Here is a 136180-nt window from a genome sequence, read left to right as displayed (position 1 = left end):
CCTGCATCCTCCGTCTTGTATTTCTTGTCTAGGGACTCTCATAGTTCCTTAGTCATTCTCTTCATCCTATACACAAGGTACAGCGAGTTGGGAAGACAGTTGAGGATGTAGTTTCGACAAAAGAACTCAGAATAAGACCATGCCTACACTACACTAATGGTCTGCGCATCAGCATCCTCAGCTCGCTTGGGAGGGTCATCGGTCAAGAATCGGGCTAGATTGAGCGTAGTCAAGTAGAAGAGCATCTTCTGCTGCCACCTCTTGAAGTTCAGTAACTTTTCTGGCTTTTCCCGTAATTGATTGACACAGTTCCAATCGGGGCGGAGGGAGCCTTCATGTGTTGAGTTTGTTGCACTTCAACATTCTATTCTGTGGCCATCTCAACAGAAGCGATTCTGTTTCAAGTTTGTTGGAGAAGCAATCTGCTTCCGAAGATTTATGGGGTATTAGCTGAATTTAAATTACATCGAATTAAATTCACTTATATGTTGAAATAGCATGAACTTATAATCTCAGGCTACCAGCAGGGTCTGATTTCTGCTAATTGTTGAGTGCAGACTGAACTACGAGTCCTAGTAGCAAAGTCCGAGCGGACTGAAGGGTTGGACGGGCAAGCAGTAGACTGGCCGACCGGGAAGTAAGGCCGAGCAAGTTCGACCGAACAGAGCAGACAGGCCGAGCGAGAGGCTGGTTCGACGAGCAGACAGACCGAGCGAGAGGTCGGTCGGGTGAGCAGATAGGTCGAGCGAGAGGTCGGTCAAGTGAAGCAGACATGCCGAGTGAGAGGCCGATCGGGAGAACAGACAGGTCGATCGAGAGGCCGGTCTAGTGAAGCAGATAGGCCGAGTGAGAGGTTGGTCGGGCGAATAGACAGGTACGAGGCCGATTGAGCGAAGCAGACAGGCCGAGTGAGAGGCTGATCGAGCGAAGTAGACAGGTTATCGACAGAGCAAATGAAGAGGCTGAGCGAAATTTCGTCGAGCAAAGGATCCAGCAGGGCGGGCGATGAACCAAGGCCTGCGAGAGTCGCAGTTTCCTTGAAACAGATTCACTTCACCTCTGGCTGTGTTTCGAGGCTTCCTCGGGTCATCTGTTTCCTAGGATACAACGGCTAACTGTGATTCCCACCAAGCACTGGTGGTCACGGCGAGCTGAGTGGTACTCGACTGCTATCACGGGCACTCCGCCTAGCAAGAGTTGCACGACAGAGAAAAGGGAATGTAGGTGGAGAGCTTGTGCTGCTTTTTTGTGTGTGTCCTTTTACCATGATCATATGCTCTTTATATAGGAACTCAGATCAACGACAACGTTAATGATCGATTAATGATCATTACTCGCCGAGCTAGGAAACGCCAACATTTCACTCGGCCGTTTTGATTCTGCATTAATCTTACTTTAATACATCCGTTACACAAGCAACAAAAAGATTTATATGGTAAAATGTTGGTTGTTCCACTTGGACAAATTTTACCCCAATCGGTGCTCTATTAGGCGCATAGGTCGTGTCCGCACACGAGTCAACATAGTTCAGTGCAATCTAGGCCCTGGATTTGCACCCGCCCTACGCACCCACGTATGAGATAGAACCTCTCGCCATGCATTTGCTCACATCATCAATGCTTGTGAATCAATATAAACTAACCAACATGCCATGAAACTCTCAATGTGGGACTAAAGTCTCATTCACAATGGAACCTCTTTCCACTTCCACTTATTCTCCATTCACATCACTTATATCTAACATGTTGTTTATTATATTAAAATTTTATTCCTATTTAAGCTAGTCTTATTTACCCAGTAGGGTAAAGTATTATTTTTGGATGTGCTAACTAATTTAGAGCTTCCCCTTGAATTGTTGAATTTAGGTTTTGGTTTTAGGTTTGTGTCGATTTATTTTATAGTTATAATAAACTTGATTGTAACTTGAATTTAAATTAATTTTATAGTTCATTTATTTAAATTTAGTTTTTCGATTTGAGTTTGATTTGTTTTATTTTATTTTACACTTTAGGTTTAGGTTTAAATTAATAGGTTTAGTTGAATTTAGTTTTAGATAATGAATTTTATTTTTTGGTACATAAAATTGATTGAGTCATATTTGCATGGTTAGGTAGAACAGAAGAGGATAATAGTAGTAATTAGATTATGTCTCCCCAAGACCAAGATCTAGTCAAAGTCTCAGCTTAGATTTTCTAAATTGACCTAAGTTGGACCGACGCTTACAGTTCCCTTAACCAAGAACGTGCCCTCACTGAATCTCTCCTCCAGCTACTTACCTCCACTCACCAACTGTAGACTTCAGGTCCCTTGATCTACCAGGACTTTCTGTCAGATTTCAACCAATCTAGACTTCCTCCTGTCAGATCTCAACCGATTTGAACTTCGTGCCGACTATCAACCTAGTTGAACTTCCTGCCAAATCTCAACTAATCTAAACTTTGTGCTAGATATCAATCTAGTTGAACTTCCGCCTGGTGTTCTGATCTTTTATACTCATCATGTCCTGCACACTTAGTAAATAGTTTAAACAAACAACACATCTAACTTTAACCTATTTGTCATATATCAAAACTTGATTACCAGTGCAACCTGCACCAATATTTTCGGAGTTTTGAATATTTTTTTTTATTATTTTTAGTAAATTTTATTTTTTAAAAATATTTAAGATGTTTTTGATAATTTTTTTTATGAGTTGAAAGTTTATCTATTTAACTATAGTAAAAAAATGATTACACTAAAAAAAATGTTGCTTGTGGGATAAAGGGCAATAGGGAAAAATGATGCCCATATAAAGGGAAATACAGAGCAGTGTTCGGAGAAAAGAATAAAGGGATAAGCGATTAACTTTTTGTATATTTGTCTGTCAGGACAGTACAATATATAATATAATGTATATGAAGTATTTGGCCAATTGATTGATTCATAAAAAAAAATAATAGAATTATTCGAATAATTATTAAATCCTAATATTAATTTGATTTAATCTGATTATATTAAAATATAATGATTCTCTTTTACCCTCCCCTATAATAGGAGATATTTATGAGTATGAAAGATTGGATTAGCTATAAGATATGTTGCTCTAATAATATTGCATCAAATTTTTAGTGTATTATTTGATGTAAGATGAAGTTTAGAAAGAAGTAATTTAAGTCAAATAATTTCAATTGTTTAATTGACTATAGTTTTATATTCAACCTTAGTGCTTGAATGAGATATCGTATGTTACTTTTTTGAATTTCATGAGATATGATTTCGTTATAGAAATATTGTATATCCACTTCTAGATTATTTGCCTTCAAGAGAGTCTACTGAATTTGCATCGCAAGCTATAAGTATGTAAATCTCAAGGTGATTGACGATATAAAAAAAAGACTGTAAAATAATACCTATGAGATAGTGAAATATTCTTTTTATATTATCTCAATTTTACTTGGTTGGAACATGTATAAATTGACAAAGACAATTTAATGCAAATGTAATATAAGGTCGTGTGATAATTACATACTGTAAAACTCCAATAATATTTCAATAAATCAATGGATTAAACAGAATAGAAGAGGATGAAGTGTAGAGTTGTTTATAACAATTAGTATCATATCCCATTTTCCCATCCTCCTTCCCCTGCCCTCTACTCCGCAAGCAGCCTTTTTCTTTTTTAACCACTCCTCATAGTTTATTCTCAAGCTACGTGAAGAAGGTAAATTATGGAGTCTATTTATAACTGACTGTCAAATGATGAGGAGGTGAAATTTTTTATTTTCCGAAGATATATATCTATCAAATTTTGATCTTTATCTCATTATAATAAATTTATCATCATCTCATCAACAGTTTAAAATTTATCTATTTATTTAAGTTTCTATTTAGTTGCTTTAAGATTATCTTTTATTATTATTATTGGATGAAATTTCATTTTCGGGAAAAATTTAGACACTGATTTCCTATCGTTTGTCGATTGCTTTTCTCTAGAATCCCTTTTTAATTTCAGCCATAGAATAATGTTATTATGTCCGACGTCAGGTTGAAATCAATCGTGAGCAGAAGAATTTTAATCCTTTGGTTCTGGAGACGAGATGACTCGACAAATTAGAGTAGCTAATTTACCATTACATAGAAATCTTTTGTACAAATAATGTTTACAAAGAAGCTGTTTTCATAGCGGCTTCTTCTTCTCCTTGCTACACTAAAAATGGTCTCTTTTTTTTTTTTTTTTTGACGAACTCTGAACAACTGTTGATGTCTTCTTATGGCGTGAAGAGCTTGTTGCCGCATTCGCATCGCCATGCCTCAGGGTAGTACTCGAGCGGCATGGTCCGGCCGGGCTGGATGGCGACGTGCACCGTCACGCAGGGGCGGCAGCGGCCGCAGCGAGCCCTGCAGTTCGGCGGCCATGAGCCGGGCCCGATGAGTAATCTCCGACGAGCCTCCGAGATTAGCTCCCTGTTCCAAACCCGCACCGGCTCTCCCGCTTCCTCAAGGATTCCAGCTAAAGCGACACCTGCACATCAAGACCGGGAACATCAACAGCGAGTGCATGAGCAAGAACAGTCGACGGCGAGAAAAAGTCCTTCTTTTTCCCCTTTTGAGCGACATGGTAATGGTCGTAGTAATCATTTCTCCCTTCGGGCAGAGAACTGGATTCTTTAGTAGAAACCATGGACCACAAGTAGGAAAGATCAGAAAAACAAGTGGCAGAAGGCACTCAAAAGCAAGAAAAGGAGAGATTTTTAGTACGAACTAGAACGCAAGTTTGGATTTTTAAGCTGAATAACTCGTTAAAGTAGGCAGCAAGAGAGCCCAAAAAAGTATAGGTAAGGTAACTCAAAAAAGCCAGAGACAGAGCAAAAATGGGATCTCATTACTCTCACCGAGGGCGGCAGCCAGGACGAGGAAGGCTAAGACGGTGGAGAGGCGGCGGTGCCGGTGCTGTAGTGTGTCCATTGCCTCTCTTACAGACAGCGGAGAGGCGGCGGCGGCGAAGCAGACCGAGGAGCAGAGATGGTGGAGGGGGAGAAGTCCTGCAGTGAGAAGGCGAAGGGTTGTGTTGTGTGTAATAGGACACGCTTACTGCCTGAGAAAGATGCAGCGTGGGCGTGGATCATGGAAATTAAGGTTTTTTTGTTGAATTAAAAATATGTTTTTTTCCCCCTTTCTCAAACAATCTCATTGTGGGACCGAATTAGATGGCAGAGGGCTACGTGTCTACGAAGAATAGACCTCAAAAAGGAAGATTCAAATCATTCTGTCCTCTTTGAATCCAATGCCATTTCTCTTCTCAATTTGAATAGAAGTCCGTGCTTATACACATAAACACAGTTGTTGGTGTTCTTTGAACTTGAATGAGTTGAATAGGTCATGGAATGCCCCTAGTTTATGCTTTCTTTTGTGTGTAAAACTCCAATCGATCCACTAATGCTGTCTGTCCTCTTTGGAGCTCTTTCCTCAAGTCGTTTGATAGGACACGACGAGCGGTGTCGACGCAAATAATTGTCTTCCAACCATTGCTTACAATTTTTTTACCGAGGAAGAAAAAGAAAACTTACCTACCGGCTACCATTGCAGTCTAATTGGAAGCGAGGAGGCGATCACGGCATCGATGGCAGACCATGTTTATAGTACAGGATCCTAAAACTCCTTTTTTAAAATTTATTTATCGATCGACACTTGCTTAATGAATCACATTCTACTTCAGTTTCAGTTTAAAAAAGATGATCTTTTGGCAGAGGCCAGTCGATTCGCCAGCAAAACGTCATGTCCTCAAGAGGTGAAGAAGTCAGTGAACCAAACAATTAAGAAGTAGGCAGCAGCGTGGCTGAAGGAACCAGAACAGAGGAGAAATCATATAAAAATAGACGAGGCCGGCATGGAAGAAGAGAAGCTTGACCCCGTCCCCATGGACAGACAATAAATGAGTGGGTGGGTTTCGGGGACGTGCATGGCTGTATCGTCCTTCACCTGCCAATGGAAGTCAGAGAGCCAATGGCTTGCAGCAACACGCAACGAGCATAGCATAGAGCTGCTCTTCTTATTTTCTTCAGCTCTCTCTTCCAAACAGTGGCCGCCGCGTAGGTCGTTCTTCTTCTTCCTCCCTCTGTCCCTTCTGCCCAGCCATCGATCGCCTCAAACTTATTTAAATTAAATTATCTTTTATTTTTTCAAAAAAGGAATTGTTTCTGCGAAGGAAGGAATTGGGAAGGGAAAGACGGGTAGTTCGACTCGTGTTGGGTTTGCACGTGGAGAGGGTGTCAGTGGACGAAGAGGCATGCAGAGGAAAGAAAACGACGAATTCACGGACGAGGGAGCCGACGACTCGGCTAGTTGCACTAAATGAGCGAGGGTCCCGCGTGGGGCCGGCGCACCTGCTCCTATGGCCGGGGTTCTCAGGTGCGCCTGGCCCCATCAGGTTAGTGATATATTTATTTGGTTCGATGAGTCTCATGTTAATGTGGCCCAGTGACCAAGAACATAATGCTTGATTGAAAGAAGATTGAGCTATGGCTGCATATAATGTAGCTGGGGCGTAGGCATTCAAACTTACTGTACATCTATTAATTCCAGCACCTTGTCCTTGTCCTTTATAGGCCTAGTTTGATGCCGGGTGGAAAAGAAGAAGAGTACTTTTACCTTTTGCCCTTTTAAGTTTTTGCTCATTTCAGATTTTTTTTTAAATTACCTAGTTTAATCTCTTCTTGTATAGAATATCTTTTGTCTTTTTCATCCTTTGATATTTCAGATTTTATAATGACAACACCACCTCATGTACTAATAAGATTTGTCGTGTTTATCTACGATCAAACAGAAGAATATTAATGCATATGCATAGTATTGCTGCGAACATGCATGGAAGATGCGACTGCTGCTGGGCGATGGCATGGCATGCAGTTCCCAACTCCACGCTGATTGGGTTTCTGCGTTTAGTAAGGTGGAAAGGGGTAAATTGAAGTTGCAGAAAAAACCTACTACACAGCCATGCTAACTGTTAGTGTGGTCATTTCATGGTCGTCCTATCTCCTTCATGTTTTGTCTGCACCTGAAGCTATGAAGGGAAATAAGAATCCTCCTTTTTCTCATCTATGCTTTGATCCATGCTTCATATGATCTCAGCTGGAAACAAGAACCTCTTAGCTTTTATTTGTTTTGAAAAATAAGTTAATTAAAAGGTTTATCAGTTCATCTGGATTATTCTTCTGGGCTGCGAATGCTAGGCCGGTCACTTGGTGAGATCAAAATCAGTGAAAGAGAAAATATAATAGCCCATATATATCAAAGTCAGCTTTATGTACCAATAATAATCTAAACTTGAGATTTCTGTTGAATCATGCATGTGCAATTTAAACTGTTAATCAATCTGGTAAACATGGACAAATAATTATATTGGGGGTGTTTACGTTGGAAATTAAATTTAATTGTGGATAAAGATAGAATATCATATAGTCAGTGGATAGAAATAGAATATGAGTTAGTGGATAGAGATAGAATATTATATGGTGATAAATAATGGATAGATAAGGTGATAATTATTGAAAAGAATGAGAGTTCATGGTAAAAGAAAAATGATCTAGATTAATGTATAGGAGATAAATATGGAGACCTGTCCAGGAGCTGAGAAGGTGGAACTGTCGGTATAATGTGACTAGAATATTGACCGAGTTATCATGACCCGGAGGGGGAAGAGTATGATGAGCTGTCATCTTGGTTGACAAAATCATCAGAAAGTCTCCGATCAACGTTACCTGCAGACAGTAATTGGGTTGTCCCGGTCCTTGATATCCCGATGCTCGAGACAGATCTTAAAAATATATGAGGAGTTGAATAAATAGTAGAATCATTAAGTGCATGGAAAATAGGCATGAAAAACATACCCTAACCCGGGGGTGCCCTCTAGTAGACCGGTGAGCTGGTCGTGACGCTGATCGAGCCGTCGTGATACGGAAGAATAGATGAATGTAAGCAGGATGAGGAGATGGATCTGACGGCATGGAGCCGAACGCGACATGAATCCGGAAGTCGGCACGAATGCTGAAATATAACAACGACACACAAGCTGGGATATGACAATGGCACATAGGTTGGACAACGTGAAGGCCGGAACATAGCCTCGGCTCGAAGGCTGAAACACAATATCGGCTTGAAAACCGGAACACCATATCGACTTGAAGGTCGGAACCCATATTGGCTCGAACACTAGAACACAATAGCAAGGTGCACGACTGCAGTGACTCAGAAGATTGGTGGCATCGGTGTGGAGAGGGAGAAGGAGGCAGCCGCCAGTGGTGGCGAGTAGGAAGAAAGGGGCAGTGGAGACATACGTGAGGGAGAAGAAAAGGGGGCTCTGGTAGCATGCATGTAAGCCGACTCGGATCTATCAATAAGGGTGCCGACAACAGCTATGAAGGTTCGACGGTATTAGCTCTCGTGAATGCCAGTGGTCGCGAGGTGAGGATGGCGTTCGACGGTGTACGATGGTAGCTTATGTGAGAAACTCGTCCAGGAGAGGGAGAAGGGAGGTGGTGCTGGCAACGGGGGCCACGTGGCATGCGTGAGGCAGCGGGGTGCGTCTGGAGGTAGTGGCAGCGACACCACGAAGAAGCAGCCCCCCTCAAACGAAGCCTCTCTCCTCCTAAAGTCCTAATAGTATAGGTTGACCAAAATACTCTCTCCCTTCTCTCTAATTCCCTTGGACCCCCTAAATACATCTACATCTGTGGTTATCCAACAAACCTATAAATATGTTAACTTTTTAATGAATGAAAGCAAATTGAGTTTACATTTTTTCTTATTGTCCTCTTCCACGTATAGTGCATTTCTTCTACCATAATTTTTTTCTTCCAATAAAATGATATCAGATGTAACAAAAGGTGATTCGCTCGCCTCCGTCAACCCGTCCCTATGCCAACATGGATGAGGTAAATCACGGATGACTATTGGTCATCAGTGTAGTGACCAAGGTATTGGGGAAGGCATGCTCGCACGCATCAAGTTTCGATCCCATGACCTAATGTGGCAACACCCCATGCATTAATCATCGTATCACCCCGAGGGGACACATATCTTCCAAAAATAAAGTCCATACGACAATAGCCCCAAGTTCAGGTGCACAAGATGAGTAATTATGATAATTGGAGTATCAAGATGAAGATGTTTCTTGGAGCTCATAATGTTTGGGAGGTTATGAGGAAGGCTACAACGAGCCACGTGATTACTTGATATTATCTCCAATTGAAAAATATAGTATGAGAGATTTAAGAAAGAGAGACAAGAAGACTCTCTTCCTCATTTATCAAGCTTTAGATGAGGATGGTTTTGAGAAAATTTCAAGTGCTACTTCGGCCAAGCAAGCATGGGAAAAACTCCAAGTCTCATATCAAGGAGAAGAAAAGGTGAAAAAGGTATGCCTTCTGATATTAAGAAGTTAATTTGATGCTCTTCTTATAAAAGAAGATGAGTTTATATCTGATTATTTTTCTAGAGTCTTTATCATTTCCAATCAACTAAAGAGAAATTGTGAGAAACTAGAAAAAGAAACTACCATTGAGAAAATTCTTCGATCATTGAATTCAATGTTTGATAGTATTATAACCATTATTGAAGAGACCAAGGATCTACAAGCCATGACGATAGAGCACCTCTTGTGTTCATTACAAGCCCATAAATCAAAGAAGAAAATTAATACAAAGATTACTTAACATCTTCTTAAGACTTCTCTTCAGCTAACTAAGAAGGATGAAAACTTCTCTAACAAATAGAAAGGGGTTGGATATGGATGAGGTTGTGCTAGTGAACAAGGATGGGTCTCCAACAACAACAATGAAAAAGGAGAAAATTCAACAAGAAGACGTATAAGAGGGCACACAAACATAAGGTATGATAAATCTCGAGTTAAGTGTTACAATTGTGATAAATTTAGGCATTATTCTAAAGAATGTAAATTGTCTAAGAATAAAGTCTATGAAAGAGCAAACTATATGGAAGAAAAGAAAAAATAAGATGACATCCTACTGCTAGTATATAAAAATAATAAAAGAGACGAAGATACAATATGATATCTCGACACTAACGCAAGCAATCATATGTGTGGAAAAAGAAGCATATTCGTAATGCTTGATGAATCAGTTGGTAGTAATGTATCCTTCGAAGATGAATCAAAGATTGATGTAAATGACAAAGGTAACATTATCATTCATTCAAAGAATGGAAAACATGAATATATTTCAAATGTTTTCTTGGTGCCAAATATGAAGAGCAATATTTTGAACTTAAGACAACTCTTGGGAAAAAAATATAATATTCATCTAAAAGATAATATACTCGTCTTGAAAGATGATATTGGTTGTTTAATTATTAAGGTATCTATGTAAAGAAATAGAATGTTCTTACTTAATATTCAAAATGATGTTATCAATTGTCTCAAAGATTGTTATAAAGACACCACTTGGCTATGATATCTTCGATTTGGGCATCTCAATTTTAGAGGACTAAAATTATTTTCAAAGAAGGAAATGGTGAGAGGACTACCTCGCATCAAATATCCTAACCAATTATGTGAAGTATGTCTACTTGGGAAGCAATTTAGAAAAGATTTTCCAAAGGAGTCAAGTTTAAGAGCCCAAAAGCTGCTTAAACTTATACACAGATATTTAGGGTCCGATAAAACTAAATTCACTTGGTAAAAGTAATTATTTCATTCTTTTCATAGATAACTTTTCTCAAAAAACTTGAGTATTTCGTAAAGAAAAAATCAGAGATCTTCGGCATATTCAAGAAATTTAAAGCTATTGTAGAAAAGGAGAGCGATCTCGAGATCAAAGTTACACGATCTAATCAAGGAGGAGAATTCACCTCAAAGGAATTTCAAGAATTTTGTGAAGCCAACGAAATACGACGACCTTTTACAGTTTCAATATCCCCTCAATAAAATAGATCAGTAGTGGAAAGAAAGAATCGAACCATCCTTGACTTGACAATGAGCATTCTCAAAAGCAAGAGACTACTAAAGAAACTTTGGGCAAATATGATTTCATGTGCAGTATATGTATCTAACCGGTCACCAAGAAGGAGTGTGTGGGGCAAGACACTACAAGAAGCATGGAGCAGAAGGAAGTCTGAGATTTATCATCTAAGAGGTTTTGGGAGTATAGTCCATGTTCATGTGCAGTATATGTATCTAACCGGTCACCAAGAAGGAGTGTGTGGGGCAAGACACCACAAGAAGCATGGAGCAGAAGGAAGTCTGAGATTTCTCATCTAAGAGGTTTTGGGAGTATAGTCCATGATCATGTGCCTAACGAAGCAAGAAGCAAATTGAATGATAAAAGTAAGAAGTTTATTTTTATGAGCTATAATACTAACTGAAAAAAGTATAAGATATATAATCTTAATACTAGGAAGACAATCATCAGCAGAAATGCCGAATTTAATGAAGGAGAATGAAATTGAGAAACTCAAAATGAAGATTACAATTTTTTTTATACTTTGAAGAAGAAGATATAAAGCAACAAAGGGTGGAACTAATAAGAGAGGAGCCTACTACTCCATTAGTAACACCAATATCAAGTACTCAATGAAATTCATCTATATTAACTTCAAGTGAAAGAGTATTATGCTTTAGCAGCTTACGTGACCTTAATGAGGTAACTGAAAATTAAGATAATATTACTCTTTTTTGTCTGTTTGCCAATTGTGAGCCTATGGATTTCCAAGAAGATATAAAGAGCAAAAAATGGAAAGATGTGTTAGATAAAGAAATCAAGGCGATCAAGAAAAATGGTACATGGGAGTTAACTCTACTTCTTAAAGACATAAGGCGATTGGTGTAAAGTGGATATACAAAATAAAGAAAAATGCTAAAGGAGAAGTTAAAAGATACAAAATAAGATTGGTGACAAAAGGCTATAGTCAAAGATCTTGAATTGACTATGATGAGGTATTCGCTCCCGTTGCTCGATTAAAAGTTGTCAAAATAATCATTTCTTTAGCAGACCAAAATAAGTGGAGAATATATCAAATGGATATAAAATCTACTTTCTTAAATGGAATTCTCAAAGAAGAAGTTTATATTCAACAACCATTAGGTTACGAAGTCAAAAGACAAGTTCTAAAATTGAAAAAGGCTCTCTACAAGTTAAAGCAAGTACCAAGGGCATGAAATAGCCAGATAGACATGTACTTGCAAAAGAAAGGCTTCATCAAATGTCCTTATGAACATGCATTATACATTCAGAATAATGATTAAAATATTTTGATTGTTTACCTATATGTCGATGATTTGATCTTCACGAAAAGTAATCCAAGTATATTTAAGGAATTCAAAGAAGTGATAACTAAGGAGTTTGATATGATTGATATTGGGTTCATGACATAATATCTGGGCATTAAAGTGAACCATAGGAAAGATGGAATTTTCATCTCACAAGAAAGTTATACAAAAGAGATATTAAAGATGTTACGCCTCGAAGGAGTCTCTGCCTGACAAACGGGCAATATCTCTCCCCTTATGATAACATATGGAACTTGGGTACATAACCACTTAGGTATATATAACAATAACCTTACCCCACATGGCTAGGACCAATCATAACAGAAAACATAAGGGCACCCACATAAACTAACACAAAATAAAAAAAATAGGAACATGTCTGCATGCTCACATGTCTAACAAATAATATGCTTTCTTTGTAATTAAACCCACCAAGTAGAGTAACTATGAAAATAAAAAACAAAACAGGTTTTCAAAATAAATTTCAAAGCAAATTTTAAATACAAGAAAAGTCAAAGTGCTATGACAACGAAGATAAATAAAAGACATCTCAGACAACATGGGACTGGCAGCTAGGACCTCCGAGCGACATGACTTTACTTTTCCTACCTGCTAACCTAAAAAATAAAAGGAAGTAAAGTGGTAGTGAGTAAAAGATACTCCATGGGTATATAGCATAGATAATGCATGATACTAAAAGATAAAGGAGCGAAAGGAGCAGTCTCGGGTATACCACTTACAGGCGAAGGTAAGAGCAAAGCACCAACCTAGAAATCCACAAACATGAACAACTAAACATGGCATATACATATAATAAGTATACAACAACTATTGACTGCAGCCGAACTGTCAACCAGGGTATGTAAGACGTCAATGTCTACAAAGAATAATCTACTACAGATGATCCCGTAAGTAGACTCATGGCCACTACCTGCGGGAGAATACTCTACCACTGATGGTCCTGTGACAGACAGGGCATGAACGTAACTATCTAGCTACAGACTATGGACAAACACGCTACCATGGATAGTCCCGTGGGCAGTCAAAGTTTATAAGTACCCAATCAATAAGAACAAGAAACTGACATCACCATGTACTAGGGTACACCACTAGCTATATCTTTGTCTAAAGGTATTGTATGTGCATAAACAATCAAACATAGCGACAAGGAGACTACATGGATGTCCAATGGAATAAACATAAGGGCAAGCAAAACAATTAGCAATATTAAGAATTAAACAAACATAGAGTTAAGGTAAGCTATGTATACTGTCATAACAATGAAATAAAATCATGCACCAAGTACAAACATCTAAAAGAGAACAAGAGGGAACTATCCACCTCAAATGTAGATTGTGTCAAATAGCTCCAACAACAAGATGCTCCTCTCAAACCAGAGTCTTGCATCAAAATGCACAATTTGCTTATTATATATGTAACAATTAGCTAATCTCAATCCCAAACTAATTAGGGAAAGACCCAAATGGAATGATGATTAATTAAACCTAATTAATGATTAATTAATTTTAATTTAGCCCAATTCCTTGATTAGATTTGATCTTACCCATCATTAATCTTACATAAAATAATATGTAATTCATTTACGAATTAACCCAGGTTAATTCAGAACTAACTCGTTCATCCTTAATAGTTGTCTAGATTAATATTAAATGATTCATTACTCAAATTAGCATTTAATCCATCTACTAATAATGTCCTATAACTCCAATAATTTTGTAACTACCACAATTTAAACCATATATTTATTTATTGCTTAAATCTAATCAAGTAACAGGTTCAGTTTTGGTTAGCACGCGAAGTACCCAAATGTAATTTAAGTCCATGCATTACCTGTATAACTTATCTCTGCTAAATCTATGACCAAAGATTAACGTCGTTACCCTACTATTACTCTGATGGTGATCCATAATGTCCGGTAGCTAGTCACGGATAAAGAGAAAAATCGGCGAGGGTTCTTCCAACAGTGGCGACCTTGCTGTGGTAGCAAGAACGACTGCTTGGTTGAATCAAGGATGAAATTCACCGATGTCTTACTTGTGGCTGGTGCAAGAGGGAGACAGTGGTGGATGGTTGGCTTGGTATAGGCGAAGGAACAATAGCACACAGAGAGACCCGTGCCCTCTCGACGGGCGGCGACGTTAGCGTGGACGGCAGCATCGAAGTTCAGCAACGACACTCGGGAAGAGGGTGGCGGCAGTGAAAATCGAGAGAAGAGCAGTGAGGGAGAGAAAGTGCGAAATAAAGTTAGGGCTCTTCATTAGCCCCTTTCGTTAACTATTTATACTTAGGTCTTAATTAAGTGATTAATTAACCTAAACTTAACTAACCAATAATCTTCCCTTATTAATGTCATACCAGTTCGATTTTCTAAAAATTTTCAAAAAAATCTACAAAGTTATTCTTCATTTAACCATATTATTTAATTATTATTTGATTGTTGTATTTAACAAAAGAAATTCAAGATGGATAATAGTAAGCTCATAAATATCCCAATATAATGTGGAGTCAAACTATCAAAGCATGATGAAGGAAAAAAAGTTGATCCAACTTTTTTCAAGAGCTTGGTTGGAAGCTTACGATACTTGAGATGCACAAGGTCTGATATCCTTTATGATATTGGACTTGTTATTCGTTACATGGAGGCTCTAACTACTACCCACTTTAGGATCAATAAAAGAATTTTGCGCTAATCACAGATACAATAAATTTTGAATTATTTTATTCATCATCTAACAATGTCAAACTTGAAGGATATAGTGACAGTAATTAAGGTGGAGATATAGATGATAGAAAGAGTACTACGGGAGTTGTGTTCTTTATAGAAGATACAACTTTCTCTTGGATGTCAAAGAAATAGCCTATTTTGACACTTTCTACTTGTGAAACTGAGTATGTGGTTGCAACCTCAGATGTTTGTCATGCTATTTTCTCAGAAATTTATTGAGTGAGCTAAGTTTACTTAAAAAAGAGACAACTAAGATTCGAGTTGATAACAAGTATGCAATAACACTAGTAAAAAATCCAGTCTTTCATGATAGAAGTAAGCACATCGATATACCATATCACTATATCAAAGAGTGCATTATAAGAAAAGATATGCAAGTGGAATACGCAAAGTCTCAAGATCAAGTTGTTGATATCTTCATCAAACCACTCAAATTTGAAGTCTTCATCAAGATGCAAAATTTAGTTGGAGTCACAAAATCAAGTTAGGGGGGTGTTGGAAATTATACTTAATTATGAATAAAGATAAAATATAACAGAGTTAGTGGATAGAGATAGAATATCACAAATAATGGATAGATGAGGTAACAATTATTGATAAGAATGAGATTTCGTTGTAAAAAAAATTGTCTAGATTGAATGTGATACGACGATAAAGGTGGACTCCCCAAAAATGGGTCAAAATGGGGAAGACAAGCTAGCGTGGTGGTCAAACTCAAGAAAAAGTCAAAGGCACCAACAATATTAAGGCGTGCCCAAATTGGCCACATGGTCGATCGGACGTGAGTGTCCGACCGGGCATCCTGCTCAGGCGAACTTTATGTCTTAGCTCGGGATAGGCAGGCTATCCTCATTGCTGAGCATCAAGTAACCTGGCTGGCGTCCTTAGCCAATCGGCAAAGTGGGTCGATCGGACACGTTGTTCCTTTACGACTAAGGAAGAGGTCAAGTGAAAACTGGGTCATCGGAGGTGACCTATAAGGCCGAGTTAGCAGTCCCCCTGAGTGACGGCCGATCAGCCTAATGCGAGCCTATATATCTACCATGACGTACTCTTTTAGAAGTTTGTGCTATAACTTCTAACATGTTAAATTATACTTTAAAAGCTTCTAACATATTAAATCATAGAGATTTATGCGCTCGTTTAATGAAAGGTGTCAAAAGCATTTAATGGCATGCCCTTTCTTAGGAACACTTTGGGAAGCGTGTAAATTCTTTGAGATGCATGCATAAATACAACAGTAACATTTGATGTAGCGATCACTAAAAGAAATATGACTTTTTGCGACGCATGACAAGGTCAGCGTTGCCAAATGTTATCATATAGCGATGCACAATATGCTCAGCGTCGCTACAATTGCGAATTGCGCAACTACTTTTTCCCTCTTTTATTTTAGGTTATTTGGCGACACGAAGAATACTCACATCGCTAAAATGTGTCGTCATAACATTTGACAACTACAATTACATATAGCGTCGCTACAAATGCTCACATATGACAAAGTTAATGTGTCGTCATATGTGAGCATTTGGCGACACGAAGAATACTCACATCGCTAAAATGTAGCGGGAAATTTTCCCTCCCCCACTTTTTATCTTTTGGCAACGCGACTCAGTTATGCGTCGCAGAAAGATACGCTAGAAGTGTCGCAAAATAGGTATATCATTCTATGACGCATTCCAAACGTTACCGAATAGTATTTTTTTTACCAAACAGTAATTTCTCTTCCCTTATTCCATTAAGGCTTGAACATAGCAAAATTGGTATATTATTTATTATAACTATTATATATCTAAATAATTATTATATATATAATGTGTAAAATTTCATCTCCCACCAAAACCCTCCTCACTCCTCATCTTCCCGTTGTCGTCAAGATCCCTAAAAAATCATCAACACTCACTCCCCGCCTAAAATCCCTAAATCATCTCCTTCCAAATCTATTTTTTCTATTGGGAAGTGACTTCAAGTAAAAGATTCTTGGAGAGCTGCTGTTAATCGGAAGAGGCAAGGTCAAAATTTGATTGCAATCGATAAGGAGAATCGTGGAATGAACGTTGGGCCCATTGGCTTCGTCGTGCTCCTCCTGTTTCGACTTCAAAGTTGGGTTATTCGAGGTCCGATCTGAGGCTGCTTCTCGGCGTTTTGGGTGCGCCGCTCACTCCTATGCACGTCACTAATAACAACCCATTGCCTCACCTCTATATTAAAGACACCCCAGTGTTAGTCATCTCTCTCTATTCATTTTAGTTTCTTTTTATTTTTTATTATTTATTTAGTTGTATTTAATTTTTCTTTTTCGGCTATATCTCCTTTTTTAGGCATTTGCTTGCATTGCTATATTAAACTTGTATTGACTGTGAAATAGTTGGATTGGACAAGAATTATTTTTTTGTGTCTCATAAACTAAAAAGTTATTTTCTTGCAAGTTTTTTTTATGGTTATTTTTGGCCATACGATGTTTTATCTTGTTATACTTGTTTCTTTATGCATATGATTCAGATATATTCAAGAGCAAGAGAGATTTGTGGATGGAAACTATTTACAAGCCTGCTTGAAATCATTTTTCGTTAGTGTTTTGGTATTCTTTTTTGTTTTTTTCCTTGCAATTCTTTACACAAAATCTTCTCTTTTACCATAAAATTCAATCTTTTTGTTCTTGCTAAATTATTGAATTCATCATTTATTCAAATTTGATTTTTAAAATGTTATTTTTTTCCTTTGTCTATATGGTTTATTTGTAATTGTTGTTAGTGGTTTTTTATAAATGTTACGTTAATGGATCAGTTTTAGAAGTTGGCAATTTATTCTTGAGTTAGTAATATTCAGTTAGATAGTAATGTATGGAATTGATTGATTTCATGTCATGTAATGAAATTTAATGTATATATGTTTGCTTGCTCTATAGTTTTACAAAATGACGATTGACAAAAGTTGGATGAGTGTAAATAATCAAATCTCTCTCGAATATAAAAATGACGTTCGGATGTTTGTAACACAAGCTATGGAGTACGCCAACGAAGAGGGAAAGATAAGATGTCCATGTAATACTTGTTTGAATCATCTGTATCAGTCACTGTGCTTAGTAGAGATACACCTAATAAAATATGGGATATAATAATCATACAAAGTGTGGGATTACCATGATGAATAATATAAATCAGTTCAAATCTTCTGTCTCCATTTTTCTCTATCCCTGTGTCCCATTGTCGATCTGACGAATCAGATTAAATCTCAAGGTATCATGGCATCTTTAATATATGTGCAGTATCCTTGTGATGTACAAAACATTCTTGAGATTTAATTTGATCCATTCGATTGACAATGAGACACAGGGACAGAGAGAAATGAAGACAGAAGATCTGAACTCAATATAAACATTCACTAATAGAGCATCCACTAACAGAGCATGAAGTCTTATCTGAATATATCTCTCAACAATTTTGTTGGCATGGATTATATTTGATTGTGTTATTGAATGTTGATTACACCTTTTTGGCATGTGTCAAATATGTATTGATGTTTTCCTGTAATTGAGTTATTGATCTTATATTTGTCAAAACCATCTTTTACTGCACACATCTCATACTTTATGTTTGACATTATTCTTTACCATGTTTTGCTCTTTATTTGAATGTTTCTTTTTTAGTGATGGGTGTTAACTTTGGTAGGTTGTGCTATTCATTAATATTTCTTGGGTGACCCAGATTTCGAGGTGTCATTCTGATTATTTGTTGTATCAAATATCTTAACCTTGGTTTAAATGTCTTTATATAATTTTTAGGTATTCATTAGCTTTATTTGCCTCAAATGACATTCACATTATATCTAGTTAATTTTCATACTAAAATTTTATTTTCTTTTTAGGCTGAAATGGTGGAAATTTGATCGACTCAGTTTGAAGGTGAAGTTTCTATCTCTACTATCGATAATGTGCGTCATCTTAAAGATGTTAATATCATGACGCAAGTCTTAGGTTCACGGTCTCGTTACATCAAGGGTTTAGGTCTATTACCTAAACTATCTATAGCAGGTGGTCCTAGGGCCACAAACATCAGCTCAAAGCATAATGATGATGGTGAAAAAACTATTGCTATGCGATAAATGATCAATGAACAAAAACAGACTGTAGGTGAGTAGGAAAAGACGATAGGTGAGCAGCAACAAAGATTTGATGCATTATTACAACAACTTCAACATGTCATTCTCGGTTTCTCTTTCCAGCCTCCGCCGACAAGCTCTTCCACATGATCTCCTCCATTATATCATTAGCATTCAACAACGCCTATGTAGTCTTTCATTTTGAAACATTTTTTAATTAGTGTTTGACTAATTATGTTTTGGATATTATTTTACTAGTTATTTATGATGGTGCAATTTCCCTCTGATCAGGGTTTAACCAGATTGACGTAAAGAAGAGTCAAATAGGTCAAAGGGTTTACTGGATACTTGATTGGGAAAGTCCTAACTGGAGGTTAGGCAGATGAAAAATCTTTGTGAGTGAAGTTATTAGGATGTATACTAAAAGTCTAGCTTTTTGTATGAACATTTATTTTGAAATGAGAATCACATTGGTCAAATATCTGCATTTAGTAAAACGCAGTTGTCCATTTAATTTATATTGTAGATAATATGGTGTGTGGTGTCACACAGAAAATTATGTTATAAGGATCCTTATAAATTATAAATAGTAGCTCACAACAAAAATGGATTGGGATAAACCATTGGAATGGTTGTAGTGTAATTTGATACTAGTTTATCTTGACTATAAAATTACACTAGTACAGTATGTGTGTATTGAGCATGATCATTTGAGGTTGTTCTTTTTATACTGACTGCATAAAAGAACATAACCTCTATTATTATGAATGTGTGTACTCTTAATCCCGATATAATAACAAACACATATACTTAGTATTTATTTATTTAATTTATCAATGGGTGAGATTTATTCATTAAATCAATAGACCCGATAAGTTTGGAAATAATATTATTTATATGGTGTGTTGTTGATTATTAAAGGAAATTGTGTCCTAGTTATCTAGGTTGATGATGTCCCCTTGAGGAGCTCATAAGGATTGTCATGTAAACCCTGTAGGTGGACTTAGTCCGACATGTCAATGAAGTTGAGTGATACTACTCTCGGAGCTAGATATTAATTAAGTGAGTTGTCAGTAACTCATTTAATTAATGGACATTCGATATCTTAAACACATGGAGATTAATGCACTCATGATAAGAAGGAGCGCATAATGTAATATGAGATTGGTGCGGTAGTTCAATAATAACTCTTTAGTGGTATGAGTTATTATTGATGAATTTGAGTTGGGTGTTCGGGTCGAACACAGAAAGCTCAAGCTCATCGGGAGGCCAAAACTAATTCTTCCTCTCGATCCCTGCTATAGCCTCTATAAAGTCTCACGTTCACCCGTTTTGATTTTCCTTCTTACCCAAATGAGGGGTCGGCCACATCCTTGCTTGGTGCCCAAGCAAGGGGCTGGCCAAGCCCTCTTGGTGCCCAAGATGTGGGTCGGCCAAGCCATGCTTGGTGCCCAAGCATGGGATCGACCATACAAGAAGAGAAAAGGAAGTTTTGTTAAAAATAAAATTTTATTAAAATCTTTCCTTTTATAGCTTTCTACAATGGATTAAAAGAGATATTTTAATTTTATTAAAATCTTTCCTTTTTGTAGTTATCTACGGTTAAAAGAGAATTTTTAATTTTGTTAAAATCTTTCTTTTTTTGTAACCAACCATTATAGGAAGATTTTGTTAAAAGGAAGATTTTGTTTAAAATAAAATTTTGTTATAATCTTTCCTTTTATAGCTTTTTACAATGGATTAAAAGAGAGATTTTAATTTTGTTAAAAAAATTTCTTTTTTGTAACTAACCATTATAGGAATAAAAGGAAGATTTTGTTTAAAATAAAATTTTGTTATAATCTTTCCTTTTATAGCTATTTACAATGGTTTAAAAGAGATATTTTAATTTTGTTAAAATCTTTCCTTTTTTGTAACCATCTACAATAGCAAATAAAAGGAAATTTTATTAAAAACTTTCTTTATTAGTCGCTAGCAAAGATTATAAAAGAGGAGGAGGGAGGTGCCCAAAAACTAGCACAACCTAAGCTCTCTCTCTTTTATTCCCTTGATGGCCGACCCTCTTCTTCTCTCTTTCTCTCTTTAGGTCGGCTCCCCACTTCCTCCCTTTCTTCCTTCTAGGGCCGGTGCCCATCTCACCATGGTGGTCACAACTTGAAGGGGAAGAAGAAGAAGGAGAGAAGAAGCACTTGTTGGATCGAGAAGCGCTAGAGGGGGGGATGAATAGCGCTCGTGGCTATTTCGTACGATTTAGAAACAGAGTCGGAGTACGCAACGGAAAAATAAAAGTAAACACACACGCAAACACAGGTTGTTTACTTGGTTCGGAGCCTGTGGCAACTCCTACTCCAAGGCCCACACTCGTTGAGTGTTTACGGTAGACAACACTTATAATATCGAAAAGATGTTACAATTTAAGTACAATAAACAGAAGTTAAATATACCAACGACACTGGAAAATAGCAGATTCAGGGCTCCGGGTCGTCGGGATGTTGTTGCAGCACTTCGGGATGGAATCGTTAGCAGCTGGATGCAAAAGGATTATTTTCACGTAGTTCTATTAGACTGTTGCTCGAGACCTCCTTTTATTTACTGCTGAAGGCGCCTTAAAGCCCATTCGAGGCGCCTCCAGCTCGCCGAGTCAGCCGTGTGGCTCAGCACTGATCCGGTCGCACCTCATCCACTTGAAGGTGCCTTCAAGCTACTCCAAGGCGCCTTCAGTCCCCATAAAGGCGCCTCCAACTCCTCTACACAGTTGGCTTCGGCTTGCACCCGAGGCGCCTACAAGCTCCATGGAGGCGTCTCAGACACTGTTCATCCGAGGCTTAACTTGTTCCTTTTGTACCTGCAAGATATGTTAGTCCCAAAACAATACCGTACCCTGCAAGACAAAGTTAGAACAGATATAAACATGATAAATTAAGTGGTTGACAGTCATTGGACTATCCGTGTCTAACTTCGGATTTCCGACCAGAAACCCTTGGTCGACCTGACGCCTACTGTTCCCTCTACGGGGAACGTGTCCTCATCTACTCCCCTCAGGAGAGATTACCTGGTGTCAGTCCGGTCCTCCAGACCGACTGGACTTTCTGCTTAGAGTTACCACCCCCTAAGACCTAAGGTTACCGCCCCCTAGGGTTTTTCTCCACCTAGGGTGACCACCCCCTAGGACCTAAGGTTACCCCCCTTAGGATTTCCCTCCACCTAGGGTTACCACCCCCTAGGACCTAAGGTTACCGCTCCTTAAGATTTTCTTTCACCTAGGGTTACCACCCCCTAGAACCTAGGGTTACCACCCCCTAGGGTTTTCCTCCACCTAGGGCTACCACCCCCTAGGACCTAGGGTTACCACCCCCTAGGGTTTTCACCTTGCCTAATCGCAGCTAGGACTTTTGCCTAAGAACACTTAGGACTTTCCTGCAAGCTCAATCAAGCACATTAGATAACAAATAATCTTAACTTTGAATCCCTTTGTCATTATCAAAACTTGGGTTCGATCGTCGGATGCTTCCTGCACCAACAGCACTTGGTGGTCGGTTGCTTGGTGGAGAAGAAGAAGGAGGAGGAGGAGGAGGCCTCTTCACTTTGTATTCTTTGGTGGCCAAAAGTTTGGAAAAGAAGGAGAAGGTCGGGTGTCTTCATCTTGGTAGATCGTCGCCCACATGACGCCCAAGAGGAAGAGAGGAATACAGTAGAAGATCAAGAGATCTTTAAGATACAAAGAAAGGTATAACTAGTTAATTGTTTTCGCAGCGCAACTAGTTTAGTTTTTTTTTTTTGTATGGATCCTGAAATACCAACGCAAGAGGCTATCGATTTTATGTTTCAATTTTGTGTTTCGATTTTGTGTTTCTATTGTGGTGTCTATAGTTAAACCTAAGGTTACTGTAAGAAATTTAAATATTCAATTTCTTTAAAAGACTTTGTCTAGGAAGTGGTGGATGATCCTATACCCAAGAAGGCCGAGTGTCTCGCCATGTTTAACCTGGACGCCAATTTTTGAAATAGATATTTAATTAACTTCGGTAATATGGTTTAACTTTTGAAGAACACATGGGTTGAACTTGGAGTAAAAATGTTAAGTTTCGTTTCCAATCCAGGTTTAACTTCTGAAGAACAACTTGGATTAAAAATGTTAAGTTTCATTTGCAATCCAAGTTTAACTTCTGTAGAGCACATGGGCTGCTAGGAAAAATTATGTTATTGTACAAATTTTTGAACAAGGGAAATAGAACAGAATTTCAAGTAGCACCCAACAGAAGTCAGGTGAAAACTCTAGTAAGTGAAGCTAGGTAAAAGTCCTGGTAAGTGAAATCAGGTAGGTGAAAGTCCTGGTGAGTGAAGCCGGGTAGTAGGAAAATCCTGATGAGTGAAGCCAAGTTAAAACCTTTGTGAGTGAAGCTAGGTGAAAGTCCTGGTGAGTGAAGCTAGACGGATGGGAAGTCCTAGTGAGTGAAGCTAGGCAGATGGAAAGACCTGGTGAGTGAAGCCAGGCACGTGGAAATCCAGGTGGGTCAAGGTTGACTGGACACCTAGTATTGAGAAGTCAAATAGGTCAAAGGATTGACCGAATACTTTGTACAAGAAAATTCAGATGGGTCAAGGATGACCGAACATCTGGTGGAAGGAAGTACAAGTGGGTCAAAGTTGACTGGACATTTGGCACGAGAAGAAAAGTCCAAGTGGGTCAAAGGGATTGACCGAACACTTGGTGAAGAACTCCTAGCAGGTCAAGGTTGACCGGATACTAGGCATAATATTCAAACAGGTCACGGTTGACCGAATGTTGGAATTGGAAACCTTGGACTTGGTTTTAAGTAAATCAAAGGGAGACCAATCGATCAACTGATCGATTGAACAGGGATTCATTCGATCAACTGATCGATTGAACAGGGATTCAATCGATCAGTCGATCGATTGGGGTTGTGCTGCGACAAGCAGTGGCCCAATCGACCGGTTGATCAATTGGGAGCTTATATCGCGCGTACAGAAGTGTTCCCAATTGATTAAGAGATCGATTGGGCACCTCCAATCGATCAGCCAATCGATTGAGGAACTGGAAATCGCGCACAGAAGCTGAATCGATTGGGTGATCGATCCAGACGATTTTCAGAGAGCACAGAGGTGCTCTAAATTGATCGACCAATCGATTCAAAGTCTCCCCAATCGATTGAGAGTCATTCAATCGATTGAGATCCGACCGTTGCGCAGGTTATAGCCGTTGGCGAGCGATTTCTTCGACACGACTTCCAGTTCTTCGACTCCGACTCTCAGCGATTCTTCTTCACCGAGCTCAGTGACACACGCCAATTTTTGAAGGGTCTTGGAGTGAAGTGCAGTTGCATTCCCAAGCATCAAGAGGTGTATTCAAGCAAGAATAAAAGCAAGCTAGGATTTCTATCATGTAAATCTTGTAAGATTTGATATTCTATTAGCTTGTATTTTGTTCTTCTTGTATATCTTTGGGTGTGAGCTTGTACAAGGCTTCTCCGCATTCGGTAGTTACCGTAAAGGAGTGTTTTCATAGTGGATGAGTGAGTGAGGGTCGATTCATTGGATTAGTCACCTCTTCTTGAGATGGATACCAAGTAAATCCTTAGTGTTAGCGTTGTGAGTGTATTTCTAGTTGTTTATTTCGCTGTACATTATCGAAGAAGCACATCAACAAGCACAACGAGCTATTCACCCCTCCCCCCTCCCTCTAGCATATTTCAACCCTAACAATTTAACTTTTTGAAAAATATTTGACTTGGGAATAGTAAATTGCATGTCTATTAAATTTGATTGTCTGTAATTATTTTATTTGATATTCATATTTAATAGGAAAAAATGTTTATGACACAATTTGTCGACGCTTTCATAGTATCACAAAAATTAAAATAAATAAATAAATAAACAAATCGTGACGCTTGAAGTGCGTCACAAAATGTCAAATATCTTTGGTGACACATTTTTGCATCACCAAATGATTATAATAATTTTAAAAAATTGAATCGAGAAATATATTTCATGACATAAGGTAAATGTCGCCAAATGGTTAATACCCTTTGGCGATGCGTACGGAAAACATTGCCAAATGCCTACACCTTTAGCGACTTGTTCCTTAACACATCGCTAAATAGCAAATCGGCATTTGCATACGAACAATTTACGACGCGTCTTGGCGACGCATTTTGGCATAGCCAAATGTTCAGCGACACATTTTGTTTACATTTGGTGACGTGTTTCAGCGCCACCAAATGTAAAATTTCTTGTAGTGGATATAGGGAGACCCACCTGACACGGGGTCAACAGTCAAAGTGGAGGTAAAAGTCAAGATGGTCAACGCCAGGTGTCAAAGGGTCGAACGGAGGATGATTGCAATGACCGATCGGAACAGTCAGTGCTCGATCGGCGGGAGATATGTTTGAGCGGACCACCCGTCCAACTCAGGATAATATGATAAGATAACCAAACGCTTAAGGTGGAGCAATAGGACGTCAAAGAAATCGGAGAGCTTATGTCTGAACGGGGAGGTCACACTACTACACAGTCACCGCAGGGAAGAGCAACTGAGGTTGACAGAATGGAGGGGTTCCGGCCAAGCAACTACCTTGCTCAGCCAAGCGGCGGGACTATTGTCAACTCTCTAAGGCAGACAAAGCGGAGGATTCTCGGCCGAACAGCTACCCCGCTCGGCCAAACAGCAGGACTATGGTTGTATCTTTAAATATCCTTCTGGGAGATAGTGTCGCTGACACGAGGCATGGTCGACATGCGAATTGTACGGCGGAAGCTTCTACTATCTTGTCAGGGATATGCATGTCATGTTAAGGTATGATGTCAAAGATACTTTCCTGACAGATCCCTTCATAGGACATATTAGAGAACGTGCTCATGCCTCAAGGAGTGTGCACGTCGCCCACCACGGCTCTATATAAAGGGGGGTCCATCACCGGCGAAAGTACGCGTTATTCACTGTTTGCACTAGGGTTACTGTTGCTTCACTTTCTTCCACTATTACAGTGGTTGATTTGAGCGTCGAAGGGCCAACGCCGGGGACCCCTTCCCTGGCTCGACACTGGCATACTTGTTTTGTAGAGCGGAGCAAGATCTACAGTCGGTCAGTGAAGCTGTCACATCTCCAACTTTCCACCTTTCCGCTTTCGGATATGATCAACATTATAAAAAGGGATCTCCATTTACAGGCACTACAAGAAAACAAGGCTTCAGAGACGAAAAATTCTGTCTCTGAAAGTCATTTTTCTGTCTCTAAAGAATATTTGAGATGGAATATTCCGTCTCAAAGTTCCGTTAGTGAAAGCCCCGTAGCTAATTTTGAGACGAAAATTTTCCGTCTCTAATTTTGAATCCGTCGTTAATCCGTTTCAAATTACATAATAAATATAATATTATTCTATTTATAAATGCGTTTACAATTTTGTTTTTAAATTCCGTATCTAGTTTTATTTTAAATCTCAAATATAATTTTAATTTATTTATAAATTTGTTTACAATTCTATTTATAAATCCATATGTAAATTTGTATTAAAATTTATCACTAAAATTTTATTATATTTTATTTCTATATTTACTGTATAAGAAAAATTATAAATTTCAAATAAATTATAAATATTAAACAACAATTTCTAATCTAAAAGTATCATACAATTAAAGATAAATGAATATTCACATCATTCAACTAAATTTAGCAAGTATTTGATAAAATTTTAAATTCTACCACAAATACTTTAATCTTCATTTCGTCTATCATGAGCCCCCGGACCAATCCTCATACAAATGATTTGTATATCCCACCTTTTGAATCATCTTACGAACCATCTTCTTTAGATTTTCTTCTCTTTATCTACCTTCCTCGATAAACTTTTCTTCCCTTTGCCTATTTTCTGTGATAATGAGTTCCATTTCTTTTAGCTTTAAATAATTTCTGAAATTGATTTTCCCTCCTCATCCTACAACAAATAAATACATATAATGGATGTCATTTAATTAATACAATTTTGAGATAAATTCACACACTTGTATTTCATTTGGTATGTTGTCAAATTCATGCATTGTATCATGTTGCATACATGCATAATCAAAGTAAATATTATGTAACTCAATGATTTCTTCAATTTGTATACCATTAATATATATACTTATCTTGTATTATAAGAGAGTATCATCTCCGTATCCTCTCCCCCTTGATCTTGTTTTGCTGAAACCAATATCTTTCCCTCTACTTATATCCTGCATCACATAAATAAATAAAAAATGCTTACCCCTTGTCATAAATACAAAAAAAAAAATACAACTTACAGAAATTTTAATAACCAATAATGCATTCACCCCTTATCATACTTAATGCGACCTATATGGCAGGTTCATCATGTTGCAAAATTTTTTATTTAAAGTAAAAATATATATGCATGGCAGGTTCATCATGCATCCTGTATAATGCATACCTCTGCTTACCTGCAACTTCATCATAGTAACAAAATTAACATTGAAGATGTAGTCTCTTCTTCAGTCACAGTAAAACCTATAACTCCTGATACAGTTAAATCAGATGTGAGAATTGAGATGAGTTTAAAGGAAAAATGATGTTTGACTCTTCAACATTAGAAACTTATGAACTCATATAGTTTTAGCAAAACTAAAACTAACAACACAGATCAATAAGAACATAAAATTCATAATCAACATCAAAGACTTTAAAATTCCTAACCAACAGAACTCAAATTATTGATACTCATACAATCTGAAAAGTATTTGTCAGAAGTAATTGAAATTGAAATCACTATATAGGAATCTGAAATATACTGAAGCTAATAGGACTGATCAACATTAGAAACTTATAAACTCATATAGTTTCAGCAAACTGAAACTATATAACACAGATCTACAGAATCAACATTGAAGACTTTAGAATTCTTAGCCGGAAAAACTCAAATTGCTGATACTCATACAATATAAAATATATTTGTCAGAAGTAACTGGAACTAAAATCACTATATTGGAATCTGAAACAAACTGAAACAACATCTTAAACTTATAAAGTCATGTAATTTCAGATAACTAAAACTATATATCATAGATCTATAACAACTCAAAATTCAATATTAACATTGTAGAATTTAGAATTCCTAGCCAACATCACAGATTTGTTACTAATTGCGGAGACTAAGAAATGAAATGTGATGGGGTTTTTAGTTGAGTTGCTAAGACTATAAATGAAAGACAATACAAGTAATGAAAACTAATCTAATTAAGTACAATTGCGGAGAATTAGAGACAACATAAAGTAAGCGTCTAACGAAACTAACATACAACGAATCCTAATCTAATCTAACATAATTGCATTCAAATAAAGAACACAAATTTAAATATTCAAACGAAATAACCATTGCAAGAAATTGAACAACTTAAATGCATCAACTAGAGTCCAACTAATGGAAGAAACATTTCATCAAACACCATGTGAGCATTAATCAAGTTAAACCAAAGTGCATGCAATCTTAACATGGGAAGCTAATGTCATTACCATTCAACAATCAAACTAGACAACCCAACACACACAAAAAAAAAATCAACCAACACATCGAAAGAATGCTGCGGATAGACGACAGTTGTGGATGAAGTTTCAACCTCGAGCGGAATGGATGGTGTGTGACGAGCAGCGGAAATGAATCATGCTACCACCTACGGATTCGGAAGGGTGTATAGTGCAGAAGAGCTTGGAATCCTGAAGCTCACTGATGTAAACTTGTCGGCGGATGAAGGTGGGCTGTCAAAATGTCTCCCAATTGAATAGAGAGCTGTGGATGAGGATGGATGAATGGAAGAGCCTCGGATTCGAGAGTTCCCAAGGTGGCGCTTCCGCTCCCAATCGGGAGAGGAAGAAGGTGGAGATGGTCGGTGCCTCCTCTCCCGATTGGGTGAGGAAGAAGATAGAATGGTGGCCGCCGGTGAGGAAGGATGTGGTGGTGGCGCCGGGGATGAGTATTGGAGAGGACGAGATGACTCCTCCTTTTTCAATTGGGAGAGGTAGAGGAGATGAAGAAGGGCTGTCGGCGGTAGGAGCTTCTCCCGATCGAGAGAGGGTAAGTTGAGATGGGATGTTGTGAAGGGCGGCTGTGATGAGGGCGGCGACCGCCGACCTTGGTGGACTGTGGTTGGAGGAGGAAGAAGGGAGGTTCGGATGTGGGCTTGAGGTGTGCGATCGGGAGGTAGAGAATGAAATGTCGAGATGAAAAAGAAAGGGATAAAAAATTAGGGCTAATTTTTAACCCTCAGATCATTTGGATTTGAATCACAAAGATCCATCTGGATGAAGAGATCCAAGCACTCTAAATCTAGATGACCGGACCTGAGTGGATAGATCGAATTGCTTCATAACTGTATTAATGAATTTTTTAAATTTAAAAAATTTGAAATAGAATTTTTCCTTTTCATTTTTATAAATAGATTTTTTTTGGCAAATATAATTTGTTTAGATTGCATTTTTAATATGCATTTTTTTTTATAAAATTTTATTTGTAAATTTGTTTCTAATTTATTTTAAATTTAGTCTCAATTGGTTTTAATATTATATTTTATTAAAGTTAAATGGATTAGTAATTTCATAGCAAATGTTTGCTTAATTTATATAAATATGAAATAGATTTCTTTTCTATTTAAAATTTTTATTATTATTTATATAAATTTGAAAAGAATTATTTTCTTAATTTTATTAAATTTTAAACAAATTTTGTGACCAAAATTATACGATTTCAAATTCTATTTGTAATATGTATTTATGTTTGTTTATAGAAATTTAGTTACAACTTCATTTCAAATCATTTTTAATTTATCTAAACCTGAAACATATTTTAATTATGTTTAAAATTTTTTATCAATATTTATATAAAATTGAAACTGGTTAATTTTTTGTCTCAATTTTTAATTAAATTTGTCAAAAATTATATAATTCCAAATTCTTTTTATAATATGTATTTATTTTTGTTTATAAACATTTATTTATAATTTCGTTTCAAATTCGGTTTCAATTTTTTTTCCAAATATTATATTTTATTAAAGTGAAACAAATTAGTATTTTTATAGCAATTTCATCTCTAATTTATCTAAATCTAAAATACATTTTAATTTCATTTATTAAAAAATTATCAATATTTATATAAATTTGAAACAGATTATTTTCTGTTTCAATTTTTCATTAAATTTTAAACGAATTTTGTAACAGAAATTATACCATTTCAAATTTTGTTTGTAATATGTATTTATTTTTGTTTATAAAAATTTATTTGTAGTTTCATCTCAAATTTGTTTCAAATTCCGTCTCAATTTTTTTTTACAAATATGATATTATATTAAAGTGAAACATATTAATAATTCTGTAGCAAATCTGTCTCTAATTTAACAAAATCTGAAACAAATTTTAATTCTGTTTTAAAAATCTGTTTATGAAGCCTTGTTTTCTTGTAGTGAGGTAGAGGCATGCGATGTTATATAATCTTACACGTTTGTTGCCACATTGTTTGTCTACTATTCTCCCCTCTTAACTGGATCATTGATTTGAGCGTAGAGGATCATCCCCAGTGATCCCTTCCCTAGCTCAACATTAATGCTCTTTGTATTGTACAGGATAACGCGGAGCCTTCGTTTGGTCAACAACAAAGTCACGTCTTCAGTTAACCGTCTTCACCGCTTTCGATTAGGATCAGAATGCATGTGAGACAAATGTAGAATTAGTGGTTATCAAATAAGTTTATAAATATATTAACTTTTTTAAATGAATGAAAGTAATATGACTTTCAGGTTTTTTCTTATTCTCCTCTTTTACTTAAGAGCATTTCTTCTTCCATGAATTTTTTCTTCAAACAGTTTATTATCGAGCGTGTCATACTAATAATAACATCAATTAAATGAATGCTATTCTAGATCACAAGATCTTTGGAAAGATTATGACACCTAGCTACTTTAATTTGTCTCCCTCTGCCTTTTCCAACATCAGAACTATAATATAAAGTGTGCAACCGCATTTCATTTAGCTATTTTTCTTTTTTAAAAACAGCAACAACATAGCTCACAATCATTGATAGATATCAAAGTCGTGTGATTTCTTATATATCATATTCGCAACGATTAATGTGTATGATTCACAAATACTTGTATATGTACGACAGTAATTAAACGTTGCCCAAAAAAAAAAACAATCAGTGAATATTCTTGAGAATAATTTGTTCACGTTGCCCATTGCTTTCTGCAAGCTATTTTTTTGTTGTATTTATTTATTATTAATATAATTTATTTGTGAAGTAGCTTTCTGCAAGATACATCATAGGACCACGAATAAGAGAAATAATTGAACGAGAAAAGGGAAAAGAAGGAGGAGAAATGCTCAAGGAAAAGATAGAGCATGCAGCGACAAAGTGAAATCACTACAGTGTAAGGAAAAGAGTGAGCGAACAGATAATTCTTTGAAAAATATATTTTACAATATTTATAAATCAGCACGCAAGGAGAGAGTTGGCTTCACATGGTCAAGTCACTCGGTCTCCAGCCCCATGCATGAGTTAAAGCTACATAAACACTGCACACTTTGCTTTGAAGTTCGCGATTCTCATGCTCAGTATCCAAGTTTGGTGATGATGGAGACTTGTCATTTGATTCTTTGTGGTGAATTACAAACGGTGCTCTAGATATTTCATTTTGAGATTAAAACTATATACATACACTATACTGCAGATATATAGATAATTTTTTTGGGAAAACAAATATAAATATTAATGGACAGCTAGCTAATGCTTCAAAAGAATTCACGAGCAGTGCTGTCTAATTACACATCATGAAGCAACCAATGGATCAGAGCCACTCCACAAATAGTTTATTGTATAGAATTTTAGGTGATGGTGAGCTTTTTCAAGGGACCACTTCTGCATTATTCTGTCTTCTTTTTAACCAATTGCATCATCTTAATTATGACTATCATCATCCCCACATTGCCATATCTCTTCTTCTTCTTCTCCTCCTCCTTTTTCTTCTTATTCTCCTATTCTTCTTCTTCCTCTTCTCCTTTTTCTCTTGTTCTCTCCTTTCCTTCATGATCGATACCAGTTTTGTGCTTATGTGTGTACACATGTAGATCTAATTACTCCATGCATGTGCACCAAAAGTAGCTGAAGCTGCCAGCATGATCTCACGATGCCCTCCTTTCCTATTGATTTTCAATCTCTCTGTTTAAGTTTGTTTTCTCTCTATGTATATCTATAACTAGGTTTAGATTGAAGGGATCAACGAGATCATTATGGCAGTTTCATCTTCTAATGGGGAGCACAATCAAACCCTACCTAGCTGATCCTTAGCTAGCTTATATATATATTTTCTGTACACATCTCGAGGTTCAGTACTGTTTCTGATAAATATATCTAATTTGTTTCTGAAAGGCGCTTAAGAGGAGGAAAAGAAGCTAATGGGCATGATCAAGTTCTAGGTGAGTAATTGGTGTTCTTGATTGATCATCTCACCTTCTCGGTGGTGAGTTCTCAAATCTTATGTTTCATTTACAGCTTCAATTAATTTCCAGTACTCGAGAAATTTCTGCAATTCATCTGAATGGTTTGTTGAGATTACCTCAATTAGTGAGATTGATTAGAATATTGCATACATACCACAGTTAAATATGTCTCTAATCTATCTTCATATGTATATTTGATTTCAATTGCAACACTTAATTAATCTCAATATTAGTGTCTATATATGTGCATGCAAAAGTATCAAAACCTAATTTCGGTTGCTATTTGGATTAAGCTTCAGTGGGATATTATATTCTTATATTCAATGTAGATTGCAGTTGTGTTGATGCAGTTACGTACGTACTCTCAGCTGTTTTGGCACTTCTGTTATGAAACCTTATTCCATGATCATTGATATCTTTATGATTTGAAACACATGCTTGATTGTTGAGTTTACTATATATCTGAGTTGAGTTATGAGTCTGTACATTAGATTGGAGGAAAGCCAGAAGAAATGTCTGAGTGAAATTGGGAGAAGATGAATTGGCAAGCTTAGCTTCTGGAATTTTCAAACTTTGTCTCGGTCTCTAAAGAACGAAAGTATTTTGTTATATATTAAAGAGATCCTACCAAGAAGTTATGGAAGAAGTTGGAAGACAAGTATATATATATGTAACAGACAAGCATTGAGAAGAAGTTTATGCCTCGTGACTGCTACATTTGTTTGTTAGTACATTGATGACGTCACTCTCTCTCTTCTTATTCTCCAAAGTCGATGTGTTGGCTATGTAAATTTTCTTAGTAGTGTCCTCTATTCCAAGATTTCTAGGTGATCAGACAAAAAGTTATTATATTTTAGAAGATAATTATTCATGAGATAAAAGGTGATTCATTCGTATCTCTACTAATTTGTTCCTAGATCAATATAAACTATATAAACATTTATCAAGGCGAAATTAATTTTATTTCAAGTGTTTGGCCTACGAATACTTATGAAAATAATTATAACTAAAGGAATTATAGCGTTTTAATTTGTTCATCGAATGAATGAGAGTCGATCGATCTCAAGCTTTGACGTAGCGCCGGAGTTGAAGCCATGGATTGTCGGCCACGGGCATAAACTTCACGAGCCACCCAATTGGCCACGAGATGGTCGCGATGCCGACGCAGATCCCCCACTGTCCCCATCCCAACCTCACCGTGCCAGCGAACTTCCTCAGAAACTCGACCATCATCACCTGCAAGACCACCGTGACAGCCACGATCCCCAAGAACAGCTTGTTCTTGTGGATCCCCTGGAACACGTTCTTTTTCTCCAGCTTCCTCGCGTTGAACTCGTTGAAGACTTGGCAGAGGACGAAGGTGTTGAAGATCATCGTGTTGTTCTCCGCCTCGCTCCATCCCAACAGCGACTCCCCTCGGAACTGGAACACCAGCAGCACCGCCACCTGGAACAGAGCCTGCGCCAACAGGTTGCGCCACATTACGCTGGTGATCAGCGGCGCCGTCCGCCCCACCGGCGGCTTCTCCATCAACTCCCTGGTGGGCGTGTCGGTGGCCAGAGCCAGCGCGCCCATCGTGTCCATGATCAGGTTCACCCACAGGAGCTGCACGGTCGTCAGCGGCACGGCGCCGGTGGCCACTGCGGAAACGAAGTTGATCACCAGGGCGGCGACGTTGACCGTGAGTTGGAACTGGAGGAACTTCTGGATGTTGTTGTAGACGCACCGCCCCCATCGCATGACCGTCACCACCGTATCGAAGTTGTCGTCCATGATCACTATGTCGGAACTCTCCTTGGCGACTTCCGTGCCTTGGATGCCCATCGCCAGACCCACGTCGGCCTCCTTCAGTGCCGGCGCGTCGTTTGTTCCGTCGCCGGTGACGGCCACCACTTGCCCCTTCTGCTTCAGACACTGCACCATCAGGAGCTTGTCGAAAGGGGACGACCTCGCCATGACGCAAATCTGGTCGACCTTCTCCAGACGCTCCTCCGGCGAGTAGTTCCTGAACTCCTGCCCTTCCACGACCAAAGCCTCCGACTCCTCTGGTCTAATTATACCGCACTCGACGGCGATGGCCCTGGCCGTGAACACGTTGTCCCCCGTGATCATCTTGACTCCGACTCCGGCATTTCTGCAAGCATCGATCGCGCGCGCCACCTCCGGGCGACACGGGTCTTTTAGGCCGACGAACCCCAGAAGGGTGAGCTCGGTGTCGTCGAGCCTTGATGCTTCACCTCGGTTGGCCTCGAAGCCCTCTGTTCCGGTGGTGTTCTTGTAGGCGAAGGCGATGCAGCGGAGACTCGAGGCGGCCATGTCATGGATGATCGATTCGAGCTTGGATTTGGCCTCGAGATCGACACGTTTAACGCTCCCGTTCGTCTCTGTGTAATGAGAGCATCGGACCAGAAGCATCTCGGCGGCTCCTTTCCAGTGCGTGATCATCGCTCCGCTCGCTTTCTCTTCCACGAAGATTCCACTCCGCTTCTTCTCCGAATTGAAGGCCTCGACATGGATGACGACGCACTTCTTCTTCATTTCTTCCGCAACCATTCCGAGATCCGAAATTGACCACGAAAGCAGAGCCTTTTCCGTTGGGCTTCCGGTGATCTCTGGCTCCGACGCCGCGGTAGGCTGGAAGACGCTGCCGGTGGTGTTCAGCCCGACGGCCTGGTATAGCAATGTCAGAACGCCCGGCGCGATCGAAGTTGCCGGCGTGCATTGCTCATTTCCGATCCAGAATTGGGTGACCTTCATCCTGTTCAACGTCAAGGTCCCTGTTTTATCGGTGCAGATGGTGGTGACCGAACCCATGGTCTCGCAAGCAGAGAGCCTCCGGACCATGGCGTTGTCCTTCATCATTCTTGTCATGGAGAAGGCCAGCGTCAGCGTGACGGCGAGCGGCAAGCCTTCGGGGATGGCGACCACGATGATGGTGACCGCGTCCTGAAACATGTCGACGAGGCCGCTGATGACGTCAGAGGCTTTTGCATTGTGCTTGTCGAACTTGGGCCGTCCGTCGTCGCCCTTCGTGCTCCCGGTGAAGTAGCGGATAACGAGTACGGCGAAGACGACGGCGGCAACCGCGATGCCGATCTTCCCGATGCTCGACGTCAGCCCCTGAAGCCGCTCCTGCAGCGGCGTCGGCTCCGACGTCTCGCGGGTGATGGAGCCCATCATTTCGCCCCACGTCGTGTCGGTGCCGACGGCCGTGACGAGCATCGAGGCGTAACCGTCGATGACCTTGACGCCGGAAGTGAGGAAAGGGTTCTTGACGGCGTCGACGTCCACCGGGTGGCTCTCGCCCGTCATGCTCGATTCGTCGACCTGCAGAGAGTGCCCCTGAAGGAAGACTCCGTCGGCCGGGACCTGGTCGCCGATGTTTAACAAGACGACGTCGCCGACCACGACGTCGGAGATGGACACCGGCTGTCGGCGGCCGCCGCGGACGACGGTGGCGCGGATGTTGTCGCATTCCGCCGACAGCTTGTGGAAACGCTTCATCTGTCGGAAGTTGCTGACGGCGGAGACGACGGAGACGAGGAAGACAGCGAGGAAGATGCTGGCGCCGTCGTACCATCCGTCTTTGAGGCCGTGCTCCTTGATACCGAAGGCGAGGGAGATGGCGGCGCAGACCATGAGGATGATGATGAACAAGTCGTTGATCGCCTCGAACACGAAGTGGAAGAAACCCTTGGGCTTCGGTCGGGGGTAGGTGTTGGAGCCGAACGCCGCCTGGCGGGAGCTCAGGTCGTCGCCGCCCCCCTGTATGCCATCCTCTGCGTCGGAGGCCAGCGCGCTAACCAGACCTGCTGATCCGCCAAGGCGGTGGAGGTCCTCGAGGCGCCGCTCCTTGACGAGGGGCTTAAGACTGCCAGCGTCCGCGACTTTGGGGAAAGTCAACGATGTAGAGTCGCCGTCGACATCGATAGCGACGTAGGAGGGGGCCCAGCGGATGGCGGCGAACTGCTTCCTGACGAGGATGCTCATGGCGCGGCAGGAACAGATCATGTGGTAGGCAATGCGCCACCGCCGCAGCGGCGCCGATGCGGCGAAGCGCCGGTCGGGGAGGATCAAGAAATCTGCTACACTATCCATTCGATCGATTCGGGCGGCGCTACTACAAATCTAATCAAATTAGCAAATTGCTTCTCGGTAGGATGAGAATTTATACGTATGATCTCGAAGAACGCTAATTCATTGAACTTATAAGGATCATTAGTCGGTGTGATGAGAATTAATTAAGGAAAGGAATTACGTCAGGACGAGAATTAGCAAGGAAAGGAACCGCGTGACAAAAAGAGGAAAGAGAAATTAATTTGCGAAGTAGCGAGGAAGTTTCTGATATTCCTGCTATAGAAAAAACTTTAAAGCAATTGATTGTTTTTATTAAAGGTAGGATTCAGTCAGTTGACCTCGATAGCTTAGCCACAAAGAATCTCCTGAAAAGAATTGCAATGTAAGTTTCACAATTCACATTGTCGACTGCGTCGAAAGTGCCATCCGATCCACATTTTAAGAAAAAAAGATTAAGCCGGATCGAATTGGTGAATTGTTTTGAAACGAAATTGAAAATTAACCAAAATAATGGTCTAAATAGTCCAATTAGACCGTAAAATCTTATTGTGTTATTAGAAATATAGATTTTTTTATTAACTAACTCTTAAATAATCTGGTAAAAATTAAAATTAAATTACAAATTAATGTCCTTTTTTTCCTTTTCATATTGAAAAAAAATTCAAGATTTATTAGTAATTTTGATATATTATTATAAATTTTTCTCGTTAATTAATTAGGGATCTAAAATTAAAAATTAAAAAAATTCAATAATTTTCCCTGATTCAGTCCCGCAACTTAGGATTTAACAATATTACGATATTTATCTATACTTTTAAATTAAGATCAAATATGATATTAATGAATATTTTTTATAAACAGAGAGTTAGATTCTCGAGTGTCATCCAATTTATGCTTGTGCATAATTTCTAATTTCTTCTAAATATTTATAAATCTCTCATCATGAATTAAATATCGGTTTTTTATCCAAAAAAAAAAAAAAACAGTCACAGTCTCTTTATTTACCAAAAGAAATATTTTAATTTCAAAATAAAAAAAAAATCAAAAATAGTGTTATTCTTTTACTACCCCTTCCACCAACCTCCTAAATTCCACTTTTTCAATGCATGGATATGATATGAGAAAATATCAGACCTACTTGATATTTTTCATATCAAGCCTAATATATATGATATAGAAAGATATTAGGTCTAGTGTGGATTTGGTATTGAATCATATCAAGTCCAGAGTAGTCTGATATGAGAAAATATTAAACCCGTCGTGGACCTGATATGAGATCATAATAGGTTCAACGATAGATCTGATATAAGAATATATTAGGCCTTTTTAATCCTGGAGAGAGGGATGCATTGGAAGAGGGATGGATTGGAAAATGACGAGAGTGAGGACTTAAGAGGTTGGTGGGAAGAATAGAGAGGAATAATATTATTTTTAGTATACTTTTTTATAATTTTAAAATTAGGGTGTTCTTTTAACATTATTTTTAATACTCTTAGTCCTTATTCCAAATTACATAAACTCAATATTTACATACCCATCGATTTATTAAATATCTCACTCCTAAATATCTTAAATTTTAATAAAATATAATTTCTCTCTAAATATCCCACTCCTAAACGTCAGAAATTAACTACTCCATTTTAAAATACTTAAATAAAACGCGTTTCTATCGCCATCGTTCTCGAGAATATCCTTTATTATATATTTAATTACTTTAATCAATTGAAATGTTCAATAAAACAACTTAAATAATAGATTACTTCGTTAGTTAAAAGAAAAGGGAATTATAAAAATTGTCAAAAAATAATAATCCCGAGTAGTATCATTGATTATTCTGGAACGATTAATTCGGTCATTTAGAATTTTATCATCGACCATCAGGATAAATTATACCTACAATAAGTTGTCCAAAAATTCAATATCTTTTGATTACACGTCTCATTTGTAGAAAAAATTCATACCATAGCTAAAAATTGAATTATAGATACCTGAAAAATAATTTAAATGTCCTACCATAATATTATACTCTAGGACAAAAATATAATTATAATTTAGAAGGAAGCTCAGGTTGATGTAGATAATTGTCCAAATATTATAAGGTTTTTTTTAAAAAAAAAATCATTATACTCGTTAAAAAAATATTTTAATGATTGAAAATCTCTAACATTTAATAATTATGATTTTATCTCAATCATTAACATTTTGATGCCACATTGTTTCACCTCCTACTGAGAATATTTTCGATTTATTCTAATAGATGTAAAAAAATTCATAAAATCAAATAGATCATCTAAGGACAGGAATTAACTAGATTTATTAATTTTTTTTATCAATCACTAATATTTTTAATGATGAAAAGTTTGAATAATTGAAAAATTCTTATTGTTTTATCTCTATCACTGACATTTTGATATGGGGTTTCTTGGTCACATGCTACAAATGTACCCTGATTTACTGATTTACTGATAAAAAACTTTTATAAGGTCAAATTGATGATCTAAATATAGTAAATGAAATTAACTAAATTGATCCGATGATAAAAATAAGGGGGCCTACTCAGGTAGAGGTCAACGATATGTAGAGGTCAAAGTTAAGAGGGTCAATCTTAGTACCTTGCCAATCGGGGAGGTCGCATGGTCGACCGGCCGGGGTAGCGCCCCGATCGGCGCGGAAATAGCTCGTCCGCGGGTCGGGTTTCCGACGTTCTTGAGTTGGCATACGATGGTTGATATGCCGAGCGTCCGGCTCGCTCGGCTGGACCGTCGAGCAACGAAGGTCACATTCGTCCGAGTATATGGCCGAGCGACTCACCCGCCCAGCATGGTAACAGACAAAAGGTACAGAAGGAGACAAAGGGGACAACTGAAGATATCCTTCTCGAGACATGTGCCGCCGACAGACAGCATGGTCGGCGGCCGGACCAGACAGAGAATCGTACGGTGGAAGTTTCCACTGTCACGTCAGAGATATGCTCGGACGGTTGTAGCATGGCGTCAGACACGCTTTTCTGACACATCCATTTTGAGATACGCTTTGGGAATTGTGCACACCTCAAGAAGCGTGCACGCGCCTCCCAGGGGTCCTATATAAGGACCCCCAAACTTCAGCAGAGGTATGCATCACTCATCTACTGTAGTCACAGTTTCGTTACTCTGTTCCTGCTTCTCCTCGTTGCCTGACTTGAGCGTCGGAGGGTTGTCGTCGGTAACCCCTTCCCGGCTCGGCTTTGTTGCAGGTTCACCGGAGGTCCACGTCATCACGAAGACCACACGAAGGCAACAAAGAGCGCCACCTCCCCCGCATCCGTCGACTTAGCTCTCGGACAAGATCAAATTAGCGCCGTCTGTGGGAAAGCACCTGAATCCGAGAGGAGAAGATGGAAGGAGCCGGACGACCGCACACCGTGACGCTTTCTCAAGAGGAGCTCGACGCACTTATCAAGGCAAGAGCAGCAAAAATAGTAGAGCAGCAGCAGCAAAAGGCATTAGCCGAGCGGATGGCACAACAGGCAACCTCAGCATCAGGTGGCCGAGCGGCACAAGAAGATTGACCCGAGCAATACTCCACATGGGCACAGAATAAGGGGCAGACGACACCCCGGGGGACGCGCCGCGCCGCCCCTTTTCCGTTCCATCGGGCACTGTTCCAGACTCCGTCCGAACTGGCCCAAGCCAACCAGGGGTCATCCGATGAAGCGCCCGTGCGGGACGTCAGGAAGGAGAAGGCACCTCGATCTGAGTCGTCCCCCGAGCGGATCAATCGCCAGTTCTCCGAGGCGATCCTACAAGACCCGCTCCCGAAGCATTACGCACCACTAGCAATAGGAGAGTACAATGGTACGACCGACCCGGACGACCACCTCGGTAAATTTGACAATGCCACCACTCTACATCAATACACCGACGGAGTCAAATGCAGGGTCTTCCTCACCACCCTGTCCGGCTCCGCACAACATTGGTTCTGGAGATTGCCGGACGGATCGATTCGGAGCTTTAAGGACTTCCGGACGGCGTTCCTCCACCACTTTGCTAGCAGCTGGCGTTATCAGAAAACCAGCGTCAGCTTATTCTCAATGAAGCAGGGTTCGAGAGAAAGCCTCTGAGCCTACATCCAGTGTTTCAACCAGGCGGCTATGGATATCCCCACGGTCTCATCCGAGATGATGATGCATGCCTTCACTCAGGGCCTAGTCGACGGGGATTTCTTCCGCTCGCTCATCTAAAAGCCACCCCGCGATTACGACCACATGCTGAAGAAGACCAACGAGTACATCAATGTGGAGGAAGCTCAGGCAGCCAGGAGAAAAGAAACTCCGTCCGAACCTTTAGGGCAGGCCGAGCGGAGACTACCAACCAGCAATCCGCCACCGAGAGGGCCCCCGCGTGGAGGTAGCGCGCCCTCATCAGGAAGCAGAGTCGCACACCGTTCAACACGTGGCAGCCGATCGGCCCAAGCACAAAGGAAAGGTATGGACCCCCATGTTCTGCTCACTCCACCAGTCAGCCACTCACAACAACCGTGACTGTCGGAGCCTTCCCCCGATCGCTCACCCTGCAACTAGAAGCTATCGCCGCCGATCCCCTTCACCTGATCAGCGACCGCGACACCAAAATATCGGACGGCTGGTGGCTAGGGAGTCGCCCGAGCGGCATCATCATCATCAGCCGAAGGTTAATCCACGAGCCTCACAGGAGCGAGCAAGGCCCTCCGCTCGGGATAAGGAAAATTGTAAAATACCGGAAAATAGGCGAATATTAATAAGGGAATTTTCCGGAATTTTTAGAAATTTTTCGGGAATTTTTCGGAGCTCGTACGGACGAGTTAACGGAGATAAAAACAGGGCCCGGAAAAGCCTGTTTAGGCTACCCCGTTTATGTGAGGAAATGTTTATATTTACATTTCCTTTTCTTTATTTTCTTTATTTTCTTTTCCTTCCGCCGTTCTCTCTTCCTCGCCGAAACCACACGCGCCCGAAGCTTTCTTCCCTTGCCCTAACCGGTGCTGCCGTCGAGTTTGCTTCGCCGCCACTGACCCAGCGCTGCCGCCGGCCTTCCTCAGCCATAGAGCCATCTCCGATCTATGCCCTAGCCAGCACCGACGCCACTGCCGACACTGGTTTTTCAGTGTCAGCCGCCGTCGCCGTGCCCTAGCACCGCCGCCGGCCCCTAGCCTCTCCATCGTCGCCCCTCGCCCTCGCAGTGGAGAGCCTTAAGATCCCAGCCGCCAACTAGTCGCGTGCCCTAGTTTTGGGTTCACAGTCGTTCACGCCGAAGACTCTCTTCTCCTCTCTTCTGTCGCTGCTATCTTCACCGGCCGACGAGAGCCAACCGAGGGTAGTCGTTTCTCTACACTGGTTCTCCTCTGATAACCTCTGTTCCAGCCACAGTACCGTGCCCTAGACTCAGTATTGGGGGCAACCTTTTCCATTCACCAGTTGCCGGCAGGGGGAAAGAATGGCACAAGTTCAGGTAATTGCAGTAGGTTGGTTTATTGATCACAGTTCTAGGGCTGCAGATTTCAATGCCTCTGATCTGGGTGATGCCTTGTTGCAGTGACCTTTGCTGGAGCAAGATTCAACTGCGACAAGAACTATTGACCACCAGGTTCTACAGTGCCACCATCCTGTTTTTCTTTTGGTTCTGATCGGGTTGCAGTTTGGGATTTCCTCAATTCCAGCCATCCCATTACTGTTTGGGTCTGTTGCCATTACAGAACGACTGAAGAAGAATTGAGGTAAGGAGTAGGGATTTGATGCATGATGTAGAGGATTGTTAGTTTTGGTAAATACATTGAATTAGGTTGGAATTGGATTATTATGATGATGAATATGAAATAAGTTTATGTATTTTTGGAATTAGGGTTTTTGCCCTAATTTAGGGTTAAAGAATTTATTTAGCTATTTATAGGAATTTAGCTAAATAATTCGTATATGTTTGGTATTACAGGACTTTGACGCGAGACGAGTATCTCGGAGTCAGATTGGACCTTTCTATTTTTGGAGGCGGGTACTTTTGACTTTTTGTCTTTGATATGCTTAGTAATGGAATTAACATGTTGCATTAATTGTGTTTCTTATCTGTTCGGTTAATCACTACCCAAATCTTGGTACATGCTTGATTGATTGATTGGTTTGCATCTCATGTATAGTTTACCTGTTTATACATGCTTATAGGGGGTAGTGATATACCATGCTTCACCATGTTCAGGACCTAGGTTTTTATACCTTCTGTGTACCTTGATTTGATATGATTCTTTGACCTAGGGTGCACATTTCTATATATATGGATTAGGTCAGGATGTTTATATGGTTATTGCTATGCATCATTTGCATGATTGCATGCTGTGCGATAGTCCGCTCCATTATTGTTGAGCACATCGCCAGTTACATGGATCTGCACACACCACCACTCATGGGTTAGTGGTCGATTCAGGCAGAGTGTGTTGCAGCAGGGACTCTGTTAGGCACCGTTGGTCCGCTCATGGGTAGTGTGACACAACGTGTTATCCGGCAGGGATTCCTCCCCGTCACTGTGTACCGGGAGTTGAGAGCATTGCGCTCCCCCATTTATGATTTGGGGTAGGAGGATAGGTGTACTCCGATAGCATCCCGTCCACTCGGTCACTCATCAGGAGTAGTGACGACAGAGTGCACGGTTGTCACAGCCCTACCCACTCGGCCTCACTATGTGTGTGAGATGATCGAATGGCGTCAGGGGTGACCAGGACGCATCATTGGCATCATATGCATGATGCATTTATTGTTTGTGTTTGTGGTTGCTGCATTTATATGCTGCATATTGTTTGGATACCTATGTTTGACATGCATACAGGATTCCTATACCACTCGGACTGTTTGTCCTTATACTCAGGTCCTGGTTAGTACAGTTTCTCTCCTGTTTACTTCAGATGCATATTTATATCTTTCTTATATCAGGAGACTGTACGCATGATTAGTGTTAGGTGTTATTTCTTTACTTTGCATATCAATTGTACCTGCTGAGTGTTGGACTCACCCCGCCTCCATTGTTGTTATTTTCAGGTTGATGCTGTCAGGAGGGAGTTCCAGTCGCTAGTCCCCACAGCACGTAGTGCTACTCCTCTGCTGGTTTTTGAGTTGTTGTTTCATTCTAGCTTTTCGCTATCAGACTTTGTTTTAGTTTTGTTTTGGACTTACATATGGATATTGTATAGAATCTTTCCGTTGGATGGACTTTTAGTATGATTTGGATTTACTCTACTACATGCCTGCCTGGACGGCAGAAGAGGTAAGAAAAATCGGATTTGGGCTTTACGAGTGTAGTTGAGTAGGGTTGATTTCGAGTCAGAGTATTACTATGTTGTTTATTTTTATTAACTGCGTGGTTGTGACAGCCAGAGGCTGAATACATATATAAACTGCGTGGTGATTGATTTTATTTACTGTTGTTATTCCAGCCGCCTGTGGCTGAGGTATTTGTGAGATGTAGAAAAGTTTCAGATTGTCCACCGTACAGGGGAGATGCTGCCGAAATTTTCTCGGACAGGGACTCCTCTGGGGCGTGACAAAAATAGAAGCAACGCAGCTCAGGGCGAGATCAACATCATTGCTGGCGGACCAACGGGCGGAGACTCAAATTGGGCCAGAAAAGCACACGCTCGGCAGCTAAAGATCCATGCCATAGGCTGCAATCAAGAGCGGGCGCGGGGACCAGAGATTAGCTTCGAGCCCGGAGACCTCGAAGGAGTCGAAGTGCCACATGACGATGCTCTCGTCATCTGAGCGGTAATAGCAAATTATACTATTCACCGTATATTTATTGATACAGGCAGCTCGGTCAACATCATCTTTAAGAAGGCGTTCGACCAGCTTCAAATTGACCATGCCGAGCTGCTACCGATGACAACCCCCTGTACGGGTTAACCAGTAATGAGATTCTTCCGGTCGGGCAGACCCGGTTAGCTATCTCGTTGGGAGAGGAGCCACTACGGAGGACACGGACCACTAACTTTATTGTGGTCGAGGATCTCTCCACCTACAATGTCATATTGGGCCGACCGGCTCTCAATGAATTCCGGGCGGTCGTCTCAACTTTCTGCCAGAAGGTCAACTTCCCCGTGGAAGACCAGGTGAGAGAAGTCCGCGGAGATCAGATTGTAGCTCGGCGATGTTATGTGGAGATGGTCTGAGCCGAATCCAGGTCCGCTCGGAAAGCACCGCGCTTACAGGTAAACGCCATAACCGAGAAGCCTCCGACTTTAGTGTATGAGGAAAAGGAGGAGGTGCAGATCCACTCCGGCCGCCTGGAGGCCACTACGTTCATTGCATCCGACCTGGGAGCAGGCCAGAGGGGGAGCTGATCGGATGCCTGCAGCGAAGCCACGACGTCTTTGCATGGTCAACGCACGAGCTGCCGGGCATCTCGTTGAGCGTTGCACAACACAAGCTTCATGTTCGACCGGACGCTCGACTCGTGAAGCAGAGGAAGAGGGACTTCAGCGCGGAGCAGAATGTTATCATCCGAGCGGAAGTCGAGAAGCTTCTGGAGGCTGACCATATACGGGAAGTGCAATTCCCGAGCTAGCTCGCGAATGTGGTGCTGGTCTCCAAGGCAGGTAACAAGTGGAGAGTCTGCATCAACTTCCAGAATCTAAACAAGGCATGTCCGAAGGATTTTTACCCTTTGCCCCGGATTGATCAAATGGTGGATTCGACGGCTGGGTGCGAGCTGATATGCATGCTGGATGCATATCAGGGATACCATCAGGTGTCACTCGCCCATGATGATCAGGAGAAAGTAAGCTTCATAACTGCGGACGGCACCTATTGCTACAACGTGATGCCGTTCGGTCTAAAGAACGTCGGGGCAACATACTAGCGGCTCATGAATAAGGTGTTCCAGGAGCAGATCAGGCACAACCTGAAGGTATATGTGGACGATATACTTATTAAATCACTCCGAGCGGTAGATCTTTGTGCAGATATAGAGGAAACCTGCCGAACATTGAAGAAGTACGGAGTCAGGTTGAACCCCCAAAAGTGTCTGTTCGGAGTAAAAAGCGGACGTTTCTTGGGCTACATCGTCACCGAGTGGACATAGAGGCGAACCCTAGCAAGGTAAAAGCATTGCAGAACATGCCACCTCCCAAAAATTTGAAGGAAGTTCAGCGCCTTACCGGTCGGATAACAGCTCTCTCGAGGTTCATCTCCAAAACGGTCGACCGGAGCATGCCCTTTTTCAAGATTCTTCGCCGAGCCACCAAATTCCAGTGGGACGAAGAATGTGACCGGACGTTCGAAGCTCTGAAGGTTTATCTGAACTCCTTAGCTGTATTAGCCAAGTCGGCTATCGGCGAGCCGCTCCGCATATACTTATCCTCGACCGAGCATGTTGTTGGCTCGGCATTGGTAAGGTCGGACGGCGAAGAACAACCTGTGTATTTTTTGAGTCACATCCTAAAGGACGCTGAATCTCGCTACACTGGTCTCGAGAAGTTTGCCTTCGCGTTAGTCCTCGCCGCCCGGAGACTCCGACCCTACTTTCTCGCGCACAAAATCATCGTCATGACGAACAACCCTCTGGGAAGAGTACTTCTCAATCCCGAAGCATCTGGGCGACTGATCAAATGGGCAACCGAGTTCAGCGAGTTCGACGTACAGTACCAACCCCGGACGGCAAATAAGGTGCAATCTTTGGCGGATTTCGTCACCAAAGTGCAGAACGCCGAGGCCGATGCCACTTGGAGGGTGTATGTGGATGGGTTGGCTACACAGCAGGGAAGCGACATCGGTCTTCTGTTGATTTCACCACAAGAAGAGCGGATGCATCTGTCCGTTCGGCTGGATTATCATGCAACCAAGAACGAGGCAGAGTATGAGGCCCTCATAGCAGGATTGCAGGCCGCTCGCCATGTAGGAGCCAGTAAGGTGTTAATTTATTCAGACTCGTTGGCCGCTCAGCAGCTCTTGGGTACCTTCGAGATCAACAACACAAGGCTGAAGTTGTACGCGGAGGCCTTCGATAAGCTCAAAAGCAACTTCGGCGAGGTTGTCATACAGAAGATCCCCCGAGTGGAGAATCAGGCGGCAGATGAGTTGGCAAAGTTGGCGAGTTCAATAACACCGATTGTCACCCAGCAACCGATCGAGCAGGTATGCTTAGTGGCTCACATTGACAGGATGGAGGGTCTCACGTTCCCAAGCGACTGGAGGACGACCATAGTGGAATTTTTGCGATCCGGAGCTGCTCCTTCCGATCGGGCTGAGGCACAGTTGCTAAGAAGGAGAGCGGGCCGGTTCACACTAATCGGGGACCAGCTCTACAATAACGCTTTCTCCCGTCCGCTGCTAAAGTGTGTCAGCTCGGAAGACGTGGAATATATACTAAAAGAAGTGCATCAAGGATCCTGCGGAGGGCACCCGGGCGACCAGTCGTTAGCAAAGAAGATCCCGCTAGCCGGATATTTTTGGCCAACCCTCCAGGAAGACGCCGCTCGGACCGTCGCCACTTGCCTCTCCTGTCAGAGATATCACAGCTTCTCCCATCGGCCGACGGAGGAGATGAAAGCTTCCGCTGTATCCTGCCCGTTCGACCAGTGGGGTATGTGTTGGTTGTTACTCGGAAAACCTAAAGGTTCCACTGTACAAAAATTTTGTACAAAGGTCTGAACCTTTTCCTAGTTACCATGTGTTCTTTTAAATTAAATTTTGGATCGCCTGCGGAACTTAACACGTTTGATCCAAAACTTAATCTATTCGTTCTTTTAGGTTTTGACTTGGGTCTCCTGCGGAACTTAACACGTTCGACCCAAATCACCTTAAGTTATTAATTCCATTAAATATTAATTTCCATAATTGGTTCCCAGTACTGACGTGGCGAGGCACATGGCCTTCTTGGATATGGGAGCAACCACCACCGACTAGACAAAACCTTTTATGGAAAGCTAATATTTAATTTCCTAAAATAACTTTAGGTTAACCGAAAAGAACAATCAAATCACAAGGGAAAGAAAAACAAAAGAACACTATATCGAAAACAAATTCGAAACTATAGAATCGTATGCCTCTTGTATTTAGTATTATTTCCAAAAATAACTAGTACGATGCGGAAACAAAAATTACTAGTTATACCTTTTAGAAAGACCTCTTGATCTTCTACCGTATTCCTCTTCTAACCTCGGACGTTGTGTGGGCAACGATCTTCCGAGATGAGAACCACCAAGCACCTTCTTCTTCCTTACAAGTTTCGGCCATCAAAACTTCTCCTAGGATGAAGAGGTTCGGCCACCACCACCATGCTCCAAGGGATGCTAGAAAAGAGGCTTCTTTTCTCTCCTTCTTCTCCTTCTTAAATCGCCACCAAAGCTATCTCCACCATGAGAAGGTTTCGCCACACAAAGGAGAGGAGAGGAAAGAAAGGGCCGGCCACACCCAAGGAGAAAAGAGAGGAAAAATAGAATAGAGTCGTTAGCCTTGAAGCCTCCTCTACCCCCTCTTTTATAATCCTTGGTCTTGGCAAATAAGGAAAATTTAATAAAAACTTCCTTAATTCTTTTGCCATTGAAAAGGAAAATTTATTTAATTAAAATAATTTTCTCTTTTCAAATTATAATGGCCGGCCACTCTTCTCCCCAAAACAAGGAGAGTTTTAATTAAAACAAAAATTAAAACTTCCTAATTTATTTCTAGAAATTTATAAAAATTTATCCAATAATTTTAATCCCTTCATGATTGGTTAAAAAAATTTTATAAATTAAAATCTTTCTTTTAAACATATGGATAATTTCCAAAAAGGAAAGTTACCTCTAAAAATTAAAATCTCCTTTCAATCTACAAATAAGGAAAGATATTAAATCTTTTCTTAATCTTTTGTAGAAACTAATAAAAGAGAATTTTTAATTTTTAAACTTTCTTTTAAATCATGAATATAATTAAAAGGAAAGTTTTTACCAAAATTAAAATCAACCTTTTAATCTACAAATAAGGAAAGAGATTTTAACTCTTCTCTTAATCTTTTGTAGAATCTTATAAAAGGAAGGATTTTAATTTTTAAACTCTCTTTTAAATTATATTATCCACATAAGAAAAATTTTAAAATTAAAATTCCTTTTTATTTTAATAGGGACGGCCACATGAATTCACCCATGAACATACCCATGGCCGGCCCTAGCTTGGTCTCCAAGCTAGCTTGGCCGGCCCCTATAGGATGGGTAAGAAGGTGGGTATAGGTGGGTATAGTACTCTATAATTAAAAGGCTACGATAGAGACCGAGAGGAGGAATTGGTTTTGGTCTCCCGATAAAATTAAGCATCCCGTGCTCGCCCCGAACACACAACTTAATTTTATCAATAATAATTCATTCCACTAGAGAACTATTATTGAACTACCGCACCAACCCCAAATTACATTTTGGGCTCCTTCTTATTATGAGTGTATTAGTCTCCCTGTATTTAAGATAACAAATGTCCACTAATTAAGTAAGTTACTGACAACTCACTTAATTAATATCTAGCTCCAAGAGTAGTACCACTCAACTTCATCGTCATGTCGGACTAAGTCCACCTGCAGGGTTTAACATGACAATCCTTATGAGCTCCTCTTGGGGACATTCTCAACCTAGATTACTAGGACACAGTTTTCTTCTATAATCAACAACACACACTATAAGTGATATCATTTCCTAACTTATCGAGCTTATTGATTCATCGAACTAAATCTCACCCATTGATAAATTAAAGAAATAAATATCAAATATATGTGCTTGTTATTATATTAGGATTAAGAGCACACACTTCCATAATAACCGAGGTCTTTGTTTCTTTATAAAGTCAGTATAAAAGAAACGACCTCAAATGGTCCTACTCAATACACTCTAAGTGTACTAGTGTAATTATATAGTTAAGATAAACTAACACCTAATTACACTACGACCTTCCAATGGTTTGTTCCTTTCCATCATGGTCGTGAGCCACTGTTTATAATTTATAAGGAACCGATAACATGATCTTCTGTGTGTGACACCACACACCATGTTATCTACAATATAAATTAATTGAGCAACTACATTTATCATAAATGTAGACATTTGACCAATGTGATTCTTATTTCTAGATAAATGTTCATACCAAAAGCTAGGCTTTTAGTATACACTCTAACAATCTCCCACTTATACTAAAAGACTAAGCTGCCATATCTGCTGCCATACATCTGATTCCCAAGCCTTTCAAAAAGCTCTTGCCTTAAGGACCTTAGGTTATCATCTGATGCAATCTAGGCGGCAACAACTTCTCCTCGTTATACAATTTCTTGTATTGGGTAGTACTTGCGCTCTATTGTGTTTTCTTGCCTTATAGACTCATGGTTTCTTCGAGTTTGTTACTGCACCATTATTATTACAATAAATTGTAATAATCTTTGGACAAACTAGAAATCATATCTAAGTCTATCTTGAGGTAATTAAGTCATTCAGCTTTTATGGCTACCTCAGAGGCTTGCCATATACTCAGCTTCTATGGTGGAGTCCAGAGAAAACACCTGTGCTTATCACTCTTCCATAGTTATGACTTTTCCTCCTAAAGTAAACACAAAACCCCGAGGTCGACTTATTATTGTCCCTATCCGATTGGAAGTCAAAATCCGTGTAACCCACAGGGACCAAATTAACTGCCTTGTAAGCTAGCATATAATCTCTAGCGCCTCTAAGGTACTTTAATATATGCTTTACTGCAGTCCAATGTCCTTATCTAGGGTTACTATAATATCTGCTAATTATGCCCTTGGTAAAATAGATTTCTGATCTCATGCATAGCATACATTAGGCTTCCGATAGTCGAAGCATAAAGAACTGCCTTTATTTCCTTTATCTCCTTTGATGTCTACAGAGACATATCTTTAGATAAAGTTACTCCATCCTAAAAAGTAAGAAACCTTTCTTGGAGTTTTGCATGCTTAAAACGAGCAAGGATTTTTCCGATGTATGAAGCTTGGAATAAGTAAAATATTCTTTTCTTGCGATCCCTTATTACTTTGATCTCAAGAATATATACATTCTTCCAAGTCCTTTATATCGAATTGTTTGGACAACCATACCCTTACTTCTGACAATATTTTGATATTGTTTCCAACTACCAAAAATGTTATCTACGTATAGTACAAGAAATACCACCACGCTTCCATCACACCTTTTGTATACACAAGACTTATCCAGTTACTAAATGAATCCAAAGGTCTGGATTACTTTGATAAACTGGATGTTCCAAGACCTTGAAGCTTTGTATCAGTCCATAGACTGATTGAGCTTGCACACAAGATGCTCTTAGCCCTTTGCAATGAACCCTTCTGGTTGCTTTATATGGATGCTTTCTTCAAGACTTCCATTAAGGAATGCTGTCTTGACATCCACTTACCAAATAGATAAAAGAATCCGGATAGACTTAAGCATGGCTACCAGTGAAAAAGTTTCCTTTTTTCATCTAGCCTTGCTTTGAAAGTTTCTACCTTCCTGTCTATCCTTCTTTTCCTATTATAGACCTTTTTATACCCAAAGGCTTTTACACCATTTGGTGGTTCTACAAGCTTCCAGATTTTATTAGAATACATATATTCTAATTCTGTTATTCATTACTCTTTGCCAAGATATTGCATCTTTATCTTGGAGTGTTTCATCATATGTCCGGAGATCAGGTTCATGTCCTCCAGGGATCGAGTCCAAAAACTCTCCCAAAACATGAATCTTTTTAGGTTGCTTAACAACCCTCCCACAACGACAAGACACTTTCTGCAATTGTGTATCATTTGTGATACGTGTTGCAGTTTCCTTGTGATATCTCATCTTGTACAGTTGGTACTAGATTAGACATGCCGTTTAATATTTCCTTAAGAACAAATTTTCTTATGGGCACATGGTTTATTACATAGTCCTTTTCTAAAAATCGGTCATTGATGCTAACAATGACCTTCTGATTTTTAAGACTATAAACCTACTTTCATTTCACTAGGATAACCCACAAACAAGTGAATTCCTGTCCAACTTATCATTGTCTCTCTTCTGCATATGTGCTGGATTACCCGAATCCGAATATGCTTCGAAATAGGCTTACGCCTATTCAGCAATTCTATATGAGTAGAGAGTTCTGACTTTGGAAGGTACTATATTCACTTCCGTTTCCAAAGTATATCCTAAAAATGATTTTGGTAATATTCTAAACAACTCATCAATCTACTTATTTCCATAAGAGTCCTATACCTTCCTTTTTCTTCACCATTCTGTTGGGGTGTACCAGGTGCAGTTAGTTGGGATTGAATCCCTACTTCTGATAAGTGACTCCTAAATTCTCCCAAGAGGTACTTGCCACTATGTTCTTACCATAGTGACTTTTACTTTGTCGTTTCTCCACATCAGCCTCGTACTCTTTGAACTAATCAAAGCACTTAGACTTGCGGCACATCAAGTAAATATATCCGTATCTCAAATAGTTGTCTATAAAATAGATGAAATATTTGAAACAACCTCTTGCCTGGATGCTCATAGGATCACACAAATCAGAATGAACTAATTCCAATATATCTTTGACTCCATACCCCTTAGACTTAAAAGCTTCTTGGCTATTTTTCCTTCCAAGTAAGACTCGTAGGTTGGAAAGATTTCCACTACTAATGAACCCAAAAGTTCATCAGCTACCAATGAATCCTACTCAAGTTAATATAACCTAGCCTTAGAAGCTAAAGATATAATTGGTTCATTTTCGAAGGTTACTTTTTCTTAAAGTTAGAAGATGTGTTACTAATTTCCATTTGTTGCATAGTGAGAGTTATTGGATTTATAAATTGCCAACCAACGTACCAGAACAGATAACTTCCCTCTTTTTCTTAATAACAACTTTGTTATTAAAAGAGGCAGAATATCAAGTTCTTTGAATAGTTTAGAAACTAAAAACTAGTTCTTTCTAAACTTGGTGCGTAAAGACAATTACTCAAAAATCCATGTTTTGTTCTTATCAAAAGATAAACATCTCCCACTGCAACAGCTACCATTTTTACAATAGTGCCCATGTGGACGGTGTTTTAATTTTCATTTAGTTGTCGGGTTTCCTGGAACCCTGCAATGAATTACGAACATGATTAATGGCATCTGTATCTACACTCCAGGTTCTGGTAGATAACACCAGTAAACATGTTTCAACTAATGAATTAAATACACCTATATTGTTCTTAGTTCTAAGAAGACAGTCTACCTTAATGTCCAAGTCCTATTTCCAATCATTACAATTGGGATTACTAAGTCTTTCTTATAGTATGACTACTAGGGGATTGATAAACATTTTAAATCCTAAGAATCACAAAAATACTTGGTCAAGATCAACTCCTTAAAATCCCCATGAATTTTGTATGCCACGATAGTGTGGACGTATACAAAATCAAAGAGGAGATTTTATTCATTAATTTTATTATCTCGTCAACTTTACTTTATGACGAATAAAATTAATAGTTGATCTGTCTTTGATCAAATATTTGGTCAAAAACTTTTGAATTTTAAAAAAAAATATTGATTCCTCAAATAATATTATTTAAATTCACCAACACCTCAAACACCGTGAATTTTGCATGCCACGTTAGTGTGGACGTATACAAATTCAACATTTGTAAAAGGAGGGTTTTAACCCATTAATTTTATTATCTTGTCAACCTAACTTTTTGACAAATAAAATTAATAGTTGGTATCATTTGGTCACACAAACAATAGCAGTGACTCCGATGGGGAGGATACTATTAGATGTGTCTAAGTGTATACCATTACTTGACACTAAGTCCATTAATAAGATTATGCCCCTTCCGTTGGGGAAGATCGCACGCTCTTAATTAACTTCCTATAGTCATCCAAAAATGGAAGTCTGTTCTAGTGATCCACAAACAAGCTCATCCGTTATGGAGGAAGGCACTCAGAGCCAACGCGCAAGCTTGTTTGCATCACTTACAAACCAGTAATGGAGACCATGGGATTTACTTAAAAATCCCTCTCCCACTTAGTTATTTATAAATGAGGAATTTTAACTATGCTAGCCTACTAAATATGTAAACTAACATGCACACACAGCACAATATAAAAGCAATAAATAGAAAATCTAATTTTCAACTATTATGACTTTTATCTCTTGTTGTCCTCCGTGTGTTGTCATCCCAAGCTGCTGCCATATTTGGCCACTGCCACCGGGTCTAGCTGTCGCATCCATCTTGCTCCTAGTTCCGCTGCGCCTCTGGTCCTTAGAAAGTTCCATGCTTTGCAAGATTCGATCCGCGACATAAATAGAATTTTACATTTTGATCCTATATTCCTCGAAGGAATGTACATGTAACTAGATCAAAAATAAAATCCTAATAAAACTAAATACAACTCCTGCTGTATTTTATAATACAATCATGCACACACAATAAAATACCCTTGACATGTCCAAGGGTCCAATCACACACATAATAACTATAAGCCATAATAGTTGGATCTTGCATCCACAAAGTTAGCACATCCTACTATTAACCTGCCTAAATTATGTATGACATGTGCATAATTAAACTAATACCAAATACACAGAGGCAAAACCCTAGCTCTGATACCAATTGTTGGTTGTTACTCGGAAAACCTAAAGGTTCCACTGTACAAAAATTTTGTACAAAGGTCTGAACCTTTTCCTAGCTACCATGTGTTCTTTTAAATTAAATTTTGGATCGCCTGCGGAACTTAACAAGGGTATACAAATTTTGGAAAGGTGCGCCAATGTAATCATTTATGTATATTTTCGTTCTCCTGTACCCTTTGGCTGTAGGAAGGGAATCATAGAACACAAGGCCACAAGGGTATACAAATTTGCGTCGAACGACCGAGCTCCATCAAACCGTCGAGCAACGACTTTAAACTCTAGAGTCGGACCGGCGACTGTAAACCCCCCGGCCTGAAGATCGTCGAGCGGCGACGTTAAACTCTAGAGTCGGACCGGCGATTGTAAACCCCCCGACATGAAAGCCGTCGAGCGGCGACATTAGACTCTAGAGTCGGACTATAAGCCCCCAGCCTGGAGATCATCACTCGGCTATGCTAGGGCCCGGCTTCTAAGGATGGGCGTGCGGCGACACTAAATCCCAAGGATAGGCGAAAAACGGTGGTCTTCTGGCACGACACCTGCTCGGGCCACACGGTTATTTACGCCAACCAAGGAAAACCAGCTAACAAAGCAAAATGCAAAGTTCCATTCAAAAAAAGGTTTCCCGACCAAGCGGCGGAATTACAAAAGACACTTTACTCAAGGTAGTTAAAATCATGTTTCGGGATGGTGGTGAGAAGCGTAGCGTGTTCCCGGACAGGAATGATAAAAGACTCCGGAAGGTGACCCTTGGCCTTCAGATGATTCGCCGTGGCAATGATGGCCAGCTGGAAAGCGATGACGAGCCGATTGCAGACCTTCTGAACGAACTCATCCGAGCGGATGTAGCTTTGCCTCATTATTGTGAATCGGCTCGGCTCGGCCTCTTGGTACTCCTTGAGGGTAGCGCGTGAGGCCTCGAGGGCCTCTTGAAGGGCCTTCATTTCGTCCTTGAGAGCCACCACCTCCGCCGAGCGACCCTTTTTCTCGCCGTCCAGCAGCTCGGCCAATTCCTGCACCCATTGCGCCAAGGCCCGAGCTGTTGGTGCAATATTCCCTGGGTCAAGGTTGACCTGGTTGACTGAGCTTGAATTGGTTCAAGCTCGAGTCTTGATGTTTGAGTTTCAATGTTTGACAATACATGGAGATTGCAGGTGCAATTGTTCATGTGGTGAAATTGTAAAGGATAGCCAAGTAGGTAAAGGTTGACTGGATACTTGACTGAGAAATCCTGGTAAATGAAGCCAGGTGAAAGTTCTAGTGAGTGAAGCTAGGCAGAAGAGAAATCCTGGTGAGTGAAGCCAGGTGAAAGTCCTAATGAGTGAAGCTAGACAGAAGAGAAGTCCTGGTGAGTGAAGCCAGGCAGACGTGAAGTCCTGGAGAGTGAAGCCAGGCAGACGTGAAGTCATAGTGAGTGAAGCTAGGCAGAAGGGAAGTCCTAGTGAGTGAAGCTAGGCAGAAGAGAAATTCTGGTGAGTGAAGCCAGGTGAAAGTCCTAGTGAGTGAAGCTAGGCAGAAGAGAAGTCCTGATGAGTGAAGTCAGGCAGACGTGAAGTTTTGGTGAGTGAAGCCAGGCAGATGTGAAGTCCTAGTGAGTGAAGCTAGGCAGAAGAGAAGTCCTAATGAGTGAAGCTAGGCAGAAAGGAAGTCCTGGTGAGTGAAGCCAGGCAAGGAAAATCCAGATGGATCAAGGTTGATCGGACATCTGATGTTGGGAAGTCCAAGTAGGTCAAAGGGATTGACCGGATACTTGGCACGAGGAAATCCAGATGGGTCAAGGTTGACCAGACATCTGGTGGAAGTCCAAGTGGGTCAAAGGGATTGACCAAACACTTGATAAGGGAATCCTAGCAGGTTAAGGGTGACCAAATGCTAGGCATGATGTACCAACAGATCATGGTTGACCGGATATTGGTTTGAGGGACGTTTGGACTTGATTTAGCAAGTCTTACATGGGCTGGATCGATCAACCGATCGATTGGCTCATGCCCAATCGATCGGTCGATCGATTGGGAAAGTCCCCGCGACAAGCCTTCTCCCAATCGATCGGTGGATCGATTGGGGAGAATTGTCGCGTGAACAGAAAGCCTCCCAATCGATCAACCGATCGATTGGGAGCCTCCAATCGATCAACCGATCGATTGGGAGGTGTGATTCGCACGATAAGCCCTGGATCGATCAGCCGATCGATCCAGGCAATTCCCGAGAGTACAGAGGCGCTCTGGATCGATCGACCGATCGATCCAAAGTCTCCCCGATCGATTGGGAGCAATCCAATTGATCGGGATTTGACCGTTGGCGCAGGATATAGTTATTGGCAAGCGTTTCTCTCGGTAGAACTTATGACTTTCTTCTCCAGCGAGCACAGATCTTCACAGAGCTTCTCCACAGAGTTCTCACCGCCAGTTCTTGAAGGTTCTTCCAAGTCAAGAGGCGGATCTACAACAAGAAGAAGAAATCTAGGGTTAGGGTTTTCTTGTGCAAACTTGTAATCTTTTGCTTGTATTTTGTTCTCTTTTCCTTTCTTCTTGTAGTGTGAACTTGTAGGGCTTCTCCGCCTTTGATAGTTACCATAAAGGAGTGTTTTATTAGTGGAGGGTGCGTGAGTGTGTGGATCCTTGAATTAATCACCTCTTCTTGAGGTGGATACCAAGTAAATCCCTAGTGTTAGCGTTGAGTGTTGTTTCTTTGTATTTTCTGCTGCATATCTTTGAAGAAACAAGCAACGACAAGCACAAGATCGCGCCGAGCTATTCACCCCCCCTCTAGCTACATAATCGGTCCCAACACGAGCCTCAACATTCTTCGCGTCTAGATCGGCGATAGCGCGATTCTTCTGAGTGGTTGCCAGTTCTATCTTTTGGTCATAGGTCTTGACCTGCTTTTCGAGCTGGCCTAACATGTATGCCTGATCGGCAGATTTCTTCCGCTCGGCCTCAAGCAGCTCTTTAGTCTTCGACAGCTCCTTCTGTAGCTCGGTGTATGAGGGTGCCTGAGAGGAGGATGGCCCGTCGGAAATTTTGAGCTTCTTCAGCTCTTCCTCTAACATCGCCAGGCGATTGGCGACGACCATACTTTCCACCTAGTTCTGACAAACAAGGAGCGGTTAAGCGCCGAACGGAAAAGCCATGCGAATAAGTTTCAGGAAACTCACCCTGGTGGCGTGCTGCATATGGCTGTCGGCTAGCTAACCGGGAGGCTTCGCAGCGACACGAGCGTGCGTGTCTTCCCATACCTTGGCTAGTGGCCCGCGGATGGTGATGACGTGTTCAGGAGCCGTCAGTCGAGCGGATTCGGCCACATAGTCCTCAGTTGGAAGGTGCAAGACAACCTTTATGGTGAGACGTCCGCCTGGCGTCGTGTGAGCGGACACCGAGGGACCAGACGACTGGTCAGACAGTGCAGAAAGGATGCCCGAACGGCGAATCCTTCGAGGCACGGGGGGCAGAGAGCTCACCGGCAACGCCTCGATAGGAGTTGTCGGCAAGTCCAGCTGAGAAGGTGTCCGGTCAGATGAGAGGGCCTCAACTGATGGAGCCTTACCTCCGGAAGAAAGAGTCCCCGTCCGCTCGGGCGCTTGTACTGCGGAAGTGGCCGAACGCAGAGGCATCTCCGTCCTGCATCTCTTCCGATTAAGGGGGAGATCATCCTCTGGCTCGGAGTCCTCTTCCCAAGCGGCAGGCTCCTTGTTGGAGGTTACTCCGCCCGTTAACTCCACATTGGGGGGGGGGTCTGAGCGGCCGACTCCCCAACACCCGCCTCACTCTCACCCTCATGAGAGCCGACCGGAGCGATGTCCAGTCGCTCCATTTCTTGGGTCACTGCAGCCTCGATCGCTTCGGCCTTCTTCTTCAGGATGCCGAACAACACGGACTCCATCACAATGTTAGCTGCGAAAGAAGAGGAAGAAAATCAGTTAGACACAAAGCAAAGACACAAGTAAATTCCTTACCAAAGCTGCTTAGTAGTTTGGTTCGGCTCGGGCTCAGACCAAACATGTACATGACACCCTCCGATAGCAGCTTGTTGATATCGAGCTTCAAGTCGGCCAGCATATTCGCTGCTTGAAGATAATCCGGCCGGGTCTTGTACCTCTTCAGCTCGGGAGAAGTAGGGGACCTGACCTGCCACTTCGTTCGGAAAGGAAGCCGCCGAGGTAGATGCAAGAAAAAGAAGTACTCCTTCCAATGTTTATTGGAGAAGGACATCTTATCAAAAAAGACTAAGCCGATCCGAGACTGGAACAGATAAGTGTCTGATCCTGTCCGAACGCTGAATCGATGGACGCTGGGCACGTGGCGCTCTTCCAGATAATGGCGTGGACCTCTGACCGGCCGTATGGATCTCCGGCGAACCTGCAAAGAAGTCGGGCCGGGAAGGAGTTCCCGGCGACGACCCTCCGACGCTCAAGTCAGGCAAGAGGAAAATGATGCAGTGGCTTCGAAGATGAGAGATCGCGTACCTCCGGTGAAGTCTGAGAGCTCTTATATAGAGCTGTGGGGAGGCTCGTGCACATCTACCGAGGCGTACACGTGTCCTGTACCATACATTAGTATGGGCTTGTCAGAGGAACATGCCTACACCATACTGCTACAGTCTGAGCACATCTCTAATGGGACAGCAGAACCTTCCGTCGTACGATTCTGCGTATTGCCTGGTTGTCGAATATGCTTGCTGTCAGAAGATGATGTTCCCCAATGTCCCCTTGTCCTTGTCTCCTTTTTCCCCGAGCCGAGCGTCCATCCGCTCGGCAGGCATCGGTCCGACCTGGCGTAGAGGTCGGTCCGACCGGAAAGACTTCATCCCATCGCGTGCTCGACTGAGAACGTCCCTTTACAGTATTATCGATTTACTTGTAAACATTTATTTGTTAAAATAAAAGAATCACATTGGTCAATATCTGCATTTATTTATTAAATGTAATTGTTCAATTAATTTATATAGTAGACAATATGGAGTGTGGTGCCACACTCAGAAGATCATGTTGTCGGTTCTCTATAAATTATAAACAGTTGCTCGCGACTAAGATAGAAAGGAACAAACTATCAGTATAGTCGTAGTGTAATTAAGTATTAATTTATCTTAACTAATAAGTTACACTAATACACTTTAAGTGTATTGAGTAGGATCATTTAGGTATATTCTTTTTGTACTGACTTAGTAAAAGAACTAAACCTTAGTTATTATGGAAGTATGTGCTCTTAATCCTAATATAATAACAAGCACATATATTTAATATTTATTTCTTTGATTTATCAAAGGGTGAGGTTTAGCTCGATAAATCAATATGCCCGATAAGTTGGGAAATGATATTACTTATAGTGTGTGTTGTTGATTATAGAAGGAATCTGTGTCCTAGTTATCTAGGTTGAGAATGTCCCCAAGAGGAGCTCATAAGGATTGCCATGTTAAACCCTGCAGGTGGACCTAGTCCGACATGACAATAAAGTTGAGTGGTACTACTCTTGGAGCTAGATATTAATTAAGTGAGTTGTCAGTAACTTACTTAATTAGTGGGCATTCGTAATCTTAAACACAAGGAGACTAACACACTCATGATAAGAAGGAGCCCATAATGTAATTTGGGATTGGTGCGGTAGTGCGGTAATAACTCTCTAGTGGAATGAGTTATTATCGATGAACTTGAGTTGTGTGTTTGGGGCAAACACGAGATACTTAAGCTCATCGGAAGGCCAAAACAAATTTCTCTTCTAGGTCTCTGTCGTAGCCTCATTATAGCCTCAAGTCCATTCAAATGTAAGGCTCTTCTTGGTGTCCAAGAAGGGGGCCAGACTATTGCTTGGTGACCAAGCAATGGCCGGCCACATCCTCTTGAAGGGGTCGGCCCTATAGCTTGGTGACCAAGCTTGTAGGGGTCGGCCATAATAATTCAAAAAGGGAGGGTTGTTTTGAATTTTTAAAATCTTCTCTTTGTAGAAAACTATAAGTTTTAAAAGAGAAATTTTAATTTTTAAAACTTTCCTTATTTGAATTAGGCCACATGTTTAAATAGAGAGTTTAAAAGATTTTAAAACTTTCCTTTTTTAACCATCCTTATGGTTTAAGAAAAAAAAAGTAAAAGAAGTTTTAAAATTTAAATTTTCTATCACCATGTTAAAAAAGGAAATTTTATAAGAGAGTTTTTAAATTTTAAAACATGGTTTTAATTTTTAGAAACTTTCCTTTTTTAACTCATACTTTAGGAAAGAGAGTTTGCAAATTTTATAAGAGAATTTATTCTTGTAAAATTTTTAAACAAATTATTTTTCCTTTCCTTTTAATTGTGGCCGGCCACCTTGCTTGGTGCCCAAGCAAGGGCCGGCCAATAGGATTAAACCAAATTCAATCCTAAACCAAATAGGATTGATCTCAACCATTGATTAATGATTGATTCAATCAAGAGGAAAGAAAAGGAAAAATAAAAAGGAAAAAGGAAAAACTCTTGGATGATTTTATTTTTTGTAAAAGGTTTTTCTTTATTTGCCTTGGGCAAGTAATATAAAAGAAGGGGTGAGGGGGGCTTCATGAGATACAACTCTTATTCTTTTGCTTGGGTGATCTCTTGGTGTGGCCGACCCTCTCCCTTCTTCCTCTCCCTTTGCTCTCTTCTCCTTGGTGGTGGTGGTGGCCGGATTTTAGAAGAAGAAGGAGAAAGCTTTTGGGTGGTGTTCATCTTGGAGGATCGTCGCCCACACGACGTCCAAGGCGAGGCGAGGAATACGGCAGAAGATCTCGAGGTCATTAGCTTACAAAAAGAAGGTATAACTAGTATTTTTCTTCCGCATCATACTAGTTATTTTTCTTTGTATGAATTCTAAATACAAGAGGCAATTAGATCTAGTTTATCGAATTTATTTTTCAATTTTGTGTTTTCTTCTTTTTTGAATTTGTGATTCGATTGTTCCTTTTGGTTAACCTAGAGTTATTTAAGGAAATAAATATTAGCTTTCCTTAAAAGGCTTTGCCTAGGCGGTGGTGGTTGCTCCCATATCCAAGAAGGCCATGTGCCTCGCCATGCAGTCCTGGAAGCCAATTTTGGAAATTAATATTTATGGAATTAATAACCTAGGTAGATTTGAATCAATAGTGTTAAGTTCCCCTTGCAATTCAAATCTAAACCATTAAGAACAGATAAGTTAAATTTGGAATCAATGATGTTAAGTTCCGTCTGCGATTCCTTATTTAACTTCTAAATAACACAATAGGTTATTTAAGGAAAGGTTCGACACTTGAACAAAAATTTTTGTACAGTGGAACCGGTACGTTTTCCTAGGTTTAACCAACACTTGTCTCCTTTTTCCCCGAGCCGAGCGTCCATCCGCTCGGCAAGCATCGGTCCGACCGGGCGTAGAGGTCGGTCCGACCGGAAAGACTTCATCCCATCGCGTGCTCGACTGAGAACGTCCCTTTACAGTATTACCAATTTATGCCTCGGCCGAGCGGGCTGCCCGCTCGGCCCGACGACCTTGTTCACCATGAGCGTCGAAAATTCGATTCCCTGTCGAGTTGTCTTTGATTCCGCCAGGACCCGTTCGGCCGGTCGACCTAACCCTTCTCCGGTCGGCCGGATCTCATGCTGACCCTTTTGACTTTTGACCACCACGTGGCGTTGACTCCCCTCCAGAGGGTCCCCCGTCCAAACGGCCGGATCAGTGCCCATCTCGGATTGCTTGGGATAACAGAAATAGTAAAAAATCTCCGGACGGAGGGGAATGTTGTGGATCTTGAATAACACCACAACTCCACATAAAAGGCGGAAGGAATTAGGTACGAGCTGGGCGAGCGGAATGCAAAAGAAATTACAGAGTTCGGCGATGAAGGGGTGGAGAGGAAATCGCAGCCCGACTACAAACTGATCGCGGAAAAAATAAATCGCGCCGCGCGGCGGTTGGTGTGGCCGGTCGGAGGGCGAAGCCAAAATAAGTTCAAAATCGGAAGGAAGGTCGAAGGCATTTACCAAGCTCTCCGCGTCGCGCGCGGTGAACCGTGACTCCATGGTCGTGTACCACGGGCCAAGAGCAAGTTCAGAAGGTTGAGAAGAACTGGCCATTGCCTGAACAGAAGAGCAAAATCCGAAGAAAAACAGAAGGGGCAACGGAGAAGGTGATCAGAATAGTGTCAAAGGAACGCGAGCACCACTAGAAGGCAGAGAAAAGCGTGAGAGAGCGAAAAAGAGATTGTTAGAGAGTCCTTACAGAGAAAAGGAGGATTGAAGGAGAAGGCGAATGACCAGAACGCAGAGGAGTGACTCGCCGAAGCACTGAACGTGGACAAGAGGCTTCGAAAACACGAGCAGCAGAATGCGGCGGAGGAGGAGGAGGAAGGTTTTATATAGGTTGGGCTCGATCCCTCCAAGCCGTCGGATCCAGGTCGCCCAGTTCGAGGATCAGATCTCACCGTCAAAATTCGAAAAAGCCTGAGGTCACATCAATCGTACGGGCTGATCGTGCTGTTGAGGCGACGCCGCCACGCGTCGTCCGCTCATAGGAGCGTATTTAATGAGCCTCATTACGTTGCCATGGTCGCGTGCTCTGCCTTAATGGCGAGGATTTGCACGAATCCCGAGGAGATCCTGAGGACGTCAGCATTGACCGCCGTTGGGTCGGACAAACAAATCACCGGTGAGCAAAAATTTTCTAAGTTCTAGCAGGCAGGTCGCCGAGCGGCTGCATGCTACCAGTATAAGTGCTTGGGCAAGGAAGCCCCTACGTTCGCGGCAGAGCGGCGGCGGGGCCACCAAACCCATAGTCCAGTCAGTCGGACAATCAGTCGGACTTATGGCCTCCTTCGACTAGACTTGAAGGGAAGTCACGTGATCCGGTGGTAAGGATAGGGGGCCCACTTAAGTAGGGGTCAACGACACGCGGAGGTCAAAGTCAAGAGGGTCAACCTTAGTACCTTGCCGATCGGGGAGGTCGCATGGTCGACCGGCCGGGGTAGCACCCCAATCGACGTAGAAATAACTCGCCCGCGGGTCGGGTTTCCGACGTTCTTGAGTTGGTATACGATGGTTGATATGCCGAGCGTCCGGCTCGCTCGGCTGGACCGTCGAGCAACGAAGGTCACATTCATCCGAGTATATGGCCGAGCGGCTCACCCGTCCGGCACGATAACAGACAAAAGGTACAGAAGGAGACAAAGTGGACAACTAAAGATATCCTTCTCGAGACATGTGTTGTCGACAGACAGCATGGTCGGCGGTCGGACCAGACAGAGAATCGTACGGTGAAAGTTTCCACTGTCACGTCAGATATATGCTCGGACGGTTGTGACATGACGTTAGACACGCTTTTCTGACACATCCATTTTAAGTACGCTTTGGGAATCGTGCATGCCTCAAGAAGCGTGCACGCGACTCCCAGGGGTCCTATATAAGGACCCCCAAATTTCAACGGAGGTATGCATCACTCATCTACTGTAGTCACAATTTCGTTACTCTATTTCTGCTTCTCCTCGTTGCCTGACTTGAGCGTCGGAGGGTCGTCGTCGAGAACCCCTTCCCAGCTCGGCTTTTTACAGGTTCACCGGAGGTCCACGTCATCACAAAGACCACACGAAGGTAACAGAGAGCGCCACCCCGGTATCCGTCGACTTAGCTCTCGGACAGAAAAATTTATCATTTTTTTTTTCAATCACTGACATTTTTTAGGTTATTGTTATAATTTGGAAACTCCGAGAGGTGTTTTACAAAATACTTGCTCAAATACTTTGGACAAATACTCAGATTGGCCCTCGGGGATGCAGAACTTCAAGTTCCCTCGATTTATTTATTCTTCCAAACTAAATGCGAAAGCAACATACAAAAGTACGAAACCCAAATTTATACAATATTGGAGACTTTAGTAGCAAAAGTCATTCAACAAATTCCGGAATCTTATTTGATTCTGCCATGAAATTTATGACCATATAATAATATAATTACCGCTAATGAATCGATTCACCAAATCTCGAATTTGCCATTCACAAAGTCGTAGTGTGCCCCGATCAGCCTCAACGACCCCTTCTCCACTGCGTCCTTCACGAACGGGTAGGTCTTCAGGTTCTCCAGGGAGACCTTCACAGCCGCCTGCAACAGAAAGGTCAGAGCTAGTTTTGCATGGCTCTGAAGATTTTCATGATCATCAAGAGGAGAAAGAAGAAGAAGACCTTTTCGCACTCCGTGCACTGTTCAGCAAAAGGCAAGGACGCGAATTCTTCCTGCACCTTCTCCTTCGCTGGCAAACAAACTTTCACCCACTCCTCAATGAAGTCACTGACCGAATTAACCAAAGTGATCATTCAGCAAAGCAAAGCGAAGGGAGAGGAATATTAAAAGAAAACAAAAAAAAAAAGAAAAACAATTCTGTGCCACACAAAGTGTTGAGAAAGCTGTCCGCAACTAGTGATGTGATGCGATGGCCCTTTCTTTCTCTTTTTTGTTATAGAGAAGAGAAACATAATGCTATTTCAGTATGTGGAGATAAGGCCGGTGGCCCAGTCACTGTCTATGAACTGTTACATGGAATTAAGCAGAGGAGGAGTAAATGAACCCACCTAATTCTGAATTCCCCCAACCTTTTAGGGAAACAGAGAAAGAAGAACAATTGAAGCTTTCTTTTTAGTGAATATATGTGAATATTCAATCAGATTATGTTTCTTACGTTGTGGTAGTGCCGTCGTCTTTGATGGACATGAGTCCCTTGATCCCACCGCAGCAGCTGTGGCCAATCACCACAATGTTCTCCACCTGGACAATTGAACCTTCCGAATTAAACACATCCCTTACGGAATAATTCTTGTGAAAGAAACCCAAAAAAGGATAGAGATTGACCACCTTGAGATGGAGGACGGCATATTCAATGGCTGCCCCAGCGCCAGAGTACCTTTTCTGCGATCACAGATCACCAAACAGTCAGACACTGGCAACATAAAGTCAAAAAATGGAACTAGAAAGTAAGGAGGAGGTAGATATTACTTGGCAATAGGGAGGAACCATGGCGGCGATGTTGCGGACGATGAAGGCCTCGCCGGGCTGGAAACCGAGCACCACCGACGGGCACACGCGCGAGTCCGAGCATGCGAACACCATGTACTGAGATCAATATTAGAGTCAACGTCAACATCAACATCGAGCCTCGCAGTTTCATGAGGGTCGGCAGAATAGTTAATTGAAGGAAGAGAAAAGAAAGAGGAAGGCACGGAATTCTCTCCCTTTCCTAGCTCGCCGATGCAAAGCGACAGCTAGTTCACATGCAAGCCTCGTCGAGAGGCCGTTGTTAATTATAATCTATAATTAGAGTAGTCACGGCGTGGCTCTCACCTTGGGGCTTTGTCCCTGTGCCAACTGCGAGAACAACTCTGGTTTTTTCCTGTCGGAGAAAGTAAAGAGACGGCCGGCCATCATTATATCGATCGATCGCATATGAACAAGAGATCAAGAAAAAGAAACCATTTTAATTTTCTGATTAAATTAATTCGCGGACTGACTCGTAGACGTCTTTCTTGAAGCTTTCGAAGCCGAAGGTCAACCTCTCCATTTGCTGCACATTCACAGGAGATAGATATACTTTTATGCAAAGAAAAACACGACCGGAAATTCCACATAAATGAATGAATGATCTAATTAACGATTGAAGATCTGAAAGGAGAATTAGGAGGAGATATACCGCGGACCTTCTTGATTAGCGCGTGATCGATCGTAGAGTGCTGCGGAAAAGCGTTTCGGATTCTGTGTTAATTGTGAATTGAGAGGGGAGTTATATAATCGCTAGCTGTCCAGGAGGGGATCGGTTCAGATGACTCGCCGGAACACGATAAGATGGTTGGGTCGGAGAAACCGGAGGACCGGACTCGGATTCAAGCTGACCGCCCTCGAAATTAATTTGTGTTAATTCGAGGCGCCAAGTGGCAACTCTCCTCGCATTTCTCTCTGAACTCTTCACTGCGTCTAAAATGAAATGAAATGAAATGAAATGAGCAGAGTGCAAGTGGTATTAAAGTATTAATTTACTCACAGGTAAACTAAACAGCTGACGAAGTCTTTTGGAAATCGATTTGAGATAGTATAATTTAATTATGAAAAGGCTTTTGATAACTAAATATGCAGTATGGGAAATGACGCAACCAGAAGACGTATCATCTCCTCCCTTGACCATGTCTTGAATTGTCCTCTGACGAAATCGTAGGAAATTAGGAATCTCCCACTGGCTTTTCAGGAACTGGTTTTCCACTGCAATCCTGATGAAGGGGTACGCGTCTTCTGCAGGTTCTCCAGGGACACCTCCTGACTTGGGCAAATTTTTATGTATGATTGGGAATGAACATTTGAAAACTAATTTACCATTTCCTGCACAATTTGCAGAGGTACAATTTTAATTTCAGTCACGAAGATCTCGATCAGAATTAAAACTTAGGCAACATAACGAATGATTATAAATATGATGAGTGTGTATTTATAGGTGCAACTGGTAAATCCATATATTCATCACCGATACAATATTGAAAATTTTGTATAATCTATCAGCAAAGCCTGAATATATATATATTGGCAGCATATATATCTATGAGTTGTATGAGAAGATTTCCGACAGAACTACATTTATGTAGTATTACAAAAGGAGATGCCTGACAAAATTAAGGGAAACTAATTGACGATCTAGCGTGCAAAATATATCGCAGGCATCAGTTGCAGTCCTTGAATTAAGTTATGATACTTGGGGAATAAGGTATCTCGTATGGTGGAGAAGAAAAAGTAAGGTAGTAGGGCAGAAATAACGACGAAGAGAGTAGTCATCCAATAAAGAGGACTTGAAGCGCAGGCTTCCAGAAAAACCTGGTATGCACTCGAGGATATCATTGGCGGGAAGAAACCATAAATCACTAGGAAAATGTACCAAACTAGGATGCTTCCCCATATAACGAAGTGTTGGATCCATGTGAAGTAGCTGAGGTAGATTGCTAATTGGCAATTCACTGTCCACACTACGCAAGTGTACATTGTTACTCCGAGGATGTCTGAGCCTGCCGCACGACCATCCTGGCGGAATGCTTGATGAAATATGGCTCCCGTCGTGAAGTAATAGATGATCAGAGAACAGCAAACTCCATTGAACATCCAGCCAAGAATGCGAGGCCAGCTGAAGAAGATGTTGTGAATACCGTCCTGATGTAACTTGGGAAACTGCAAGAATTGTGAAGTAGCTGAATTTGAGAGTCGGCAGTTTATATCATCATGATTCGTAATAATTACTGTAGGGGAAAATAAGTTTTGCTAGCCAACCATAACAACTTCAGATTCCATTCCCTAAATTGAGGGAATATTTTAAACAATTCATTTTCATAGAAAATTTTGGATTATCTTCTTATTTTTATATGAAGATGTGAACATGAAGAGAAACAAAATCATGCAAATAGAACAGATTAAGAGTCAGCAAAGTAATTTAGAGAACGCATCTACAACTACCTTCAAAATTGAGAAACAGACAAAGAACTAGCTTGATAAATACAATGCAGAATATATTGATTGAAGCAAAGTAATTGCAACATATGCAACTCTAGACCTGGCATAATAACACCATTTTATGACAACCAGTAAAATAATTGCTGCAGATGGGAAATCTCAGAACAAGAGTAATTTTCAGGAAAGCTATAATAGTCAATGGTTTTTGCACACATCACTTTTTTTAACATGAACTACAGGGTACAGAAAGTATAAAGTGAATTCAAATAGGGTTATTTACCTTTATGCAAAGACGGGCAGAAACGTCTTTATCAAAAACACCCAGTGCAATAACTGGAAGGGATGTGAAGGCAACACTATAGAATGATATGAACCAATCATTATAAGCAGGCTGTCCAGAGAAATAAGCATGGGCCTCAAACCAGAAGAGAGTAAAGCCGAACGTTATGTTTTTGTAGAAAAAGTAGCATATCTGTTCACATAAAACAAATAAGGTACTACATAAATTTAAGAGAAAATTATCATAGGTGAGAGAACCAAAATAAACAAGCACCAATTTTCTAGGCTCAATGAAGCATGTGCCATTAACATGGGCAACGACAGTTTATTAAATTCATAATGCCATTACATAACTTTCTGAGCACACCTGTCATCTCAACTATAATCCCACATTGTCTATGATAATAAGGTAACTAAAACATGTCGATGATAGATTAATTCCGGAAGTATAAGACCCCAGGAAAAAGTCAGAAGAGTATTCAAAACTGGATGCCTACACCAACTACGTACAAACCTTAGAAACAAAAGGGGAAAAAAATATATAAACAGAAATATGAAATTAAAATGCAGTGCTAGTTAGTTAAATGAGTTTATCTATCTCATTACACCACTGAAATTGTGTAATATGACTGGCATTCTTTTTAACAAAATTTTATAATTAGTTTTCATAATTAATTAATCAGTTCACAGGTGGGGTAATTCAAATAATGTATATGCAAGCAATCTACTAGCTAAGAGATGGTGAAACAGGGTTGTATCAAACAGCTAAATGCAAGCAAAGAGTGAAAAAACTGAGGGTCCAATCTATGTGATATTCAACAAGATTCAGATTGTGCAGGTATCCTTTCAAATTTTAGCTGAGCTGGATAATCAACAAACAGAAAGAGAAAAAAAAGTTTGAATTGAGTGAAATATATTCATGAACAAAAAAAGTAGAAGTCATAAATGTGAAATAGCTCCTCACCATGGCTGAGATACGTCTATAACACCAATGCCCATGAACAAGGAGCAAACGCTCCAAGAAACGAAACTGAGCTATCGCAAAGTCACTAGACATGACAGCCTACAACAAATAATTGCATCTTACAGATAACAATATATATCTTTGCAACCTTGCTTAATAGTTATTGTGCTAAAGAAAAACAATGCATATTATGTATAACTACATGATTCCGGATGACATCACCAAATTTTTGTCAAAAGAAATATATTACACGTCGAAAAAAATTAACAATATATTCAAAATAAAAACAACTAAGCGTATAAGATTAACTTAAATTCCATTCCTCAATCTAGTTCTCATATATTAATGAAAGTCGCTAATACCAAAAATTCAGCTTTAGATGAATATGATCTACAGTTGGCATGCTTAGTATCATTAATTATGTAAAAGTTAATGAACAGAACTCATACACAGATAAGCAAGTTTATTTTTAACAAGAATATGATCATGTTTCAGCTCACAAATAGCTGAGCTTGCTAAATACCCACAATTGGTATGAAATAAGATGATATAATTCCTTCCCTTGATGATGTTTCAACTTTAAGCATGCTTTCCTCGTTACCTTAAGCAAGCAGATATATATTATATGTGCATCTGGTTTGACAAGAAAAAGATCAAACATGTCTAAGGAAGCTTTACATTCTCTTCACTAATAACTGTGACTTTCAATTGTTCTATTCCAGTTGAAGAGGAATAAATTCTAAAATGTACCAATTTCAGGGCACACACAGTTTGGGATGTGTATTATCAAATCTTAATCTCTAGTTTGCATGCTATCTGAGGGGGATCTTTGAAGTCCATGCTATGAAAGGCTAAGTTGGCTAACACCAGTTAGCTAATCTGTCTTCATATGCCATGTAGCAATAAGCATACAGAAACAAATAAGAAAGTAAAGGACAAACTACAATATGTCAATCCCAAGCACAGACCTGCATGCCCTCAACTCCACTGATACCAACACCAATGTCAGCCTCTTGAAGCATGCCAACGTCATTGGCTCCATCACCAATCGCAAGTGTAATTTTTCTGGTTTTTCTCTTCACCAGTCTTGTTACCTGAGTTCTTAGTTAGAAATCAATTATTCCATATGTGAAATAACTCATTGTTAAAGTAGTTAAGTGAAATACACACAAGAGCCTTCTGCTTTGGTGATGTTCGACAACAAATAACAGATGCACAGCTAACTGCCAGGTCCAAAAAAGGGTGCTCCAGACTAGTTGAAAAAGCAAAGGCCAGAGAGTCACCATCAATAATAAGAGCAAAGGGAACACCACTTCCTTCCATTTTAGAAACTCTGAATCGTGCTTCATGTATTTTCTTGGTAACACTTTCATGCAAAGTCTACCAAGCGTTCAAATTGTGAGAAACACAAAAAAAAAAAAAAAAAAAGGTACTATAACTTTTCCTTATCTCTGCACCTTTTCAACAGCATCCCTTCCACCATTTTTCTTTAAAGCGTTAATATCAGATTGATCAAGAGTGATTATGAGCTGTTCCATTCCTCTGCGCAATAATTGGCAAGAAAACCTGTACAGTCTAATGGATTAGTCATAACAAGCGAGACAGGAGCTATGCCTAGTTTAATAGCATATCAAGAAAGCATCACCCTATATTAACTGCAGTTTCCAATTTATCACCAGTCAAAATCCAGATATTAATTCCAGCTTGTGCAAGTTTGTTAATACACTCTGGAACCTACAAAATGAAGAGAAGAATAAGTAAACAGTCGTCTGTCTAGCAGGTTCTTAATTGATGTGACACATGATACACACATATCTATTTTGAGCTGATATCTAGAAAGAAAACTTATTGGAGTAGAATCAAGATGGCAAAGGTATTTTATTGGTCAGGTAAGGAGCAGAACATTATTTATCAAGGAATTTTACTCTTTTGGATAGCCAAAAATTATTCAAGTTTAGGGATGCTTTATATAAATATTTTTTTCCTCACAGTAAACATACAAACGAGTAACAGGGAACACTAGAAAGGTGAATGGATAATCAAAATGAAACCTACATACAACATTCCTTTTAGAGGCAGAAACACTTTACCCCTTTCTGTAATTTATCCTCAACAGCTGTAGCACCTAAAAGGATAAGGTCTCTCTCAATCCTGTCAGCTACTTCATCCACAATTGCATCATGATCAGTATTTATTGAATTTTTTGCCTTGAGATACTCCTCATGCCATGTTATGTATTCTTCTGCACTTAGTACACGGTAAGCAACTGCCAATGTTCGTAGACCTGACTCAGAGTATTCACTGATGTGGCGCTTGGTATTATGTTCAAATAAATTTCCATGTTCAGCAAGCCTCTCAAAAATGACACTAAACCATGAAGAAATAAGTATGAGGACAGGGATTATATCTCACACGATTATATTATGAAATTAGTGCAAAGTTAACAAACAAACCTGTCAGCACCCTTGCAAAGGAGCAATAACTGGTCCCCTTCAGTCCTTATAATTACTGACATTCGTTTGCGACCACTACTAAATTCTAAGGTGTTGAGAAGTTCATATGTCCTGCATATTGAAAATATTACAATGACAAAAATAGAGGATGGATACTAGTATTGAACATTATATATCAAGTTAATGGAGAAGCACCTATCAACCTTTCTGTCAGTTTTAGGATCAAACTGATGCAATGAGATGCTTGTCTGAGTTCTATTGTAGAACTCAAAGCCAAGCTCCCTAGAAGCTGTAACAAAAGTAGCTTCATCTGGTGACTCAGCTTCATAAACAATCTCATCAGATTTAGTCACAACAGGAATTGCTGTATGGCAGATTGCTAACACCTGAAAGAATTTCTCTATTATATCTGAATTAGGTTCTTTAATCCATTGTCCATGCATTAACCGGTTATCTTTGAAGTTAAAGCCTTTGGGTGACCTTTCCAGAAATCCTTGAGTATTATGCCTCATTAAATCAACGGGTTTATCATGAAGTTCAGATGAATCATATTCTGTGACTCTTGAAAGATTGTTCTCTGCCTCACATGATTTACTGCCATAAGAAATACCAGCTATTGAACATTTCACAAACTCCATTGAGTTACATGTAAGTGTACCTGTCTTGTCTGAGAGTATGGTATGAACTTGTCCAAGTTCCTCATTTAAATTTGATGTCCGAGCACGTGCAGGTTTATCACTCTCCTCGCAGTACATTTCCTGATCGCGGTCTATGAACATGCTTTGCAAAACCTTAACTATCTCTATGGATATATACAATGAAATGGGAATCAAGCACCCATATAGCATAAGGTCTGTCAGAAAGTGAAAAAAGGCAGCCAAAGTTGTCCTATTAGGATCATAGAATATTGATGATTTTTCTGGTCTCAAATACCACCTATAGCTTCCAGCATTAATTTCTTGTTTTGTTTTGATGCCAAAGAAGATAGAACTAATGGAGCAAATACAAACCAGAGAAGTAAAAAGTACATAAATTATTTTATCCATTCTCCTCTCTATGTTACTTCTCTTTGAAGGAGGATCCATAGCATTTTGCATTACTTTTGTGTCATGTCCAGTGAAAATTACAGCACCATAAACTTGATGAGTATTTCTAAGTTTAGAATCTCTCAACAGAATTTGTTTGGGACTGAGGGGATATTGCACACCTTCATTAGTCAGAACCCCAATGAAGGAGTACAACTTTTCATTTGGGTCTTCACATTTGACTAATGCTTTAAAATTCTGGAGATTCTCATCAATGTGCAAGGTTGAAGTCACTTCCAAGCTCTGTTTACGTTTTAAGTTTGTCTCTCCGTCAAGGTTCATGGTCTCTACGTAGCAAACACCATCATGGTAACTTGTAGAAAGCAAAAGTAGATCAGCAGGGAAAAATTCATCCTTCTCCACCCTAACAATATCTCCAACTCTAAGTTTCTTCCATTCTGTTTGGTAAAAAGAATGAGCTCCATCATAGACATTAACCTTCCGATTGTTGACTTCTATATCCTGACAAGAATTTTGAAATTTTAATAACATACAACAAGATGCATTAAAGTTTCAAACTAAATTCATAGTCAGATGGATATCCCTAATAACAAACTACAACACTCTAATCATTCAAATAAACTAAAACATTTATTAAGGTATGTTTTATTTTTTTTCCTCCATATCTCTGATCTAAGACAAGCATATTCTCTCCATATGAAATCAGACCTAGAGGTTATTGTAAAATGTCTACATTATCTAATGAATTAATAGTCAGTCAGGTAGCATCTGTTTATGCAAAACTATTCAGATATGACTACCTAATTCCTAAATTGCATTCCATAATTTACTTCAAAATAGCCAATGGTCAAGTAAAAAAGGGAGATGCAGATTTTTGCCTCATCCTGGACTTTATGTTAGCAAACAACTAGAAGAGAGGGCATGTAGATGCTAACTAAAACGGTGTTCGTTCTTAAGAACCCACTTCTCTTGATTCTCCAAATGTAGTCGACTAGTCGTGAGGAATAAATGGCAATCGTAATACATGACTTCCAGCTATGACTAAATATCCCAGATAAACCAAGGTCAAGAGTTGTTTAAAACAAAAGGAGCAGTTATGGCAACACGAGATCGAGAAGAGGTCGCCCGTGTTTACTTGCTTCAACCATGAAAATCACCTGCTTCTTCCGCTGCCAATCTTCGATGGCCTCCTTCGCCATAGTCGCACCGACGACGAAAACAAGGGGGAGGAGCACACTGACGGCCCGATACGGAGCAAGCGGGCTGAAAGAGATGCAAGCTACTATGAGAAAGAAGAAGTTGGCCACTCTCCGGAATTGCTCGAATAGGGACTTAGGTACGAAATTGGCCACCGTATACTTGGTTGTGGAGATCGTGTTGTCGGGATAGTCCAGATCCAACGACTCAGGGCTCGCCGTACCGTTGCAATAGACCATCCTCGAGTAGCCATCGTCGTCGCCGCCGACGGAGGTAGGTTCAGCCGGAGGAGGGTGGCCTCGGCGGCCAAAGAGACCGCCCATCTCCACGAGATGGACCGATCTCCTCCTGTCCCCGGCCATGGTGGAGGAGGAAGGAATCCGCTCAGGCAGAAGGGAACCTTATTCGCTTTATTAAAATAGAATAAAAACAAATATTAAACTTAATTTCACTAAAATTTCCTTTTGTGATTTGAAAAAATATATATATAAATCCACTAGGATAAATTAAAAAATACGCTCCACAAATATAATCTCGATAATTCTATCACGGTATATCCGGGACTTGTGATTTGTAATAAAAATAATTCATGTTGTTCTCTTTCAAATTTTGAATTTCTTATTTTTTTTAAAAATAATAAATATATAATTAACATTTGATGAGCATCAAATATTTTGCTTACGTTTTTCCTTCAATTTATAAAATTTTGTTTTCTATTTTCCTTCAAATTAAACTATAATTGAACATTTGCTTTCCACAACTTTTATTTGTTATGATTATTTTCTAGAATGTTGTTTGATTTTGGTTTTTGTTTAATTAGGATTTGTCGAATTTGATGGACTAATAATTTAGCAATGGAATGGATATGGCAAAAAAAAAAAACAAATAATTGTAATAATTTTATATCAGGCAATGTTTATCATTGTTTCGGTAAAGTGTGGATTTTATAAAGTTAATTTTTCTATTTATTTAAAAAAAAATTGAACCTTCAATAATTTCCTTAATAGTTACCGCAGCTTTTTTTAATGAAAAAAATATCTTTAAACTTCCTCTATTTTCTATCCAGCAGTATTTTACTTTCTTATATTTTAAAAAAATATTTAACCCTCTTTGATAGTTAAATGTAAACAAATTATAAAATATTATATTATTATCTTTTTGATATTTTTATCTTAAACAGTGATAAATTATATTAAATTTATTAATAATTTATGTGATTTTTATTTTTTTTGTTAATATATGAATTAATTCTATATAATTTAAGATCCTAATACATAACTGTTTATTTACTAATTAAAATCAATAAATTATATATAATTTCTAAAATAAAACAATTTAAAATGTATATTTTCATCGTTCCAACTGTGCAAACTTCAAATACAAAATATAATAATTAATTTTTTTTTATTTTCATCTAAATTTAGAATTTTAGATTTTCATAATTTTATAAAATTCCCATCAATAATTAAAGTGTTGGTCCTCAAGATATATGTAATTATTTTTCATATCAATTCAATATATTTTTTCCCTTAATATTATAAAAAAATTATATTTAATTTTGGTAAAAAAAATTAAATGTTATTTTTTAAAATATAAGAGATAAAATGTTAATGGATAGAAAAAACAGAGAGGTTAAAGGTATTTTTTTTTTATTAAAATGCGCAAGAACACAACCGAACAAATCTCTCTCTCTAAGATACCGATGCGATTTTGTAGAATACGTAGCGATTAATTAAACTCTTCGACGGTTCCAAAAGTGGCCGCCGGTGCACTTCCTCCACCGCCGCCGCTGCGCGGCCGCAAGCACCACTCCCTTTGAATGCCGGAGAAGGAAACTCGGCCGAACCCCCAGTTCCCCACCTGGTAGAGCTCCAGCCAGACCCCGTCCTCTGTTTCCATTAATCCAGGCGGCGTCCCACCTTCGTCCTCTCTCCACTCGCCGGAGCTCCTCCCAGCCTCCCCAACCATCACCGCCTCTCTCATCTTCTCCTCTGCGCCCCCGACGTCCGCCACTCTCCTCCTCCGCATCGTCGCCCTTCTCCGGCGCAGAGACGCCAAGCACCTTCTCGAGGCCACCCACGGCAACTTCACCAGGGCCAGCGCCAGCACGTTCACCACCGCAAAGGGGCAGCAGCCCAGCGCGACGCAGTCGCCGATCGCCAACGCCGTGCACGAGCGGCAAGACTCGCCGGGGCACTCCACGTGGTCATTCCCCCCCTGGACGACGTCTGCCATCGGGAGGCGGTACCTCGCCGGCGCTTCGGTGCCGGCGTCGGGACTGGATCTGACAATCAGCCCGTCCGGGGGCCTGCCCAATTAATCGAAACAAAACATACAGATTGCCGTTTGTCATGAATATCCGATCATCGCGATATCTAAAGAAAAAAAAACTTAAGAGAGTCTTTCATCTTTGTTTAAAAGCCATATATAGTAAAAATATACTTAATTGGAATAAATGCCTTAACTAAAATATGAATGCACTTATTGAATTATATATTAACTTTGCCACGGGAAATATAATTTATCCAAAATTAAGATTTTGATCAATTCATAGCCTTTTTGAGCAGTCATCATTGTTTGCCTGTGCTGGGTAGTACAAAGTATAGGATTGCAGTTTCTTTTAACAAGGCCAAATTTATTGGGATGTTGAGATGTTTGTGTAATTTGGGAGCTGGATCTCCAAATTTGGCACTGTGGGGAGAAGAGCTGCAGTCCCGTAGTTGAATGTATCCAATGTTTTATATGGTTCTAATAATTGAAATCGGCTAAGTGACTAAATGAAAAAGATGAACAGAGTTTTGTATATCGACTTAAAAGAGTTGAGGTGGCTTCCACACTGACCTGGAGGAAAATTTAAGTTCTGGTGAAGATTGAAACATGATCACTGCAGCTAACACCTAGAAGAAGAAGAAGCTGTTTCTTTGGTCTCTGTTATCACAAAGAACCTTTGTATATATTAGAACAAGGCAAAGCTGGACCCAACTACGGGAGAAGATAGCAATAAAATAAATTCTGCACCGAAATAATTAATACATATGAACTTACAGGTATATCAATTAAAGAGTATAATGTCAACTATTGAGTTGACCCTGCACGTCCTAATGATTGTGGATGAATATACAATCCAAGAAGACAATGAATTGGAGGCGGGCCAAAGTTGAATCCTTAGCTATTTGTCGAACTCGATCGCCATTTTCAGATCATCAGTCTTTTGTTTAGCATGCGATATCGAGAAAGGTGCTAAATTGATGAGCAAGCAAAGGTCCAAAATGGAGTTTAAAAAGTAGATGATACGATCGAAGAAAGTGAGATCAAGGTCTTCGTGGAAATTTAGAGAAATCTGGTTGCCGGCGATCCATATATGCTCTCTTCCCTTCATTAGCCTCTTCAGTACCATAGAAGACTAACGTTGCATTTCCTCCCAGCTCCTAAGAAGAAGAAAACAAGGATGATAATTAAGGGGAAGCAGATGATGTTTCGTGTATTATTGTTTCTCATTGTTCTTGTTTCAGATGAAATTAATAGACATTGTTCTATTGCGAAATGCATCAAGAATTGGATACCTGCAGACCAGCATGGCCATCATCTACAGCATTAAGAGCAGATTTCAAGATACGGATTGCCGTTGGACTGTTGCGTAAAATCTCACGGCACCATTTCAGTGTCTCGAGTTCCAATTTCTCCAGCTTTAAAGAAAGAAAATAGTTGTAGTTTTAATGAAAACATAACTGATAAGAACAAAGACTTAATCTGTTTAAGACTTTTTTAAAGAGAGAAGAACTGACTTATTTTAACAGACTTACAGGTACTACTACGTTCACGAGTCCCATTTTTTCTGCTTCATAAGCATCGTAGAATCGGCACAAAAACCACATCTCACGTGCTTTCTTTGGCCCAATCTAAATGTAATATAGCAAGTACACGAGATCAGTTTATAAAACTAAGAAGGTTAATTGAAGAGAATAAAGATGATGCATTCACCAAATTAAATGACCATGTTTTTATCTTTAGTAAACACAACCTTATTTCTAGAACGTTGTTAGTGTCAAAGTAAAACTCACCAAACGGGACATGATGGAGGATCCATAACCAGCATCAAAGCTACCAACCTGTAACATATATGCATTGATCAATATAAAAGAAAGTATGAAAAATTCAATATTTTGAACTGTATGGTACTAGAAACAATTGATATAAGAAGCATTCTTCTGCACAAGAACTGATAAAATGATATGAAGAAGTCTTCAAGAACAAAAGAAGAAAATTAGTACCTTTGGCCCAGTTTGACCAAAAATTGCATTATCAGCAGCAATAGTTAAGTCACAAACCATGTGTAATATGTGACCACCACCAACAGCATAACCTGCTACCTGATTTCAAATCATAGCATACAACTACATATAGAGGTGGAAGAACAAAGCTTAGGGAGAGTGGCATAAAAGTAGTGTACCATTGCTATTACTGGTTTAGGAAGCCGACGTATTTGTACCTGAAAAAAGTTGCGAATGAGCTAGCACTACTCTTAACAAAGAATACTGAATAACCAATATTTTCAGCAAATCTTTCATGCAACACTGCAATATAAACAAGTCTCGGTGAGAATTATCAGATTCATAAAGTAGGAACATGTATCAAACTAAGAAACTCAGTAACATCAATCTTGTAAGTGTTGATAAAATTAGTGTGTTAGTGGGCATGTTTTAATTGAGTTAGTGGAGAGAAATAATAGGGTAATGGTTGTAATGTGGTGTTAGTGGGTCAATGAGTTAGCAAGTTGAGTTAGTGGTGGAGGATAGTGGTTAATGTTGTGGTATTAGTGGAGTTAGTGGGTTTTTTAATATGTGATGTATTTAGCCTATAAATAAGATATGTAATGGTCAATGAAAGTGTGTGAAAAACTTATTTTTATCCTCCTTGTGTCCTTGACTCGTCTATTTTTCTTATCAGTGGTATCAGAGCGAGGTTTCGAAGAGAGTTATGTCTTCTGAAAGTTTTGTACAACTTGTCATTTCTCGATTTGATGGTCACTATGACCATTGGAGCATACTTATGGAGAATTTTTTAAGATCCAAAGAATATTGGACGGTTGTGATTTCTGGAGTAGCAGAACCGATAGAAGGTGTTGCGCTAACAGATGCGCAATTGAAAGATCTTAAAGCAAAGAATTATCTCTTCCAAGCTATTGATCGCTCAATCTTGGAAACCATTATATGCAAGGATACTGCCAAATATATATGGGATTCTATGAAAAAGAAATACCAAGGTACGACAAGAGCTAAGAGGCAGCAGCTTCAAGCACTTCGTTCGAAGTTCGAAATGCTCCGAATGAAATAAGGAGAATCAGTTTCAGATTATTTTTCAAGAACGATGGCAATCATCAACAAAATGCGGATCCTTGGCGACAAGACGGAGGATGTTCTCATTGTCGAAAAAATTCTTCGATCTGTGACACCAAAATTTAATTTTGTTGTCTGTGCCATTGAAGCAACAAATGATGTAAGTCTACATTCAATTTATGAATTACAAGGTTCATTTTTGGTACATGAGCAGAAAATCAATTAATGTGAAATTTGGTAATGAGCATAAAGTTTATAGATTAAAGAAAGCTCTATATGGATTAAAACAAACCCCACGAGCTTGGTATAATCGTATAGAAACTTATTTTTTGAAGGAAGACTTTCAAAAATGCTCTTATGAACATACTCTTTTTATTAAGATTGATGATGGAGGGAAAATATTGATAGTTTGTTTATATGTAGATGACTTAATCTACACTGGAAATAATACATCTATATTTGGAAATTTTTAAAAATCTATGATGAAATAATTTGAAATGTCTGATCTTGGTATGATGCATTATTTCCTTAGTATTGAAGTGGTGCAAGCTTCTATTGGAATTTTTATCTCTCAAAAAAGATATGTGTAAGAAATTCTGGACAGGTTTCAAATGAAAGATTGCAATCCTGCAAATACTCCTTCTGAGTTTGGAGTGAAGTTACATAAAGATACAGGAGAAAAGAAGGTTGATGCCACACTTTATAAACAGATAGTGGGGAGTTTAATGTATCTGATAGCGACGAGACCTGATATTATGCATGCTGTAAGTATGATTAATAGATATATGGATTGTGCTACAGAAATGCATCTCTTAGTTGCAAAGAGAATTTTTCGGTACTTGCAAGGTACTAAAGAGTTTGGGTTGCTCTATAAAAAGGGAGAAAAGTCAGATCTATTTGGTTTTACAGACAGTGATTATGCAGGAGATCTAGATGATCGAAAAGGTACATCGGGTACATTTTCATGTTGGGTACAGGAGCTATTTCATGATCTTCGAAAAAATAATCAATCGTTACATTATCATCCACGGAAGCTGAGTTTGTTACTGCAACATCTTGTGCTTGTCAAGCTATTTGGCTAAAGAAGATTCTTATAGAATTATATTTCAAAGAGGATGAACCTATTCAAATTTATTGTGACAACAATTCGACAATAAAACTTTCTAAAAATCCAGTGCTACATGGTCGAAATAAACACATAGATGTGAGGTATCATTTCCTGAGAAATCTCACAAATGATGAAGTCATTAATCTTGTTTACTGCATAAGCGAGGATCAAATTGCTGTTATACTAACCAAGCCTCTCAAATTTGCTACATTTCAAAAGCTCAAAAAGCTACTTGGTGTTTCTACATGGAGTTTAAAAGTTTGACTCTTTTTAAACTGATTATTATATTTGGAATATCAGTTTAAGGGAGTGTGTTAGTGGGCATGTTTTAATTGAGTTAGTGGAGAGAAATAATAGGGTAATGGTTGTAATGTGGTGTTAGTGGGTCAATGAGTTGGCAAGTTGAGTTAGTGGTGGAGGATAGTGGTTAATGTTGTGGTATTAGTGGAGTTAGTGGGTTTTTTAATATGTGATGTATTAGCCTATAAATAGGATATGTAATGATCAATGAAAGTGTGTGAAAAATTTATTTTTATCCTCCTTGTGTCCTTGATTCGTCTATTTTTCTTATCAGTAAGACACTAGAAACTACGTACTTAGATTTCAAAGAAGCCAAGTAGCAACTACTCTTTTCTCAAGCATGTTGTACATTCAAGCCAGTATCTGAACAAGGATAAATTACACTCTAGGATTTACCATAAATGAACAGAGCGGAACCAACTATAAACTTACAAAACAAAGAAACAAGAGAAAAGTTAGGCTTACAAGATTCACATTTAAGAACAAACATGGTATACAGAATCATGAAAGAGGCACATACTTAGTTTTCATGAAGCATTAGTTTCCAAACAATATCAACATGCTTAAGTGGTTCTCTTATACCTACAGTTCTAACTTATACCCAAAAATTTACAGGCGCATTATATACATGTATGGAAGAGCCGTGGCATCTAAACATTTGTTAGCATTAAGGTGTACAACTCATCCAACAGATAAAGAAAAAACATTCACCTGGAGATCCAACACATTAAGACGGCCAAAATTTTCAAAATCAGCATAACCATCAGGACCTCTTAGTGCCTGGTCACCACCACTACAGAAAGCTTTGGTTCCCTATTTAAAGCAAAATACAAGAAGTAAAACAAAATGCAAGAAAGAGTAAATTAATTTTAAGATATGTCTCTTCACAATCCACAATAGAGAGTAATTTTTTTGGGATTTCTTTCTCCCCATATCTTTCTATATGTGGGTCAATGATACATCATAAATGGTAAATTTCATTTCAATAGCCAAGTCGTATTAGAAGCAAATAATCGACTTAAATGGCTTTCATTTCACATCTACAGCGTACCTTTCCAGTAAGAATGATGACACCAATAGAGCTGTCATCCCTCGCATCATTAAACGCCCGAATAAGTTCTTTGATAGTATTTGGCCTAAAAGCATTCCTTCTTTCAGGACGATTGATTGTGATCTGCAGCAGTAAGAGGAACGCTTAAAATGAGTTACAATATTGAAGCCAATATATATACTCATTCTGAACATACTGGTTCAAAGCAAACAAGAAACTACAGAAGAATATAAATCATTTTACAGACGAAAAGAATTGGAAAACCATGACTATCTTCCCGTAAGGAGAATTTTTCAGTAAGAAATTGCATTATCTCTTGTTCAACAAACTAGACCTATTTGAGTCTTTTGGAAAGAAAACGTTCCCGAGTACTTTCCCCAATAGAAAAGATATCTAGGAACTTAGGAACATCAAAATTCAGAAATGAACTCGGTAAAGATGTTACCTTCGCAATCCCTTCGCCCACCGCTTTTTCATACAGAATGTCGATGTACTCCTTTCCGGACTCGTCGCAGGCCGGTCTCCACGTCGTTTCTCGCGTCGGCACCTGACCATGGACTCTATGGTAACTGTCGCCCGTTGAAGCGGTCGCTTGACGGACAATCGAAGGCAGGGGTGAAGTGGAAGGCGGAGGTGATAGGTGATTGGCGATGTTAGCGATCCTTCTCTCTGCTGCGCCGAGCTGCCTTCCCGATATGTCAACCATCGTAGCGATCGTTCTCTCTGCGGCACCGAACTCCCTTTCCCAGATGGGAACCGGCGAAGGAAGTTGAGTCTCGAATGCATTGAGGATAAATGGAGCTGACGACGACCAACGGAATCAGGATATTGGATAAGGCAACCAATGCCTACAGTGAGCGCAATCACACCGAGAAGAGAAATTGTTAAATTTAGACTGGGCTGGGCTGGGCTGGGCTGTGCCGGACCGAGCTTGAGATCGACGTAGGACTAAATTTGGTGTTAGACAGATTGATCGGGAGAGAAGACAAGTGAGAAAAACAAACGAAAATGGCAGGAGACAATTCGGGTCACTTGTCCAAGGGACGTTAAACGATTTAACCACGTGGGACCCACCGCCTCCTAGCTTGCCTCCGGCGGAAGCGAGCTCCAAGATCCCCGCGGTCCGAGGTGTCGGTCAATGCCGGCTCAGCGTCGCCGGCGTTAAAAGACGGCGACGGTCTTCGCGGCCACCACCATGCCCGGGACAACCATCCACCTCACACGACCAGTCACATCTCGCTAGGAAAATCTACTGCCACGTAACTCCTATTCCTTAAAAAAGCAACGGCGCCAGTTGGCGCCCATCCATCCCAAACCGTCTTATCACATCACAGCCAATACCATCTCGCGACGACGTCACACACATGGCGCGCCTGCGACCGCCGCGTGTACAGTCGTCCACAGTGGCCTGTGGTCAAGAAAGCGAGGGAACTCCGTCCTCGAGGCGCGACAGCGCGACGGGGATGATGATGCTCGAATCGGCGACTTCGGTCGCTCTCTTTTGCTCGCTTCCAAGCTCCCTTAGCTTTCTCGGGTCCGCCGCAACGCTCGTAGTAGTTCACGACGATTGGATTCGGTAGGCTCCGCCTAGGATGATGGCATGATGCCGCAGCGAGCGATCATTTCTCTCCTGACCTTCTCCGCTTTCCAAAAGATGCCTCCATGGCTCCACGTAGAGACTCACAGCGAATGGAACGTAAGAATGATTGGCAGCGTGTCAAAAAACGCAGCAAAGATTTGAATTTATTCTCGTTTATTATCTCTTCTTTTTGTATTTTCGCCTTTTTTCCATTTTCTTTATTTTCTGTGCATATTTCCGACGTAGAGCGTCACGTGAGGGGCAGGGACGATCACGTGCCTAGTGCTAGATTAGATTGCATTGCATTCCATGCGTGGAAGAGTGTTCTGCGAGTCACGTGGCCTCCTCCTCATTTGACCGCCCGATGACCAACGCGATCTGTCGCCTCTGACCGGCATGCCCATGGTTTGCTGCGCCTCCGCCTCCGCCTCTTAAGACTGTGACACCACCGCCGTGTCATCACACATCGCCTTGTTCTGGCGTACAGCCAACCCTGCGCATACGTCGTTGTTCTGGCAGTGTTCGCATCAGAAGAAGCAGCGCAGAGCAGAGCAAGCGGCAGCGACGCACAACGCCAACTTCCTTCACTCTGATCTCTTGCCCGCTCTCAAGCCCCGAGGCAGCCATCCACCCGCTCACTGTGAGTGACGAGGAGCAGGCGACGCAAATTGAAGCGCTCACACTCCCGGAGGAGGATCCCTCATGCTCTTATATAATTTATGCCCAAAGCATGATCATAGGCAGCATTCTATACAGTGTGTTTTTCCTATTAAAAACAAGCACCATTAATTAAGTTATTTTCTTCACTTTTTCCATCCCGATGCTAGTCTTCCTCGCAGGCGTAGAACTGCGTGCTCTGTTCCGTTTTAAAAAGAGCTCCTACATTCTGCTGCTTCAATATTCCCCATCCCCTCTGTTTCCGATTTATTAGCTCTTTCTTTCTTCATTCCCCGAGCTATGCTGCACCAGTGCGAACATCAGAGCAGCGTGTACCCCTGCTCTTGCGGGTTCGTCTACGGTGGTGGCGGTGGCGGTGGCGGTGCCGCCTCCTCTTTTCTTTACCCGGTCACTACGACGCGGCAGTTCATGCAAGAAGGCTGTGACTCGGACGAGTATTCCGTCTGCTCTTCGCCGTCGTCGGTGGACTGTACCCTTTCGCTGGGCACCCCTTCCACGCGTCAAACAGAGCACAAGACATCGGAATCCTCTGCTAAGATCCAACGGCCATCGTCGTGCGTGTGGGATATCCGGTCTCGGTCCAAGAACTCCTCCATGGGCTCGAATGCGCCGAACGGTGGAGGGTCGGCTTTGGGCGGCGACCCGCAGCTCTTCGCCCGGCGGTGCGCCAACTGCGACACCACCTCGACGCCGCTGTGGAGAAATGGACCGCGTGGACCAAAAGTAATCAGTCACAACGCTCAACGCAAGCTTGCATTTTGCCAATGGATCTTATTTATCAAATAACTAACATTTGCCTCATTGGTTTGATTCGGCGCAGTCATTGTGCAACGCCTGCGGCATTCGCTTCAAGAAGGAAGAGCGCCGTGCGGCGGGGTCCACGGCGCAACATTCGTCGTCGCCGGTGACCGGAGAGTTTGGTTACCACGACCGGCAGCACCAGCCACCGTGGAGCTGCTACGCTTCGTCCGCCATCAAGAGCAGCTCATCGCTGACCTTGTACGATGACGTGGATGACAGCGCGGAAGCGCCGTACCTGTCGTGGCAATTCAACATCGAACCTCCCGGGCAGTTTTCGGTCCGAGATCGGCCCGGCCTTTCCCAATACAATTAGCTAGAAATGCGCAAGAATTCCAAGTGTTTGATTAAAAGCCCGATAGAATCGTCGGCAATATTACGACATTTTGCTGCCGCCACAGTCGATGATATAAAATTAACTAAGTTTTGGTTTACTAATTTACCATTAATCATGGAATTTAATATCCTTCATTGGTATATTTTTACCTTTTTATTGTCATTTTTGCTGGTTAACAATGAAAGGATTTCAGATTATCAGATATACTTTCTTTTCTTTACTTTGTTTAAACCGCTTCAGCTAACATACAGCAATGGACTAATCAATATTCACACAAAGGGAGGGGAAGGAGAAGGAGAGAGAGACAGAAGAGGAAGGAAGAAAATCAACAAGATTTATGTACTTGGATGAGGGAAGGGAAAGATGGTGGATAAATGAAAACGACCATACTTGGGAAAGAAGCTGCACAGAACTTGAAATCTTGTGTTTATACAAAATGATGCATTTGGAGCATACATCTTACTGGTTTTGCCTAAACAACTCAGCTTAGCTGACTTTGTGCTTACTTTGTTAACTAGATTATGCTCCATCCCCACTGATCTGTGGTTTTACTCGACTATTTGTGAATTGTGAACAATACAAAATGTGTTAATTAGTTGTGCTTAGGATGACATGGTAGTTCATTGATACTTCAGCACAGTACTACACTGCTTGTACTCTGCGTAAGTTTTTTTGTTCTGGAGAATTATTGTCAATATTGCAATTCTGCTGTTCGTCAAAATGATACCAAGAAAAACTTATTTATTTGACCTGGTTTGACCGATCTATGATCCCTGGAATAAATCAATAGACAGTTCTATTGTAAGAGTTTATGAAATATAGCCGACGAGTCTTGTATCTATGTAATGCTTCTTTCTTTCCCAGACATGACGGTACGGGTATCCAAAACGCTTATAAAAAGTCATGGGACTGTTCTTCTCATCATTAAGAATACCACGAAGATGACATAGTGCCCCACATTAATTATAGCATCTATGGATCTAAAAGAATGGCGACTCCCATTTATATATATACTTTTTCTGCGTAGCATTAGGTTGTTTCCATCATCTATGTGATCCTGTGACCATCTTCTTGAAGAAACAAATTCTTTGTTGACCTTTCCAAAAGATAACTTACAACAGTTATTGAATTCTGGTTTTCATATTAGTTCACTGAATTTACTTGAGAACTGTTGTGCTTATATCAGTGAATAAGTCTGATTAATGTTAGAACGGCAAAAAAGTATACAGCTAGGAACTCTGAATTGGGAGAATTTGGATGATTGAAAGGTACACGTAGCCAATCACAAATATTTGAATATATAGTTTGTTATTGTTGCGTACACTCTTTGCAGTACATCACATTGGTCTGATAAAATGCTAATGCCGTGAGATCAGCAACAAGGAAAGGACTTTGGGGCCACCCGAAACAGACCCAATCTCACTTACTGAAGCAAAAACAGTTTCCTTCGATTCATGTTTGTTTTTTTGTTTAAGAAAACAAAAGGTTTCCGTGTGTGGCTGCAAGTTGTGCAAGTTTTTACATGTCTCCCTGTCTTTGCGTTTGGATCAATTATTGTTTGTGCATGTTTTTTTCAGTGAGATGTTGAGATATTGATCATGATGAATCTGTGAGGTGTGAATTGGTTGTCATTCAGCGAACTGCTGTCTTTGGATGAACTGTCAATTCTGATTGATTTAGTGCCTTCTGTCAACTGCTGATTCGCAGAGATCATCGAGCAGAAGAGTTCTCAACGTGCAAAAACGACTTGGATGGTACTTAAACTATTGTTTTTGTTTCTTGCAGTAATGATAATACGCCAAGTACTGTACGATAAGACGACCACTGAATACATTAAAACGCTGTAGATTTAGATATGGTTTGAACTCGTTTGTCTGCTGAGTTCGTGAGGAAGATGAATTAGATCAGAAGAAGTCGCGGAAAATAGAGATTATCATAGACACTAAATGGCTTCGATTCATATTGTATTAAAAAAATATCATTGTGTTAAATTTTAAAGAAGAACACCACTTCAAAGTTATGTAAATATTAAAATTAATATTGATACAGGATGTAAGGAACAAATCAAAAAGATGATATAATAGTCAATATCAAGATGAGATATAAGTTAAAATTAAGATAGGACGATCACAAGGTCATTCGGACTGACTCAAGAAACTTATTTCTATGACATTATATATCTTGTAGAGAATAATACTTCAATCTATTTTAGATTCATCCCATAAAATGGGTACATATACAAAAGATTTTCTTATCTTACAAGAAACAATATTACAACATATTCTAGATTACCTAAATTAAAATATTTTAAATAATTAAAAATATATAGCTTGCTTTCTATAAATACAACTTACTTTTTATATAGCTGAGTGACCCTGAAAATCGAAGGATATCTCACACAAAGCTCTAATATGCCCATGTAGGTACGACAGAGAACTACAACAAGAACCAAGCAGTAACTCTTTCAAAGCTCCAATATGACCACACAGATATGGCAGAGCAATACAGCAAAAATCGAGCAGTAACTCATTCAGAGCTTCAACATAACCACGTAGGTATAATCGAGCAGTAACTCATTCAGAGCTTCAACATAACCACGTAGGTATAGTAGAGCAGTACAGAATATCGGCCAGTCTTATAAAACTCAGGTTTTCATTCAGCCTTCGTTTCAAGGGGCGCTCGGTTTGGCCAACTTTCGGCCGAGATGCATTTGGAAAATAATATTCTAAAGGTATCCTAACAATTTGTCAAAAAATATATTCTTCTGGAACCTTCTTAATGGGTTATTATGTTCTCCATCAGCTGACCACTTATGATAACATATTCTTTCAATTGTCTCAACAATGACATGAACTATAAACGACAAAAAAAATATACATATGAGTTAATGGAAGATTCTTCGAACAATTATTACATATTATTTAAGTTGTGTACTCTCCTTTACCTAATGATCTTTGACATATTTTTTCACCACATGATTATATATGTTATCAGAGGTGGTATATAAAAGGAGAGTTCTATCCGTTAATAAGATACGTTATCTGAACATCAACAACTTATTATTGCATGTACATTTTCTATTATTTTTCATCCACCCGTCTAAATTGGAATTAACTCAAATATCGGAGGATCTTAATCAGGAACTCCTCTATATTTTAGGCACTGACGTTTTATTTAATCGTCTCCATATATTAGGGGCGAGAGAAAATTATTTCATGGAGTAAATAGTTTTCTACCCATCAATCCTTAAGTTAACTAGCACGTTGTCTTTGTAATTTTTAGATCGGATTACATATTATTATAATATTATATTTTGATATAGTGATTAAGGGAATTGGTATTGATAATGAACAAACTGTGAAAACATTAACCACTTTGGTTACAGTAAGACAGCACTTATAAATCATTAAGGTGAGTGGCTACCAATAGTGCCCTGCCACGAAGTGATTGTTAGCGGTGGGTAATGGGCTTTGTGTAATTAAAAAAAAAGTAAGCGCATAGAACGCGGTGCGAAAAGGACTTGCCAAGTTCAAAGGCAGAGAGACCGGCGAAGTATTCATTGTACGAGTCAAAATGTCAACTCTCAAGTCTTGTCATCCAGCCTTCATCCCTGTTAGGATAGCTTTATTAACACTTTTTAAACTGCACAAACTGGTATTTAATAAGGATCGTGATGATTAACAAGAATAATTATCAAATAATGATCCTGTCATTAATGTAAAATGTCCTCACCTTATTTTTCTAATAAAAAAACTTTCAACTGTTTTATCTCGTTACAAAAGAAAAAACAAAAAAGAGAGAGAGAGATTAATCTAATAGTACGAAGTTTGAGGAAAGGAAAGAAGGCACCAGCGGCTGGGGGCGGTCCACGTGTGTGCCATGCGACAAGCACCTTAATGCTGGAGACGTGGTCGACTAACTTTGCCCGACAATTGCTTACTAAAGACTAATTTAATTAGCGTCTCTATTTTGGGGGTTTAATAATTAAGAGGATGCTCCATTGTTTTTTCTACTGATATCCGACGCACTTTTAAAGAAATTCCGTACTTTGTTTATATTTCTAATAAATAACGTAGTAATTTTCAAAGATTATATATAAAAACGTTTTTTTTTTATTTAAGAAAGAGAGCGTCCCCTCTAATTAATTATTTAATTATAAGCAACTCCTCCGCTCGACGTTAATTGCATTCATTAACTATTGAGTTAGTACCTAACAGTGGAGCAGGCGTAATTAATCCCACGTGTGCCACATTGCGTTTGCCCGCTCGACCAAAGTGTTAGTTAATCTACTAAATTAAACCAAAATGGCGGGATTAGATTAAATTAGAATCTAATCGATTTGTTATGGAAAGGATTAGATTGCGATCGAATCCCGAGCCGAAATTTTCTTTATGATATTGGTTGATGGCGACCGCCACTTGGGTCGAGGCGGTCCCCACCCGTTCTCCGGCGGGAAATTGTCTCTTTATGGCTTCGGGCTTCACCAATATGATTACACGCTGAAAAATATTAAACTTTTTTAAAAATATATTTAATTATAAAGGGTACTTTTGAATAAACTAAGTCAATAATAATCATCATCATCATCATCATCATCATACAATACACTTAGAGCAAACTAAAATGTTCAAATTTTAAGTTTAGGGTGTATTAGGCATCCTTGAGACACGATGCAATGGTAAACGATAAGGCAGAATACTCATTCAACGAAGGTTTGATGCTCAAACTACTCGTGGTGTTAGATTGTCACGTCATTTTCCATCTGTGCTTCCTTGATTTATCTGATGATCAACCTTATGCTACTTGAGATGACATAGAAGGAACATTGACCACGTGGTAGGTCCGTTGTCAATCTGATTTAGGAGAAGCAACGTCGGTTGGTCCGTTGTTGATCTGATTAACTACCGACCCGATAAAAACTAACTCAATAAGGAACTACCCAAAGTTCTCAGGAAGTTAGACTATCACTTGATCTCAAGTACAGTCACTGTAGAGTTTTGAAGGAAATTTGTAGGATCCAATGAAGAAATTGAAGAGCATTGATGAGTCCACTCAGACAATAGAAATGCTGCCTCATGCGTCCCCATGTACACCACTATCTATGGATCGGAGGGACGCATTCAATGTCTCAACTTTTGACCACATTTTGACTTATATTAGTTGACTCATAAAAGTATCTATCCTGATTAAAGTTGAGTTTAGATCACAGTAAGTGCAAATTGTAAGATTAACTCCAAAGATGTTTTAATTTAAACATTGTTTAACTTGTAAGTTGGAGATGAATGATTTTTTTTAAAAATATAAGATACTTTCATATGGATCGTTAATAATACTTCTATGTTTTAATTAATTTGGTTAACTTTAATTTTTGGTGCAATTAAGGAAAGCATTTGTAAATCAGATGAATAAGTCGTAGGCAATGCTTTCTAATTTGCGACTTCACACCCGAAACTACACATAAAATATATTCAAAGTTGACAATAGGGCATTATTCATCGTTAAGCTATTATAATGGAAGTTCAAATCAAATCATTTGAACCATTAAAGACATTGGGAAAAAAACACTATTCAAGCTTATTATAATGGAAGCTCATGAAACATTTATTTCATTTTAAAATGATTTTAATTATCCCGTTCTCTAAAATTACATGGCCATCAATTTGCGAGTTTGAAGAAGAGATATAGATGGAAGCTTCTTTGAAGGCCTCATCCAGGATAATAATGTTTTTTGTTGGATAGCTTAAATTTTGACCTGAATTACGAGAACAAACAAATTAAAGAAGAGATTGTCGAGCACGGCACAATGTTTATAGAAAAGACCTATAAACTTTGGGCCTTTAATTAGAGTGATTATCTTTTATTTATATATATTTTTGCACGAGCAAGTCGGTTTACGCAAGGTATAAAACGCTCTAGTAAATAAGTATCTCGCGGGAAGAGTTGTCTGGAAAAATTCCAGTCAAAATTCAAGCTGTTTTGCTGGAGAAAGCATTCAAGGGGTGATGGCTCGTTGATGAAGCACGAACAGGAGCAGCGGGAAATTAAAGCCTTCCACTACCGCATCAATAAATGAATTAGCTTGCAGAGGACAGCCAATCGCTTCACTCTCCCTGCGATCGCTGTTGATTTAATCTTTGCGTATGTGAGAAGGAGGAGAGGAAGGAGAAAACTAAATTTCAAAGAGTTGAATCAAAGAGAGGTTGAAAGAAGGGTAAAGAGTCTGACACCGCAACAACGAAGGGTTGCCCGTAGGGCCCCGTCCGTCGCAGGCGCAGCTCCCAGACACAGACACACATCTTCCTCGTGAGGGTTGGTTGATTCAATTGCTGGAATGGAGTAGATGAAAGAAAGGAGGAGGAAGAGCAGCAGTAAGTGAGGAGGGTCGAGGTAGAGGGTTACAGCTGTGGTGGACGTGAAAGCAGCAGAGACCACACACGTAGGCGATGCGTGATGACTGATACAAATCTCTGCAGGAATAATAAATGACAGCAGCACCAGTTTGCAGCGTTAATTATTGAGGGGTTGGACCAGGGTGCAGGGCGTGGGAGGGGCGAAGCGTAACCTTGTCGGTTGTTCCCAATTCTCTTCTCTTCTCTTCTCTTCTCCTCTCCTTCCTGATCGTCTCGTATCGTCTCGTATCGTCTCTTTGAATGGATGAGCCAAGGATAAGCAACGGGGTTTCTTCACACCTTTCCCCTTTTCGCGAACAGAAGGGGAGTTAGGAGACCATCACCATGCACACCGTATCCCACGCCACGCCCACTACTCACTCCTCGCTGTTGCTGCGGTCTCTGTAGCTCGCTCTAGCTCTTCTTTTGGTCGAGCCAGCAATTATTCACGCGCCGTGAGGTTCCAGTCGCTGCCGCTTTTAGTGTTGCACTTGCTCGTTTAGTCCCTCTCATCTCGCATTTTTTTGCTTGCTTTTTAGTCAGTGCAGGAAGAGCTGGATTCGATTGCCCCGGCGCGGAGTTGATTTAGTCCTACATGCCGATCGAGATCTGAGTTGAGAGGGGGCGGTGGCTGCGTGTTGTAGGCGGGAGGTGGTCGAAGCTCGCCGGGGGGTCGTTTTGTAGAAAGTTGAGATTTTGATGGAGTTTAGGCACAATCCGAATGAGATTGGGATCGCTTCCTCTTCTTCTACCGCTTACAATCCTTCTTTGGTCAGAGGAGGATCCGCCTTCTCTAAGCCGACTCTTTCCTCCTCTTCTTCTCTTGTTGCGCCCAGGGCAGCAGGAGGCGGTGGCGGAGGAGGAGTAGGGTTGAGAAATGGGAACAACTTTAGCCATGCTCAGACGCCGCCGCCGTTGCCGCCATCTGCTCTTGAAACGGCTCCCACCGTCATCGATCACCCTTCACAGTCTGTCGCGAAGAACACGGATCAATCTTCCATCTCCAACTCGCCGCCGCCTCCGGGGGTTTCTGGTGTAGCCGCGACGACCAACTCAAAGGCGAAGACTTCCGCTGGAGCCGTTGAAACGGATGTCTTGGTGAGGTACAAGGAGTGCCTCCGCAACCACGCGGCGGCGCTCGGGGGCCACGTTCTTGATGGCTGCGGCGAGTTCATGCCTGATGGCGAGCCCGAGACAGCGGACGCGCTCAAGTGCGCGGCATGCGGCTGCCACCGTAGCTTCCACCGTCGGGAACCGGACGGCAGCGGGAGCTCGTACTACCATGGCGGTGCGACGCGGCTACCCCTCTTGCTCCCGCCTCCGCCGCCGCCCTCGCACCACCAGAAGTTCCAGTTCAGTGGGTTCTCCACCAGCCCATCCCCAGCGGCCGGCATGCCTGGCTTCGTCCACTTCGGCGGCGGAAACAACCCTAGCGGGAGCGGAGGCACCACCACCGAGTCATCGAGCGAGGAAAAAATGCGCACAGGGACCCCCACGACCTTTGCCGCCGTCGCTATGCCGAGGAAGCGGTTCCGGACCAAGTTCACGGCGGAGCAGAAGGACAAGATGCTGGCTTTCGCGGAGCGAATCGGGTGGCGTATCCAGCGGCAAGACGACGCCATGGTGCAGCAATTCTGCTCGGAGATTGGAGTGAGGAGACAAGTCTTGAAGGTGTGGATGCACAACAACAAGCACGCAACGGCGAGAAAGCAGCCGCAACAGCCTCCTCCCCCGCCGCCCCCATCTTCTCCACATCCCAAGCAGGAGCAACAATCCTTAGTGCAACAGCGCAACCATCATCCGCAGCACCTTCAGTAGTTGCTCACTTTGCTCGGCGATGCCAAATTAGTGTTCAAAATATTGGCTTCATACTGGTTTGAGCTGCTTCCCCTCTCCTCGCTCTTCATCTAAACGCTGCTGTTTGGCACTCCAACCTTCATTTTTTTTATGTTACAATCCGCATTAATCTATCAATCTTCGTGGCCATTTTAGCTCCATCCAACGAATTGAACTTATAACTTGAACTCGCCTCGCGTTGATTTCAGTAAAGAGTTTCACAACAACATTCTCGGGACCTTAGTTTGTGTTTTGAATTGATACTGAAAACTAGCAATCAAGTGCCTTAATCATCATCATCTACATTTGTATGTGCTTGTGTTCCTCTCCATGAATTCAGCTGCATTCTTTTTCTTTAATTATCTGTTGCTTAGAAATCTGTCGGTTATTGCATGTCCAATTTACATCACGCTGCCCCTCTATCTGCTGCAATAAAGAATGAATTCTAATTCTTTTTTTCTTAGTTTATGAGTTACTTTTTAAAGATCAAAAGGGTATAAGATTTAAGAAAAGCAAAAGGAAATGCATCCAATGCTTCCTGGCAGCTCATGCTCTGCAACTTCAAGGTCAGTTGAGCTTGCAAATTTCATATTTGTTTCTCGGGGAATGAAATCTGCATGCACGAAAAATTAGTTCGTATTAATGTTTCTGGATTTGGAATTGGACCTCTATGTTTGCAGTTAGGAGGCAATGTAAATGCATCTCAATTTCTCTGCATTTTGTTTTTTCTTCTATTGCATCTGCTGGGCAATAATGATCATCTACTTCTCAAAATCTGATGCTTTTTTATGTTCTGTAATTGCTCCGTTTTTCCCTGGAAAATTGAATGACTGTTCTGCGTCGATCCGCAACGAGGAGATTAGATAAACATGATTAGAAGCTGATGATTAGGTAGATGATAATATAGTTTTCTCATCGAAACTTACCTAAAACATCTAGCATTGTGACAAGAGACATAAATGGATCATCACGTCATGTCAATCTCATAGTGGATCCACAGAATATTACAGCTATTAGTTTATAGAATGTTTAAATTGCATCCCCTTTAACCTTCCCAACTAACACTAGTCGATTCATCACTAATTATTCTCTCATGCTTTACTAACTCGCCCTCCTTCTCCCTCCCATAACCACTATAACCACTTGCTACTTGTGTCTCACAGCTAGAGACCACCCCTTCTTTATTATCCTTGACACAAGGGCTCTCCCTCTTTCTCTCTTCCATTCATTGTCCACCATTATCACATCTTGCCATTTTGCAAGCATCAAAACATAAATGCTTTCTGATGATTCTAAATTAATAAGATTTATCTAAGTAGAAAACGAGAGAAAAGAATGCACTTTATGGCGGTTCTTTCACTTGCTTTTGTTCATGTACATGTGTTTCATTTTTTAAGGAGGACGTTTCGTATACTCGATTTGGAAGGAGTATCTTTGTCATGGCAATTAAAATAAGGTACGCTATTTTTTAAGCAAATGATGGGAAGAGAAGTTTTTGCCATTTTAGAAATCCCTTTCTATTAATAGTAAGCTTACTTCGAATCTTGTATTATAATTAAAGATCAATTACCGAGAAATCAGAGAGAGAGAGAGAGACTCTCAACTTTGAGGTCCTAAACTACACTAAATATACTAATTCTAAATTGACAAGTTAACCTCTGATCCTAACATCCACTACCTTAAGTATACTAATTCTACCATCACACACATCCTGATCTTCGAGTATTATTTGTACTGATTCTAAAGTCACAAACATAAATGAAGTTGACAGATACTGTCCTATAAGATTCTGCTTTCTGAAATCCAGAAAAGAGAATTAAGTTGGCACACAATTTCACATGGAAAATGCTTGATTCTTGATGTTCCTCTTTAGCTGAGGTAGCACTTCAAAGCTTCAACCTGTCAATAAAGGTTTAGTTGCTTAGTAATTTCAAGTAAATCTTCAAGTTGGCAAAGGGAAGCAACATTGATCCAAAAGAAGCACCTGACGTATTCACTAAAGCTCGGAAAGCCAGCCAATATCACATCGAAAGCCTTTCGTTTTGCTGCTATTTATATTTAACCCTTCCTTGATATGAATGAAAAGCTAATTCAACAAATAAAAAAAGGTAATTTCGAGTATCGAAGTATTAAAAAAAATACGCCAGTATTCCAGTTTCAGAGAGCCGGATGTTGGCCTTTTGCTGACAGACTGACAGACAGAAATAAATATATTCAAATACAGATTGTTGTTTGAAACCACTTCTCATTCACAATATATATCGAGTGGCTTCGGATGCTTTTCAAAAAAGGAGTTTTGGTCTGTAGTTTTGTAATGGACTTGCTGCAGAGAGTGGAGCTTTGCAGGCAGCCAAAGGCCAAAGCTCAATGGAGCAGTACTTGCAGAGCATTCAAGTTGCTTTCAAGTTGCAGGTCCTCTAATTAAAATCAAGATAAGTAACACTTGAGATTCAGAGGCCCAAGAAGCACGGGGAGGGATATGCCTAACTATTGCCAACAAAGACAAGTCAAGATCTTAGAGCACACTGGGAAGTGGGAACAAGAACATAACTAGAAGTCCTTTTTTTCCTCATGCATCACAAATGTTCAGTGTGATAAAGTGTAATGTTAGAAAAGTAAAACTAGTGATGTAATTAATTATGTCTCAACAATTCCACTTCTTTGAAAGACATTGTCTTTCCTAGAGCAAGACCACTTCAGATATGGAATTGCAACCAGGCATATTGGAGAGACATTGAATCATTGTTTATACAAATGTCAGCTTCTAACATCACTGTTAATCTTAATTCACTAAAGATGATCCAATTGCCGTGAATCAGTAACCATCCGCAGCTATCTCAATTTCCACAATACAGAATCCTTTTCAAAAGTAGATGAAAATTTTCCAGACATTGATACAAAAGTAAAAGGAGTGTTTCTCCTCCTACGACTTTGGAAGCTGGCCGGTGGCAAAGCCTACAGAATCCTTAATTAATCTATACAAAGTCCTAAAAATTTCTGCTTGTCTGAGTGATATGAAAGGTTAAGATCCACAAGAAGGACTGGCCGATGATTATGATTTCATCATTGGAACATACATATAGGAATCAAAATTAGTACAAAGATCCAGTCGACTTTTAGAATCCTTATCTTTATCACGTCCACCTCCACAAAGCAATGGCTGGATTCTCTGTGGTTGTCTCCATGGTGGTCCTTCGTTTAGAGTAATCCGAGATGCTTGCTAGATAATCCAGTAGTGGACTGAATTTAGCCAGCCAACACAAAGCTTAAGTGATTGCAAATTAGTACCTTGTTCATTTTTTTAAAAAAAGATTAAGCTTAAGTTGTTGCGTTGGAGATCATTTTCTAGCTAATTATGTGAAAATTTCTCTCTTACTATGTATGAAATTTTCTAGTAGTGGAGCATCACAAAAACCTCACTGTAAATATTTCACGAAATTTGAAGATTCTCTACGGCATAATCAAAGGCATACTTGTCTGGTAGGAGACTGGGGATGGATAGAAGGAAATACAGTAATACCAATTCACTAGGATCTGATCCTGTTCTCAATTGAACTGGATTTTAACACCTTTAAGGCACTGTTGGGTATGGCATGATGAATGAACTAAACCATAAAAGCAAGTTGGATTCAGTTATAACAATTGAGAAGGGGAACTAGGAAATGGGGGAATTAATTACACATGCTATACATTTTCTGGATCCTCCATTAAGAGTAGAGAATGTTGTGTTTCGCGTCCTGTTGTATGCAACAATGATGGCTAAGATGGATTTGTGAAACTAATTAATGATTTTGGAAGACAGTGTATTTTCATTATCTATGATTAGATTTATTAATGGTACTCTTTTGATAATGCCACCATGCATGAGTAGTTATTATTAATTTATATAGTTAATTAAACTAGATCGATATTGTTAAATTTTCAGAAATTAACACTATATCATAGTAAACTCTCAATTAATGTTGTTAATAATTAACTAATGACGCTACGTGGTGCATGCATGCATTCTTCACAGCATAATGCAGCCCTACCGGGTTGATGTGATTATGTGATGCTGCGCTGCATTATAACAAATGCAAACTTGATAAGCTTTAAGTAAAGTTAATAAACGAATGAATAAACTTAATTCTAGCTAACAAAAAATTATATTGGAAGAGAACATGAACATCAGGTTCCACCGCATTAATTATTTATATAATTAACTAATAAACACTAATTATGACAGCGAATGGATTTGGTGGAGTGCCTCTATCGCACATCGATTGTTCCACTAACGTTTTGGTCTTCCAGTTTGGTGAATGAGTCGGTAATTAATCAATTCACTTCGACGCATTTTAGACGCAAATAATATTCTATCAAGAAAAACCTACGCACCTTTAACGTTTATATAATATGATTGAATATTGATAGGGCGGATGATGAGGAGTTCCGAGTGGGGTTTAAAGGTTAACAGGCCAAAGTAGATGGTAGTTAAAGGTTATGGTAGGCCAGTGTGAATAATCTACCCGGTGAATCCTTTCTATGTCGATCGGCTAGAGCCGATTGAATATTTCAGGGGTCCAACTCTTTACTCGGATGCTCGTCACTCAACTACTTACGAGGATCTACTTCTTATCATATTCCGATCGACTAAAGTCAATTGGACATCCCAGGAGTCTCTGACTCCTCACTCAAATGTCATTGAGGCCAGCTCCATACTCAACTATTTATGATGCTCTGCTTCCTGTTACACTCCGATTGGTTGATGCCAATTGGACATCTCAGGGGCCTAATTTCCCACTTGGATGTCATCAATGTCCAACTCCCCACTTAACTACTTATAGGGCTTTGCTCCCTATCACACTCCGATTGGCTAATACCGATCGGACATCCGGAGGCCTAGCTCCTCACTCGGATGCCATCGAAATCTAGCTCCCCGCTCAGTTACTTACGGGGCTCTACTTCCCATTATACTCCGATCGACTAATACTGATAGGACATTCCAAGGTCCTAGCTCCTCACTTAACAACTTACCGGCCTAGTTACCCCCAACAAAAAACTGGACTCCTTATCCTCGATCCATCTTTCTACTAGTGGGACAAATGACCCATTAAGCTTTCTCATCATTAACCCACTTAGTCATTAATAAATTTGTCAAAAAGTCAACGAGATCATATCCTTGCACATAATAGAATATTCCTCCCATATTTACGATAGAGCTGCTGATACATTTGAAGCACAATGATTAAACATGTTGTCTAGCAGGGATGTAATGTCTCGTTAATGTTGGCGATTACATAGATATTATAAAAGGGATCCCTCTCCGTTAGTGTAGGTACACTAGTCAACGAACTCACTTTCCATCCCATTGTTCTTCTTCCCTCCAGGATATTACCTTGATAGTTGGAGTAGTCGTACCAAGGACAACTTGGTCAACTTACTGGCTGATTCTGTCCGAGAATCGAGGCAATGGATGTTGGGGGGCGTGTCACTCCTGTTGCCCGTTGGTGAACTCCAAGCTGGAGAATCCTGCAATCACCACAACGTCATTGCCAAGCCAGGGAGGGGTTCCCTGGCGATGACCCTTTGACGCTCAAGTCAGCCTCCGACGATGTAGGAACAGAGAAAAAAGCGAATCGAAAGAAGCAGAGTAATAGTAGCTACAGTAATCTTAACATACCTCCGTTAAAGCTTGGTGCTCCTTATATAGGGCTGCTAGGAGCGCGCGTGCATGCTTTTCAAGACGTGTACGCTTCTCAAAGCTTTTCCTGAAAAGACATGTCAGGAAAGCGTCTCTGACACCATACCTCAATGACCTGATCATATCTCTGACACGACAGTGGAAGCTTCCGTCGTACGATCCTCTACCCCGGGCATACAACCAACCATGTCATCTGTCGGTGGCACGAGTTTCGACAAAGATATCGGCTGATCCTCCTTTGTTTGTTAGTGGGTCGAGCGGGACCCCCGCTTGGCCAACCCTCAACCGTTCGGGTGTTTGGCCCTTGGGCCGAATGGGGTGGCCGCTCGGCTAGCCTTCCACTGTCCGAGCTCTATTGTTGTGTCGAGATCTGATCCAGCCGTTCGGACGGGGGACCCTCTGGAGGGAAGTCAACGCCACGTGGTGGTCAAAAGTCAAAAGGGTCAGCATGACGTCTGGCCGACCGGAGAAGGGTTAGGTCGACCGGCCGAACGGATCAAATTGGTGGAATCAAAGGCAACTCGACAGGGAGTCGAGTTTCCGATGCTCATGGTGAACAAGGTCGCCGGGCCGAGCGGGCTGCCCACTCGGCCGAGGCGTAAATTAGTAATACTGTAAAAGGACGTTCTTAGTCGAGCACGCGATGGGATGAAGACTTTCCGGTCGGTCCGACATCTACGCCCGGTCGGACCGATGCCTGCCGAGCGGATGGACGCTCGACTCAGGGAAAAAGGAGACAAGGGGACATTTGGGAATATCTTCTGACAGCAGACATATTTGACGACCAGTCCATACGCAAAATCGTACGACGGAAGGTTCTGTTGTCCCATCAGAGAGGTGCTCAGACTGTAGCAGTATGGTGTCAGACATGCTCCTCTGACAAGCCCATACTAAGGTATGGTACAGGACACGTGTATGTCTCGGTAGGTGTGCACAAGTCTCCCCACAGCTTTATATAAGAGCCCTCAGACTCCGCCGGAGGTACGCAATCTATCATCTTGAGAGCCATTTCATCGTTTTCCTCTTGCCTGACTTGAGCGTCGGAGGGTCGTCGCTGGGAACCCCTTCCCGGCCCGACTTCTTTGCAGGTTCGCTGGAGATTCGTGCAGCTGGTCGTAGAAAGAGGAGAGCGTCACGCCCCCAACGTCTGTCGACTCATCGTTCGGACAGGATCAAGATCTATCCAAGTGACTGCTCGGTTGCGCTCCTGTTTCACTGGTTCGGAGGTTCGACTTAAGTCCAAGCGAGTTGGCTGCTCGGCGGGTTCCTCGCCGGACCATAGTTCTCTGAGCGTCGGAAGCTTGGTATGCGACTGAACTATGGTAACATCGGGTTGATATCGACCTGGTTATCCTTCTCCCCGGTCGGGCAAATGAGTTGTCCAACCGATCAACGATACAGGGGTGTTGACCGCCTAAACTTTGATTTTCACCGTGATAACGACCCTATGAAGGGTGAGCCCTTATCACCGGATCACTAGCGATCATTTTTCTCATTGTGCTTGTAAGCATTTCCAGTTCGAAATCTTTTTCAAATCAAATCTACCGATACTTCACCTCTCACTATTTTCATATGGAATCAAATATAATTAAAAACATTTTAGATTAATTGAATTTAACCCTCGTTTTAAGTTTTATTATGGCATCGACTCAAGTGGAGTAGAGGACGTGTTTGCATTATGACGATAATATATCGCGGATATTGTAAGAAGTCAAAAATAAACTCCTGTTCTTTGATATCGATTGATTCTTCCAGCAAATAAATTAAAGCATAGAGAAATATTCTCTAAAACAAGAACAAGAACCGGAAAGAAGGAGAATAATCGTGCAAATTAAATAAGTCGTATAGAATTTCATTACGTCGGCTCGTCGTCGTACATTTTGGCCATCAGGTTCACATCGCATGTGGGACAACAAATTATGATGCACAATAATCCTCCTAAACCAACATTTCTTTGTTTTTTTTTTATAAACAAATTTTTTAAAAAGGAGAAATAATAATTAATATTGTCATTTAAAAAAGAGATAATCTGTAGTGGGAAATAAAAAATTCAAATAAGAAAAATACTTTATCATAATTTATAGAATTTCTAGACTTGCATTTTCTTTATTATTGAGAGTTGCACCGTAGTGGTGCATCATTCCTCCTGGGGCCCACACGTTTTACATTTTACCCCCTCCGCCTACCGAATATTTTTTTGTTGGTCTTAAAAAAATATTTTTTGGGCGTTTAAATTATAATTTTTTATATCATAAAGAATTAAATAACGTCTCACTGTGTTCCACTGTCGACTCACTGGTCTTCCACTGCGAAACGCGACGACGGCGAAGACAACTGGGAGACTGGGAGCCCAGGAGAAGCCCTAACCGAGCCACCTGTTCTTCCCCTCCCTCTTCCTCGCAGCCATGGAGGGGCAGAGGGTCTCCAAGAAGCCCGCGTCGTCCGCCTACGCCGACGTCTTCGGCGGGCCGCACCGTTTCGCCGCTTCTCCCTTCCCTGCTCGCCTCGACGACTATGTAGAGATCTTCGGAGGTTCCGCGAGCTCCTGTAGCATCCCCTTCCTCGATCTCCCTCCGGCGGTTGATGGTCTTGACGGTGAACCTCCCGGGTTTCGCGACGGCCCTGGATTCGACTACGCTGAGGTTTTCGGAGGCTTGGAGTTTGGAGGGTTTGCTGTATCGTATGAGGAGTTGTTTTCCTCGTCGCGAGGCCTGGAGGTTGGTTCCACCAAGGGGAGGTGCGCTTCGGAGTCTCTTTTGTTAGTTGTCTTTGTCTATCGGCTTTCCCTTCGCTGAAGTAGAAAACTTCGTTTCATGCACAACGAACTAGAATGAGAAGATGTAGGAGGATGTTATGCGCTAGTCATTTTGATCGGGTTACACTATAACATATGCATTGCATTCTCTCTAATACTCCTCTATTGTTGAATCTGCTGTATTGAGTGGATTCCAAGAGTTTAACTCCTGCCCATTTTGACATTAGAAAGCCATGTTCGTCTAGGCTGAGCTCTGTTTTCCATTATTGACATGCTGACATGCTAATCTATAGGTGGGTCTAAATTAACAGATCGATATCCTTTTTTTTTTTTGTGTGTGTGTGGTGGCGGGGGTAGGGGGTTCAAAGATCGATACCATTTGATTGTTCTCTCTTGTGGCATTGATTTCGCTTTTTCTTTTTTGACACATATTGAACTATCAAAGCAGCATCTAATTAATTATGAGTGACTAGGTTTCCATATCATTAACAGGGACTTTGAGGATCCTACCATTAATGGTCAGGTCACTAAAGAATCTGAACTTTCTCTGGAAAATGTGGAAACATTTCATATGAATTGCATAGAAGATGATCATGATTGCTGCCCGTTGAACTGCAACCATTCAGATCAAAATTCTGAGCAATCTAACCTGTCGAATAATAGGAAAAATCCTGGGAGCAATGATGGTGCTGCACGAGGGAAATTACTCAAAACTGATCCTCCTAGGACTAGTTCCACTCTTGAATGTGCTGGCCATTTGCAAACACAAAATCCTGGCGCTTCCATCAGCAACACTAATGGTGCTGATTTAAATAGCTCGGGAGATGATGTCATAGCAGTTATTAGAGAATTTAGCAGTCAATGTTCTGCTTCAAAACTTAATCATGTGGATTTAACTCTCCATTCACCTTCTTCTATCAGTAATTCAGTCACTAGTGATGATCTGGCATCTTCCAATGCTATGTATGTGAGTGTTGTAGACATCAGTCTCCGAACACAACCTTTGCAAGTACCACCACCAACAAGACCACCTCCAAAAGTATGTAACAAGAGCAATCAGCCATTCTTGAAGACAGGTCCTAGTATGAAGATCAGTCTAGACAGACAAAGTTCATCTGATCCAAATGAATATCCCAAATATGGTGTTGTTTCCAAAAGCCATGCACCTCGAGTTGGTGTGAAGGATGGTCCTTCTTCCTTGGATGTAGAGATTGATGCAAGTACAGCTGCTGCTGCTATGAAGAAAGCAATGGAACAAGCTGAAGCAAGATTAAGAAGCGCAAAAGAGATGATGGAGAGAAAACGTGTAAATGATCACAACCGGAAGAAATTCGGTAACCATGAAAGAAAATATGAACATGAGATCGCTCAACCACCTTTTTTGGTAGATAGCACCAGTGTCATTACAAGACAGAAAAGCTTGGCAAAAGACAATGAAACAGTCGATGGCATTCATACTGATGGATCAAAACTTATCAATGTTTTTAAGGCAAGTCTGGGTGCTGGAGAGTCAACAAGACATGTCACAATGTCTAAACATATTCAAGAGACGATGAAAGAGAACAGTTTAGCTCCAGAAAAGGAATCCATGGAGTGGAGCATGGATCGAGAACACTCAAAAATTGAAAGAGAAAAAGGGTCCGTAATAGTAGAAAATGTACATGATCAGGAAGCTATTAGGAAAAAGACGAAAGGAACACCAAGCATTGACAAAGATGGTCATTATGTGAATAAAGGTGTGGCACTGTCATCTGAATTCAAAAGTAACAATAATTTGAAGGAAGATAAAGAATGGATTGATGAGAGAAAGAATGCCATAAATGTGAAAGATGACCATGATTCGTGCAAAGAAGAAACTGCTGAAGAGATAGACAATGTTGTTGTCATGGCCTTACAGCTTCAAGAAAGCATCAGTATCCTTAAGGATACTCACATTTCTTGTAATGAAGAAAATAAGAAGCTTGAAGAGGTTCAAAATGTTCATGGTGAAAATTTAAGTATACCATTCTCTGTTGAGAAGGTTTCTGTGTCAGTAAGAAGTGAAGAAATTCTGGAAACATCTGACAACCATGAGTTTGAAGGGACTTATGACTGCAAGGAAGACGCCAATGAATCAAAAGATGCTAAAGTCCACGATGAATTTGTGGACAACCTACATGACATTGAGGCAATCCAAGTAACATTGTCAGAGACATTAAATTTAGAATCTGACAAAGTAACTTTTGAATCTGAAAAACATAAGAAGGATTTGACTGTAGATGGTATAAACAATGAACAGATTAAGGATGATGCTGTTCTGGATGCATCTGTGATAGCTGCTGTTCCACATGACAAGAATATGTGGATGGCTTTTGAATCTTGCGTGTTTGAGGTAGGGAATGAGTTGAATGCTCTTTGTGAATCATCTGACCACTCAAACAACCATGTCCAAATGGATAGAAATACAATGGAAACTCAGAAGGAAGCCAGGGAGGAACCATGCTCAAAGAAAGAGTCATCTACGCCTGGGAAGTATGAAACAAGACTGGTAGTTGACCAAGACACAGATGAAATAGGCAATGATTCAATAAAACAAAAAGCAACTGGAGTAATGTTGTATGAAGAACCTAGGAATGCAAAGGCAGATGGTACCTGCGCACATGATTGCAATGAGCTCAAAGCAAATGGACTACCAGGTGATGAGATCAGAAATGTGATTCAAGAACCTTGTTTTCTGGACAAATCTGAGAAGCAAACAACACCTAAAGGAAACAAGGAAATTAGAGAAAATGAAAAAAATAGAGAGATTCATGCAAACCCGCATGTTTTGGAAGTGCAGGTTGAAGGTGGTCACTCAAACAACCTGGCCCAAATGGATGGAAATTCAGTGGAAACCCTGAAGGAAGCTAGGGAGGAACCATGCTCAAAGAAAGAGTCATCCATGTCTCAGAAATATAAATCTGGACTGGTAGTTGATGAAGATACAGATGAAATTGGAGGGAACTTAATGAACCGAAAAGGAACTGGAGTGATGCCGTATGAAGAACACAATAATGCAAAAGCAGACGGTGCTTGCTCACAAGATTGCAATGAACTCAGGGCAAATCAACTACCAGGCGAAGACCAGAAGTATGATGAGATGCCACAGGCAGTTCATGATCCTTGTTTGCTGGAAAAATCTAAGAAGCAAACAATGCTGCAAGGAGACAAGGAAGTTAGCAGAAATGAAAAGATTGGAAGGATCCTTGCAAACCCAGCAAATCCAGATGTTTCAGCTAACAGTGACATTTTAAACATAGATTCAGATGCCAGGGGAAGCCTTCTGTTCAAAGATTTGGATGCCCAGCCAGAAAATGATGATGATATAGAATTACAATCAGCTAAAGATGCTGCACACATTGACAAGGTTGGGCCCTCAAAGTTTACTTCAAACTTTAAGAAGACAGAAGATAATGAAAGTGGAAGAATGGAAAAAGAAAGAAAATCATCAGAAAATATGACAAGGAAATTAGAGGAAGTTGTAGAGTTACAATCAGCTAAAGACGCTGCAGACATTGAAAACGTTGCGTCCTCAAAGTTTATTTCAAACTTTAAGAAGACAGAAGATAATGAAAGTGGAAGAATGGAAAAAGGAAGAAAATCACCAGAAAATCTGACAAGGAAATTAGAGGAAGTTGTAGAGAGGGAGAGAGAAAGAGAAAGAGAGAAGGACAGAGCTGAAGTGGAAAGAGCAATTCATGAAGTACATGAAAGGGCAAATACTAAAGCCCGAGAAAGGGCAGAAAGGATTGCTGTAGAGAGAGTTACTGCTGAGGCTCGACAAAGAGCATTAAAGGATGCTCAAGAGAAGGCAGATAAGGCATCTGTTCTAGCTGCAGAAAAATCAGTAGCTAACCAGGCTTTAAAAGAAGTTAGATTAAAGGCGGAGCGTGCTGCTGTTGAACGAGCAATCGCTGAAGCTCGAGAGCGTGCCGCAGAAAGAGCACTTGCTGAAAAGGCTGCTGGAAATGATAGGGAACGCAAAGAGAGACCAAATGGTTTTTACAAGGATAGAATGAGTAAAGAAAATGGAATAGTAGAGAATTCAAAGGCCCGGAATAAGGTAAACAAGTATAATCTTAAACTCAAGATTTGTGACAACTATACATGATTGTTTATTCAGAGTACACTTTCAGCTCTTTATGTAACTTCATAATTTACCCAACTTCTTGGTATGGCGGCCATGCAGGATGGCTCTACTGGTGCACAGTTTCACAGTACTGGTTCTTTGAACAACTCCAAAGGATATTCATCTTTGGATAGCCAAAGTAAGCTATGTGAGGAATATTGCCAAGAGCTCCTGTCTTTGATATTGTTTTTCTTACACTTGAATATCCATAGCCTCATTCCCCTTTTTGAGATATTTGTGTTCGTTTATTGATCACAAGCAGGTGACAGCGAATCAACTCTTAGGTACAGAGCTAGGTTGGAGAGGCATCAAAGAACAGCTGAACGTGTGGTATACATTTTGTCTGATTTTCACTTCTTTGGTGCTCGAGAGGAATACATCTGATTTTATGTTTTTAAATCTGTTTATTATAATGTTTCTTTATTGTCAGGCAAAAGCTCTTGCTGAGAAGAACATGCGAGATGTTCTTGCTCAAAGGGAACAAGTAGAGAGAAATGTAATGGTTTGATTTGTGATTAATATACTAGATCTCAAACTTTGCTTAATATTTGTGTTGATATGTAATTGCAGAGATTGGCTGAATATCTGGATCCTGATATCAAAAGATGGTCAAATGGAAAAGAAGGAAATTTGCGTGCACTGTTGTCAACTCTGCAATATGTATGCACATTTCTTTTCAGCATTCAATTTTTTCCTCAGTAGTGTAGTGCAGTGCAGTGCATATAATACAATCTTAGACTTATGTTAGTTTTATAGTATCCATTGAAGTATGTTTGCAGGAGATAGTGTTTTAACTTCACAAACTCAAGTGGACAGTACAATATCTATGAGCATTTTCATTATCTTATGGATTACTATAGTGAAGCTAAAATGGATTAGTATCTTTGAGATGTATTAAATGTTTTAAAGTACCAAACTTAGATCTTTCCAGATTTTAATAGATGTAGTGAATTTTTTTTGGGACAGTGGGCGAGTTCATTTTTTGTCTTCTGTTTCCAGATTGCACTTTATCTAGCCTCTGGTATCACATGAGACTGTATGGTGAGATGTTAGAATTGAAGAGAAGTAAATCAAAGAAAGATTGTTCTTTCTCATCAAGAAATTGTGTGGGAATTGGAACTTTGTGATAGTCTTGATTAAAAACAAGAGCCGTAGCATATCCGATAGCTCTACTTATATTGGATCATTTTACAATCTGGAGTATCAATGCATATATTGTCTTTAGAAGTTTTTTTGCATTGTGTTTAAGCAATGCCACTTTAGTTTATAAAGCTTTATTAGTGAAACTCCATTAGTCCTTTAAATGCTTGCCAAGCAGATAGGCAGATTCAATCACTGAGAATTCGTGCAGTTACATCATTAGTCAGAATTGGATTAGCATACAAATTTGGAGCTACTGATGCTTCAGCCGTTTCATTTGGTATTTTGTTCTTCTCAGATCCTTGGGCCTGAGAGTGGTTGGCAGCCAATTTCGTTGACAGATATTATTACTGCCACTGCTGTGAAGAAAGCTTACAGGAAGGCTACGCTCTATGTTCATCCTGATAAATTACAGCAAAGAGGTGCTAGCATTCGGCAAAAGTACATTTGTGAGAAGGTCTTTGATCTGCTTAAGGTGAGTCCTCCATTTGTTTTAGTCTGCCTGTGTGTATGTTTTTCATATTTTCCTTTTGACTAATTATTATCACGTAAGATAGAAGAACAGAACACAAAAGGTATAAGCACACGGCACATTAGATAGTTATTAAAGTGGTCCTTATTTTGTCTTTGCAGTGGGTGTTTAATACAAGTGCTTTCCTATATTAGCTAAGGGGGCAAATACTAAAGAATAATCAATGATCTTGTGAAGGGGAGCCTTGGCGCAATGGTAAAGTTGTTGCCATGTGACTAAAAAGTCACGGGTTCGAATTCTGGAAACAACCTCTTGCAAAAAACAGGGTAAGACTGCGTACAATGGATCTTTTCCCGAGATCCCGTATGATGGGAGTTTCGTGCGTCGGGCTATCCTTTTGGCAATTAAAAAGAAAAGTTTGTAGAAGTTCTTTTTACTAAATAGTGGCTAATTAACTGGTTGGAGGCTCGTTTTATATCATAAAAATGCTCATGCCTGTTGCACCATAAATGTTGGATGCACGCGTCACTTTTGTTCTCCTTTCATCTGCCTTATTTGTGTACTGCAAACTCATCGCAATTTTTTAATGATGCAGGAGGCGTGGAACAAATTCAACTCTGAAGAGCGATAGAGATGCCGAATGTTCACACTAGTGTAGTTTTCACCTCTCAAGCTTTCATTTGTAGTTAGTAAATGCATTTTAGATATAGAACTAGAATGTTAATTGATTCTGCAATTATTCTTTGTACCTTCTGTTGCATATGTAAATATGTTTATGGAGTTGGCAAAAAGCTGTGAGAACATTTTCTGCTAAGGAAACGATTTATGTTGAATTGAGCACAAGGGTCTCCACTTAAGCCTGGTCTTTCTGTTCATTTAGCACTGATCATGTCTTGGGGCACAATGCACTGATCATGGTTGGCACGCTTGTCGTGATCATTCTGCTGCAAACTATTGCAGGCTCCCTTCATGCCTAAAGCCTCCATCAATTGCAGGTTTGATGATTCTCTATTTCTTGAAAATTTTCCACCGAATATTTCATAAACAGCTTGTTTTTTATCTCTCTTTTTAAATAAAACCAGAACTAGGAAGTTTTTATTATCTTACTGAAAACAGCCTTAACCTGTTTTATTATCTTAGAGAGGATCAAATCATGAACAAACTAAGTCAACCATAGAAAAGAGGATCCGAATCGAAGCTCATTTCCACAATCACGGCACCATACTTGGTACTATGCTTCCAAGTGGGTTCTCATAGAATTATGGTGAGTTGACTTCTCTCTTGCATGATTAACATTGACTGCCAAAAGAACAAGCAGCTAGCAGCTAGCAGCTTTGAATGTCTGACTTTCTTGTCCCGACACGTTCTTACCATTTAATTCCTGCGTGCTCCTATCTAATAATTTGACATAATATCATGATTGCGATTTGAAATGGAAGCCTCGCCAATGATATACAACGTGAGCTGCGTGTCATCTGGTAGATTATATGTAAATCAGTTCTCAATTGAACCTAAGCCACTACGGCACTACCTAATTCACAATAAAAAGGCATTAGTACAGACAAATTACATATGACTTACGAGGATCGCAAATTGTACAAGTCAATGAGTAATCTTTTAACCATTTCAAGTCTTCTACGTGTCCTGCCACAGTCGTAACATGTGTTTTTTTTTTTGATTTTTTTAGAAATATTATTAAGTGGAGGGGAGCGAGAATTAGGTAAAGTCAAACTCCATGGCTGCGTTGATATTGACACGTGCATGCATCATGCATGCATGGGAATTGCGCCGGGACTTCCACGTCCACACCAGTGACAAAAAAACATGAACTCTCTCATCTATCAATTGCACTCGTAGAATCCAAATCCATGAAGTATTTGACTCCTTTTATCTCTTTTAAATTTCAATTACCACGTTCGACAAAATATTTATCGCGTTTTATTTTACGTCTAAAAAACATCCAAAGCTGATTGCACCTTGAGTTTACTATTTTTTTTACAATGCAAAATAGTTTTAAAATCAGTTTGAACTCCTTAGTACAAATGATTTATATATCAATTTGCAAACTATAAAATTATAAATTGATCCGGTGATAAGGATGGGGGATCCTCATTGGCGGAAGGTCAACGGCACGTGGAGGTCAAAGATCATGAAATTCAACCCTGAGACACAACCGACCAGACATTGCTGGCCGACCGACCCGGTATTGCTGGGCGATCGATCGACCGACCGTGAATCCCCCGCAGAATGAAAGACAACCCGACTAGGGGTCGGGTTTCCGATGCTCAAGGTAAAAAGGTTTCATGGTCGAGCGGGGTGTCCGTTCGGCTGGGCGCGAGGCAACAGAGGCAGGAGCAATCTCATCCGAGCATACGACCGGGAGTCCTCCCGGTCGGACCGATACCTACAACCGAGCAAAAAGGGTATGTCTGCCGAGCCGCCGAACCGCCGAACCGCTCGACCCTAGAATAGACAGGAAGCACAAGAGGACAAAGGAGACAGGGGATAACATCATCCTCGAGACGTCTACCGCCGACAGGTAGCAGAGTTGGCGACCGAGCCATACACAGGATCATACGGCGGAAGCTTCCACCGTCACATCCGGGATATGCTCGGACGATTGCGGAATGACGTCAGAGGTACTTTTCTGACACGGGATTGTAAAGATATATTTAGGGAAACGTACATACATCGAGAAGCGTGTCCTACCTCCCAGGGGTCTTATATAAGGACCCCCGCCTCCCAGGTATATATATATATATATATATATATATATATATATATATATATATATATATATATATATATATAGTTTGTCTTTATTTGTTTTTATTTAATTTTGAGTGTCAAATAATACTACACTCATAATGGGTGAAAATGTTCAGGCACAGGGAAAAAGATACAGCGAATTATTTCACTTTCCCTTTACGTGCTGTTTAACTTAAGTAACAACTAACTAATTAATTCGGAAAAAAAAATCTCTAATGCTCATCGAATTCAGTCTCTGCTGTCGTCTTTGCGGCTCATGACGGAGGAGATTGCGGCGGCAAGCATGGCGGTGAACTTGGGATCTTTGGTGATAGCCGCGGTCGCCGCGCTTACCGTCTCAGCAAGCGGCCTCGACACCGACGGGTGTGGCTTCGACGGCAAAAACTCGGCCGTCGCTCCGCCGCCTGTGCAGGCGTCGCGGTCGCCTGTTGGCATCTGGTACAACGAGAAATGGGATTGCTGTTGGTGTTTGCCCAATACCTCGACGCTCGGCGCGTTGCCGTCGGAAAACGGGAGCACTTGAAACGGAGAAGCATTGCCCACCGACCTCTGCTGGCAGAGAGGATCGGCGACGCCGGTGAAGTCGAGCGTAATGGTCGGGAGCGGAGTGGATGCCGAAATCATCGCCACGCTCGACGTCGGCAGGATTGCTTTGGCGAGTAAGTTGTTGGAGTTGAGCCACGCTTGGTCGCCACTCGACGTGGATCCAGACAACATCATGGACACGGCCGCCGAAGTGGTCCTGGCCATGCTGACGGCCGCCGGAGGAAGCGGGTGATTGTGAGCCCCTTCGTAGGTTGTTATCAACACACTCCGATCTTCGGCGCTCCGTTGAACCTAAATAGAATTCCAACAAAATTTGAAGAACAACTGTTTCTTTGGTCATAAAATTTAATCAAGAACATCAAATTGTTGCAACATATAGACCTGTTTTCGAACAGGGCAACTGCTCGCCATGGTGCAGCGGTAATAAGCTCGAGGGCAGGGGTTTCCCTTCGCCACCTTTTGGCCGTATTTTCTCCAATGGCAGCCGTCGTTTATCTAATCAATTATTCCATCAAAAGGTTCACAATTCAGTCGAACTGCTCGATCTAATTATGAATGACCAATACTGTCAATTAGATGGGCACGTACCATTGAGGCTTCCGATCGAGCTCGAACCGAGACCCGAGCCTTCCTTAAAGTTGCTTCGTTGTCCAGCTGCTGCTGAGTCTTGGGCAGCGAAGCTGCCACTGCCATTTCCTCTGCGTCGAGATGAGTGGGAGAGGAGGAGTGATCTTCGCCAGTAAACTCTGTGTCAACAGACTCTTCCTTGGCCGATATCAAAGAAGGTTGGAGATCAATGAATTGCCTTGGCAGACTGGATCCGTCCTCCCCTCGCTTCTCTCTTCGCCCATTATTAATTACCTTGTCATCAACCTGAGAAAGGAAGAGATCAAATCGATCGAATGACCAATTATCCTACTCGAGTAGTCCTCGATCTTAGTCAGCAGTATATGGCACCTGGTGGACTTTCCCTCCTTTGCGTTCCTGCAGTAGCTTCATGAAGTGATCCTGCAAGGATCTATACTTCTCGCAGACGTCGCTGAGCAATTCCGTCAGCCTCTGGTTTTCCTCTTTCACTGCTGCGAGCTCTGCTCGCATCTCTTCTGTCTACTTCCAATATATCAATCGCTACTTGGTGTAAAAGATAATTAGGGAGAGGAAAAAAGGTATATAGATAGATAGATAGATACCAACCTCGCTCTTCACAATAATAATCTTATTCTCAACCGACGTCGGAGGAATCACTCGGAAGCCAATCTATTTTACATGCATGAAATTGAACGATCAGTTGAGATTAATTATGATGGGAAAAAAAAACAAAAAACTAAATAGCAGTGCTAATTATATTGACGCAACTCGTTAATTAATTACATTCATGGCGAGATCTTCTTTCTTGAGATTGAGATCGGGTACATGATCGTGATCCAACCTGGTCGACGTCGACGGGAGGCTGTTGTCGTCCCTCTCGGCGAAGAAATCCATCTCGCCCACCGTCGCGCGCTTGCCGTCCGCCTTCGAACAGTAGTTGCCGGCGTCGCCGGCGACGGTTTTGTTGGTCGGAAAGAGGTCGATGCCGGGCGAAAAATGACGGCGACCATGATCGTGTTCACCGAATGCTGAATCTCTAGTAATCTCCATAAGAATTAGCTGCGAGGAATGACTAATTAATTGCGGTGGATAAATTGAGGAAGGGACCGAGTTAAGAGGACGACTCGGGCAACGGAGTGAAGTCGTCGGGTGGCTGGCACGTGCAAGTTTGTGAGTGGTGGCGGAGGAGCGAGAAGCGCGGTGAGTGCTTCGCTGCTGTGAGATAAGGTAAATTTCACCCTGCCTGTGAGATAAGAAGAGCTGGGAGGCGATTGGTTTTTGACTGCTTCAACGGGGCGAGCGGAAAGTCCACCGGCCCCTAACGCCGCGGCGGAACCCCCGACGGCGAACCCGTCAACTCTCTCATCGGCCCGGCCCAACTTTATAATCGGCCCGGCCCGTGCCTCGTCAACCGTCTGACGTGACGCGGGATCCACACTACTCTGCAAGTCAGCATTTTATTATTATTATTATTATTAATTTTCAAGTAATGTAAAAATGCTAATAAATATTCTTAAATATTCTTCTCGATGATTGAATGGGTATTTAATTTGAAAAGCATAGATCGAGCTCTCAATGTCGAATAAATTCACTTCGATCGGAAGAGAATTATTAATTAAATTCACCTCGTTTTTGTTAGATAATATTTCAAGGGGAAATCCATCAATATTTGTTAATAAAAACAAATATATTTTAAGTCGATAAGTAAATTGGAGATCTAGCGAGATCAGTGTTGATCGTTACGCTACTGTCTGCATAGTCTCCTCTAGCGGATCAAGATAACGCGGAGTTAAGTATTCTAATGTAGGTAGGTTATATAAATTGTAGCGTTGCGATTGAGGAAGAGAGGGTTTTGGCCGCCGGAGATATAAGACCCGCATCCGACTGCTTTGGATTACCCTTTTCTGCTTTGGAGTAACAGAGACTGTAAAGAGGGCGGAGAGGAAGGGAAGGGGAGAGAGAGAGAGAGAGAGAGAGAGGATGAGCGCAGGCGGAGCCAGGGGCAAGGGGGAAGGGCAGGCGGCGGCCGCGATCCCGTCGGGGTCAAGGAAGTTGGTGCAAAGTCTGAAGGAGATCGTGAACTGCTCTGAGGCCGAGATCTACGCCATGCTGCGCGAGTGTAATATGGACCCTAACGAAGCCGTCCACCGCCTCCTCTCCCAAGGCGCGACCTTGTTCCCCTAAAAATCCCTTCTTCTCGGCTTAACTTTGTTCTTTCGATTATTCACGGAATCACGCTGTTTTTGTGGTTTCCTTCGGGGTCTACTTGGTAGGGTTTGGGATGGAAGTGTCGCTCGATGGCGGTACTTGATGCCTGCAGTTTTTTTTTCCTTTTGATCTACGAAAAAAGATCCGGTCTTGCCAGTCAGTTTTGCCTCTTCTTGTGTGATTTCCTTAAAATTGCTTATTTTTGAGTTATTTTGCTCCTTTTTTTTTATTAAACTAGAACTGGTTAGTCAAGCGCAGATGTATAAAAGATTATTGAGCTATCCCCTACAGCCTGCCCTCAGTTCAGGTTGCAGGCTGCAAATTGCCTGCATGAAGCAGGAATAGATAACGATCGCAGTAGCCATGCATTAGTGAATCTGTTCCTGGGCCTTGTACACACTGCCCGTCTCACTATGGGAGCCTTGCCTTAACCGTGAGGAGGGGATGCAAGGGGGATAGTGGCTGCCTTGAAGTCCTAACCAGGTAGCCATACGAGAAGGTGCGGCTGGATCATCTCCTTTTGAAGGAGAGCAGCTGTTGCTTATGCTTGTGAAAATTTTGGTTCCACACTGCTTCACATCCCAAAAGAAAAGCTAGCTATGTCCGACTTGAATATGGAAATCTTCTTTTGTTTCTTGACAGCACAATAAGACAAAGCTCATGAGCTTATTATCCTAGATCGGAGCAAATTAGTTGATAGGATCCTTTTTTACTTCCCCATACTGCAGATACTTTTAACATTCATCTAAATATCATTCATTTTGTTGCAGATACATTTCATGAGGTCAAGAGCAAGCGTGACAAGAAAAAGGAGGTTGGTCTATATGTTGTATGCTAATTAATTATGACATATCGTTCTGTGGAAAACCACATGTGATCTAGAACGAGGGTTCAACTTTTGTTAAGGATGCCTTATTCAGTATTTCATGTAGCCTCTCTAACTGTTCATAAATCTATTGCCATTGGTATTATTCCTTGAGTTATTACCTGTCCACATTTCACCATCTAGTGCTACCATTGGCTGTTATTGATACATACGCACCATGTTTGTCTCGTTCTTTACAATCTATTGACAAATCTTTTACAAGTATGAATTCATGGATTGTTGGTTTACTAATTAAACTTGCCTAGATTTTCTTGTCCCTAACTTTAGTTTTACAAAAAAGGATAGCCCGGTGCATGAAGCTCCTGCTAATACACATTAACATATTCTTTGTTGAGCTCCAACAAACATGAATTTCATTGATTGACTGTCATATTTTTTTCCCCTGTACTCTTTAGATCAGAGAACCACCAGAATCCAGGTCCCGAACAGTGAGCACCAATTCAGGTCGTGGATCTAAAGGTGGTAGTGACCGTGGGGGTCGTGGTACTTCTTCCCATTCCAGTTTCACTGGTATGATTGGCATCAAATCATTACTATTTGTTTTTTGATAATACTAATTTTTTGCATTTATCTTTCGCTTTTCTTACTGGCTTCTTTTTTCTTTGAATTTGTAGATTACGGGGCTGCTAAAGGTAAACCTATAAACAAGAAAGAAAATGGTGGTAGTGTTGCTCCTGTTTTGTCAGTTGTGGAATCTGCAACAGTACCAAACATTCCTACAAAAAGACCAACAGTTCAAAGGTAAGTTCTTCCTCAACATATTGAATTTATACTTCCCTATTCAACTAGATCAGGATTGCTTTGTTTTTCTTTGTAGGATTATCCCTGTTTTTGATGATATTGGACTTCATGAATCTTGTAATTTGTATTTACATGATTATTTGAATTTGTGAATTACTCTTGCTTAGCTTGGTTGTTGGTAAGAGGCCCTTGACTGATTGGTTCCTCTTGCATCTCATAATCTGTCATATTATTTGGTTCCATGTAAAGCGCATTGGAAGAATTATAATGACATTGGTCATATTGCTGCAAAAGTTGTACTTTTATACTGTATGATATTTTCTCTATTAGGATGCTATCATCAAGCTGTATCAGTCCCAATGTTTCAGGGTTGGCTGCATGAATATTGTCCCTCCACTGAACTTCATCCACGCCTATATTGCTGTATATATGAATCCCTTAAATCACTTTTATTACGTAGATACAATTTTCTTTGCTCTTCCTCTACCTCTTGCACTTGTAGCTCTATTATTCTTGTATAATTTTAAAATTTATTGGTTATTGTTGAAAATGTTCATAATGTTAACCTAACTTTTCTCATTTTATCATCTATACAAATTATTATAGTTAAGTAGCGTGTTAGATAACTTTGATTGAATTGACAAAATTCCTTGTTATTTGCATTATAAGTTAATACAGCTATTGCACTCATTTATTATGATGCATTTAAAGAGTAGCTGACCAGTGCTATCTAAGAGACGCCTAATTAGATAGGATGCCAATTAATTGGTAGCGATGCTCATCAGAAAATATACTCCAATATGATCTTTTGAATAACTGTTGAAGATGGTCTCAGATAAATCAGTGTGTAGTCTGTTTGCATAGTGATTTTACTGCAAAATTTATATTCTAGATTAGCATCATATCATGTCCTTTGATGTTATGGTTAGCTTGTTGGATCAATAATTTATGTTTTAGAATTTATAATTATAAAATTTTATGAAAATCTTCATACCATTTAAATCTATCTTTTCTCATATTATCTCTAGACAAATCATTGTAGTTAAGTTTCTTGTTTACTATCTTTGATTGAATTGAAGACATTCTTTGTTAGCATTATAAGTTCGTACAACTATTGCACTCATTTATTATGATGCATGTAAAGAGCTGACCAATGTTATCTAAGAGATGCCTAACTAGATAGGACACCAATTAATTGATAGCCATGTTCTTCACTTTGAACTGAAAATATACTCTAATATGATCTTTCAGGCAACTGTTGAAGATGATCTCAGATAAACCACTCTGTTAGTGTAGAGAATTTACTGCAGAAATTTAAATTCTCAATTAGCATCATATCATGTCCTGTTATGTTATGCTTAGCTTGTTGGTTGGTAATTTTTTTTTGGTTCTTTGGAGTCCCTGTGGTCTCTTACTCGTGGCCTTGTTTTCTTGCAGCACGCCTGCTTCCATGGGAAATACAATGCATGCAACAAATTTTGTTGATGCAATTCCCACACCCATGCAATCTTCATCTGGCTTCCAAAATAATTGGTTGGGGAAGCCAGGACATGTTTCCATGGCTGATGTTGTCAAGATGGGCAGACCTCAAGGGAAACATCCAAGCATGCCTGGTATTGCAAGTGAAAAGCTGTACTTATCACAAAATGCAGCAATGTTAAATGGATCACATCAAAATGAAAAACAAATCCCAGTTTCAGTTCTGCCATCAGAATCAAAAGAGAGATTAGACTCTTTTCAGGAATCTACCCATCTTGAAGATATTAACCATGGCCTTGGAACTGCTGGAGATCAGCATATTTCTAACGATGGATGGTCCATACATGATGAGCAACCTACAGATACCGTGTCAATTTCTACAGAGATAACTGGCACTTCAGCAGCTTATGTTAACCCATCATTAGCAGCCCCTGCTGTGGTCAATTCTGGTTCTGACTTGCATATAGACTCTTGTTTGCAAAATTTCCAAGACCCGGATGAAATGTCTAATGATAAACCTCAGCCGATAGAATCCATACATGTAGCAGAGAGGAAGGAGGATGCCGAAACTTCCATAGATGGTTCACATTCAAAGAGAATAGATGCTTACCAATCTGAAGATTTTGAATATGATCATCATGAAGGTAAAAGTTGAAGCTTGCCATTGTTCTTGGTTCCCATACATCTTTCCTGTTTTAATTGGTCTTCTAAAAGTGCCATACAATTGCTTTAAAATTGAGGGTAGTTTAGAAATTATAGTTTTGGTTGTAAAGTTATTTCAAACAGGTTAAAATAAATTCTAAGGGCAATGAAACCAGCAAAGAATATACATTCTACTTGTCTGTCTTGACAATTGAAACTTGGAAGTGTTTAATAGATCAAGAAATAATGAAGTAAGTTATATAAAGTTTCTAACTGAAAGTCAAATACAAGTGCTTATGCATTCTTACCAGTTATGAGGTAAGACAAAAATAAAAGGTTATTTTAGCTAAAGGAGGAATTTGAAGCTGATGCGATGGATTATGAGGAAAGAAAAATAAGATATTATTGTTTGTGAACTGTTATTGATGCTAGAGCAATTTTTTACAAAATAGGTTAAAATGGTATCAACAAATTAACAGACTTTTAGAATCTTATAATTAGATAAGTTCAATCAAATAGGTTTAATTGTTTAAGGAGTGAATTGCCAATGAGATAATATTACTCTTAACTTAATGAAATTAAAGATTCATCTAACTCTGGCACCTGAATACTTGTCTTGTAGCTACTATACAAAATAGTGAATTTTTGGTTGTTTCTACATAGTCAGCTCATATGGTCTTTTGACACTATCCTAAGGAACAGTTGATTCAGACCACTTATTTCACTAGTGTATCTTGACTAACTTTATTTATGATATTTTCCACATTTTCCACTCTTTTCTGCATTTGAATTTAAACTTCTATTTATTTGAAAGGCAAAACATATGTTCTACATCCAGTCTTTATATAGAAATTGACACTGTTGTCTTCTGCTGATGAACATTGACTGTTTTTATTGTGGATATGATAACAGTTCACTTTCTAGTGGAGAAACACTATTAATCTCACTTATAGTTGGTAGAACAAACTTGATGCTTGAAACATGCATTTTTATCCATACTCTTTAGAATTGTCCTTGATGAGAAACCTTTTCCTGTTTCAGCTGAGGATGGTGCAGGGATTTCTCAAACTGCCGCAACCTTGATACAATTAAGCATACATGAGGAGACCAGCACAAAAACTACCGAGGCTAGCCCTGCAGTAATTATCCCTGACCATCTGAGGGTTACTAATGCAGATTGTGCCCATCTGAGCTTTGGTAGTTTTGGTTCTGGTGCATTTTCTGGATCTTTTCCATCAAACCCACTAGCCAGAAACTTGGAAGTGGCCCCAGCTATAGACGATGCTTCTAAAATCGATGAGTCAGATGCGAGGTACTAGTAGCACTTTGTCATCTTTTTGATCTTACAAATTGTCTTATGTGACTTGGTGCACATCTTTTGGCAGAAATCTTGAGTACTATAACAATGGGCCGCATAAGTCTACTGTCTCCGAGAGTGTGGCTTCTACATCTAAAACTGCTTCAGAGAATCTTGATGTGACTTCAATTTCAGAACCGGAAGTGGTGAGGAATCATCCACTGGATGTCACACATGGGCTTCAAAATGAATTTTCATCTGTTTCCAGTTATGGGTTGCCAACCTCTTCACAGCCAAATGCTGCAACTTACACCTATCTTCAAGGAAATTCACATATGCAAAATATTTCACCCCTGTCAAATTTAGTGGTGAGCATTTATTCATTGTATTGTTTTCAGCTGACAAACTCACTGTTTTGATGATTTATTTGACTTTGAAAGAAGATGGTCCTTGGTGTTTGTTATACCATAGATGTTTTCCTGATGTAGATTTTGTGAATTTTCTGTTCACTAACAGTAAATATCTGACATCTGTTTCTACCATGTCTTTCTCCTTGAAAAACATTGTTTTTTTTTTTTACCAAAAATCATATATGAATCTTCCTCAAAGGTAATCCATAAATAGTAAAGATGATGAAGTTATTGTTTCTTAGAGTTACTTTTTATGATGATCAACCTCAGAAATTCTGTTATATCTCAGAGGTAGTAAATTGTGAGGAACATGCAGTCTTATATCAGTTCTCTTGGTTCGAATATAGTAAATTACTGATGTAGTCATCTTTTTAGTGGGTTCTGGGAAAAAGGAGGGAAAAGTTTTTTTACAATTTTGTGAATTACTTCAATGCTTCTGGATGTGGCTATTACTGAAATTAGGCTAGATGGGATTGGCCACTATACTACCAGTATGTGCCATATTGAGGATCAACCTAGAACGTCCCCCTGAACTGTTCTCTTTTCATCATTAAGGTTGTGTCCCGGACATTGTTCTGAATGGCTAATCTATGGTGTATACTAATAGTAGATGGTGTGCGCTGTCCGGATAACCTCCAAATTAGTGTTGCTAGATACAAATCCCAGAAAATGAAAGATTCAGAACTATGATGCAAATTTTGTCATTTGATAAATGGATGAAAATGTCTTAACAGGTAAACTTATATTATAAATTGGCTTACTGTTTAACAAAAAAAAGGATAAAGAAAAATTATTAATGGACAAAGTGGTTCTGTTTAATATAAAAAAGACTTTTCAATGTTGCATATTTCATGGATCATCTTATACTTAACACCCATGTCTTGGGTGGCCACTATAGATCTTGGGTAAATATGTTTTACTTTTAGACGAAGAAGCTGCCCCGCAGTTGGGGTACCACAAAAGAGATCATTTAGATTATTTAAGTGATTTTGCAAAGAAGCAGGCTAGTACAGCAACAATCTTTGATATATTTTACTTTCACGAGGTGAATCGAATATAGTTGAGGTTGAGTCAAGTAGAGTTGAAGGTGCAAGGGATATTGATCACAAAAGAGATCATTTAGATTATTTAAGCGATTTTGCAAAGAAGCAGGCTAGTACAGCAACAATCTTTGATATATTTTACTTTCACGAGGTGAATTGAATATAGTTGAGGTTGAGTCGAGTAGAGTTAAAGGTGCAAGGGATAGAGGGAGACAAAAGAAAATTCTAATTAGTTTAGTAAAAAATTGATTCTATATTATTTATGAACAACCTTTCTTAGAATTGAATATAGTTGAGGTTGTTGGGTGAAGCCTCTCATGATTTACCTCCCTTCCAGATAGTGGGGGGTCACCCTGAAGGGGCCTCCGAGGTGACGGTTTCACTTATGTTTTTCACGAAATACCCTTTCGTAGAGTGTACTATGAGGGATAAGATTCATATGTAACTGACCTAAAATTATCTGGATTAACACAGCTTACCAGTTGTGTGATTGCAATGATTTGCTAAGACAAGCCCTTTTCAAGAGTAAATATATGCTGATTGCCTTTGACTTATTATGGTCACATAACTGTTCATGATGATTCAATATTTAAAATTTTTGCATTACAATTCATTGTCTTCACTTGCAAGAATTATTTGTAGTTTTACAAAGTATTCCTTCTACAGCAACCAAATGCTCTGCAAAACAATATATTAGCTGCAGCAAGCAACCCACACCTTCGGGATTTTGATCTTCACTTGTCTCCCTTGCTAATTAACCAGTCATTGCCGACAAATTATGGTGCTATGGTGTCATCTATTGGTGGACCAACCAATTCCATGCCTGAGGTAGTTATACACTGTTTCTAATTTATCTGAATTGTTGATTCACTGAGAATTCTTTGGTTCTGTTACCAAACTTTATATCTGTTGATGTTAAAGTGTGTGTGTTATACATGTGTAACAAATGATTTTCCTTATAATTATAGGTTTAATGGAACATCAACATATAGGGCATAGTGAATGATTTTCCTATTATTAACTTTTACCTAGAATCAATCTAAGACCTTTTGTTATTATTATTATTATCTACATTAGTACTAGTGTTAAATAATCTAATCAGTCATATTCAAGATGAACTTCTTTATTGCATATTGTTAACAAAGCTACTGTGCTATTTGTTCTACTATTTAGAGATGGATCTATGAAGTTTAACCCTCCATTGAATTCTATGCAAAACTGCCAACACTAGTAAAATTTAAACCAATTTAATTACTTTTTTGACTAATCAACTAGAGTTTACTTTGCTCTTCCTTTACACAGGGTATCTTAAATTTCAACCAATTCAACTCATCTAACAATAGACTTCGGACATACCATATCAACTGATTTTCTCATATTTTGTTATCTATTGTGTTCACACCTAATTTTTCATGGATAATGATATTTTTTGGTTTTATCTTTCCTATTTGCATCCATCTTAATGTCATCATGTCTGCTATGAAATGGATTTAATTACGAAAAGCAAGAAAATTGTTAAGATGAATGAATATGAAATTTTCCTAAATAGAATTTTGATTACCTCGAATCTATTATTCAGTGGAAGACAATACTAATGAAACTAAGATAGTGGGTAGTCAAAATGTTGAAACGTTTTTGCATTCTTGTGTGGTCACTTATGCCCTTAAGATAGAAGAAAATTTTTATAAGACTGATACAATTCATCATAATTTATGGATCAGAGTTCAATTTTAAAGCATGAACAAAATGCCAATGTAGCAAAGCTAGAAATGTGAAGGTGGATCCACAGCGTTCTCAGTATATTAAAAAGTTGAAAATATTACTTTCTCATTTCAGTTAGATGTAGCTCAAATAAATAATAAGATGAGAGATGGATTAAATGGTAGAGACATGTTCAAAGAAACAGTTTAAATGGTATAGACAATTGTCAAAATGACCAATAAATTTTATATGACAAGTTGAATAGATTAGAGTTTAAAGGATGTAAGGGATAGGGTAGGTTAAAAGGAAGTTTAGTTAACATAGTTATATTGGCTTGCATGGAGTTCAAATGAAGAGATAATAACTATGTCGCTGAATTCAGCTGGTTGGAATATCTCATTGTAAATCATGGACCTGGCTTACATTTTCACACCTAAAATCAAAGGTTAACAATTCTTCATTTAACAAAAAGGTAAAATATTTACCTGGTATGATTCTCTTTTTACTATTTGGTCATGGAAGCCCTTGTTTGTTTCTTGTGGAGCACTAATAATTGTGATATAATCTACAGAGATATGTTCTGAATTGTTCAACCCTCTGATTTCCCTTGCTCATTGAATATGATCCCTGCATCTTCTGGCTATTTTCTGCTGAATCAGTTTATAAGCTTGTGAATAGCAATTGCTCTTTTTTTTTCCCTCTATGTTCCATTCTGGTACAGGGATTTCTGTAACCATGCTGAAATATTTAATGTGCTACTTATCAAATAGCTACTGTTTTATCAGTGGATCAGCAGCTAATACCGCAGAGTTTTATTAATTTGTGCGACATTCCATCTAATTTCTGGATGCCTAACATTAATGTCTTCTATCTTCAGACTATGAAGCCTGGGATGTTTTCTAACCCCCAATCAGCTCCACCATCCTTGCCTGCCACCACTGTGCTACCGAGCCCTGCACTCCCTCAAGGTCTTCCTGTTCACCATTACTCTCAACCAGCACTTCCATTAGGGCATTTTGCAAATATGATAAGCTATCCCATTCTACCTCCGAGCTATGCATACTTGCCTTCTTTGCAACAAACGCTCTCTCCAAACAGCCTTTTCAATCAATCTTCAGCTGTACCCAGTGCTGGCATAGAGTACTCACAACCACAGTACAAAGGCAGTTTATCTGTCACCAGCTTACCTCAGGCTTCTGCTTTACCCTCTGCCTATGGAGGATTTGGAAGCTCCTCCAGCATTCCTGGAGGCTTCAACCTTAACCATACGACTATGGCTTCTAGTACATCAATCGGATTCAACGAAGCTCTTAACCAGCAGTACAAAGAAGTGAGTCACTATCTGGCTCTTCAACAGGTAATCACTAATTTCAAGCATAATAGAAATATTTAAGTTTCCAACTACTACTATGAATTCATCATTGTTTTTACCAGAATGAGAACCCACCTACCATGTGGATTCATGGTGCTGGTTCAAGAACAATGTCACCTCTTTCATCAAGCAGATTCTACAACTATCAGGGTCAAAACCAGCATAGTGGGTTCCGTCAGGCTCAGCCACCATCACAGCTCAGTGGTTTGGGCTATTCGAACTTGTACCTCTCCCAAGGAGGTCCTTCGAGGGAACATCAGCCGAATCCTGCCGAAGTGAATTTGAATGGTTCTCAGACTACGCAGTCTCAGTCATCCAGCCAAATCTGGCAACACGGCTACTAAGCTGTCTCCTTGGCCCAAGTTTTTTTGGGTCCTGAAGGAATGATGCATGGTCGGTCGCTATAAGTTGATCGCATGCACACGCTAGTCGGACGGAGCATTCAACAACTTCTAGGATGCTAATGTTATCGAGCGAGTTTAGGCACGTATATTTTAGAGTTCGAGTGTGATTTTAACGTGTGATCACGTGGACAATTTGGACGGTATTGTTCTTTCAGATGATAAATCCTTCGCTGTGGAGACTTTTGTGGACTTTTCTAACAAAAGCGGTTCTACGGTTCTGTTACGTTCGTGCCTGCTGATTTCTTTGATCTGGTGCTTTTAGGAACATGTTTTTTGGTATTAAGACACCCTGGACCAGGAAATTTTCAGAATTTTCAAAAAGGACGAGGATTGCGAGTTCCATTATCAAGGTCTTCTTCATGTTTTATGTTTAGTTGTGAGCTTACAAGATGGCAAGACGATCGAGTCACTTTTTCCCTTGGTAGCAAGCTCCCATCCCATGTAACTCACGGGTGGTCCTTGGAAGCCACGCGCGCGACACGGCCACTCTCACAGCTCGTGCAAAAGTACGCGCTCCACTTCATCTTCTACCATGCTACTCGATGCTCCTCCCCCACCGTCGCTACCAGACAAATGCGCACAGCAGCGACATAGCCGTTGCGGTCGAACGTCTCCATCGCCTTCCGTTTAAATCCATCACCCTCGGCCAGAAAATCAAACGCCACTTCGGCACCTCACTCTCTACCGCCTCGGGCAACGGCAGCTATGGAAACAAGATCCTTCTCTCTGTCTCTGTTTCTGTTAATCCTTTCCTCTGCTTTGCTTCCAGGGGGGACTACAAAGTTGGTACAGGGACAGAAGACTTGGTGCATATCGAAGCCTTCCTCGGACGATGCGACACTGGCGGCCAACTTGAACTACGCGTGCTCACAGGTGGACTGCAGCATACTGCAGAGGGGCTACGGTTGCTTCTACCCGGACACGCTCATGTCGCACTCTTCCATTGCCATGAACCTCTACTACCAATCGCGCGGCCGGAACTTCTGGAACTGCTACTTCAGGGGCTCCGGCCTCCTTGTCACTACAGACCCCAGTCAGTACGGCGCACTCGACTATTCACTCAATTTACAACCTCCTGTTGCTAACATTTGGACGATGCAGGTTTTGGGAGCTGCGTGTACGCGTATGGGTAAAGAGTAGCAAGGAAAGGTGACAACATGTGCTTGGTTCTGATCCACAGTTTGTCGGATGCGTCGGTGATTCAGGAGTCTTTTTTTTTTTTTTTTTTGATTCGTGCGTTTTCATCACTGTTCCGGAGTTTGTCTTTTGGTGTGATCGAGTTTGTGATGGAGAGGCAAGAGATGCTTTCTTGGAAGTCTAGTAGCTATGAAACCATAAACTTTGTGTCATAGTTCAAGTTCATCCTCAACTAGCAACATATGAAATTATATTAAAGTAGAAGATAAATGCTAACATTCTATTAAAGTGCAATCAAGAATTCCAGGGTGAAGTAAATATCTGTACAATAAACTCTAACTCAACTAGCTTTTCATGAACTTCCAAAAACGTTTGCAATCCTTCAGAAGTTCAATAGCTTCGTCGAATTCCAACATTATTTTCTTGATCACTCGAGCTGTACCCCGTGTGGGATTCTATCTCCATGTTTCCTGCCTGGTGCCATCTGTTTCTCCAGTCCTTTTCACAGTTAAGAGCAACATGAGCATTTCAACAATGTAGCTTAATCATATATAGTGTGCTTTCTAAATACCTCACGGTATGGAACTTCATCTGCTTCAAGCATTCGAACAACCTGGCCCATCGTAGGTCTCTTATCAGAATCAAGATCAACGCAACTTAGAGCAACCAAAAGGGTGCTTTTAAGCGCCCGGATAGCTGGTTTTGCTACAAGATTTGGATCCACTACTTCTTCAGCCCTCCTATTCCCATCCATCATTTTGAGCCAATCAACTAAATTCACCTGGCAAGGCAACAATGAGTTTGAAAATGAATTCTCCTTATATTTAAGGTTTTAATTCAACTCTATGTTCCATCTTCATACCTCGTTCGCCGGCCTGCCGTAATCCACAGGATACCTACCAGTAACTGTCTCCAGTAACAGCACTCCAAAGCTATAAACATCGCTCTTCTCGTTTAGAAGACCAGTGTTAGCATATTCGGGAGCCACATACCTGAGATCCAGCCGATGTGAATCTTCAACTTATATAGCAATTTATAAAATCTTAATGCTGCCAAACCTAGAGAAGCATACATGAACAGCCTACTTACCCAAATGTTCCCATTACTCTAGTTGCAACATGGCTTTTATCTGAACCCAAGAACTTAGCCAATCCAAAATCAGATATCTTCCCGTTACATTCACCATCAATCAAGATATTGCTTGATTTAATATCTCGATGCACAACTTTTGGTTCAATAGCTTCATGTAGATATGCAAGCCTGGAAAACATTCAGTAAATTATATTTCTCATAAACATGCCACATTGCATGCTTGAAGAAAGGTTAAAAGAAAGGTTATGTTTCTCTAATGTATCATGCTTGAAGTTACACTTACGCCTTAGCAGTGCCAAGGATAATCTTCATGCGATTCGCCCAATTGAGTACACCATGTCGACGCATGGCTCCATGTAACCACTGCTCTAAATTGCCGTTATTAACATACTCGTACACAAGCAACCTGCAATATATAGAGTAATCAAGATAATGAGATTGATCACATTTTACTTCATAGTAATTTACGGGCTGAAGTCACAGTGATCATGGTGAGTGAAATATGTGAATATCTGACTGCACTGGAGTTAGATTCAACATGAAGGAAAAAGAAAATACAAAAGAATTGGTCATTGAATGTTTTCACCTATGAATTCCTTCAATACAATATCCCAAAAGCCTCACTAGATTCTTGTGTCGAACATGACCAATGGCTTCCACTTCCACTCTGAACTCCTTCTCTGCCTGTCCCCTACATGATCCAGCCAGTTATTTTAGAAAAACAGTAATTGCATGAACCAAATGAATAGAAAGATGATGATGTCAAGTTGTTGTGATGGTAATGACCTAAGCAATATGCGAACTGTTCAACTTACAGATTGTTTAGAAGTTTCTTGACAGCAACCTGAGTTCCATTTATTAAACGGCCCCAATAAACAACTCCATATCCTCCCTCCCCAAGAACACTCTCTTTGGAGAAACGATTTGTAGCAAGCTCAAGATCCCTTAGAGTAAACCAGTGACCCCACCCTAGATGTGAGGACTCTGGTAGTCCAGCCAAAGGAGATGCAGAAACAAGTGCATATCCAGAATACGTTTTTCTAGTGGGCCCTGAGATTCCTTCATCACCTGAATGTGAACTCCCTGCTCTGTCATGGTGGTCTATTAAGCTCATCTGACTCATGTTATCAGCATCACTCGACTTGCTCATGGTCAATTGTGCAAGTGTCTTTCCCAAATCCATACCAGTGATTTTGTCCCGCGGGAGGAAGAAAGGACCTTCCCTGTCCTGAAGAGTTTGTGCAACGCACTGATTACCAACTCTGTCAACTGTGATTTCCTTTGAGATATTTGGTATTTGTGAGATTGGTAAGTCATTAAAAGTCCTTCTTGTCTTCCTCTTCAATGTCAACCATATGGATAAGATAGATAGAATGAAGACGATCAAGACACCAACGCCAATGCCAATGATGACCCAAAGTCTCAGACCAAAAACTGGCGTCTTTTGTAATAATTTCGCGCGCAATGAACTTTCAGATGACATCTCTGATTCTGGAAATGAAAGACCACAATATCAGTGATTGTTCCAAAATAAATTTGCAGAAGACCTCGTTGAAAGTATGAATCATAAAAGCTAATTGCAATTTGATGTCATCCTGAATATAACCCCTAAATATTAATAACGTTTTCAACAAGAAAGATAGAGATTGGCCTGTAAATGACCTAAGAACAATAAACTCGCAAGAACAGGAAGGGCAATTCTCAAAACACTCAAGAATATTCAGGCACTAAGAGCGCAGAAATACAAGAGATTATGAACAAAATATACAGAACAAAGAATCTTGTCATTCAGTGTCCACCAAAATATTACCCGGAACAAGCAATCACCTTCAAAGAGAGAAGGAAACTAAAACGAGGAAAAAGATGATCTCTTTTGCTATTCCAATTTACAATCTTTCAATCAACAACATAAAAAATACGAAGAGAGAACTCTTCCACGCCCAAATGCCACTAGAGTGCCATCAAGGAACGTGAAAGAAAAAAACTATAAAGAATGACCAGCCAGGTACCAATCGAACTAAACAAAAAACTCCTTTTTTTTTTTTCAATCTCGGAGAGACCGGAAGGAGAGAGAGAAAACTACCACGGCAAAAAAGCTTGACTGTTTTTTCTTTAATAATGTTATTACTTAAGTCGATTTATTTATATAAGTTATTTAAAATAATAATGGAAAGGATAAATAAGGCATATAATTATAATAATTATAAACATAATAATATAATAGAATTGAAAATATTATTTTTCCTATTTGATTCATGTCGATCTTGGTTGATTATGTGCCAAATATAATAAATGTAGAAATCAATTAGAGATTATTTCTATTATTGTTATTAGATAAATGTAGAAATAGATAAATGTAGAAATAGTATTGTGATGGGAGAAATATAATAAATTTTAATTGATTAAAATTAATTAAAGATTATTTTTATTATTATCATTAGATAAATGTGGAAATGAGAGCGCGATGGGAGAGAGAGAGGATGGGTCAATGTGGAAGGCAAAACTCCAAATCCACCTTGCTTGTTGCCATTGTTGCAACTCGAGTTACCATTTCACCCTCCCACCTTTCTTTCCAAATGCAATGGTTCTCTTCCCATCTAGGGATGTAAATGAACAAAACGTTCGTGTCTTGGTAAGAGCTTGTTTATGTTCGTTCAATATACATAAGATTAATTAAACATACAAGCTTGAACAACTTGTTATGCTAAACAAACAAGCTTGAACACATATGTGTTCAATTCGTTAACGTTCGTGAATAATGTTCGTGAACAACGTTTGTGAACAATATTCACGAACCATATTTATTAATAAAATTTTTTCAATATGCTAAATAAATAATATAATATAATAAATAAATAAATTAAATTATCAATTTTAATAACCAATCAAACAATTAAAAGTTTCAAAGAATCAAACAAGCTTAAATTGAGAGTTTGATAATATCTAAACGAACCAAGTTTAAACCAAACTCAAGCCAAATTCGAACCAAGCTCAAGCCAAACTTGAATTGAGAGTTTGATAACATCTAAATGAACTAAGCTTAAGACAAGTTTTAAACAAGCTCAAGCTCATAAAAAATAAACCAAGCCAAGCTTGAACATTCATTTCAAAAGCTTGGTTCATTTTAAGTTCAGCTCGATTCGGCTCGGTTATCTTATCAAACAACCTTGAACACCTCAAAACTCAACTCGATTTGACTTGTTTACAACCCTATTCCCATTTTTGTCTCTTCAGGTGCTGAAGTGACCATCTCGCCCTTACAACGGCTATCTTAAATTGGTTCGCCTGTGTTACCAGCTTGTTGTTAGCAGCTCAGCATTTGTTTGCTAAATTATCAGCGTTTTTGAAGTAACAAGTTTCCTACTCTTGATGTAGACTACGAGTATAGAGAGATGGAACAGTCAGGTGACCTTGTGCTTGAGTTTGAAATAAGCTTGTAATTAGTACACCAGCTGTTATCCATTCTAAGTACTAATGCAAAAGTTAGGCTCAGAGATCCATGACGGCTTGTGTATATATTGAGTCCATGATCTTTTTTATTAGATACAGTAATTCATGTCAGATGCTGTGGATGTGTGCTTTATTCTCTGCATGCCATTAAAGAAGAGGCAAATTCGGTATATGTTTATGAGATAGAGGTGAAGAATTATTAATTAGATTAATCTGAAGGCAAGGCAGACTTTGCTGACATTACTTCATAATTCAGCCTTGGATAATAGATACTACACAGACAATTTAACCATATATGGTTTCTGAAATCCTCCTTTCCAACTTTGCCATAGTTGATTTATTTATTATTTAGGGACCTTGTTCTTTCTTCCTCAAGCATGACCCGGAGGGAGCACGTTAAACAATTGATTGGCTGTAGTCCCGAAAAAAGGACTTTTGTTCTGTCCTCTTCCTCTGCCTTTTCCTCTTCATAAAAGCTGATGAATTGATGCTTTGAAGGAGATGTGAAGAAACTTCCATCTTCCATCAACGTCTTTATTTTTCTTCTTCTTTTCTAAAAAAAATATTACTTTTTATATTCACCTTCACACCATGGATTCTGACCATGCATGTGATAATATTTCTGGCTTGGCGTTGGCTCTTGAACTGTATAGAGTGCAATCCATCACATGCCGCCCACAGTCGAAGCAAATTGAGCTGTGATTCTCGCGAACAGCTCCCAGTGGCTAATGGGACAAGTCGATGGGCTAAAAAGGCAAAGGTTTGGACATGAATTCGATGAGCCATGCGCGAGACAAAAGCACGCCCTTTGCCACTTGACAAAGGCTGTCTTTTTCGATCCGTTTAAGTTGGCTAATTGTTTCTCTGTTCTTCCAGAAAAAAAATGAAATGAAATGAAAGTCCTTTCGCAAATAGGGACGGAATTGAGTACCAAATGCAGTGTTTTAACGGTTGGAATTTTCTCCTGTTGCAATCGGCAAGGGATTTGGCACACTTAACTTAAATTAACTTAAAGCGATGTCTATAAGAATAATCACGGATCAGGTTGGTTCAGTTATTGGGCTAAAAAATTATCTGGTTTTACTAAATCAGATAATACAAAATCGGGACCTATATCTGTCCCTATATCCGACGGTTCTTATGTATCAGATATCCAACGGATTGTCAGTTATTTGGATATCCGACCCTATATCCAATGAAATATAAAATATAAATATAAATATAAATATAACAAAAATAAAATAAAATTTAAAATGATAATAGACATTACTCATTACACGTTATACCAGCTAATCAGAAATAGCTATTACAACATGTAGCAACTTATTGACAGTAGTTGCTACAACGTGTAATAGTTTATCAACATTAGTTGCTACAAGTAGGGATGATCACGGATGGGTTGGTTCGGTTATTAGGATAAAAAATTATCCGGTCCTACTAGATCAAATAATGTAATATTAGGACCCTACATCCGGCCCTATATCCGACGGATTATTTTTTTTTCGGTTCAATTCGGGTCGGTATAAACGGGTTGGTCGATTTGACGGATTGACTGCTCACTCCTAGATGTCTCTGAGGACCTTCTGGTGACTAGTCGGACAGGATACTGATTATTATGTGAGTTAATGAGAAGGAGAAATTCAAGAAAAAACAAATCTGAAAAAAATAAAGAGAAATTCACTGTTTACTTAAAAAAAAAAAGAACTTTATAATAGAAAATCATCAAATAATTAAATAATAACGAACACTTATCCTCTGTTTGGATGGAGTGAGGAAATATTCATTAACGGAAGGGGAAGGAAGGGGAAGTGAGGGGAAGTAAAGTATTTAACTTGTCCTTGTTTGGGAGGGATGGAAGGTTCATTAACGTAACATGTGCTATTTGTTTGGGAGGAAAGGAAGGGGAATGAAGGTTAAATAGATAAAGTTACAAAAATACCTTTATTTTTTAAATTAGAAAAATTTCATAATATTAATATTTATTTTATAAATATAAATTAGATATTTTTAATAATAAAATTAATTTTTTATATTATCATTTAAATTAGATTTTTTTTAATAAAAAATTAATTTTTTATAATATTCATAACAAAACAATGAATTATCGATAATCAAGTAATTAAATGAGAAATAATGAAAATAATAATTTTAAAAATCTTAAATAAAAAAATTTGAAAGATAACGCAACGAGAATTTCTATTCTTTAAAAACTTATTAAATTTTGATGGAAAAATTAAAAAATAATAGATATCCTCTTAAATTTTGACGACAAAAATAATTTCTCCCTTCAATTCAGTTAGAAGACGTGTCGGATCCCCTCCTCTAATAATCTGGTAGCAAGCGAGCTGTGAAAAAGGCGAGGAAATTGATTTCCAACGATATACTAAAATTAGAAATTGAAATATTTCTTAAACTATTAAGAACAGGGATAAAATTGGAATAAAAAACATTTTGTTTTCCCTTCCCCTTCCTTACACTCCAATTCGGGGTGTAAGAAAATCTCTCTTTCCATGGGTAACGAAGGTTAAAGCTTACCCTTCCTTATCTTTCCTTCCCTTTCCTCACTTCTTCCCAAACGAGGTTCAAAATTTCCCTTCCCGTTATTTCCCCTTATTTCCCCTTCCCTCACCTCCTCCCAAACATACCATTAAAAGGAAAGAAATCATACATAGGCCTTAATTCCTATGTAATAAAAAATTCTATGAGACAAAAATATTCTTAAAAAAATTGTCAAAATATGATCTTATTTAAACAATTATTAACCCATTAATAAAAAAATACCTTAAATATCATAAAAATAGAAGTTATTAAAAATAGTAAAGAATATGTTTGGAGACTCCATAAAAGACTCTAAATAGTACTTTTTGGACCTTAAATTTGGCAGCTATAGGTTCCTTGTAATAAATATAGATTTTTGAATTCCATATACATGAGCACTGATAGAGCTTGATTTCGAATTCAGAGTCAAAAGTTATGACCCTTTGAAATTTAAAGGTCATATTAGAGTGGTCCTACATCAGTCTCTCTGAATTAAAAAGAACTCGCCCTAGAGTTCATAGTAGCTTCATCAAGATCAACCGAATAAGAAGTTAAGTGTTTCACATTGAAGACATCAGAAGTCTTCAAATGATTAAAAAGGTACAACCTGTAAGCATTAACATTGATTTGTATCTCACATAGTCTAATCCTCTGATCCTTCAGCTTATACTCACAATATGGAAATGATCATGAGTTAATACAACCCAGACAAAATCTCCGACCTCAAAACATACCTGACGATGATGATTATCAACCCAAGTCTTGTAATTAGTATTGCTCTCAAGAATTACCAGTTTCACCTGCTTATGAATACCTTGAAGATTCTCTGCTATCTCATCTTCTTTAGGACTAAATCATCCTACACATGGAATAGGGGTTAAGTCTAGAACCCCAGATGAGTTCCGCTCGTAGACAATCTCAAAAGGACTTAAACCTATTGTCTCGATCTGTTGTAGACAAACTCTGCTTGAGGTAATGCCAACTCCCACTAATTTGACTTAGTTCCTATGAGGCATCTTAGAAAATTTTCTAATATCGATTTGTAGGCACTACTAAAGTTCAACTATGTACCCAATTTTCCTCATAAACTCTTCCAGAAATGACTGATAAACTTGGTATCTCAATTTGAAGTCATGGATCGAGGGATGCTATTAGTTCTAGCAGCATGAAACACAGAACAAATCTATAAACAACAGTAAACACTTACAGTGATCTCCCTAGATGATCTTGAAGACGACGAGTCAAATCTCGATAAGTTTAATTTTCTTGTTGTCAAAAGAGTGATCACGGATCAGAAAGCTCTTTGCAAGATCATAAACCAAATCCCTCTTGACAGATATTCTCCTTTGCCCACTGTCACCTCCACTGTGCACACATTGATCACCCTCTTCCTCTACCCTGATTGCTCTTGGACACTTCATTATATAAGAAGAAAGCATCGATTTGTAGTCGATGCTTTGATAACACTTAATGGAGAAAGATGAAGGTGAAAAGGCACCCCTTCATCTTCCTAATGCTGCAACTGATGCAACGTTCAACAGATGCCATGCAAACACACGATCTCCTTGAAGTAAAGATGGGTAGCATTTATAGTCTTCCTACAAGCTGCAAAGTGTGCCATCTTTGAGAATTTATCAATCAAAACAAAAGTGAATATGAGGTTTATTGGGTGTAGGGTATTCCTAATACAAAATCCATGTTGACAAGGAACCAAGGAGCTTTAGTAATCGGTAAGGGAGTGTACAAGCCTGCATTGGTAAAAACCCCTTAAATCATTGGCATACAAAATGTCAGTGTACAAAGTGAGCTACATCGTCGGTCAACTTAGGCCAATAAACATTGATAGAGATGAGGGTCAACGTCTTATTTGTTGGTGCAATATCCCTGGGTTAGGCTGACCAAGTTTGACTAAGTTTAAGTTGGCTCAAGCTTGAGTCTTGATGTTTGGGTTTTGATATTTGATAATATATGGAGATTACAGATGCAATCATCCGATTGGGGAGATTGTTGTTGGTGTGATTTCCCTCTAGTCAAGGTTTGACCAGTTTGATGTGAAGAAGAGTCAAGTAGGTCAAGGTTGACCGGATACTTGACTGAGAAAGTTCTAACTAGAGGCAGTGGAAAATCCTGGTGAGTGAAACCAGGTGAAAATCCTAGTGAGTGAAGCTAAGTGAAAGTCTTGGTGAGTGGAGACATGTAGGTAAAAGTCCCGATGAGTGAAGTCGGGCAGTGAAAAAATCCTAGTGAGTGAAGTTAGGTGAAAGTCCTGGTGAGTGAAGCTGATAGGTGAAAATCTCGATGAGTGAAGCCGGGCAGTGGGAAAGTCCCGGTGAGTGAAACCGAGCAGTGGAAAAATCCTAGTGAGTGAAGCTAGGTGAAAGTTCTAGTGAGTGAAGTCAAGCAGATGAAAAGTCCTAGTGAGTAAAGCTAGGCAGATGGAAATCCTAGTGAGTGAAGTCAGGTGAAAATCTTAGTGAGTGAAGGTAGGTAAAAGTCTTGGTGAATGAAATCAGGCAGGTGAAAGTCTTAGTGAATGAAGTTAGACAGATGAAAATCCTGGTGAGTGAAGCCAAGTGAAAATCATAGTTAGTGAATTTAGGTGAAAGTCTTGGTGAGTGAAGCCAGGCAGATGAAAAGTCCTGGTAAGTGAAGTCAGATAGACGTAAAGTCCTAGTGAGTGAAGCTAGGCAGGTGGAAAGACCTAATGAGTGAAGCCAGACACGTGGAAATCCAGGTGGGTCAAGGTTGACCAGACACCTGGTGTTGGAAAGTCCAAGTAGGTCAAAGGATTGACTGGATATTTGGCACAAGGAAATCTAGATGAGTCAAGGATGACCGGACATCTGGTGGAAGGAAGTCCAAGTGGATCATGGAGGATCGGACACTTGGCACGAGAAGGTAAGTCCAAGTGGGTCAAGGTTGATCGGACACTTGACATGAGAAGAAAAGTCCATGTGGGTCAAAAGATTGATCGGACACTTGGTAAAGAAGTCCTAGCAGGTCAATGTTGACCAGATGCTAGGCATGAGGAGTTCCAATAGGTCACGGTTGATCGGATGTTGGATTTGGGGACCCTTAAGTTTGAGTTAAGCAAGTCAAGAGTGGTCAATCGATCAGCTGATCGATTGGATCGAAGCTCAATCAATCAGTCGATTGATTAGGAGAGTGTTGCGATAAACAGCAGCTCAATCGATCGATCAATCGATTGGGAGTGTTTATCGCGAGCACATAAGCCTTTCCAATTGATCACCTGATCAGTTGATCAGGCGATCGATTGGGGCTGGAAATTTCGCACGACGTGACGCGAGGAACACTGAATCGATCGGCGATATATTCATGCCTTTTCCAGCGAAGTACAGAGGCGATCTGAATAGATCAGCCAGATCAATTCAAGCCTTCCCAATCGATTGGTCAATCGATTGGGATATGACCGTTGCTCAGGTAGAGAGCGATGGACGACTGGGATGGCGCGGATCTCATGTGGCAATCAATTGGGAGTCCGCCAAATCGATTGGGAGCCCTAGGAGCATTGAGTACAAAGTCGTGGTGAGCTTTCTTCTTTGCAACGCTTACACGATTCTTCACTACTACTCATCGCCGGACTAAGAGCTTGGAAGAGAAGTGTTGTTGCACTTTCCAAAGGGTCTAGAGGCGTCTTCATCAACAAGAGATCAAGCAAGAAGAAGTTTTTCATTTATATTCTTGTGTGTGTTGTATCTTATTGTGTAAGTGTTGTACGAGGTTTCTCTACCTCCGGTAATTACCGAGGAGTATTTTCTTAGTGGAGTGTGTATCATGTGTGGATCCTTGGATTAGTCACCTTTTTTGAGTGGATACCAAGTAAATCCTTTGTGTTAGCATTGGAGAGGTTGCTTTGAGTTTTTATTCCACTGCAAATCATCACGAAGCAAGCCTATGAAGCACGACGAGCTATTCAACCCCCCTCTAGCTATAAATCGACTGTAACATTATTATGTCCGAAGTGCACCTTATTATGAAGCTCACTCATTATCTGCTGCCTTATAGAGCAATTTATAATACACAACTGCAACTCACAAAACAAATATCCATAATGAAAAAATAAAATCATGTCAGTGACCATCATATACCTCCTAGAATATCCTTTAGACTGAGGTCATTGTGTACATATCTATGAAACCTCAAAGCTTATAACTTTGGTACTCATGGCAGTAAGTAATGAAGAGCGACCGCTCAGAGCACCTGTGACACAGTTTAGACTCCCAAATTGATGTCTTAATGTAAAAGTGAACTCCTACAAATAAGCCACCCACTTTGCATGCTTCCTACTCATCTTGTGTGGACCATTGATATACTTCAAGTCTTTGTGATTAGTAAACAACATGAACTCCTTCTGTACTAGGTAGTAACGTCAATGTTTCAAGGACTAAAGAATGACATAGAATTTTAATTCATAGGTAGAATAATTTATCTTAAATTTAGACAATTTCTCACTAAAGAAAGTAATTGGATGCCCAAACTGACTTAGAACATCCCCTATGCCAATGTTGGATGCATCTCAATTAACCTCAAACACTTTGTCAAAATCAGGAAGTGTCAGAACTGGTGCCTCGATCATCTTCTACT

The 136180-nt window shown here is 40.1% G+C and overlaps 11 protein-coding genes, 2 long non-coding RNA genes and 1 pseudogene across 23 annotated transcripts; 6 read left to right on the top strand and 8 right to left on the bottom strand.

Moving 5' to 3' along the window:
- Positions 1–4089: 4089 nt before the first annotated feature.
- On the bottom strand, positions 4090–5087 carry LOC122026301 (polygalacturonase-like). The gene is made up of 2 exons (XM_042584971.1): positions 4872–5087; positions 4090–4501 (listed from the first exon to the last, which is right to left on the bottom strand). Exons 1-2 carry the CDS (start codon positions 4942–4944, stop codon positions 4248–4250), a joined length of 327 nt encoding a protein of 108 aa, XP_042440905.1. The 5' UTR covers positions 4945–5087; the 3' UTR covers positions 4090–4247.
- A 231-nt stretch (positions 5088–5318) lies between these two features.
- LOC122026302 lies at positions 5319–6661 on the top strand. The gene is made up of 3 exons (XR_006124099.1): positions 5319–5618; positions 5696–6072; positions 6168–6661. It is a non-coding gene; the product is annotated as an uncharacterized LOC122026302 (long non-coding RNA).
- A 20074-nt stretch (positions 6662–26735) lies between these two features.
- On the bottom strand, positions 26736–29375 carry LOC122026941. 2 transcript variants are annotated; one of them, XR_006124207.1, is made up of 3 exons: positions 28737–29375; positions 27554–27639; positions 26736–27338 (listed from the first exon to the last, which is right to left on the bottom strand). It is a non-coding gene; the product is annotated as an uncharacterized LOC122026941 (long non-coding RNA). The 2 variants fall into 2 exon arrangements; XR_006124208.1 differs by having other exon boundaries at positions 27564–27639; positions 28737–29374.
- Positions 29376–33169: 3794 nt separating this feature from the next.
- On the bottom strand, positions 33170–36766 carry LOC122026940 (calcium-transporting ATPase 7, plasma membrane-type-like). Its single transcript, XM_042585698.1, has one exon. It carries the CDS (start codon positions 36700–36702, stop codon positions 33667–33669), a length of 3036 nt encoding a protein of 1011 aa, XP_042441632.1. The 5' UTR covers positions 36703–36766; the 3' UTR covers positions 33170–33666.
- A 27321-nt stretch (positions 36767–64087) lies between these two features.
- On the bottom strand, positions 64088–66028 carry LOC122027375 (carbonic anhydrase, chloroplastic-like). The gene is made up of 8 exons (XM_042586324.1): positions 65942–66028; positions 65756–65808; positions 65589–65637; positions 65244–65360; positions 65103–65156; positions 64930–65015; positions 64436–64541; positions 64088–64355 (listed from the first exon to the last, which is right to left on the bottom strand). Exons 2-8 carry the CDS (start codon positions 65803–65805, stop codon positions 64227–64229), a joined length of 591 nt encoding a protein of 196 aa, XP_042442258.1. The 5' UTR covers positions 65806–65808; positions 65942–66028; the 3' UTR covers positions 64088–64226.
- Positions 65755–74095, bottom strand: LOC122027374 (probable phospholipid-transporting ATPase 8). Of its 3 annotated transcripts, none has more exons than XM_042586321.1 (13): positions 73627–74094; positions 71619–72970; positions 71424–71534; positions 71061–71337; positions 70616–70704; positions 70428–70536; positions 70141–70350; positions 69939–70064; positions 68971–69069; positions 68008–68199; positions 66393–67448; positions 65935–66215; positions 65755–65808 (listed from the first exon to the last, which is right to left on the bottom strand). In XM_042586321.1, exons 1-11 carry the CDS (start codon positions 74026–74028, stop codon positions 66924–66926), a joined length of 3492 nt encoding a protein of 1163 aa, XP_042442255.1. In that variant the 5' UTR covers positions 74029–74094; the 3' UTR covers positions 65755–65808; positions 65935–66215; positions 66393–66923. The 3 variants fall into 3 exon arrangements, with proteins under 3 accessions (XP_042442255.1, XP_042442256.1, XP_042442257.1); XM_042586322.1 differs by having other exon boundaries at positions 65942–66215; XM_042586323.1 differs by lacking the exons at positions 65755–65808; positions 65935–66215 and having other exon boundaries at positions 66786–67448; positions 73627–73732; positions 73829–74095.
- A 1240-nt stretch (positions 74096–75335) lies between these two features.
- Positions 75336–82292, bottom strand: LOC122027177 (1,4-dihydroxy-2-naphthoyl-CoA synthase, peroxisomal-like). Of its 3 annotated transcripts, none has more exons than XR_006124302.1 (11): positions 81907–82292; positions 81462–81584; positions 81122–81223; positions 78117–78155; positions 77938–78036; positions 77728–77775; positions 77470–77565; positions 77230–77352; positions 76712–77094; positions 76508–76594; positions 75336–75974 (listed from the first exon to the last, which is right to left on the bottom strand). XR_006124302.1 is itself a non-coding variant. In XM_042586078.1 (9 exons), the coding sequence occupies exons 1-9, from the start codon at positions 82165–82167 to the stop codon at positions 76978–76980; spliced, it is 1008 nt and encodes a 335-aa protein (XP_042442012.1). In that variant the 5' UTR covers positions 82168–82292; the 3' UTR covers positions 76654–76977. The 3 variants fall into 3 exon arrangements, 1 of the variants encoding a protein (XP_042442012.1); XR_006124303.1 differs by lacking the exon at positions 75336–75974 and adding an exon at positions 76036–76414; XM_042586078.1 differs by lacking the exons at positions 75336–75974; positions 76508–76594 and having other exon boundaries at positions 76654–77094.
- A 982-nt stretch (positions 82293–83274) lies between these two features.
- LOC122027179 (GATA transcription factor 19-like) lies at positions 83275–84909 on the top strand. The gene is made up of 2 exons (XM_042586079.1): positions 83275–84441; positions 84539–84909. The coding sequence occupies exons 1-2, from the start codon at positions 83998–84000 to the stop codon at positions 84830–84832; spliced, it is 738 nt and encodes a 245-aa protein (XP_042442013.1). The 5' UTR covers positions 83275–83997; the 3' UTR covers positions 84833–84909.
- Positions 84910–90782: 5873 nt separating this feature from the next.
- On the top strand, positions 90783–93374 carry LOC122027217 (zinc-finger homeodomain protein 6-like). Of its 3 annotated transcripts, none has more exons than XM_042586140.1 (2): positions 90783–91697; positions 91782–93374. In XM_042586140.1, exon 2 carries the CDS (start codon positions 91942–91944, stop codon positions 93058–93060), a length of 1119 nt encoding a protein of 372 aa, XP_042442074.1. In that variant the 5' UTR covers positions 90783–91697; positions 91782–91941; the 3' UTR covers positions 93061–93374. The 3 variants fall into 3 exon arrangements, with proteins under 3 accessions (XP_042442074.1, XP_042442075.1, XP_042442073.1); XM_042586141.1 differs by having other exon boundaries at positions 90783–91702; positions 91786–93374; XM_042586139.1 differs by having other exon boundaries at positions 90783–91702.
- A 7664-nt stretch (positions 93375–101038) lies between these two features.
- LOC122026365 (auxilin-like protein 1) lies at positions 101039–108109 on the top strand. 3 transcript variants are annotated; one of them, XM_042585057.1, is made up of 8 exons: positions 101039–101495; positions 102006–105594; positions 105721–105799; positions 105923–105990; positions 106091–106156; positions 106231–106320; positions 107099–107275; positions 107868–108109. In XM_042585057.1, exons 1-8 carry the CDS (start codon positions 101164–101166, stop codon positions 107901–107903), a joined length of 4437 nt encoding a protein of 1478 aa, XP_042440991.1. In that variant the 5' UTR covers positions 101039–101163; the 3' UTR covers positions 107904–108109. The 3 variants fall into 3 exon arrangements, with proteins under 3 accessions (XP_042440991.1, XP_042440990.1, XP_042440992.1); XM_042585056.1 differs by having other exon boundaries at positions 105920–105990; XM_042585058.1 differs by lacking the exon at positions 107868–108109 and adding an exon at positions 107434–107583 and having other exon boundaries at positions 105920–105990.
- A 2025-nt stretch (positions 108110–110134) lies between these two features.
- Positions 110135–112277, bottom strand: LOC122027507 (probable WRKY transcription factor 31). Of its 2 annotated transcripts, none has more exons than XM_042586498.1 (6): positions 111959–112277; positions 111782–111844; positions 111545–111694; positions 111176–111460; positions 110969–111082; positions 110135–110878 (listed from the first exon to the last, which is right to left on the bottom strand). In XM_042586498.1, exons 1-6 carry the CDS (start codon positions 112223–112225, stop codon positions 110270–110272), a joined length of 1488 nt encoding a protein of 495 aa, XP_042442432.1. In that variant the 5' UTR covers positions 112226–112277; the 3' UTR covers positions 110135–110269. The 2 variants fall into 2 exon arrangements, with proteins under 2 accessions (XP_042442432.1, XP_042442433.1); XM_042586499.1 differs by having other exon boundaries at positions 112017–112147.
- Positions 112278–113002: 725 nt separating this feature from the next.
- LOC122027890 lies at positions 113003–123581 on the top strand. The gene is made up of 10 exons (XM_042586906.1): positions 113003–113339; positions 114154–114197; positions 114665–114779; positions 114884–115010; positions 116448–117133; positions 118173–118443; positions 118517–118796; positions 120548–120709; positions 122460–122939; positions 123017–123581. The coding sequence occupies exons 1-10, from the start codon at positions 113156–113158 to the stop codon at positions 123296–123298; spliced, it is 2631 nt and encodes an 876-aa protein (XP_042442840.1). The 5' UTR covers positions 113003–113155; the 3' UTR covers positions 123299–123581.
- Positions 123582–123718: 137 nt separating this feature from the next.
- LOC122027891 lies at positions 123719–124707 on the top strand. Its single transcript, XM_042586907.1, has 2 exons — positions 123719–124391; positions 124460–124707. Exons 1-2 carry the CDS (start codon positions 123901–123903, stop codon positions 124509–124511), a joined length of 543 nt encoding a protein of 180 aa, XP_042442841.1. The 5' UTR covers positions 123719–123900; the 3' UTR covers positions 124512–124707.
- Positions 124708–124803: 96 nt separating this feature from the next.
- Positions 124804–127072, bottom strand: LOC122027892 (annotated as a pseudogene).
- Between the last annotated feature and the right edge of the window lie 9108 nt (positions 127073–136180).

The sequence above is a fragment of the Zingiber officinale genome, chromosome 10A (assembly GCF_018446385.1).
Source record: "Zingiber officinale cultivar Zhangliang chromosome 10A, Zo_v1.1, whole genome shotgun sequence".
NCBI classification, from domain to species: domain Eukaryota; kingdom Viridiplantae; phylum Streptophyta; class Magnoliopsida; order Zingiberales; family Zingiberaceae; genus Zingiber; species Zingiber officinale.
The sequence above is the reverse complement of the archived record's forward strand: the minus strand, read 5'-3'. Positions and strand labels throughout refer to the sequence as shown.

What these genes read in the sequence shown, in the direction of transcription:
- LOC122026301 (XM_042584971.1), bottom strand. Translation starts at nt 4,944, where the DNA reads ATGGACACACTACAGCACCGGCACCGCCGCCTCTCCACCGTCTTAGCC. An exon ending in CGTCCTGGCTGCCGCCCTCG is followed by an intron (nt 4,502 to 4,871) that starts GTGAGAGTAATG and finishes CTTGATGTGCAG; the next exon opens with GTGTCGCTTTAGCTGGAATC.
- LOC122026940 (XM_042585698.1), bottom strand. Translation starts at nt 36,702, where the DNA reads ATGGATAGTGTAGCAGATTTCTTGATCCTCCCCGACCGGCGCTTCGCC.
- LOC122027375 (XM_042586324.1), bottom strand. Translation starts at nt 65,805, where the DNA reads ATGGAGAGGTTGACCTTCGGCTTCGAAAGCTTCAAGAAAGACGTCTAC. An exon ending in GACGACGGCACTACCACAAC is followed by an intron (nt 64,542 to 64,929) that starts GTAAGAAACATA and finishes TAATTCGGTCAG; the next exon opens with TGACTTCATTGAGGAGTGGG. An exon ending in AGTGCACGGAGTGCGAAAAG is followed by an intron (nt 64,356 to 64,435) that starts GTCTTCTTCTTC and finishes TTTCTGTTGCAG; the next exon opens with GCGGCTGTGAAGGTCTCCCT.
- LOC122027374 (XM_042586321.1), bottom strand. Translation starts at nt 74,028, where the DNA reads ATGGCCGGGGACAGGAGGAGATCGGTCCATCTCGTGGAGATGGGCGGT. An exon ending in ATTGGCAGCGGAAGAAGCAG is followed by an intron (nt 72,971 to 73,626) that starts GTGATTTTCATG and finishes AATTCTTGTCAG; the next exon opens with GATATAGAAGTCAACAATCG. An exon ending in GAAGGGATGCTGTTGAAAAG is followed by an intron (nt 70,351 to 70,427) that starts GTGCAGAGATAA and finishes AACGCTTGGTAG; the next exon opens with ACTTTGCATGAAAGTGTTAC.
- LOC122027177 (XM_042586078.1), bottom strand. Translation starts at nt 82,167, where the DNA reads ATGGTTGACATATCGGGAAGGCAGCTCGGCGCAGCAGAGAGAAGGATC. An exon ending in TGGGCGAAGGGATTGCGAAG is followed by an intron (nt 81,585 to 81,906) that starts GTAACATCTTTA and finishes TTACTGCTGCAG; the next exon opens with ATCACAATCAATCGTCCTGA. An exon ending in CCTCCATCATGTCCCGTTTG is followed by an intron (nt 77,566 to 77,727) that starts GTGAGTTTTACT and finishes TATTACATTTAG; the next exon opens with ATTGGGCCAAAGAAAGCACG.
- LOC122027179 (XM_042586079.1), top strand. Translation starts at nt 83,998, where the DNA reads ATGCTGCACCAGTGCGAACATCAGAGCAGCGTGTACCCCTGCTCTTGC. An exon ending in ATGGACCGCGTGGACCAAAA is followed by an intron (nt 84,442 to 84,538) that starts GTAATCAGTCAC and finishes GATTCGGCGCAG; the next exon opens with TCATTGTGCAACGCCTGCGG.
- LOC122027217 (XM_042586140.1), top strand. Translation starts at nt 91,942, where the DNA reads ATGGAGTTTAGGCACAATCCGAATGAGATTGGGATCGCTTCCTCTTCT.
- LOC122026365 (XM_042585056.1), top strand. Translation starts at nt 101,164, where the DNA reads ATGGAGGGGCAGAGGGTCTCCAAGAAGCCCGCGTCGTCCGCCTACGCC. An exon ending in GTTGGTTCCACCAAGGGGAG is followed by an intron (nt 101,496 to 102,005) that starts GTGCGCTTCGGA and finishes TATCATTAACAG; the next exon opens with GGACTTTGAGGATCCTACCA. An exon ending in GGGAACAAGTAGAGAGAAAT is followed by an intron (nt 106,157 to 106,230) that starts GTAATGGTTTGA and finishes ATGTAATTGCAG; the next exon opens with AGATTGGCTGAATATCTGGA.
- LOC122027507 (XM_042586498.1), bottom strand. Translation starts at nt 112,225, where the DNA reads ATGGAGATTACTAGAGATTCAGCATTCGGTGAACACGATCATGGTCGC. An exon ending in TTATTATTGTGAAGAGCGAG is followed by an intron (nt 111,695 to 111,781) that starts GTTGGTATCTAT and finishes TATTGGAAGTAG; the next exon opens with ACAGAAGAGATGCGAGCAGA. An exon ending in AAGGAGGGAAAGTCCACCAG is followed by an intron (nt 111,461 to 111,544) that starts GTGCCATATACT and finishes TTCCTTTCTCAG; the next exon opens with GTTGATGACAAGGTAATTAA.
- LOC122027890 (XM_042586906.1), top strand. Translation starts at nt 113,156, where the DNA reads ATGAGCGCAGGCGGAGCCAGGGGCAAGGGGGAAGGGCAGGCGGCGGCC. An exon ending in AAAAGACCAACAGTTCAAAG is followed by an intron (nt 115,011 to 116,447) that starts GTAAGTTCTTCC and finishes GTTTTCTTGCAG; the next exon opens with CACGCCTGCTTCCATGGGAA. An exon ending in TGAATATGATCATCATGAAG is followed by an intron (nt 117,134 to 118,172) that starts GTAAAAGTTGAA and finishes TTCCTGTTTCAG; the next exon opens with CTGAGGATGGTGCAGGGATT.
- LOC122027891 (XM_042586907.1), top strand. Translation starts at nt 123,901, where the DNA reads ATGCTCCTCCCCCACCGTCGCTACCAGACAAATGCGCACAGCAGCGAC. An exon ending in CCTTGTCACTACAGACCCCA is followed by an intron (nt 124,392 to 124,459) that starts GTCAGTACGGCG and finishes TGGACGATGCAG; the next exon opens with GTTTTGGGAGCTGCGTGTAC.